Here is a 123,568-nt window from a genome sequence, read left to right as displayed (position 1 = left end):
CAATGCAACGCTGAAACGGTGCCTTAAATATCAGATATCAGATATATTTGCAAAATATTATTTTGAAACTTTTAGGTTCCTGTTTTGCATTTTTGCGTTTATGAGTCAGTCAGTGACCCAGTTAAGACTTTTATGTTTATGTTTAATAAACATAGATACCTATATACTCGTAGATAGAAGGACAATATAGATAAAAGGAAAATTTATAAGCACCTCTTATAATTTACCTTTTAATTAACTACCACTCCTAAAGTTTAGTTTCAAATATGTTACAGTTTGAATTACATGACGGAACACCGACAGCATGTAATTTAACTCCGAAAGCTCTCTCTACATTGGCTAGCTCGCCGCTCGGGGCGTCCCGATAACAGGGTGAGTTTACACAGCGCCAATTAGACGACGCCCGCGGCAGCGTCGGCGGGACAGCGCAGTGTTTTCACATGCTAATTGTATCAAAACCAACGCTGTAACACCGAGCTGATATTTGGAATGTAGGATTTGGTATACGTTCATTTTACTAGTTGTTTGCCCCAAATTAACAGGTCACAATGCAAGGAAAAAAACTTTTGTGTTTCAAACGTAAAGCCATCTAACGACTCATAATGGAAGTATTCACGATCGTGAGAACACTTCCGTCTTCTATGAGGGATAAATCGATATGTATTATTTATTAATTTTGAATATGAAATAAATATGCTTTAATATATTTACGGGGTGATTCCTTATGAAAAATACTTAATACTTATGCACCCTTCAACAGTATTTCGTAATTATGTTATACTTTGTATACCTTTACGTAATTACGGTGACCAAGAGGCTGATTGATGGACTTCTTTGGAGAACATTATGGAGAACTCTCAGGTATGCAGGTTTCCTCACGATGTTTACCTTCATCGTTGAAGCAAGTGATATTTTAATTACTTAAATCACTGATAACTTAGAAAAGACAGAGGTTTCTACTCGCTCCCCCGAAAGTGAAGTCGAAGTCCTACCCACTGGGCTATCACCGATTCGCAACTAAATCGTAAATACTCTCACATCCCATAAGCATAGTAGGTGGGTACCTATCCTCTTTGCAGTTAGCATTGTAGAGATTTCTTATCATTATGCTAAAGAATGATTAACGATAATCCGGTAGTGATGTTTACGAACTCGAAAACTTCGTCTCTAAGTCATTGGCATCGTAACATCATCATACACAAATCTTAGTTGCATGCACAGCGTTTCTGACTAGGGTAGGCATAAAATAGGAAGATGGCATAAATTGACAAATACCTCCTCAAAATTAGTAATGTTTTTTTTTGTAGGCAGTGCTTAAACGTATGCGTGTATTGCACCCAATTGGCAACTGCACTCTGCCTATGAATGCCTCGCTGGCTGGCCACAGGCCTCCTTTCAAATATAAGATGAGATCGTTCGAGATCGTTTCTACCCACAACGTTTCAAGTGGAAAAGACGTGTAAAACCATTTATGAGAAGTCGTGTAAAATATTAAGTATCTACCTATTATTATTAATGTGATCAGGGCCAAAAATGCTTTTTTTTTTAATTCCTATAATTATGAATATTTGTAGGTATGTGTGATCTATAAAATAATGAATTATAATCCTTACGTTTTATACATGAAAATGCTGTTTTGATTGAAATGTTATCTTTAGGTAGGAACATATACCTGTCTATGGAAGTAATTTGAGGCACAGGCATCAAACAGCAAATTAGCATACTGTACTCGATATCCATTTCCCCGCCATTCAATCCAATGGCTCCTTTGTTCTCTCGATGGGTTTCAGAACGCAACCCGACGCAAAATGGCGTCTTATAAACGTCATAGAAGCAACATGGCGGGCGACGGTTATTGTTCGAAACGACCCGCAGGGCAAATAGTTTGAATGGCTTTTCTATAGCAAAATATAATATGTATCTATAGCTGATATATTTTTGATGCGAATCAGAACGTTTATCTTATAACTATAATATATATAATAACGTTATAAGTTTATTTACAACCGTAATAACAAAAACAGCGTTACAAACAATTTACATCACATATTAATTTCTAAAATTCAAATAGATAACTAAGTATATTGTTCTTAGCATTTTTACAGCTACTGGTGATCGAAACCCCAAACAAACCAAGTCCTATGACGTGTATGAACTGTATTTCAGATAGAAAAAGGTAAAAAGTAAAAGTGCCTATTAAAAATAAAAAACTTACAGCTCTGACTTGACAGTAATATAGAGATAGGCGAAAAGTTTCACATTCCACATCCTGAAAGATAATTTCGAATAAGTGATTATACTTTAAAATTTTACATAAGGGTATTGCAGTCCACTGCAAGTGTCTAACTCGAAACCTATGTGTACATATTTGTCGCGTGAAAAAATTGGCGCAACTTGTTATTGGCCGTATCATTGGATGCCACCGCTCAGGCAAGCTGGACTAGTTGTTTTCGGTCAAAACAAAAACCTAGGTAGGTATTAGTCATTCAAACGATCTAGAAATAAGCTTGGGTTGAACTGAAGAATCTAGCTCGTATACGCCAGAATTTTTCCTCCACCGCGCTTTTATTACAGCCGTAAATTAGCCGGCTAATAGAGCCGAACAGATTAATATGCAGTTAAAACGTACAATTTAGACGGACAAGTTTACACTGGCTTTTATAAAGACGGATGGTTCTGGTTTTTTGCCGATGAGTGATTTGAAAATACCCTGATGATTGAGCGCTGATACAAGCCAGTATTTTAATAAATAAATAAAGGCCGAGAGGTGGGACTCCTTTTATGTCGATATCGATAATCGGTTGTTAGTGGAACAGATAAGTAGATGTAATTTATTATTAACGTCCAGAAATTACATTAAAATAAGTACAACATAAGTTATGATTAGCTTGAAATATTATCTAATGATAGCTAAAGTGGTTAATAGTCATCCTCAGCAATAGACAACTGCAATTGGTCCATATCAGAGAAAAAATTGTGGTCCCGAAGATGTAATTGGGGGCCAACAATGATGTATCCCATTTAAGCAGGTTATTGGGGTCCATGAGATATAAATGGGAGGTCAACGATAGTAAATCTCATTTCAGGTCATGACTCTAGTTTTGCATTCCAGTGTTTCCAGAAATGAAATGTATATAGTATTTTTAATCTGGGTAGCACAAATAGCACACTAGCACTATTTCTAGCTGTCAAACCACAATTGAAGTCGATAATTTTGGAAAAAATCAATAAGTATTAGGTGAGCAAGACATGTGAACTGACAAATGACAACTTATTTTCAGACTGCTTTCTTTTTTGCTTTCTCGGTCCAGGACAGTTTTCATTAGATTCGTGCTTAAATTCTATTAAATATTAGTGCAACACGACTTCTGCTTCAAGAATAAATTAAATTACGAAATCTTTATTGATTGCATTTATAGATAGATCATCTCTATTCAATCAAATCTAAATAGGTTAAAAAATAAAACAAGAAAGAAACCTACTTTTTCAAATGTTTTTTATGATTGAGATACATTATGATTGTGCATTACGCATTTAATTAAAACTCTTAAAAATAAACATCATCGTTGCAAGGCTTCGCCTCACTACAAATCAGAACGTGTAAACGATGCACGTTTACCCGAACGCAATGTTTTTATTCGGCCAGGCTCGACGGGCGATGACGTTCGCACCAGGCCACTGAACAATTTAAAAAGTATAAAACTCTTGATAGCGTCGTTTCCGCCGGCCGCGTTCCTTTTTCAAAAGTCTGACGTCTTTGACATTTATTGATAGTATATTAGCTGAGTATATTAGTTACGCTCTATATTTAAAATTTTACATGCCTTGGATCAGAGGTGTTGATAAGAGTAGCCCCTTGCATTCTACGTCAAACTATATTCAGTATTTCTCGTCGTAGCATCTGTATGATAGAAAGTTTTCAAATTAAATGTGCTCATGTAGTTCCAGCTGCCTGATTCAGTAACATATTCTACACATGATAATCCGTTGTTTTCATACAAAACTTATAATTTATTTATTCGCTTTGTATGGATATGACAGCAGCTTTCAGTCTTTAGCAGGTTTCAGTAATTTTACTGAATGTGGGGCAGTCTTGCTAGTTGCTCCAGTCTAAGATAGAACGATGCGATCTACCTACCTATTAAGCTAGCTACAACGGGTAAAGCTATCACTCGTTAATATCACGGATTGATCAAATAAAAGTGAACTCAATTATTATTAATGTTTAACTGTTATAATCTTTTCGTAGTATAGCTTATTTTTCCTTGTCAGTTAAAATAATCTTTTTGATGACACTAAATACTTTCTGACCGCGAAAAAAAAATCAAAAAACCAGTAAAAAAACAACTTAAAAAAGTAGACATGTATTTTGACGACGCTATGTGGCGCTTTGGTGAGTGCTGCGGTCTTACAAGTCAGATGTCCAGTTTCGATCCCCAGCAGGGACAGTTTGGGAACTTATAATTTCTGAATTTTCAATGGCCTTGTGGAGGCTTTTTGTCGTGACAACCGACAAAGACGTGCCGCCAAGAGATCCTATCTTACTGCATCCTCACTTACTATCAGCTTACAGTCAAGGGCTATCTTGTTGTGGAATAATTATAATATTGTTTTTAATTTTTTGTATTATTTGCAATTTTAATTTTAATTTGATCTAAGTTAGTATTAAATCAAAAAAAAAAATTGAACGGCATTATCAATTTGGATATTCAAACAACGGATATTAGATATCTACAGCTGATATTTCGTCTTTCATCATGTAAACGTCCAAGACGTTATGTATGAGCAACAATACAACAATAAATTTCGTATGAGCTAATTTATGTTCATGTAATGGGCTGATATTGCCCGCGAAAGTAATTCCCATACAAAATATTGTATCGATATTTATTGCCCACGTTTCAGTTGTTTATTGTACTATTGTTATTGTTTTATGCAAGAGAAATAATTAAAAATAATAAAATATGTATTATTCGACGTTGAAGCGCGAGCTTGAAAGTCGCTATAAAAGTTGTCAAAACTGATTTAATATGATTTTCATCCTCCATCTGTGAATTTCTTTTTTCATCATCATCATCATCATCATCATCATCATCATCATCATCATCATCATCATCAAATCAACCCTAAAAATTACTTAATTAAAATATAATAAAAACCTTAATCCATAGTGATACTTTAAATCAAAATAAATAAAACTTTCTGGTTGATTGGCCATGGTTTTGTCTGGTTGAAGGCTTCGGCCGGAGCCTAGTTACCGACCTACCGACAAATAATAATAATAATAAATAATAAATAAATATACTACGATAGTACACACATCGCCATCTAGCCTCAAAGTAAGCGTAGCTTGTATTATGGGTACTAAGATGACTGATTAATATTGTCATTAATAATATACATAAAATACTTAGAAACACCCAGACACTGAAAAACTATCATGCTCATCACACAAACATTTTCCAGTAGTGGGAATCGAGCCCACGGCCTTGGACTCAGAAAGCAGCGTAGCTGCCCACTGCGCCAGTCGGCCGTCAAAGACAATCCAGTGACAAAGACGACAAAGACGTGCCAGTAAGCGATTCAGTGATTTTGTACGATGTCGCGTATGAGTTTATATAGCTCCCTTAAAGATCAAGATTATCTTCGCAATCTACCTTTTTACTATGATGTTCTATGGCCTGAACTAATCAAGAGAATGATAGATTTTATATAATTTGGTACATTTCTAAACGGTTCAATCAGAGGCGACCTTTCGCCGGTGTTCCCAGTAAACAAAAGAATAAAGATGGCTATGAATAAAATAAAAATAGCATGAGATGATATCGACGAAATTAGCTGAGTATGGAATATGCCGACTTATTATACCTACTCTAATAACACGACCGTATTAGCTCCTGGCATAGAGCGAAGTAGGAACAGAGGTGGCTCTTTATTTAAAAAACAATGAATGTTGAATTCGTTTTTTGTACAACATACAAAAGTAAAGAATCGCTTATTATATTCAAATACAATGAAGGATGACACTGTTAATTTGGATAGAAAAAACACAACACAACATACCTTGGCGGCTTTATCGCTACATAGCGATTATTTCAAGCCAAAATAGGACAATTATCGGTTAGAGGTAATGTACATGTACATATACAAACTTAAATGTGCAACGAATTATATATAGCTTATTAAGAAGTAAGTTTATTTGATACCGTTTGAAACCCAGCGCAATCTTCTGTATGTGAAGCGCCAACGGATGGCTCTATCATTTGACATTCGCGCTTCAACACCTCATTAAAGAACGGCTGATTATGTAGGAGCAAGGAAGTGAGCAAACCACCGCCTCCTGACCCCTGTTCGTCTCCTGCGAAGCGGCAGAGAGTCTGCTGCCACATCCCGTTTCCGTTCTGCCGCTTCTTTCAGTTTCTTTACTATCCCGCAGTAAAGAAACTGAGGTATGAAGAAGATGACTACGGCCTAAAGCCTTCTCATTCTGAGAAGAGACCGTGCTCTGTAGTGGGTTGATGATGATGATACCCGTTCCTAGTCGGATATAGAGCGAAGTTTAGTGATTTATGATTATTCTGCTTGTTAAATTGCTCGGCTCTTAGTTGTCGGTTTATGCAACTTTTCTAACTCGTTTATATCCACGCCACAGTACCTATGAACGAATTCAGTGAATATTAATGTTATTAGTATAAGTGAATATAAAGTTTAAATTATTTTAATTAAACCAAGACATCGTAATGTTAATGCAATTAAGGCATAGCCTAGTAACAAACATTGCATAATTAAAATGTTCACATGCATAAAATTATTGAAATATAGAACATGTTATCGCACGATCTTTCCAAAGACGTAGATAAACAAGTAGATACTCGATCTTTATGATTAAATGATAAAATAGAATTACTAAATGTGGATTATAAAACGAGAATAACTGCATTTTTTGTTGCTGCAATGATGTCATTTATACAGTATGTTTTTAGTGTTCCTAAAATTGCGAACAACACAAAAACGGCACCTTTAAAAGTTAGGCTATCCTATATATCTTTCTGCCCTTAAACTCTCCGATCGAGTTGACACACGCTCATATGTAAGTTTAATGATAAAACAAAAATAAATAATAAATATTTTGTCTTTAAATATAGGGTCGCAGTTTTCCCAGTTTGCAATATTTTTGTACAATTACAAACCATTTTTAAAATATCTATGTATAAGAAATTTTAATCATCCAAACAGAAATAGTAGTTTATTAATATTATAGTAATTTAAAATTTCAGTTTCCAAAATTCATTCTCTTTCAACGATATTATTTCTATACTTCTGTACTAATATTATAAAATGTATGATTGTGTATGTAATATTTTTTGCTGTATAAAATTTGAAACTGTTAAACCGATTTTAATAATCCTTTCTTCATTATAAAAGCTACTTTATCCAGAACTAACCTAGGCTATCCGCTATGTATATATTGGTAAATGAAGTTCCACCTTAGTGGTTAGCCAGAAACCGGGCAGTTTATCGAGCTATATTAAATAATAGCCTGAAATCCCTATAACAAACCCAGTAAAAGATCACCCTTTTATTTGAAAAAAGAAGAGTTAAAATATAAAAAGGATGGTATAATCAACATCGTCATACATTTCCGGGGGCGACCAAAGGGAACGGGTTTCCTCTCAGAATGGGAAATGTTTAAGTCGTATTGCACCACCTACATAAATTTGATCATAAAGAACTCTCCGGGTTTCTCATGATGTTATCCTTCACCGTTAAAGCAAGTGAATAACGCAACGCACATGGCTTTAAAGTTGGTTTGAGCTCAGTCCATCAGAAAGGTGAGCCGAAATCCTAACAACAAAGCCTTTTTTATCTTTGTAGTGTACATTAAAAGTGTATTCATTTATTAACAGCTATCACCGCTTTTTTAGTTAGAGCTAAAAATTGCGTTCCATCAATAATATGCCGCCTCTTCTACATTCTTAGGCGTTACTATCAATGTCTTTAAGGCATTCATAGATTATTCATTTGTATCTCGCAGTATCGATTCTTTTATGTTATTGTTTGGCTGTCGTTGTGTCTGCTCCTTGGATATAAAACGTAATTGCAAGTCAAAATATTACAAAGTGTATTATTCACTTACATTCTCTCTTATTTGTTTGTACTTTTAGGTTGGTGTTTGTTTGTTTCTTCTCGAAAGCATGTTGTGTGCATAAAACGTTTCTATTCGACTCACAATTATTGTGTTACGGTTTTTTTTTATAGTTTTTTTTAAGAAAAATGCTACTTTTCTACATTGGGATAAATTTGTTGATAGAGAAGATATAAAAGACACTAGTTATAATTACTGTTCTTCATCCAAATCCAGTGCTAGGTGTTGCAACTTTGGTACTAAGTTGCGTGTCACTAGTAGGTATATGCAGTATTATTATAGCAAGTCAAATTCTTTCTAAGATACTCATATAGAGTACTGGCGAGCAAGTCGTCTCCTTTCTACCCAATTAGCTAATAGCTCTAGGGTATTTTTACAGGAAACTTTATTTACAAGAAATTATTAGTCAAAATAGCAACTTTTGTCATGAAAGGTCCATATATCATGAAGCTTTTATATATGTTATGCAAGGGTTTCATATGGGCAATACTGTTGTATATTTTGTATGTAAACTTGTTGCTAAGCAATTACGGTTTAATGAGCAGAATTGAATTGTAAATAATCGTTTAAATATAGCGAGTATAGCAATTAACTCTAATTTTCAACTTCGAAGTCTTGGGGCGTGCTGTCGTTGCTATGTGTTTTCATACGTCATCGTGATTACTCACCCTTTATCGGCCCAGTAGAGGGCCGTACATCAGAACATTTTCACACGTCATGCAAACTGCGCAATCCTCTTGCAGTGTTCTTACTAAGTTTCAAAATGGAATTATTCAAGGTGTTGATACACAAATCCTTGAAAAACCAGCAAAATATTTGCTATTTCTCAGCCCTAGAAATTCACGGAAGTAATTAGGTAGTCGGATTATGTACACGTCGAGATTTGGGAATACAAAGAAACAGTCGCCTCAGGCTCGCCTTTCAGACTAGAAGGTCTATATGCTTCACATGATATCAAAAAATTATTTATAATGTGAAAACAATAAAAAAATGTTCTATTGTATTCTATATTCTGTTGACACGTCTTGGGAACATTACGGTGAACTCTCACTGTTGGGCTAAAGCTAATATACTAAGATCATGTATGTGTGTTTGTGCTTGTATGTTTGTGTGTTTGTACGTGTAAGTATCCGTGATTGTGTTGTATTTATATACGTAATTATGAAACTCTATATATAACTAAAACAAAAACAAACTAGGTACCTAAAACTACCTACCTACTGAAATAGATTCATAAAATCATTTCGATACAAAGTGACGCAATATTTAATTCTTGTAACCTACGCAAATCCTTTAGTAGGGTAACCTTAATGAAATAATGTGTAAAACAATTTAAAATTGTCATCTCAACGAACTCTGGAATTGGAGACAATCGTGGCAATTGAGAAAACTATTTGCGGTTATACCTACCTTTATCCAACACTTCTACTATTAAGTATATTCTATTGCAACATAACCAGGTTATCTTGCAAGTGATAGTATTATTTTATATAAAAAAACTGGTAATAATATTATGTTATCACATTAACCAATATTCTATTTTATTAACATCATTCACATTGAGTATTATTTTCCAAAATAATATTTACACATTTTTCTATTTATAAAGTACAGACAAAGCACAAAACCTATCCTTAAGTTTTTGTATGACTCTTTTAGGAGATTGTTTTCATTTTATATCATCTGCATACCCTGTGCATACCCTCTATGCACGCCACTGCTCGTAGTGGAAGAAAAAAAAGTTGACTACATGAGATGTTACATTTCATGGACACTTTTTGAGGACTGTATATCTAGTATGTTATTGATCGAAGGTTAAAATATGTTCTCAACCCAAATTTTAAAGAATTAAAATACCAATCTAACATTGAAAAATAGCATGAAAGTAAAATTCACCGTAGTATCATTTCTTATGCCTACTTCGAAATAACCAAATAGCGGTAAACCGTTACTTTTGAAAATCAACTCTACTGAGCTTTATTTAGAATTCATATTTCTGTAGCGAGCTTAAAGGATGCGCAAAAAGTGCATTAGGCCGTTACAGTTAACAGTTTAGGTTGCGTGTCCACTAAGCTAGAATAATAAAATTAAAATGTCCCCTAATTGAATTAATCCAATAAATAAATAAAATCAGAAGCCATAAGCTAGTGGAGAGTGTAATATCATAGTATTGTTTAAACTGTACCTATTATTGTTTTTATTTTATTGTCTTCATTCAATTAGGCCTCACTGACATGATTTCTTACTTAGTTATTTTTACGTGAATTTGCATAGAATGTTATCGAACTAGTCTTGTCTCTAGTAGTACTTCTTACAAAAAGTTTCTTTTGAAAAAATAACAACGGATGCTGTAAACGAAATTAGTAATTCGTTATATATTAGTAGTTACTTTCGTTTATAAATATTATAATTGTATTAGTTTATTTTACTAGTGTCACTGCAAATAATACACACACGTTTTGCGTGTGGACACGTCTTCAGCTCTGCGTATAATACAGCCTCCTATAGCACAAATTTTTCTCCTGCGGGGAAGTAGTTATTAGAGCTTTTAGTAGTCGCGATAGAGCGTGTCCGGGGAAGTTTTACCGCCATGTTTATTTCTATCGCCAAGAAGCATTGCTGCGTTCCGGTTCAATGGCGTGGTGGCGGTACTTTGTAGCACGAGTTTCTTCCACGCCCTTTGAATGTGTTGCTCTGTTTATAGGCGATGCTTTATCAATTAAAATCAGGTGGGTAATACGCTGGGTCCGTCAATTATTAGTTTATCAAATAAATAAAAAATAATCTACAAATAATCACTTTATAGCTCTTAGTGTGTAGCCATCTTAATAATCGGTCGGTCCGTTTGATCTGTTGCAATTACAGTTTTACAGCGACCATAAACACAGAGAACACAATGCCAGGTAAGCCCTATTGTTGCCTTTTATCCCGTACCCTTTGCAGAATCCCTGACTCTTATTTACAAAAGCTAAATGTTGAATTTGCAACAAATCCACTTGCAGACTTGCTAAGCTCAACAGTTTTGTGCCGACTGTACACTGTACAGTGAAAACGCCAATATTATAACGTATCGATTATAGAATTCTATTATAGTTTTTATGTGCATACAATATGATATACAATTGTGCGTAGTGATTATACCTATGACGTATGTGTTAGGATACGATTTGAAATTGGTTTCTCTTACTTGTAAAGAAATTAAACCGTGAAGTGTACGGAATTTCGCAATGTTACCTGTAATCCTTCCGCGTTGTGCTTGGGGACTATAGCGTTCTCTTGTGAAAGCTAAAAACTTCTGCATCCAGATAACTCCATCCTTACTTGACTTTAACCTGGAGACCTTTGTAAAAGAACCGTTGCATTATGCGCAGGAATCGCTTGCACTGTCAAAATCATCTAATAATAATAATAAAATAATAATATAAATAAATATACTACGACAATAATCACATCGCTGTTGGTTTAAGTTACAAATAAATACAAAAACTAACCTTCATTTATAATTATACTAGCTGTTCCCGCGAATTTCATTTCGTCTTAATATATTTTTACATCACAATGTATTTGTAAGATATGATACGTAAAATATGTACTCATCTTACTCCGGATTAATGTTGCGCTCATAGGTCACATCAACCGTTCTACGTTTAAAGACAACATGACGTGCGCTGTCAGTTGTGTTTTGTTACTAATGAACGGCTAGACTATTGTTTTTATTTTAAATATATTTTTTTTATTGATAAATATTATATTTTAATACTCCTAATAGAAATCCAACCAACCAAAAATAATGAAAATAGGTCTATCCGTTCTCACGCTATAAAAGGTGTAACTAACACGACTTTGTTTCCAAAAATGCGTCTGAAATCTATATTATTAAACAAAATTTAAGCGTGTCTTTGTAACGTATGTTATGAAAGTATATAAAAAACCGATACCCAAAACTTGTCTGTTTTGTTCTGGCTTATATCTACCAATATAAACGGGGGTTAAACAACTGGGTTAAACGGGGGTTGTAAGATTGTATGAAAGTTCTTTTTTTTTCAAGTTAAAAGTTCTTTAGCCACGTTGAGTGATCATTGGTAGGGTAAAAATACATAACCGGGTAACCGAAGTAGCGCTAATTTTAATATTAGAAGATGAAAATAGTTTCACAAATATTGCCTGGTTTTACTTTGGAAAGGTCTTACATTCTTTACTCATGTAGATTCTCGCGTGAAGCTGACTTTATCTATACTTAATCTTTAATAACCAACGATGTAACCCCGCGACTCATTAAGCTATTATAAACGAAGCTACTAACTTAAAGTATTATTTTATTATTATGTATATTTAGGTTCTCGTTCACAACTTTTTTCTAGTCAATTTTATGACAAAAACCGAAATAACATTAAACTACTAGATATTATCCCTATCCCTATCCCTACTAATATTATAAATCTCAATGTAAGTTTGTTTGTTACGCTTTCACGCAAAAACTACTCAACCGATCCTCATGAAACTTTGTACACATATTCTTGGAAGTGTTAGAAGTAGTATAGGATACTTTTTATCCCGACATTAAGCTAGGTTCCTTAGGGAGAGAGGATAAAAGTGTTTGACGATTTTACACTAAACTCCCGACAAATTATAACCGATTTAAATAATTATTTCTGTATATATTATTTTTAATGTATTTCTGTATAATATATGTGTTTAATTTTTCCCTTACTTTGTGAAGATCTGATGAATGTGGTTGGAACTACAACTAAATTGAACGTCACATCAAGAACAAAATCAAATGCAGACGAAGGTGCGGGCAACAGCTAGTATATTAAAAGTTAATGCTCTTAGTTTAGAATAAATCTAATTTTAGAATTTAGCGTGTTGTATCTTAAGAATTAATTTTAGAGTTAGAGTATATGTTTTACAGCTTTTAAATGTAATACTTTTTTTTTGTATTATTCGATGAAATAAATACATAAAAAAACATAAAACCTACTTCACACACAAATCCACTCACATTCATGTGCTATTGTGATGTTAAATCAATTTGTTAAGGTTGCCAATTTTTTAAAACTCGTATTAAAACTGAAATATTATATACCAGATACTTTAATAGTACACTGTCATAGATATTACAATTATTTTTCTTTATTGCCTCAATCGAAAACAGAAATTTTTTATTGCAACAAAACAAAAAAAACATGCTTAGTTTACAAAGTCCAAAGGCAGCCTTATCACTAAAAGTGATCTTCAAAGGCAACCTGAGCGTGCGAAGCAGATAAAACGCTGAAAAAGTAGGTCGTGCAGTGATACTTTTTGTACGTAATGTCCTAGTACCTCCAGCTGTCTTATATGGGTCTAGCTCGTATCGATATTATAGTGTGTCATCTTAATTTAGCCCAAACAAAAGCTCAAATAACTGGTCAAGATCGTATCAAAATTCAAAATACTAATTAGGTAGGAACCTACTTAGATTGGCTTTTCGTACAATAATTATGTATAGAAAGAAATATAACTTTGCATATTTTTTTTCTCTTTCAATAATATAGTTTTGAATATATTTTTCATCTATAGATTTTTTTCACAACCAATTTTGTAAGTTCAAACACTATAGGTGCGCTTAAAATTATTGGTTTTATGCATGATCTAAGGTTGGCTGGAAGAGGATGCTAAGCTTTAAATTCCCGTTTCTTCGTTGTTCTTCTATCCAATAGAGTTAAGAAACCGATTAAAAATAAACCAAACAAAAATGTGTTAAACCATTTTTTCAATATGATACTCAAACTGAATGTAGGTAGGTGTCTGTAATGACACTAAGAAGAATGTTATCGCTGTATTCTTATTGCAATTCCCAATGGAAGTCTCAGATAGGTCCGGTTAAACAAGTAAATATATCAACGTTTACCTTATCTTCAACTTAATGCAAATCTGTAGTTACCACTTTAATAAAAGTCATACAGAAAACTATTGAAATATCGCCTCTGCTCCAAAGTATTAAGGTCTGTGGTATTCCAGAAATATGTTAACTAAGATTAAATTATTATTTATGAGATCACTTGACCACTTAAGTATCGGATTTTACTGATTTCCTCAATAAATAAAATTATTTAAACTCCACGCTCACTGTCCCCTTTAATCTTCCTTCGATCAAGTAATCGACTTCAATGTGATAATATTTTTGCATAAACCCTCTTTTTGTGGACTAAGCTTACAATTGATAGCTAGTCTGTGGATATAGCAGATATTTTTATATATATGGTCGTTTTTTTCTTTTTTACTCGTTGGTAGCCTTAGCTTAAAATATTTTACAGAAAGAAGAGTGATTTAAAAAAGGGTATATATACTTAAACCATACCCCTAATCGATTTCTTCGCGATATCGCACCGGAACGCTAAATCGCTTAGCTTCACGTCTTTGTCGGTAGGGTGGTAACTAGCCATGGCCGCAGCCTCCAGACCAGACCAGAGAATTCTTTTATTCAGAAAATATCCATTCCCAAATTGACCCTGCCGGCATCGAACCCGGAACCTCCAGCTTATAACTACGGCGTACACCGCTGCGCAAGGGAGGTCGTCAAAAATGTAATTGAGACAAGCGAGGATTGCATAGTCTACTCTTTTGATATTTTTACTTAATATATTTTCATGATGCCCTTGGATCTTCATAGCTTTTGCTTCTCCGCCGCAATCTTGGATAAATGGCGCCAAAAGAAGCTTTTAAACAATATAGGCTTACGCATTTCACGTCAAAAATAGTCATGTAATAAATAAAATAAAATAGGCAGTTTATGTACTAATTTTCTTTGGCATACTCACAGTAACCTTAAATCTATGACGCTGTGACGCAGACGCCTGTGCCAGCAAATCGAATAAAAAAAAAGTTGGATGGCAAAATAATTTTTTGATTAAGTTAAGTATATTGTTATTAATTTTCTATGATTTATGTGACCATATTTTTTTTTAATAAATAAGAAACAGGTTAACAGGCTTTGTATTTTACGAGTAGGTATCATATATGATCGATGCATTAGATGTGTCTAACTATCTTACATACTTATATCTATTTATAAAGCCCGTTAAAGTCATATTTTTTGCATTTGATAGCTTTTTGCTCAATAGGTAATTGTATTAGGTACAGATTAGTTACAATCACGCTACGTGCCTTGGGATAACGAATTAATAGCGCAGATAGGCGATGCGATGCGGTGGATCAAAGTATAATATAAGTTGTTCGCGGACGTCTTTGCGAGGAAACACTTAAAATATACTTTTCATAAATACAATCATTATTATGTTTTCATTGTTTCTTCAACCTTAGTTACCTATGACATCTTCTCAATATTCTATTATGATTGTAACCTCTTTAATTTTAGTAACGATAATTTGATAGTATAAAAAATATTCGTTTTAAACACACATTAACTTACACATTACAATGATAAAAGGCACGCAGGAGCAGCTTTTGTTTAGACTGTTTAATATAATAATATCGGACATGTCTTTTTTCAAAAAAGCTTAGCTCTTGGTAAGGGCTTTGAAGGATGAACTAGTGCAGTGTATTGCATTTACACGCCCTCCAGTTCGACCCTTCCCCTTACGGCGAATCCTATGGAATACTTACAAACGACTTAAAGCAAGCCAGTCTGGTTTTGTATTTCAAACCGCGCGGGCCGCAGGCGCGTTGGTAAAATACGTCAGGCTAAAAGTCTTTCGAATCTCATAAAAGAATACCATTCTTTTTTTAAAAATTATATCTTGCTATCCAATTTGACAAGCGCCTTTTATTTTTTTGCACGTAAACAAAACTTTTGGAAAAGTTTGTTTTAAAGTTTTTTTTTATTTTTCAATATTGTTCTGTGTTATGTTTTTGTTCAGTTCTGTGGTTTGAATTCTTTTTTCGAAATGATTTTCATATTTTGGTTATTGTTTTATTCGGTGTTGTGAAGTGGTATTTTGGAGATTTTTTATGCTTTTTTTGGAACTTTTAAAGCACAATGAAGCTTTTTTGGAAAGTTTTGTGCACTCTACTGCTCCTGGTAGAGGCCGTCATGGGTAACTGGTGGTAAGTAAACAATTTATACACGTTAGTACTTAAATATGTATTATGTATTTATTTACTTTATTTTCCAAGTGTACGTGTTTAAAATATGCCTCCGTTATAATTTACAGTTATATTTACAGTAGAAAAGGTTTTTTATTGCATTACTTGTCTGTTGGCAGCGTTATAGATTTCCTGTTTTTCCGCGGAACTTAAATAATTTCACTTTATTTAAAATATTATTCCGTCTGTCAATGCAGGTTGGTTTATCAGTGTGTTAAAATTTTATTCAAATATCTTTTGCTAGTTATTCGATATTGAGTAAAATCCAGAATTTATAGTATTTTTTTTTTCAAATTTGAATCTTTAGTACTGTTTAGGTAATGAAACTACCTACTGCTTAACTCTTGAACTGGGAGGTTTCCAAAAGTACTTATAACGTATCTATTGTAAAAATCCCGTAAAAAAACTTAGAAGGGTATTTTGTTGGTATCATCAACCATCAACATGGTTATCATCAGTTTTTTAACGTGCTTGCTTGCTTACTTGCTTGGCCAAAGCCAAGCCACTTATAGATGGTCTTAACCGCGCTTTTGGGATTTAACGATTTATTATGATATGATTTTTCCTTTTTTTGTCCCGATCTGGGAATCGAACCCGGGAGCTCGTGATATGTAATTGAACATGATCACCACTAGACTAACGATGCATTTCGACGAGGTAGTTCTAATAATGTAATATTATAATATAGCGACCTATTTTATTTTTTCTAGTTAAAGTTGCTCATGTGACATAAGCAAGTTGAGCGGCTCCTTAAAAATTCTATTAATATAAATAGTTTTAGGGCTCCTCAATAAAAAAAAAACTAACATAGTAATATATCACACAAGGCCAGACTAAGCAAATTACATCATTATCATCATCAACCGATATCTTCTACTAGACAGGAGTATTTTGTATGGATTTCTAAACTCGCGGTCTCGTGGCTATTTTTTCCATTCACTTCCTGAGACTCGTTTTATGTTTGTTGTTTTGCATTTTGCGCTACGGGATTCACAAGGTAGATATTTCTCTTTATTACCCGCTAAATAAATATGAGAGATACTTTGTATGATGATCATTTATGGTCGAAAGGTCTGGTAGGTCAGAAATCATCGCCTTTATACAGAGCAACATTTTGCAATGCCAGAAATACCCTAAAAATTACATTTGCCAGTAATAACACCGGCACAAGACAACAATGCTGCTTTGCGGCAGAAATAAGCATTGCGGTAGTAGTTCTACGGACGAGCTCTGTAACAAAAAGCTCTATCACTACATTTCGCCTGGTGTCCCGACTTCAGGCGTGTCTATTTACCGACAAAGACGCGCCGCCAAACAATTAAAAGTTCCGGTAGAATATCGCGTAGAAACCGATTAGGAGTTTGGGTTTTGATATAACTGCCACATACAGGTTACTCCTAGATGAGATTGCAGTCAAAAGCTAATTTGTAATGGAAAGAAGGCCCACTATGGTTGCACTGGCAACCATGCAAATACTGGCAATCAGCATTGCTCGCAGAGTTCGGTCTTCAAGCACTGTCAGTGCAAATGGCTAAATTATGATTCATCATATTCATCGTGCCAACTAATGGTCATCCACTGCAGGCACGGTCTTGTGTCGCGTGCGCTTACTGCGACTCGTTTAATGCCTACGAGTCCAGTAGTCTAAGCTATGTTTCGTTAAACATATTCATCATGCCAACTAATGGTTGCTTAATGCAGGACCTTTTGTTGGAAGTTCCTAATTCCACGGTCGTGTGTTGCGTGCGCTCAGCGGCTTCCTGCGACTCGTTTGATGCCTTCCAGTCTATTAGTCTAAGCCATGTTTCGTTAAACATATTCATCATGCCAACTAATGGTCGCCCAATGCAGGAACTTTTGTTGGAAGTTCCAAATTCCAAGGTCTTGTGTCGCTTGCGCTCAGCTGCTTCCTGCTACTCGTTTGATGCCTCCCATTCTAGTCGTCTAAGCTATGTTTCGTTAAACACACATAATATAGAAACAATAACAATATTTAGGTTTAACATAACCTCAAAATTTTATATTATTGTTACTTAATGATCAAGTGATCGGCATGTTTGGAAACGGCCAAAGAAATTTGGGATTTGGTACTCGGTTCGGGCAAAATTATTTGGTTTTCGGAAAATGAATTCTCAGTACGAGACTTGTCCTTCCCACAGAGAGCATAAAAGCCGTCAGACCCATATACTTAGTATTATCACTATCATGTGATAATAATCGTTTAAACGGGCCAATCAGCATTGGAGCTGAGTAGACGGTTTAAGCGTTCAATTCCTCTCTCTTATGAGGACTTATGAGGAGTTTCACACACACACAGCACAGCTAACATGGGCAGGGAACATATTTCTCCACGGGGAAAGGACAAAAGGTTAATCTTCTCCGATACTTTCAGAATGGGAAAGTAAATTTTATCCCTTGTCAGGGGTTATATAGGGGATTATTTATGTATTAAATTTTTATCCCCTATCTATGCTAGTCGTGTAGTGGAACATTCATAGGCTGAGGATGTTGATGATGATGGCTTATTATATAAACTAGCTACAAAATATGAAATATAACGTAGCATAGTAAAATAAGAACAACTACGTCACATTTCCGCTCTACAATTTATAAAATTTCAACGCAATGAAGTGAAGCTTCATGAAGTAGAACTACTAGAGATTTCAAGGCAAAAATAGCTAGCTACTTTTTGGGTTATCTATAAATATCTAGTGGCTTTAATGTAAATAACAAATTGTTTACGTAGACCGTGTTTGTTTGCTTTTGGTGTAAAAACAAAACACAATTTATCGCTTGCACAACCAATGCAACTTTCAGGGTAGAGTTGGGGTACAGAGAACATAAATAATATACATTAATGACAATTTAAAAAAGGCTTTGGCATCGTCCTTTCTTGTGCTATAGCTTTCAAATAAATTTAAAATAGTATCAGGTAATATAAAAGTGTATTTAAAAAAAACCGTATAAAAAAGGACCATGTAGGACTTTGGAAAAATAGTAACTTTTTTTAAATATATAGAATAGCGCGCGGCTCCTGTTAAATTTGGTAAGTGATAATTAAAGATCGTAAGAGATTTTTGACGACTTGCCTGGTGCAGTGGTGAGCGCTGTGGTTCAGGCGGTCTCGGGTTCTAAAACCGGCAGGATTAATTTGGGAATTTATTATTTCTGAATTTTCTCTAGTCTGGTCTTGTGGGAGGCTTTGGCCGTGGCTTGTTACCACCCTACCAAGAAAGAGCGGCACGCTGAGCGATTTAGCGTTCCAGTACGGTATCGCGCAAAAACCGTCTAGGGTTAAATATGACTACCATACCCCTAACCGGTTAACCCGTTAGAATCTAAGACTACATCATAACTTACCAGCAGGTGAAATTGTAATCAAGGGCTAACTTGTAGTGGATTAAAAAAATCATGCAGCCTAAAGTGGAGTGCGCTCGCCTAGAAAATGTTTGTTCACAATTGAAGGGAAGGGACTTGGGACGCGGTGAAGAAAACGGGATATTAGCGATGCGTTTTAGAAGCGAGGAAGCAAAGCGCTTTGTATGTGTCCATAGGGTATATGCGCCCTTAAGTATACGTAAGGCTGCATATCTTTACGCCTCGTTGTTCAATAGTGAAAACAATATAAAATAAAACAATTTAAACACTATGGTAGCACCTCATCCTAAAGTCAAAAGCCCTAACATACGAGTATCTAATAACCTACTGTTCTCATTTACTGTGATGAGCATCATCGGTGATAAGTACACAGCAAAACAGTACACAGCTGAAGGAGAGGTCTCTCACGCTGGGCTGACGGGACGTTTGGCAGTAGTGAGGTAGGAAATGAGTGAGATACCTCTCTCACTCATTTCCTACCTAACCTACCTAACCTAACCTAACTTTCGATAATAATTATAGGTATTTAATATACCCACCAACATTGGAGGGTTAAATTACTAACTCAGGATTAGTAATTGTAGAGTCGTATTAGAACTGATTAGTATGAGTCCAATAGTTTGGTCCAATTATATTACGGGACCGATATTACCAGCGTAAGTTAAAGAAATCCCAGGTTAAATAGGAATTCTGTTTTTATTTTCATTGGCGCAACACAATATAGAATTAAAATTTTAAACATTACGTAATTTTGACCCAGCTTTTGTCACATACAAAGAACAAAGTAATTACCAAACAGTAGTCGTGTCATGTAACATGTTGCCTATGATGACACTGATTGTTTAATATTATACTCACCTACTTAGCTTCAGCTAATCTAAGAAGCGATGCTTATGAAAGCGAAAGCAGATAAGACTTGAAGTAGGTAGGCAGTTTGCGTAAACTTAACACGGTGAGTAAATCAGTAAAATAATTAAAAAAACAACGCTTCCTGCGGTGTGCATGTATAAACATAGAATATAGAGAGATACCAGACCTCTAGACGTCGCTTCACACGCTTCTGAGAATATTATAGCGAATTCTGAGATATGAACAAACACTCCTTCTTTCACCGTAATTAGAGTCACACCTCCGTAATTTTATTTCCTCCGCAATTAGAGGAGCATGCGGGGAGCGAGTTCGGTCCCCTCACAAAGGCCGAAGTATCAGCGATTACTAAGCTTTTTTTGATTTTTTTATGTTTTAATGAAAAACTAATTGCCTGCTTACGAACACGTTAACTGTCATTAACATGAACATCTCCAGTCTGTTCTGAGTGATGAAGAACTCGCTGCTTATACTAGTGGAATCTGTGATACATTCTACGGTCAACATCGGGTCTTCCCAGCTAGTTCAGTTACATTCTCCGTAGCTAGTCCAAGGCGCACGCTCAAAGGGATGTCATTTCTGTTCGGTTTACACAAGCTTGCATTGTTTAAAACAATTCTTGTCTAAACACTAAGGTTAACTTTCAAACTCTCCAAATAGTCACGTCCTGTTGATTTATACTAACACATTTCATATTGCGCAGTTTCTCTTGATTTTCATAGCCTTTTAGGAGGAATGTTAATCATAGAACGAGTTTTCTTGAATGAAATTCATTGCTAGAAGTCTCCTTACAATATATTTGAGCATATCGTAGTATTGAAAAGTCTTCGCATTTGTTGGTCCTCCGAGCTGGCCATATCCAATGTATGAAAACATTATCTGTTAAAAAGCAATTAGATAGGAAAAAATAATTATCGTAAGTAATTTAAGATAAAAACAAAACCCCGTTAAAATTAAATAAATAATCTTTTATGTATGTCCAACTTAACAACTATTAAATTTTTCCCAATTTTTTCTCAATATTGTTTGTGTCTGCCACTAATACTAAGATTGCTTGGCAGAGATCGCTACTTAAAAGTAGTTTGAAGTATTTTCGTTTTTTTTTATTGTTTGAAGTAAAAATAAAAAGCATAAATATAATATAATATTTTTTTTCAAATTTAGTCCAAATTGGTTCAAACTTTGTATAGATTAAGGTGCACGAACGTATATACAAAAGTATGCATACGATTTTATTATGGAAAAGATTAAAATAGCGAAGTTGTGTAACAATATTTCTAGGTTCATGTTCCTCAAGAAAACAGGATATTGTGAAAAACACTGACCCATTTAATGGGATTTCCTACTTATAAATGAAGTTAAAAATTTCTAAAAAAATATTTCATGCATTAACGTCAATTAGTAGACAATCTTCCTTATTACGTTGATGTGCAATAAAATTTTGGCATCTATGCGTTGCATATTGTAGCCAAATCGTCAGCTTAATTATTAATGTACCACTGCTGTGTACGGATGACTGATCGGAATAAGGAATAAGATAGAGATAACTCTTATTTTTCATCATTCTCTCTAATTGTACTACTGCTCGGTTCCTGCCCCCCTCTCGCAGAGGAGAGGAATATAGGATTCTTTCTAATCCATGATAATATGATAATCTAATTGCTATACTACAATAATAATATAAGCCAATTACTATAATAACGAAGCAGTTTGGCTCTGATTATTAACAGGTCCTGGACAGATGCTTGACGAGGCACGGCGGAAGAGAAAAAGTTTGATTAACTGCAAACTTCTGGTGTATAACCAGCTCAATCGATAGATTTGTGGTGTGTGCAAGTAAGCCATACTACCTACCATTTATTTGTCAAACTTCCATGTGCATTCAAAAAATGGAATGGTGTGGGTGCAAGATCCCAATGTCACATATATATCAGAAACTTGGTCTCTGACCTGATAAGAAAGCGATTTATTCAGCGGCGTTTGACAAAGCTATGCTCGAAGAATATCTACGGATCAAATCGGAAAGAACTGCAGAAGCACCAGAATTATCGACAATGCTCAAAGAGTTTCGAGCTCTTGTGGCAATCTGGTCATTGAGGTACATCCGCATCAAAAATGCTGCTCACTGACAGCGTGTGGTGGAGACCACGTCAAACAAGTCCCAGGTAGCCTAAACAGAGGTGTCACAAGACCGTGTAATTTGGAACTCCCTAAAAAATACTTATGTCTAGCAGTGGAAGTCCATTGTTGATAATATGATGACGATGAGCTATCCGTTCATCCATTTGTCAACCACCTTTGATGTCCGACGATTTCCGCGCGCAGTAAAATTATTTATGCTCGCCTGTACTAGCACAAAATAGCTTTCCCCTTTTGTTACTATTTTGTAAACAACGCAACTTGAAAGTAAGTTTAAAAATAAGGTGCAACATGTGGGCGGTTTGACGATTAAAATCGCAGTTGGTTTTTTGTAATTGCTTTACGGTCAGGACTTAGCGACTATTTAAAAGACCGAAATATCGAACTTTAAAAGATTACTAAGTTTTCGATATTTTTGTTAGAAGTATTTTCTTTTTTAATTTGGTAGGAAGTTCTATTTCTTTCGTTTATTTTATTTACTTTGGTAAAGCAGGTATTTGAGAAAAGGTGCTAAATTATCCTTACTGGAAAAAAGGCGTAACAAGCAACTATTTCCAAATTGAAAAACAGATTTAAACGCCACCCGGGAAAGTTAAAAACAAATATTTCGGGAAATAATGTTATATTTTTGCAAGAGCAAACTTCCGAGGTTTTGTCAAGTTCACCAATTATAAAAAAAGTAAATTTAAAAAATCTCGTGTATAACAATTTCCGCAGTAGTATAACCTAATAATTCTGAAACCTTTGTCACAATTCCTTAGCGGATGAAGTGAGCTATGCTTAGAATGAACAGAACCCCAGAAGGATCAGAGTTACTGCTAAGAATCAGCGAGTTAGAAACCTAAAATGGCAATGGGCGGGGCACATAGCTCGGAGGACCGTTGGACTTCGTGGGCCAAATGTGCTATAGTGGTCACCCTAAAGCTTAAACAGCAGCACTAATAGACCCCCCACCAGGTGGGCGGACGCGGAACAAGTCCATGTGTGAAAATTTCTACGAAGTTCCTATTTTCATCGCTTTTTGTTAAGCGCAAGCTTTGCTCTAAAGCTATAGAGAGATGGATTATGACTTCGCATTGGTCATAGAAACCTTGTTGTCCACTAATCTGCCAACCTTCTGCAAACCGTAACGACTTTAGCTCCAACTGAATGTTGTACCCCGCTCGGCGTATATATCAATCAGGTGACTGACGTTTTGCGCATTTCCCTCTAGTTAGATTACGTAAATAATTGGAGCTAATTTCCGTAAATCGTACTTCTTATTGCATATCTAGCTTAAAGCCCGTTACAGAAATGATTTGTTTTTTTAAGTACAGCGGTCATACGGGCAAGTGGGTTTCCGAATGTGAATACCATTGCCTCTGCAAAACCAGAGAGGCTAGTTTTCAGAAGTTTAACTTCTGCCGTGTATGAATTAATTGCACAAGAATTGTTTTGCTTATTTTAGCAAATCAAACTGACAACTATTCTCACGATAATGAAATGATCCTCGGCAGGGCTAGCATGGGCGGGAGATAAAAAATATATCCCCCGATTATATCCCCTGACTAGGGATATACTTAACGTGCCCACCTGCTAAATCACTGGGACATAGAATAGGAGAAGTTTACCACCGTTTATAAATACACATATATTATTTGGATATTATTTCCAACTGTGCACCAGTGCTCTGTGAGTTGATAAAGCTGTGGGAGAACATAAATTTATATCCTTTCCCCGGGGACATAATTGTCTCCTGCCCATTCTAGCCGTGCAGTTGATCAGTAAAACATTTTATTTTACTGATCAACAGAGGCAAGGGCTAGCGAATGTTTATTATAAGTAAATTTGTCATAAAGGAGAACTAGAAAATAAGATTTAAAAGGGTTAAAAAAAACGTTTCTCAGTGTAAGACGATACCTACGAACGTTGTAGGTATTTGGTTTAAAATAAATGAACTGTTAAATAAAACGCGTCATGCTCTCGCGCAAGGCACTTTGATCTCGGTTGAGTTACTCTTTGAGTGGTGGTTTTAATTATTTATTATTATAAAAGCATTATGTCGTTGTGACCTAAAATATTGTCTAATTAGTGAGTTAGGAAAACGAGATACGAAAAGTTCGTTAATATGTAAAGTTCTTTGTATTCCATGAATTATATTCCATATTCCACCTATAAAGTGCGAAATGCGAAACAAATAATTGGTGCTGAACCATATTATAGAATAATGAATGATGTGTCAAATGAAGTGTGATATGCGCCCGCGCAGCGCCCTTTGATCTCGACCAAGCTACTTATTCTCCGAGCGGTGTTTTCCAATTACGGGAAATTGTGTCGTTGTTTCCTAAAATATTATCCTAATTAACGTGCAAGTTTTGCGATATGTCACTGTTAGAGGTTCGTATGAATTGTTCTATTAAATTTAGGAAATATGTTGGGTGTTTGGATTTGGACTTAAATTTTATACCTTATGTTAGAGGGTTGTTATATAATGAGCAGGAGCCAATTGTACCAACACGAAACTAGTTTCAAATAAATAACTAAATAAAAATAGTGTAACAATAATAACGACCCGAATACAAGGTAAATATACTTAATTACGTCTTAAGTAGATCCTCGCGTGAAGTTGAATTTGAACTGCAAACTTGTTTATACGAAATGTCGCCATTTCTGAAACACAACATTACTTATTATTTCGTTATTCATTTTATTATACAAACAAAATAATATTCTTCATATTAAACGAAGTAGGAAGGTACGGTATGCTACAAATGCTACTTCTTATAATGTTTGATTTTTAATACTGATAAAATTGATTTGACATGTCTACCAGTTTTGCGTGTCAATCATTTTTTATTTAAATTATCAATATTAAATAGGCTTAAGTTATGACAAACAGTAAAAACTAAATTAAAATACAACAATGAACAATGTTATGAGAGCTTTAATATTGCTGATCTGACAGAGATAGCAATACAAGACCTTGGTGTAATGGTTCTATAACGCCATAATAGGAGGTCCATACAAATATTTGTTCTGCGAGAAAAGGGCAGAACATCCCCTCCAAAAACTTATGACGATTATAATTTTTTTTGATTGGTTCGATATTATATGAAGAAGTTGCAACAATGTTGGAGAGTGATAGCCTAGTGGTGAGGACTTTGGCCTTCGTTTCGACCAAGTTCGATTCGTTGCATGCACTTCCGACTTTTTGCAGTTGTGTTAAAAAAAAATTAAATAACTTGCTTTAACTGTGAAGGAAAACATCTTAGGGTAACTTGCATGCCCGGGAGTTTACCATAATGTTTTTAAAGGCGTGTAAAGTGTACAATACGTGCTTTGCGAGCGTGGTTGACTATGGCCTAAACCCTTCAGTCTTAGAGAAAACCCAAGCCTCGTAGAGGGTCGGTAATTTATGATAATGATAAAACCAATGTTATAGAAAGTTTATGTAAAAGTAGTGCTTACTCTACGAGTCTTCAAAAAACTAGCCCACTGTCCATACGCGGATCAGGCCACTGTACCAACGAGATGGTGTATGTAATTCATGGTTTAAACATTATTTTTTTATGTGACAACTCGCGACCCGCCCCGGCTTCGCACGGGTTTAAATTAGAAAAAAAGTAAAAAAGAGTTAAGTTACGTTACTGCCTTTGACTATAGAATTTCTTAAACAATGTTTGCAGCTGAATTTTCGTAACACAATACGAACAAAATCAGCGACCAAGCTCGAGATTCGGCTCGGTGAATTAATTTCTTCGTTGGTTGTGTATGATTTCTTCTTGATTGGATATTTATTATTTACTATGAAGAGCAAATATAGTAAACATTTCAAGTCTAAGAATACTGTATAGATGTACTATTTATTTGGATAAGAATTCATACTCACTAAGAGAAAATAGCGTCTTAAATAACGCTATTTTTATCCAACTTAAAAATTTTGGTTTTTTAGTATCTAATAAAAATTGACGGACCAAGCAAATGGCCCACCTGACAAATGTATAGTATTTGATAACATTTGTTTATGAAAAATTAACTTAGATTGCGTGGAATCTTAAACGGCTACTATTATTGTGAGTAAATCCTTCCTTAATTAAAAGGAATAAAACATGCTTCTTTCTTTCTTCCAAATAGCAAAAAAAAAAAAACCACACAGCTTTCTATCAAATAACCCTTGATATGTTACATTTTGTTACGTTACGTTTGTAATGTTACGTTTTCTGCATTGTATAAAACTAGTTTTTTATTTGTGACAATGTGGTCGGTGTAGATATTGTGTAATAAAGATGGCTGGTCAAGAACAAAAACATGAAAGCCATACAAAAATTACCTACATTTTTATGCACAAGAGCTTCAAATGCAGTTTTAGTCCACTTATACCTAGCGTAAACCGGAACTTTAATGGCATGAGATATGAAAAAAATATTACGCACTATGTTTTTCGCGGTTATTAAGTAGACGCCCACCGAGCCGCCTCTCGTCCAAAATTCGATTTTAATTAACCGGTTGCAATGCCCTTTGCCAATAATGAACAAGAAGGTTTAACAGCGGGTTATAATTATAATGGAGGTTCCGCAATGATCTCATAAAATTCATAATGTATGAACGGTTTTATTACATCGTTTCGTATTTAACTGTAAACTAGGCTAACATTCATTTGTTATTATATAAAAAAGACGACGAAAAGGTTTGGTTTGTGTAGGTCACCAACATTCTTGGCTCATGAATTTTACATTGAGGGACCGAGAGCGGCTCACATCAGGGATCGGATTTGGGAATTTATAATTTCCGAATTTCCTCTAGTGTGGTCTGGCGCGGGGGCTTCGGCCGTGGCTAGTAACCACCCTACCGACAAAGACGTGCCACCAAGCGATTTCTGGTACGATGCCGCGTAGATTGGGGTGACATACCCCGAACCGGTCAGCCCGCTACCATTTAAGACTGCATTATCACTAACCGGTGTGATTGCAGTCAAGGGCTAAGTTGTAGTGAAATAAAAAAAAAAAAATCATGGAAACTGCTGTAACGTTTAGTTTATTTTGAATTTCAGTTTAAAGATTTTTGAATGAATGAATGAATGAATACACTTTTATTGTACACCAAAGAAAAAAAAGTAGCTACAGAGATATAAATACATATCAAGAGAGTACAATTTGGTGGCCTTATCGCTACATAGCGATTTCTTCCAGGCAACCAATGGTGTAAAAGGGAAAAACATAGAAAAGATATATATATATATATTTCAAGTTTATCTAAATAAGTATCTACCGAAAATATTATTTGAAATGTCTTTAAAATTGTAGGACTTAACAATATAACAAGCCAGTCTATAAAATGTTGAAAATATACGTTTTACTCATCGTCATACTCATTATTATTATTATTATTACTTGCGCGGTGATGTTACTAATAGATTTACAGTGCTAGAGGATCTGAAAATATGTTTTTAGATTTTGAGAGGACATGGTGTTATGGTTCAAAACAACATCAAAACTATCGTCTTGCATAGTGCCGTCCTGTGACCATCAACCTGAGGCGTAGGTTTTAAGCCTCATGTGCCCGTTATTACACCGTCAACCATGCTCAAACCGGAACACAGCAATACAACTTCGTGTAGAAATAAGCATGTCAGTAGAAGAGCCCCGTCGAGCTCTGTCACAAATAGCTCTATTAATAATATACCATAGGACTTATAGAAACAGACCTCTAAGGAAATAACACTGACACGGTGTTGACGTTCGTAGTAAAATAATTCGCTATTCGACACACTCCGTTTGAAGCGAACGTAGCGTGCACCCACATCTGCTGCTCTAGCTGAAATACAAAGAAATAAAAGAAATATGTTTTTAGTTGCAGATTTGCCTTCTTTTAAACTTAATATGTACCGACGTTATCGTCATTCTCATCAAATCAAACAATGGACCCTATCATCATAACAATCATCACTGTTATTTTAATTTTAAAGATTAGATTTTTGATTTTAATGTTAATTATTGTTATTTATTTCTAATAGCGGTGATAGCCCAGTGGGTAGAACTACGAATTCACTTCGAGGGGGCCGAGTTCGAATTCCAGCACGCAACTCTTCTTAGTTACATGCGTTTTAAGCAATTAAAATATCACTTGCTTCGACGGTGCTGCATGCCTGACAGTTGTCTATAATGTTCTCAAATGTGTGTGGAGTCCACCAATCCGCACACAGTCAGCGTGGTGGACTGCCCTTATCATTGCGAGAGGAGACCCGTGTCCTGTGTAGGCTTCTTGCGTCTACAACACAATCTGGGTCTTAATAATAAATAATCACATATCCTTACTAATATTATAAATGCGAAAGTGTGTTTATATGTTTGTCCTGCTTTTACGCATATATTAAGTAATCAGTCAACTTGATTTTTGCATAGTGTTAGTCGAAAGGACGGAGAGTGTCAACTTCTAATACCAGAAAAAGAAACGGTTTGGGAACCGTTTATTTTTGTAAAAAACCGTACTAAACGCGGATGAAGAACGCGGACAACAGCTAATATTATAAAAAAGATACTTAAATTTAGAGAATCAGAGTTCGAATCATTTTAACAATTAAGAGTTGTTCATTTTAAGAAAGAACTTTGTTGTATTTCAATGCTCAGGTCATAAACACTTCATTCAAAAGTTTAATCTCTTGAATAAGAAACATCTATATAGAATGGGTAATTTGAATAAATTGCATTGATAAACATTCAGATACGTAGATAGACCTTAAAAGATTGTCTATTTATATATCACCTAGGAGTAAATAGCTCTACGTAATAAAAATTTACATGTGGTTTACTAACTTTTTTAGAAATCATTCCGTAAGTAAAAAGTGCCTTCATTTATTTTTTTTTGGTTCGAATTCTCCATACTGAATTGGAAATTAGAATTCGCCGAAGTAATAGAGATGACGTCATTAGCTTCAAACATAAGTCGCAATTAACTGACTGATCATGGATATATTTTTTTGTTATGACAACGCATCACCGTGACATGGGAATTGAAATGGGAAGCTTGATTTGTATTCAAACAAACTCAACCAGAAAACTGATGAATATTCTCCTGTGTAATTCGTATTAAGTGATGACTTGTTAGAACTGGTTTATTGACTTCTTTCGACGGAGTAGGTAGTAGATACAGATTGAATAGTGGATACATTTTAGTAGGTAGAAAGTTTAGAAGAAAGGTATGATTATTATTTAGACCCTTAATATACCTACAAACTTTAAATTTACACTCTACAAAAACAATATTTTTGTACGTAACGTACGTACGTAGTTTTAGGAACATGCAAGTTTCATGAGCAACTTTTCTAGAAATTATAGATGATAGCCCAGTTTTGAGTACCTATTTCTGCATTTCTTTCGGGGAGACATTATTCGGAGTTATGTTCGTTTTAAGCCATTAAATATCAATTGCTTTAAGGGTGAAAAAAACCATCGTGCGGTAACCCACATGCCCGAAATTTCTGTCTGAAGTCGACTAATTCGCACTTGGCCAGCGAGGTAGTCTTATCATTCTGAAAGAGGCTCCTACTCGGCCGGAAACGAGTAGATAATGATCATCATGAATTATTTATTTATTGTAGAATGTAATAAAATTGGCTCAGACCTCTTCTCTTAAAGGAGAGAAGCTTAGACATCTCCACGCTGTTAGTTAGTATACCCGGAACAGAAGGCTTAAACCGGAGTGGTGCTGAGAATTTTTGATCTCCTAATAGTTTTTGATCCGACTCGGGAGTCTAAACCATAGCCTTGTGTTGCGAAATCGGTCAAACGACCCACCAGACCAATAAGTTAGTTTAAATTAAAGTGTGAAGGAAAGACGGTGAGTAGGTAAGTTACATAATGTTTTAAAAATAACATTTATAACACACCACTTATAGCGAACACTAAAATAAGCCACTCAAAATGAAACCATAACAATCGTAGAACAAAAATGCCTTGTACAGTGTAAATGGAGCTTGATATTAAACATACGTAGTATTACAAGTAGGCAACTTTGTAAAAAAACCACTGTGACTAATTAATGTGACTGTCAAACTCGATAAAAAGGTTCCCAACATTTCAATGTTTGGATGTTTAGCACCAGCCTAACGAAAGCTTTATTGTTCATTGTTTCTTTACCTCTAGTACATATCTACGTTTTTTTACAATCAAAATCAAAATTCGAAATTCATCAACATCAATTCTATCTCTTAGTGACTCTACCAACTTTTGTATTTTTGAGAGCGAAGTTCTATGTCGAGTTTTTCTGTCATTGTTTCCAGACTTTTTTATTTAGTATGGCAGTCGGCTTTTAGTGACATAAAAACATATTGTGGATACGGTACGATATTAAACTAGATCCTAGGTCCATATTTTTACTTCGACGTTTTACTAATCGAGGATTACCTATATAGGTTAACGCACTTTTCGCTTGCTTTTGATAAAAAGGTTAAGCAAAATCAGTCTTTGTGATACATATCTCTATTCAATAGGTAGTAAAGAAATACTGCAGGCACAGGTTAAAGATATTAAATAATAAATTAACAAAATTCTTGTTTGCATTATGTAAAGAATAATTAAAATGTTCTAAAGATTATATTCTTCAATAGGTAGGTAGTTAAATAAGTTATTGCGTTGCCTAAGCACAACCCTATTATTCATTATTCGAATAATAACACTATTAAAATATTGGGGAGTTTAAAATCACATGTGCTCTGAGGACACCTCGGCCAGATTGCGTCGAATTCTATTTTCCAAAGTAATATTTCACACAAAACACGACGGACAAAATCATTTATAAAGGCGTCACAAAACATTTACATATTCCTGTCAGGTTAAGGGCTGTCTCTATATAAGTTCATGTATCTAAAAAGCATAGTTTATTTTGTGCATAGGCCTGAGTTTGATGACAATCATGCCTGACGATAAGTTAGGATTAGGTTGAGATAACTATACTATTGAGGAGTTCTACCATTGTTTTTAAATGGGGGATAAGGGAAAATGTGTACAAAGCAAACCAAACATTGTCTTTCGAATAAAAAAAAATATAGTAAAAGACTACTTAAGATCAAAGATACTTAAGAAGGTAAAAAACTAAAAAAAAATCCTCTTTTAAAAACTTTATAAAATCTTTTAGCTAAGTAACATTTTACTATACTTAACTAAATGAGAGGATGAGAAGTTGAATAAAGAGATGCAATATTTTAAATGAAATATGTTGTCATGTACTTGCAAAAACGCTACAGAAATCTCAGTGATAGTGACAACCCTTAATACACCCGGGGCTAGTGCACACGGTTGGCTAATTTGGTGATGTTGTACAAGTCTCACTCTTTACCCTGTCTATTACGATATTGGACTACTGTAGTGATGGCTATAGCAAATAATGCTTATATATCGATTAACTATTATGTTGTTGTATCGATTAACTAATATGTTGTTGTAACTAATTGTAAAACTATTGTTTTTGATTATTTAAACACTGTTACTTAAACAGCTGCTTTAATGCAGCTTAATGGCCTTATTTTAAATAAGGCCTGCATCAATTCGTCCAAACCACTACAGCTAGAACTTTTAGTGGAAGTTTTATTAAATAAATATCAGACAGAATTTTAGTATACAACGAAGTAAAATGAATATTATTTTAATCTCATTTTATTTCGATGCTATGGAATGTCTATAGGTAAAAACTACTCCAAGATTGCGGGCGTGTAAATTTCATACTACGGGTGGAAGATCTACGTTAATTTACGGATTTCAGATAACATAGCAATGGAAGTTCTTACCTACGGGTATCATTAACATCTGATCATAAATTCGATGTTAAAATTAAGTGGTTAACATTAACGAACCCTGAAAGGAATCTGGTTAGCCTTTTACGAGTGCGGAGGTTAAATAGCAATTACTCGGCCTTAATAAATTGGCAAGTTGATGAACGTGTTAACGATTTTTAGAAATTATGGAAAGGAGACGAGTATTTAGTTTTTATTTATTTTATTTATTTAGTAAACTTCTTACTTAAAGCAATGTTAATTCTATTGAACGACCCATCATTATTTGTTATGTATGTATGTCTTATTAGGTCTTAGTTAACTATAGTGAGTATTTAACTTCATTAAAACAAATTTAAGTCACCGTAATATCTTATTTTTGTTAAAATTCCTACATAAATATTATATTACATCATGACAAATGTTATGTTTGATGGTATGCCAAATTCCAGTTAAATCGGATGCTAGCAATGAAAAAACGTTTACCAAATTAGAACTGCAAAGAGACATTCAAAACGACTAATTTGTGATGTCGCAAGTAGGTCACGAATTGTTAAGAAGGCTCAGAGTCACCCAGCGGGCGATGTAGAGAGCTATGTAAGGAATATCCCTACGTGATCAAATAAGAGGAGAACCGCAGAAGAGCTGGAGTTACCTACATACAGTCGCAAAGCTGATGTGGCAATGGGCGGGGTACATTGCTCGGAGAACCGATGGACATTGGGGTCCCAAGGTGCTGGAATGTCGACACCGCACTGGAAACGCAGCGTTGGTTGGCCCCCAACGACGTGGACGGACAGCATCAAAAGAATCGCTGGGAGCCGCTGGAAACAAGCGGACTGGTATCGTGGATTTTAGAGCTCTCTACAAGAGACCTATGTCCAGCAGTGAACGTCAATCGGTTGTAGTCATGATGATTATAATGAAGTAAATCACACCAATTTCTATATAGTAAAAAACAAAACATGGTACATGGTAACATGGTTCCTACACTGTGTTTATGGTATTGCATTGACACCGAAATTACATAAAGTATCAGTTCGATCAAATGTCATACAAATTTGACCCGGAAAGAGAGACATATGAGCGAAATAATGTAATTGACTTATTTGCACTATCGAAACTGAGTACTCCAATTGCTAACAGTAGGTCAATACACAACATGACACAACATTATTACAATCACAAACTTCAGTTAAAACAAATACCATTAAATGGTCTAAAATTGAATACTTTTAAACCGAAAACGATGAACACGACTTGCTTTACCAGAAGAAGATCAATATCATACAACAAATGTTTTGTTTGGTACTCTTCAGCAACAGTACAAAACAAAACATTAGTCGTTGTATTATAAACTTCACCCTTTTTTAAGGCGGTTTGTATAAAATGTATCGCTACCGCAAGCTACGCACATCACTAGCCATATGAATATTTAAGTCACCCCTTTCGGCGTGTTTATTTATTGGCCGTATATTTCATAACCCCGGGTGAAATGCAGACGATACAGCTGGGGTGAATATGCAACAGTAAGGGCGAACACACATTAGCCCAGTAATAAAATTACAAATGGTTGTTCTCTAGTTCACCGTCTTTGTTTTGGTTTAGACAAATTTTTTTGACGCGAACTCATTTGGCTTGACTTTACTAGTAGCTGAGATAAAATAAACGTTTTTTTTATAAAGACATTTTATTTTCATGAACATTCACAACCCTGCTGTGATGTTCTTAGTCGTCCAGGGAATATGTGCGTATTTGGCATGACAAATAACACAGCTATGTGTAACGGTATCCATGACCTGAAGGTCATGACCTGAAGGTCATGGATGCCGGTGTAATTTAAGTCAGACAGGAATCAATGCTACTTATTGGCAGAAATAAGCATGACAGTAGTACTTCCCTGGATAAGCTCTGTCACAACTACTTAAACAAACGTTGACGCTTGGCTTGAAGGTGCAAATTTGCTTTAGTGTATAAATCGAGGGCTTTCTTTAAGATAGAAGGAGTGCAACGAAGTACCACAGATTAAAGAATTAGTGTTTTATGCTGTGGTAGTATATATAAACTATTATCTCTCTGATCTTCAGCTCTTATATGTGCCTATACTTGCTGCATACCATACTTGTAATTCTGAGAAAATGCAAACGATAAATTCACCGGAATGCTAGCGAAAGTAAAGCGGTACACTGTACGGGTATCTAAGGCTTATGTGAATTTATTTTCCATATTTTAGTAATCGGACACAACATTTGCTAACGCTTCGTCAACATTCTCACGGGCTTTCCTAGTATTTAAAGAATTTTGCACTGACCGTGGGTTCTGACTCACCATTTTGTGTTTATGTTATTACTGTGACATAAAGTAAGATAAATTGTATTGACCCTTACAAGTATACTACCTCGTTGTGACTGTCTCGTTAAATTAGTCACTAACGACCCGGTGAGTTCCTGGGTTCGATTCTGGTTTGAGTAGTATTGTAAGTTTGTTAGGCATTACATTTCTCTGTCAGGAAATTCTCATAAGGTAGTAGGTACATGCATTAGGAAATTTGAGTGTGTCATATAAGGTAGACAACGTCTTCGTGCTTCGGAGATCATGTTACTTCGTCGGTCCCGGTACATGTGAAAATAATACCGTTTGAAACCACCAATCCGTATTAGGGCAGCACGTCGGGTTAACATCCATATCTCTATCTCTATGAGAGAGGAGAGATAGAGTCCCATTGGGTTAAGGCTTAAGAACGTATTGAATGATAAGTGATGACCGACAACGCGAATAGTTAAATACTAAAATACTTATACACGGATCGATCGTCAAAAACTAAGACGTAATTTAATATTGCGTCTATGATCTAGCACTATCTGAGTTACAATTATATCATATTACGATTAACTGTTATAAGAGTTTTTAGGGGTCCGATCCGCATAATATGAGTACTTTGACGGCCGACTGGCGCAGTGGGTAGCGAACCTGCTTTCTGAGGTCAAGGCCGTGGGTTCGATTCCCACTACTGGAAAATGTTTGTGTGATGAACGCAAATGTTTTCAGTGTCTGAGTGTTTATATGTATATTATAAATATTTATGTGTATTATTCATAAAAATATTCATCAGTCATCTTAGTGCCCATAACACAACTTACAACGCTTACTTTGGGGCTAGATGGCGATGTGTGTATTGTCGTAGTATATTTATTTATTTATTTATTTATTTTACATCTTGTCCTTCAAATCAAGAGCGAATAGGCATCTTCTAGGCAAGCGCGCTCCACCTTAGGCTGTATCATTACTTACCATCAGGTTTGATTGCGCTCATGTATATAGATTAAAAAAATAGGGAAACTGAAAAGGAAACGGGCCCTTATTTTGCCTTTTTCTCAGTATCATGTTAAAATATATACTGAACACTTAACACTATTTTTTCTAGCTGTAAACATTCAAGTTAGTGATTAAACTTAATTAAACTAAACAGCCTTTATAAAAGTGTGTTGTAGTACTAAAATCCACTCACTGATTACAAAATTTGCCTTGAAATTTCCTAAAATTCTGGGTAAATAATAATTTAACTATAATCCACATTGATTTTCATAAAATATAAATGCAACATGTCAATTAAATTGTTTATTTGTTATCCTTGTTACCTATCCTTGTTCGTACGACCAAGGTTTATACTATCCCGGGAAAACGGTTCCCACTGCATTTTTAAAAAACGGGAAAAATACGAAGTATGTCGTGGCTAATACCTCTTAACCTATAACTTCGTTATTTTTACTACTTTAAACACCTTCAATGCGCGAGCCTGAGTCTGAGTATTTTCTTTTGTTTTTTCGGCGGTCAATGATGTATCCAAATAAATAATTTGTTATTTTCTTCCAAAGTACCTAAAGGTAAGGAACCCTTGTTCCAAGTCGTCCAACTCGCACTGAGCCAATTTTTTGTAAGATATCATCGCAAATGTTTTACTATATGCTCTTGTAATTCTATTCCGTTAGTTTTTTACAAGTAAATGTTTTTCTATCAACACCTTATCTCCAGCTTTTATTTACTGTTGGAAATTTATCTTACAGTTATATATGTAAGCGATTTGCGAAAAGAAAACGATACCAGTAAATAAACAGTTGATATGCAGCTACGATTTTTTACTTATTAATGATAGTAGATGAACGAAAATTAAAATTTTATATAAACCATAGAGTCTGGACAATATTATGTGTACTAGCCGGTTTATCACCATAATCATTTTTAAATCTTATTCATTGCACCACCTACCTCTTTTCTATGTTTTTTCCTTTTACGCATTGGTTGCCTGGAAGAAATCGCTATGTAGCGATAAGGCCACCAAATTGTACTCTCTTGCTATGTATATATATCTCTGTAACTAGTCTCTGTTTTTCTTTAGTGTACAATAAAAGTGTATTCATTCATTCAGACATCATCATCATCATAAACAAGCCATGAGAATACAGAATGAGAAGGGTTAGGCCGTAGTCCACCACGCTGGCCCAGTGCGGATTAGTGGACTGCACACGCTTCTGAAAACATTACGGAGAACACTCGGGCATGCAGGTTTCCTCACGATGTTTCCCTTCACCGTTAAAGCCAGTGATAACGCACCTAACTTAGAAAAGGTCCGAGTCGGCCGTCGGGGTTAGAGTTCGGCCCTCCGAAGTGCATAGTGGATGAAATAAAATTTACCAGCTCCATCAGCTTAGACTGTATGACGATTGTTTTACGTAAAATATTTAAAATGGCATCTGGAATTAATAAAAATATTATTTATCTAAAAATACATTCGAACGCTACAGTTTTAATGACTCGAATAAAATATGACCTTTAAGCTAAAATTCCTATCCTAAATAGGACCCTTGTACAAAATGCATAATCATGAGAACACTATTAGTTTGACTTGCAAAAATTAGTATGACACTTACGGTACTGTTTAACATATGACATTTGTTAAGGAATTAATTAACTTTTCATGACTTCTATGATAGTAGAAGGTTTGTAATTTTTTATTAAAGGCTTAGGACACCTTAATGATATATTTCGGCGACTTCAAGCGTCCTTAAATGTTAATACCTATTACACGTTTTCCTTTCGGCATTTTATTCACATTACCATGAGAAAACCATTGTATATGCATTGCGCCGTGCTGTTCAAAGCTAATAATAATGCATAGCGCCTAAACTAACCGTTTATCATTTAACATTTTTAATAATAAACCTATTTGAATTTCATTAATTTTTAATATCGCCTTATTTCCTCTGTCGACGAAACTGCTGAATGCAAGGTGTCACAGTGTAGGTATGCTGCATCGGTTGACATTGAATTGCATTAACATATTCACCTATAAAAATGAGGCATACGTAATTAGGGCCTTTTTTATGCGGCAAACTAAGAAGGTGAGACTCCTGCTGAGCGATAATATAGGCGAGCTCCCCACTCTTGTTAATGTACCTACTACCTTATAAGACAATAATTATAAAATGGATGGTTTTATTCACTTTAGGGATGATAAAGAACGAGACGGCAATAAACTCTATCATTCAAGAAAACTTTTCACAAGTTTGTACAAAATTACTAAGAGTAATTTATAATGGCTTTTATATATTTTTAAAAAGGGGTTTTTTTAAAATTTTATTTAAGCAAGGAATATCAAATTACGAGTAACAGTTGTTTAAACTCAATAATATGTTAATGTCAGCAGTAAAACAAAACTATCGGTATAAGCTACCTGGTTAGCAAATAAATCAAAGATTGTCAGAAAATAAGCAGATATATTTTATTTAGTTTGATAATGTTTATGATTGAAAGTAAGTTCTAATAAAAAAGGGGAAATTTTTAATATTTTTTGGATAAGGGAGTAAAACTATAAAATACTTACGTATGAAGAAAATGGAAACACGAAATATTCAAATATTAGGGTAATTGTATTTTTACCGACTTTTAAATAAGGTGGACGTTGATATTCGAGTCAGTTTTTTTTTATTCGGATATTATGTAAATCGATTTAACCGTTCTTTCTTGACTAATTTGCATGAAATATCTTAAAGTCCCATTAAAATTTCGTAGTTTTTTAACTGATCACAATAATAGGTATAATTAAATTAAAAGACGAACAACAGTTGCAAAACGACTATCAAAGCCAATACAAAGAAAAAAATAAATTGACTGAACATGCATTTTTCAATAGGGCGGGCATGAGATGGAATAACGGCGGAATTTACGATCACCGGTTTATAAGAAAATATTTTTTGTGTTGTTTAAAGCTCTTCTATAATTGTTAAAACTGCTTTTTACTTTATATATTATATGTCCTAAATGTTAATTACTCCACCAATCCGCACTAGGCCAGCGTGGTGGACTACGGCCTTAACCTTTTCTCTCTCATTGTGGGAGGAGACCCGTGCCCTATAGTGGGCAGGTGATGGGTTGATGATGATGATGATGATGATGATGAAATATTAATTTATATAGTATTTATCCTAAATGTACCAACTACTGATATACGCTAGTAAATAAAATTTCGTGGTTTAACTTAAGTCTTTTCATACCATCGTTTAACGGTGTAGGTGGTATCACCTACTATGGTGTATCAATTTATTATTTTGGTATGCTAGTAACAGATGCTTTACCTACCGGATAGATAAATAAAATAAAATAAAATACACGACAATACACACAGCGCCATCTAGCCCCAAAATAAGCGTAGCTTGTTTTATGGGTACTAAGATAGCTGATGAATATTTTTATGAATAATATACTCATAAATACTTATTATATACAGATAAACCACACACTGATAAACATTCATGTTCATCACACAAACATTTTTCCAGTTGTGGGAATCGAACCCACGGCCTTGGACGCAGAAAGCAGGGTCGCTGCCCACTGCGCCAATCGGCCGTCAAGTAACGATAGAAGTGCTGCGGAGTTTTTATCGTTTACATATAAAACACTTAGTCGTGGAAGGTTACTTAAATTCTACAGCAGTTTGAGGGTCTGCCTAGACAGGGTTATGGTTAAATGTTCCGTCAGGGATGGAGACAAAAATAGCTTGCTAGGTTCAGGAGTATAATTTGTATTCTCAGAGGAGGATGATAGGAGGGAAGGATTTAGAGCTAAACTAGACTTGCAAATAAGTTTAGAGAAAGCAATTTTACTAAAGTTTTGATACTAATTATTATCAAGGGCCTCCGGAGCTTTGGTAGTTTTGAGGCTTCCTAATCCAAGTACGCGTAATGATAACGTTCCTGGATTTATGTTAAGGTTCCGGGTGCCGTTATCTAGATATCCCCGACTGTGAAATGTATGTGTGGTATTCACATACTTACTTATATTATATTTTACATACTTATATTTACAAAAACAAATAACTCGATATCATAAATGTGGGTACACTTTACCCAAAAAAATACCAACATGGAATACCCACGAAATTGTTAAAGGACTAAAGCGATCCCATTATAAAGGTATCAAATATAATGGGTCTCCCACCGTAGATAAATTCCCACTTTTAATTACTTACATATTTCACACGATAAAATATTCTAAGGACGTATCACGACCACATTAGTGTTTTTTGTTATTTTGTTACCCAAAACGCGTAAAGGTGGACCACCTCTGACTCTGGTAGCACAATAAGCCACGACCGCCATTAATTTTAAACCGTGGCAGGTGTTGTCAACAGCTCTCGTTGAATATCTCTTTCGTTATTATCTAATAATATTTATCGATAATATAAAATTAATGTGTTTCGATTACGTATTTTGGTATTTATAATAAGATGTCAGATGAAGTAGAAAAACTTGTTTTATTTGTGACAAATCTTTTTTGAGTTATTGATTTAAGTAACCTTTTTGAATTAAATTATTTAATAAAATGCATTTTTTACTTAGTACTTCATTAAAATTAAAATTATTAGGTAATCGATACATTATTTTACTAAACATGAAATTAAATATAAGATATTTACAAGCAATATAAATACGATGCTAAGATTGTAGCGGATTGTTATGGCATGGCAGTTATATTCATCAAACACCCTGAACAGCTTCCAAAAGAATCAACTTCTACGCGGCATTGTGCCTGAATGCGAAATCGCTCGGCAGCGGTTCTCCGCCAGTTGCCGCTTTTGAGCTATGTAACCTGCTCATTGCCACTTCTGCTTCACGAGCTATGTCGTTCTTTCACAGAGCTCAATATTTCTGATTAGGCCACAATTAGGCCAGCGCATGATAGCTTGAGGATAAAAAACGTTTCGTTCATCGACTATAGCTCTTCCTATCGCCCATTGAGTGCATCTGTGTCTTTTTATAGACCTAGAAATACCTCTTTCATTGGAACTCATTTTTTTTTACTGTGAAATAATACGTAGACTTTATTACTCTGTAGTTGCGTAAAAGTGCATTTATAAAAACTAACAAAAGAAAACAAAAAAATACATAAAATTGAAACCTTTTAGTTCAGTTAAAAAAGAGGTGATATTAGGGTTGCGCAAAGAGGTGATATCTAAAAAGATATTCCATAGATATTCCATAAAAACTCAGCATCTTTACGAAATGAAAAATAACCTAAAGCCCTTAACTATGCAAAAAAAAAAACATGTCAATGCGTTGTTCCGTTGCTGCGTGGAATAACAACAAACCAACAAACGTAATCGCATTTATAATATACGTACCGAAGGGTTAAGTAAGGATAACATCTCATTGGTTACTATCAAGAAATCTGCCTGTCTTCCAACTTTTTACTGCCATTAAGTTTTTATATAACTTTTCATTAAGAGGAGACTACCAAAGAAGTTATTAACTCGATACGATCAGTCCGCTCATCGTGCTTTTATAAAATACTACTTAATTTCGCCTTTATCGAGGAAAATGTTGATTACTGGCATTTATGAATACGAGATTTTTTAAATTAAATTTTATAATCTGCTGCACTCATCTGAGTCTTCATAGTTTGTCGGTTCGTACTTCTATCACGCAGCAACAGAGTATCCTATAGGCGTGTTTTATGAGTGATTCAATGCCTTGTTTGCCATAGGCTTGTTATTGCCTATGAACCTCCTGAGCATCAAATATCCTGAATATCGGTAATTTTTATCCGTAAAACTTACTAACGATACTCGTATTATGATGGGATTCATTTTTATTTATAGATTTATTAACCTGCTGCCTATAGACCGGGTCATTGAATAAACAAAATGGCACCGAATGGTGGTGCTAAAAGGTTTAAAGAGCACCAGCTTAGCTTAGCAGGCGATAACCTTGTACCTATTGCAGACTTAACAGTAAGAATAAACTAAATACTACAAGCCTCACCTGATTGTACATATTTTTGGTCAGCCGTTCTAACAATACTTGATGACAAAAATACGAAGTATTTAATTACTAAATACTAAATATACTACGACAATACACACATCGCCATCTAGCCCCGAAGTAAGCGTAGCTTGTGTTATGGGTACTAAGATGACTGATGAATATTTTTATGAATTATATATACATAAATACTTAGAAAATACATATAAACACCCAAACACTGAAAAACACTTATGCTCATCACACAAACAATTTCCAGTTGTGGGAATCGAACCCACGGCCTTGGACTCAGAAAGCAGGGTCGCTGCCCACTGCGCCAGTCGGCCGTCAAATTAATTCATTCGTCCGATTAGCTTGAATTAGTGAAAAATGTTTATTCGAAGGCTCTTTTGAGATATATATTACTTAGTTTTTTTGTATGTCGTTTACGCACCAACTTTGGCATAATTATAATAATAGTATCGAAGTAGGGATACGGATCAAATTCATATTCAATAATGTCAAAAACCACTATAGTTTGCATTGAAGACGACTTGTAATAGTATTTACTATTGTTAATGTATTTATGATATGTTATAGTATATATTACTTTTTTTTTTATTTTTTAATATTTATTATATTATGTATTATTTTATTTGTGTAATCTAGTTTAAGTATTAGTATGTAGTTATTAGTATGTATTTTTTTTTAATATGCACAACCTGCAGTTTTGTTTTCCTTATCCTAAGGTTGCCTGGAAGAGATCGCTACAAAGCGATAAGGCCGCCTTTTGTATACTTCTTCTGTCTGTGTTTTCTTTTATTCTTCTTCTGTATTTTTATTTGTGTGCAAATAAAGAATATAAATGAATAAATAAATATAAGGAAACTACGCGGGCAGAGGTACTCTTAGTTTTCTTTAAACATATAAATCCCTCGTATCTGGTATCAAAAAACGAATGATGACATCCGATATAATGATGACATAAATATACTTATGAAACTTCTTAATAAAATTTAACTGCAACGACTTTTGAGGGAGTTTTATCATCCTTTCACGTTGTGTTATTTAAAAATGATAGTTTTATAATCTAGTTATTTTAATATAACACTGCTAGTGGTAGTCAAACTTAATGAGCCAATAGCCGTGGAAAATGAGCTATATATAAAGAAATTAACAAAATACTTATTTTCATTCAAAAGTGGTCCTTGGCGCACTTAGAAGCTAAAAGCTCTTTTCAAGTAAAGCGATATTATTTGAAATACAAAGATAAAATGCCTACAGGATCCTAAATAAGGTACGACTTAATAAACTATACACATTAGCTTCATATATAAGTATTTTAATGCCAGCCCTACACCGAGACTTACGTATAAAGATAGTAATCAAGATTTTCAACGATCCGTGCGATGGAGTAAAAAAGCCATCCTCGTCTGGTGTGGTCTTAAGTCATTACTGGTCGATATAGCTTCCAAAGATTGCTGAAATATTATCGCAAATGTTTTAAAATAAAAGGTAACAAATGATTAAATATTTTTTCAACAAAATGGTACGTACCCTGTGAAGCTTTCACTCAAACATTTATAGTTAAAAATTTGGCGTCATTAATAACTTTAATAGCTTTTTAATTAAATTAAAAAAATGATTTGCAAGCTCCAATCTCTAAAACACAAATTAAATACAGAAGTGTATGCTGGAGGCAAGCGGCCCAGGATCGTGGATTGTGGAACTCCCTACAAAAGACCTATGTCCAGCAGTGGACATCGATTGGTTGACATGATGATGATGATGGTACAATAATAATTAGGTAAATGTTTTTTCAAGCGCTGTAGAAAAGGACGGCCAATTGCAAGCAGGAGACGCGAGATTTCGCTCCATTTTGCCATATTTTAACGAAACCCCACTACGCATTAAAATAACGGATATATGTATTAACATACGTCATTTCTAACACACGACACACGCAGAAATCAATTTTTGTACATAGGATTATGATGGAAGAATTTATTGTTCTCGTTAATTTATTATGTCTTGGTTATATTCGGTTACTAAAAATATTTAACTTTCATATTGAATTTGGTATGTCGGTTCGATACATAGAACTCACATCACTATCATCAATTCAATCAATTGCCGTCCACTGCTGGACATAAGTCTTTTGTAGGGAGTTCCTCAATAAATGGTCCTGGGCCTGGGACTCGCCTAAAGTCGTCTGTCCCCCCTCGTAGGGGGCCGACCGACGACGCAGTGTTTACCGGTGCGAAGTCGCCATTTTAAAAAGGAACTTTTTGAGAACTACACCTGATTAAAAAGAAAAATATTTTATTTTTGAGATACCTACCCTTAATTTTTCAATTTAGAGTTCTCTAAAAATAAACTGTTTTGTTTGGGTGTAGTCCTTACATTTTTTAAAATCGCGATAACTTCTTAATTAAAATAAGAACTAATACCTCGATACCTATGTAACCCAGTTTTGTTGGCACCGGCGTATTAATAAAATTTTAAAACACAAAAGCTGCTATGGAGGCTTTACTATGTTTGTTAGATATACTCCCTCGCGGACTTTTGTAGGTGATTTTTCTACTTGATTAAAGTACTCTTACTTTAATCATGTAGTACTCTTACTTAAATCATAAATAGTATATTGCATACTATTTACGTATCATTAATAGTTTTTTCAGTGTCGGCCAAATAATGAATTTTTAGGCAATTTGTTTTTACTTTGGGATACATAATTGCAATTTTCATAAGGTAATCAATTTTTTTTGAAAAATTGATAAAAAAATTAAAATAGCCTATGAAGCCTAAAGAATGGTTATAATCAGTCCAGTACTTTCAGTCCAGTTGTTGTGTACAATCAAACAAACAAACAATAAAAAGCTTTCCTCTTTATAATATGAGTATAAGTAGTAAAAAAAGCTCTTTTTATCCATTATGAGCTACGGGACCCTGAAAAAACTTAATATTTGTAGTAATCAGTATGCAGTATACAGTTATGGTACAGTTATAGCAGGCTTAAAAATGTAAGAACCAGTACCTATGGAGTCTGTGTGCCTTATACGAGCATACTAGTAGACCACTGTGAGACTCCATTGATATTCAACACTTATGATCTACAAATATGCATTTAACATTTACGATGACGGTTAACTCGCTAATGCACTTAATCATCTATTTTATGAGCTACTTGGTTACATTAAGATGGCTTTACATTTGCCGTTCAAGTTTTTGCTTACAGAAAAATAATATAAACAGGATTAGTTGACGGCCGATTGGCGCAGTTTGCAGTGACCCTGCTTTCTGAGTCCAAGGCCGTGGGTTCGATTCCCACAACTGGAAAATGTTTGTGTAATGAGCATAAGTGTTTTTCAGTGTTTGAGTGTTTATATGTATTTTCTAAGTATGTATGTATCTATAATTCATAAAAATATTCATCAGTCATCTTAGTACCCATAACACAAGCTACGCTTACTTTGGGGCTAGGTGGCGATGTGTGTATTGTCGTAGTAAATTTATTTATTTATTTAGTTTGACTCCTGTGGCACGCTGGTGTGCTTAGTGGGCTTTAAATTGGAGGTCCCGAGTTTGATTCCTGGCGGGGAGGATGCGGCTAGATCATCTTACCTGCCAAGATGTAACAACAGGCAGGCATACACACCATTTAGGGGTACTGGGTTCGATTCACCCCATCAACCCGCAATCAAGCAGCGTGGATTCCAAATTGATTCTTGTCTTTTACGAAAGAAGTTTGTAGCCAGCAATGGGTCGAGGAAGATGATGATGACTTATTTACTACCTGTTCCCTTATAATTTATTTTCCAACAGCTCGGTACACTTTACAACAGCATTTTAATGCGAGAATTTTGTCTTCGAAATCAGAGTTTAAGATCAAGGTTCCACAAAAAGGTTCTTAACGAAAGACTTAAATACACTTAATTGTAATTAAATGATAAAGGAAACATTGATTGGATTCTTCCTTCGGAATATCCGAAATTCCTCTTTTAAGAGTAGCTAATAAAATATTTTAACTTTATGCATTTAGATAGTCGGATAAGCGAGGGAGCAAATTTATTTTCAAAGGTGCAAATAAAATTTATTTGTCGGTTTAAAGGAGAAAGCCTCGTTTTTTCGCCCCCTCTCAATTTTTCGGATGCCGAAGCGGCGCGCGTGTCTGTTCGGAGCTTGCATTCTGCTCTTACTTTATCGCCGCGGTATGGCTTAATGGTAATAATTAACTTTAATTTTAAATTCTTCGTAAATATGCACGTTTTCACAAATTTTTTGCACTACTGGGTCAATAATCAGATAATACCAAACCTGTTTTTCTGCAAAATTGTAACTCGATGGTACTGCAAATCGATAGTAGCGAAATTAATATACATATTTATATTTTACTAAATGTGGCTTCGCCCGCGTAATTTTGGTTGGCAGCGTACTCCTACATAGTATAAACCTATAGTCATATATGTGAGATTTTTTCACAAACATTGTAATATGAATATGTATAAAAAGTTTTATGAAGATCGGTATAGTAGTTTTCGCGTGAAAGCGTAACAAACAAACTTACATTCACATTTATAATATTAGTAGGGATTATTATTTTATGGAAACTATTTGTTTCCGTATAATTATAAATGACACAGTTAAAATATAGAAGGCCGGAACAGCATATAGACCAACAAGTTGTTACCCGCGCTTATTTCGGTTCAAATTCAAAATTTCCTTAGGTATTCATGTAGGCCTATCACAGGCACTTATGAAGCAAAAACACTTCCTTACAAATACCATGGGAACCGTTTCTTTTCCTGGAATAAAAAGCCTATGTTACTCTTCGTCTTTCTAACTAACTCTATGCCAAAATCAAGTTGATTGGTTGCTAAGTTACGGCGTAAAGCAAGGACAATAAAACAACCACACTTTCGTATTTATAATATACGACTAAGTTAGGATTAGGATTAGAAATGTGGATTTTGGAACTCCCTTCTAAAGACCTATGTCTAGAAGCGGCCGTCAATCGGTTGTTGATCATCACATCATGATGATGAAAATCATCATGATGATTTGGAAATTAGCGTTCAAAAAAGTACCGTTGGATTATATTAAAAGTTAATGAATAAAGTATAATTAAATATGAAGGTACTAATAAACTAAATCGAACTGTCTGTTATTTAATTATAATTTCGGCAAAACACTGTGGCCGTTTTTGGTCTGTCTTAGCGCAAAAGAATAGCAATATTTTTAGTCCTGCGAAATTGTCTAAGTTTAGAGAGAGAATTGGCACCAATACTTAACTAAATTTATAATGGGGAAAGGTTAATGAAAGGCTTGTCAAAAAAAGGAATGAATGCAACTTTTAAACCGACTTCAAAAAAAAGAGGAGGTTCTGAATTCGGTTTTTTTATGTTTGTTAGCTCAGAACTCCGTCGGAAGTAACTGAGGGAAGCGTAATGAAATAAATCTTTTAAAAAAATTAATGAATGCAACTTTTTAACCGATTTAAAAAAAAAGAGGAGGTTCTGAATTCGGTTGTAATTTTTAATTTTTTTTATGTTTGTTAGCTCAGAACTCCGTCGGAAGTAACTGAGGGAAGCTGAATGAAGTAAAACTTTAAAAAAAGTAGTGAATGCAACTTTTTAACCGATTAAAAAAAAAGAGGAGGTTCTGAATTCGGTTGTTTTTTTTGATTTTTCTTTTGTCTGTTAGCTTAGAACTTCGCGAATTTTATAAACCCGATAAAGCTTATGATAGAGTACACGCTTCTTTACATTTCCATGTAAATGTTAAGATGTTATCTTTTACCCACATCACCATGGTTCTTCTAACTTTCTTCGCCTGTCTGATATAAATTTTGCATAATAATCAAGAACTTATCAATGTTGTGAATATGCTGTAAATGCTAATTTGCATGTTTTATGGAAGTATAAACAAGTTAATATGCGGTACATTATTATCTGTCTCCGGCGGTAGAATATTTGTCAATGTAAAGATTCTTCATGACACGATGTTTTTGCTTTGGACCTTATAATATCAGAGAGATGTTATCATCTTGTCTTGATTTCGCATTGTTCAATCAACCGAAAAACGGTTGTATCTCAACTAAACCGGCGATCAGTAGTCAAGTTGGATCGCTCAAATTCAACGAGGTATTGCACACATTATGTTACGTTATGTAAGCGTATTATGATCACAATAAAAGGTCTACAAGTGGTAGATGCGTTATCGTAACCCGGTGCACAAAACATGTACGTGCACAAAAACACACTTACATAAAGAATATCTGTTTTTATTTAGCTTGTTTTTTAATCATATTTTAAATACATATTTTTACACTAAAAATAAATGAAAATTTTTGCTTACATTATAAGACAAGTCATAAAAAAGGGAGTGTAGATATTTATGAATTTTCACTATTCTGGTCTTGATTGCAATATCACCTGGTAATATATAAGTAATGATAGTTGCGGGCTAACCTGTTAGGGGGTATGGCATTATAATACCCTTACCTCTAATCGGTTTTATCAGACTAGGAATAATTCAGAAATAAAAAATTCCCAAATTGCCTCGGCTGGGAATTGATTTCAGGACCTCCCATTTAAAACCACAGGGCCCACCGCTACGCCAGGAAGGTCGTCACAACTTAAGACGATGGAGAAGAATTCCGTGGGCCCTCTTAATGCCTCATACCTATTAGTAAACAATAGTAATTCGGAATGAAATTATTTCAACATTCCCCTAGGTATAAACCCACATTTCGGAAGCTCCTAATTGTAAACAGCGTTGATGTCTAAATTTAAATCATCGCTGTATATAAAATTAAGTAATGAAAGAGCAAAACGCACAAAAGCTACGAAATCGAATCCAGGCAGTCGGCAAAGTTAAATTGAGGTTAACAGTTTAAGCTGGTCGCGACTGATAATACCGCTCTTAATAAATTCATTACCAAAACAATATTGGCAGCTAAGATTGTAATATTTGTTTCGTCAGTAGTCGGTATAGTATGAATACCATCTGCCTAAAACCTTTTCATTCTGGGACGAGACTCGTGGCCTGTAGAGGGCAGGTAATGGGTTGATATGATGGTGATCATGATGTGGAAAAGCAGCCTCTTATTAATTGAAAATACTTCGGCTCAATATTCTGTAACTGATGAAGTGTAAAAAAATATTTTCGTCATCATCATCAAACCATCACAATGAGCTGGGTTTTGGCCGAATTCTACAACGCTTGCTAAGTTTTTTTTTTTTTTTTTTTTTTTCATATTTTTTTATGGAGGGTTTGTTTAATTCTGAACATGCCACCCTCATCGAACTACTTAAAGGATATTCATTAATGCCTACGCTTAATGGACACTTTAAATATGTCATAAAGATTTCTGGCCTCCTTAGATAATGGATGCGCCAAAACCTTCTCATTCTGGGTTGAGACTCGTGGCCTATGGTGGGCAGATAGTGGGTTGAGATGATAATGATCATGATGTTGAAAAGCAGCCTCTCTGACTGGACTATATTAATTAATAGTACTTTTGGCTTAATATTTTGCAACTGATTAAGTGTTAAAAAAATATTTTCGTCAACATCATTATTAAACCATCACAATGAGGTGAGTTTTGGATTAGTAGTCTGCCCACGCCTCTGAGAACATTGTGGAGAACTCTCAAGCGTGCCTCCAAAGGCGGCCACCTCATAATGTTTTCTTTCACCGCTAAATCATGTGTTATTTGATTGCATATATCGTGCATAACTCAGAACACATAGAAGTCCGACACAACACGGGATCGAACTCTGTCTCCCCGAAAGGGAAGCTACTCTATTAGCCACAAAGTGACTCGGTAGCCTTTCATGCCACAAGTTACATATCATTTCGTCTCTTGTTAAAATATTTACTATCTCTTTTCTATATATTTTATTTAACTTTACGTTTGAGGTTGACTGAACTCATCAGAAACTGTTATAACAGTCCAATATCAGACATGATAAAATATATATGTTAAAATTCTCACTACAAAAGCATTTTCTTCGAAGAAAGTTAGCGCGGGTATGTAGTAAAGTGCGCGTTTTATTTTTTCTTGGAACACTTTCAATTTGTGACAATAGAGTATAAATTCTATGCACAAAGCACCCGCTATGAAGACGCGTGCGCGTTCAGTTTCGTTCAAAATTAATGTAGGGTTGTCAATTTATCTTGTAAGACTTTAAATGAAAAATTATTACATAAATGGCATGGAAGCATAAAGACTATCACCGAAAAGCATCAAATATTTAAGAAAAAGTTACGTTAACATGTATTATTTACATTAATAAATAAATAAATATACCACAACATATACACATCACAATCTAGCCCCAAAGTAAGCGCAGCTTCTGTTATGGGTACTAAGATGACTGATAAGTATTTTTATGAATAATACACATACATTCTTATAATATACAGAATAGTTTTGTTACATATGATATCACAATGAATCTAAAACTATTGCTTACGAAAGTACGAATAAATCATAGTTTGATCTTGATCTCATAGCTTCATTCGTTTTATGTTTTAATGCGTTACAATTTAGGATTAGGTTCTTTTGTTTAAAAGATAAAGAGATAAACAAATTTTTTTTAGAACTTTTTAATTATTTACTAGCATAACAGTTCAAAGGCTGTGTTATTTAAAACTGCTAGAGCACTCTTTTATGGATTATAATTTGCTATATAACCGTTGTACAGCGCTATACACAATTTTGACTTTTATTGTAAGTTCTTCGTGTAGTTGGGAAGCTAGTTTTAAAGTAATAGTTTTCAAGCAGTCTGGGTAGTTTACCATACCACTACAGCCCCAGTCTAGACATACATATCAAACCGTATCGCTGCCGGCCACTCTCGCATCCTTGAAAAGCCGTTTAATATTATTATTATGTAAGGTAGTCAACCCTAATGAGCAGAATAGTGCACTACGGTGTTATCGCACGTCGTCAGCCGCGGCTGAAGGCAGCTTGAACTCTCAACTGCACCCTGTATTGCTAAACTCGTGCTAAATTAATTTGTATACGAAAGAGTAAAGTTTGTATACCTATTGGAAATTTAGCTTTTGTGAATCATTTTGTTATATTATATAAACCAAAGAAGATATATACCAATGCGCTGTAAACTTTTGAGCTCTATTTAGGTTTAGGGATATACTCTATTTATTTTAGTGTGTACCACAAGTACAGTTCAAGTAATCTATTTAGTGTGAAGATATTAGAATTTTTCTCAAATCATAACAGTGCTTCATAAATTGTCGGAAGAGTATGACGTATTGCTCCCACTAAAGGTGACGAACGGAGTTTTGTTGAGGACGCTTCTGTTTCAGGATTGTAATCCTTATTTTAGTAACGTCAAGGTTTGTCACATAAAACCGTTCGTCATTTTAATAGTTTCGACGACCTCCCTGGCGTAGCGGTGAGCGATGTTGTCGTATGTGGGGGTCCTGGGTTCGATTCCTAGCTGAGGCAATTTTGAACTTATGCGTTTTGAATTTCCTCTGGTCTTGCCTGTTGGAAGACTTTGGCAGTGGCTACGCTTGTTCCGGTACGATGTCGATGGAAACCGATTTGAGGTACTGATTTAATATAACTGCCGTATCCCTAACAGGTTACCCCTTTAAACTGCATCATCACTACCACCAGGTGAGATTGCAATCAATGGCTGACTAATGGAATTCAAAACAATATATAAAATATTTCATTAAGCGCAGTGGCAGCAAGGCCCCAGTAAGGATTCCTGACTCGTCGTCTAATCGCGTTCAATTTTTACAGTATTTAGGCACTTAATTAATAATGTATAACGTGCAACGGCGAGGGAAAACATCGTGACGATCCTGCATGTCTGAAATAAGGTTTCGCGACGCTATGGCATTCGGCTGCGGGGCGACCTACGCCAAAGCAAGCCTCTTGGTATCCAGTGAAAAAGTGCGCTACACTTTCATGCTTCAAAATATTGTATAGATACATCTAACATAAATTTATTTATTGCTTTATTGTACCGACGTTTTACAGGACGCAAACTGAGATATTTATTTAAAACTAGCTGCGCACCTTGGTTTACCCGCGGTGAATGAGTCTGAACAAGTAATTTTTATTACAGGTACGGATACAAATTTATTAATCGCAGCTAAGTAACAATGTTATGTTACGGCTACTCCGGAACATAAATAATAATCTTTTTCAAGGAAGTTCGCTATGGCAAACTATGGCAACATGAAAAACAGTTTTACACAAAACGAGCGGTAACAAAAATTATATTCCACTTTCTATAACTTTTTCTGTCGAATGAATTTTTCAAAAAATTATTTATCCAACATTGCGTCCAAGCAAAAACCTGTTAGTATAATAAACTTTAAGCTAGAAGATTGTAAAGTAGTTTTTTTTTCCAAAAAGTCGTTTTGTGAAGAAAATACATATTTGGAACCTTGGAACCACTTTTGAGACTTTGTCAGTCTCTCTATACCAGTTAAAATTTTATTCCAGTTTCTGAAACTTTTTCTGTGTAGTAAGCAATTAATTTTTGGACGGATTGTTTATCCAACATTGCGTCCAAGCAAAAGCCTGTAAGAGAAAACGTTGTCTGGGCATATTTCTGTTATGTTTTGAAATTATTCGGTACATCAATTTTATATTTCGACATAAAATGCTTCTGCTAGTTTTTTTATAAAACATAGGTAAATAGCTTCTAGATTTTTTAGATCTCATACTTTTGCAAAGTTTTAACGTTATGTCGGAAGGTTGAGTTAGTGAACGCGGATAGAGCAGCTTGGTACCGTTTTCCTTCGGGCATACATTTCAAATACTATTTTTTCCGACTGTAATCAAATATAGGCTATTTTACTCTCTAAAAATGTAACTTTCTTCAAGTGAAACAATATATAAAGTGGATTAAGTAGTTTTTGAGGTTAATCCATTTAATTTAAACACCCACAAAATCAAATTGTTTCTCTTCATAAAATTAAGTATAGAAGTACCTAGAGATGATTATCATAATAACAAAGATATAAGAAAAAAACAATGGCACCTGGTTTTTCAAATTCAATAAATAGTTCAACGTAGAGTTCGTATTTTTCTACATCAACTTGACTATAAACATACAGATTTCTAAACATATTATCCGATAAAATAGTTGGACTCACGCCGTGGAATTATGCACATATATTTATAAGTGCAAGATAAAATTTTGAAAATCCCAATTGTACAGGTGAAACCGGTCACTTGGCAACTCTTTATGAAAGTGTTGGAACTCGAAAACTTTGGGCCTGCTTGGTCTGTAATTTATAATCAGTATAATGAAGTGCAAAAAGCCACGCCCATGTGTGCGAGCGAGAGGTATGCGTTATTGGGATGCTTATTGCACCAATATTGTACCCAAAGCTGTCTTTTAGGCGACTTTTTTTTTTGTTTACAACATATAAGCACCTTGGAAGATGGAACCATTGTAAAGTTAGTTTTTTACTGAGTTTATTGTTGGGTAAAATGTCTGAAGCGCTATTCACCAATAGCATGTCGCTTATTTACCCTTACATGTAATTTAAATTACTTAAATTATAACAACTAAGTTTTTTGTTAAATGAGGATTTATGAATTTGTCATCATCATCTATGTAGTATAATGTACCCAGTGCTCACATTTTTTTAAAAACTATTTCTATTCAATACTACATATTTAAAGTTGTTTAAAAATGAATTGATTTGACAGCAAGCTATCAACACACAATTGTATGACAACTATTAATAAATGGCCAAGAAATCCATATTGATTTAACCAAATGCATCATGCATCAGTTAAAATAGTATTTGGAAACCTCCAGTATTATGTAAAAATCATATCTAAGGAACTTCGTTCTTCCCCTCCACTCGTAAATTGGTTGTTTGTTCATATTTATTCGCAGAGTACATTATTTAAGCGTTTCTTCTATATTAAAACCGATAAATTGTCCAGCAATAAACAAATAGACTTTAACATAAATTGGATATCAGGAAGCCTTCCATACTTAAATATTTTGTTATTTTTTTATTTGTACGTAGTCGTAGCAGAGCACGTTACTTACGCGTATATTACGTTAGAAACTAGCGATTGTTCCATATTTATATCCAGCAATGGAAAAAAAGACTAATATGAATACCGCATCACAAAGCTGACCGTGCTTAAAAACTAAAAAAAATGTTTTTCAATATTTTTTTGTCTTAAGCGCTCGCTGCACAGAAAATTTAACTTTAGATTGATACCAGTAATTTGTGAATATTTGTCAATATTTTTGTTCAGCGATGAAAAATAGACTTTAATATGAAAGCCGTCTCATAAAGCGAAATAAACAATAAAAAATACATATTTAAATATGTATGTGTGCGTTCATTGTTTGCTTGAACTACGTTTTGACTACCGTGCAACTTTTAAAGATACATTCAGTCTCGTAGTGAGCGAACCATTATTTTTACAAGCCAGTCAAATTAGACGCAGTAAAAGCTTATATTGTGCGGCATAAAGTTTTAGTAGAGCAAGTGAAATCGAGGGGAAACAGTACAAATTACCGGTCATAGACATGCAGTAGAAATTTTAAATTGCTGTTTATGAGTAAACTTGATAGATTAGCTTGCGTTGAATTATTATCTTTCCGATAGATGACCCTTAAAATAGATATTACTTAACTTATTTTTTGCCTTGTGATAGAAGATGCCTAGTATTTCCTGACTAAAGTATTCAATTTTATTTATAGAACCAGAAAAGTCGGATGAGAAGAAGAGCATTCTACCGCTTCCAGGTTGTTTTAGTAAAAATATATTTTGCGATTCAATCGACGTTAACTTGCGAAGTGTTGCCTTCTGCCACTTTCTAACTATTAAAAAAACTGCAATTTTTACTGTCTGTCTGTATCTTATATCTTAAAACGAGCAATTCTTGTAGACCTATATATATAAATGGAATCTCGGAATCGGCTCAAACAATATTCCTGAAATTTAGTATACAGGGGGTTTCGGGGACGATAAATTGATCAAGCTAGGATTCATTTATATCAGAATCTCGAAATCATATATATTGGACATACAACTATTTTTAAGTTGACTCAATCGCGGACGAAGTCGCGCATGTCCGCTATTAAAGATAAAACAATTACGTGCGGATGCTTTACTAATAATGTGTTTTCTATAGATATAAAATTTGAATCGAGGAAAACTAAAGACAGGGATAAATAATAAAATCGCGAAAGGAAGACAATATTGGCACATTCAACCAAAGTTTACACAAAAACGTTCGCATAATACCAAAACTTAAGGGTTATTCCCTCCTGCTTGCAATGCTATAAATAGGCAAGACGATCCGTTGCATTGTTGAATATGCTTCTATAGATGTTTTCTCCCAACAGGCTTTAAATTTTCTGCTAAGACTTTCGAAATACATTTTATTTGCTTTTAGTGATCAATTGTCTTTGTACGTTGTCTTAAGTGAATCATTTGATACTTGTTTTTATTTCAAATTCATTCATGAGATATTTAAAACGTTACGCACAGCTGCAGCTTTTTTTCCTTTTATGAAGTTGAGGAATGTAATCATACTTCTAGATTTGTTTCCAAAACAATAATTTTCGGACATGAGCGTTTTTGACCGAAGAGGTTCCGTTTAGTCAAGAGTGGGTAACTTTGAGGGGTCCAAGTACGTATTTCGAGTGGGTAAAATTGCGAGCGAATTTAAGAACAGATTGCCTCCATACAATTTTAAGATTTTTTATGGAGCCAGTCATAACTTAATATTGTGATCACTTAAGATGCTGGGTACAACAAAATGTGGTTCCAATAATATAGACTATTGTTAAATCTACACAGCGTGCTTGTTCTGCACAGCGATAATAAATTATGTTATTCTTACTTAACCCTAATTATTCTGAGTATATATATGTATCCGCTGAACATCGATGAAATAAAATTTTCTGTACGGATAAAATGTCAAACACAAATTTGCAGAAGGTTTCTTATTTCGGGATGAAATAAAACAAAAATATTCTATACAAAATCTCACATTTAAAATTTTAATTTGAGTGGAGTCGATGATTAGTGTTCAACGATTATGGTCGCACTAAAATCAGCCGTATTTCTTTGACGTACTGAATTATGAAGGTAGGCAATGTCAAACAACCTTTACATCTATTATCGTTAAGCCTATCCGTTTGTGGCTCTATCATCGGTTCGGAAGGCAGGTTCTACCGAGAAAAAGCCGGAGAGAAACTCAGTTGTAAGTTTCCAACATAACATTTTATAATATATTTTTTTATCTTGTGGGAGAACGGTGCTTACCGCTTCAAAGTAGGAAGACAAACGTTTCGATTCACTATATAATAAGTATATTCGTTAGACAGTTGTGTGACTTCTAACACGTATCTTACATGCATTTCCTCAATTAGAGGCTAAAACTTATAAAGCTATGAGATCGTTCATATTCACTAAAGAGGTTTATATAACCGCAATGTTATGGCCGGTCGGAAGATCAATTAAAACGGTACACACTTTCTTGCGTTGAGTGGAGAGAGATTTACGCTGAAGACGGGTCATCGGTTAAAGCTTGAATTATAGCTAGAGTGACCATGCATCTGTAGGTAGACATTCGGAGAAAGTGTCTTTATTAAGCCTTCTACGAGTTTAATCAATTCTGTAGTACACTACTCTAAAATGATAGATTTGAGTACTACGTAAACATAAGGAATACTATTTAGACAATAACCGGCAATACTGACGGTACAGGGGAAATTTTTAAGCACCTAAATATAAAATATCAGTGAACTATTTTCATAAATGATTCTGCTCATCATGTGTGCACCTTTAATAATAAAGGTTGAATTGTTATTATAAGTAGATCGCTAAAGATCGATGTATTTTTTTTTGTTTATTTTTGCGTGTGGTATTTTCTGTGAAATAAATATAAATGCTGTATATTATTTCAATCGGAACAAGAATGAATGATTATAAATTATGTTTTTCGTCTTGTTTTGATCTTTTCATATTGCAATCTTAAATATACAAAAAGTGTTTAATTAAGTAAACTCAGTCAGCCATCAAAACTTGGGATTGTGCTGAAAATGTTGGATGCATGGTCACCGCTATGAATGTTGACCACTCGCTAATCTTTGTCAGTAAAGACTGAAGGATTAACGTCTTTGTTTAAAGTGTGTTTTTGTGTTAATCTTATACACATAATATAAATGCACCGGATATATGCGTACCATGTATTTCCACTGCGAAGAAAATAATCTATAATTCAATATCTGATGTTGGACCCACTCGTATTTATTTATGTTTAGAATCCCATACTTGTTAAAAGTAGGAAGTTATGTAAACTATAAATTGATTTAAATTATTGGTAAATAGGGTGTTGAAAATTAAAAAAAACATACAATTCTTCTCTGCTTTGATTTACTTCTCAAATATTTTTTTGGCGATGGAGAAATTGTTTTAAATAGATAGAACTTCAAAATAATCTTATTTCAAAGGCATCAAATGACAGCCTACAGAAACCTTCAAAAATAGGTAGGTACCTGTAATATGTGGGTAATGTTATATTGGACACACAGTGCATAGTGGATACACTAGCAATAAAATATAGTTTTATTTTTACTTTTTGCCTCGCAGTGGTTTCTCTAATTTATTCTTTTTTGTACCGTTTAGTTTACAATGTCTCAAAATGCGTTACCATTGAATTGTTATTTGTACTAAAATTTAGTATTCCCAACTATTCAGTAGGTTTCCGAAGAAAAAAAATTTGCGATAATATGAGCACATTTCGTGTAGGTATTCCTATAGAAGTTGTCATGAATGAAAACCTTCAACATTCATTCCGAACAATTGAATTACCACCACAATTTTATAAACAAACAGATTTTATTTTTAAAGCCCGCCACAAACGATACATCAGCCGCCGCGATGAGTATGTCATTTAAGTTTATGTTTATCTGTGCCTCCATTGACAAGTGACGTTACAATGCGCGCCAATTGTTTTGGCGGGACGTGGTGGAATGCACTTTGCATATAAGTTTATATATGTATATAGTCATTGACGAAATATTTAAAACACTTCCTAAACTTCGTTCATACAGCGAACCTATCGCTGTTCGATCGAAGTATACGTATTCAGATCGCAAAAACCTAAACTTATTTTGCGACTTTTTGGCAAATTTGTAGAATCGTTCCGTTGCAGTCCTAATAAAATAGAACCTAAAAAGTATATTATTATCGACCTATTGTCAATAATTCAAAATTCATTTCAAAAACTATTTATTTCAAGTTATCCATTGTTACCAATGCACTGCTTCACAAAATGAACCGATCTGATTTTCGAAATAAAACACATTTTTGAAAGAAAACAAGACCTAAGTTTTTAAAACGTCAAAACAATCTGTTTGTAGTGACTACCAAACACACATTTATTACAGCGTGGTTACTATACGATAGTTAATTAATTTCATAATGACAAGGTGGCTTGGAAGCACACAGCTTTATCTCTTGCAATACAGATTATTGATTATAAAATCATAAAAAGCTGTTGTTGGAAAAAGGCTACGTCGAAAGCTGTTGTCTGAGTTTCTTGGCGGCTTCTTTTCGGTAGACCTTGCCTTCCGAGCTGGTGGTAGAATCACAACAAAAAAGAGAAAAGAAGAAAAACCTAAAAGCCTCTTTTCTGTTCTTTTCTGTTCAAGCTCTCTTTTTTGTGCTTACCTACATTAGGCTTATTTGAAATGAATGAATTTTGACTTTATTTTAGTAATAAAAGGTAATTTTTTACCAAGCTGAGATTACAGCAGCAGACATCTGTTGTTGGGTAGCATTTTTATTTTAGGTGTAATTTTGTCTTGGTGGTAAAATTGCACTATGCAATTTCGGAACAGCCTCTTACTGAAACTAGTAAGAAGTTGAAAAAGTAGATCAAAACAGCACCGTTTCGATGACGCTACAGTCGCTATAAGACTGTGTGAAAGGCATATGCTATCTTCGGCATTGACGGTAGGAGAGCCGTAGCTCAATTGGATAAAGCACTCAGGCCACGATTGCCAGAGAGTCGCAGGTTCAAATCCTATCGGAAATTTTTCCGAAAATTTTTATATGCATTTTAAATTTATAAAATTGATAATTCCTTCAAGTGTAGGTTAATAAAAATTATAAAATTTAAAGTAAGAAGCTATACGGAAATGGGCGCTGTTCCATTGAAATTTCTTTCAATGTTCTACGCGGTCCTTCCGCGAAAGTAGCTTCGCAATACATTTATAATAATATAGTCTTTGTGAGGCAAAATATTACTCTTTATAAATCAAAAGCTGAAATTAACAATCGACTTACCAGAAACGGTCATAAATTAGTGATATTTGCATATCGTCTGCGAAAGGTGCAGAACTCCTTTGTGGGGTTGAGTATACGCTTTCACAACATGATTCCTTAGGAAATTTTTGACCTACCAATGCATACATTTAAAAAATGTGTAAAAACGCATCTAGTACAGCGAGGTTACTATACATTTGATGAATTCCTCAATGACAAGGTAGAATGGAAGCAGCCATCCTTGCTCTCATCTCCCGCAAGATAGCAAAATGATTGTAAATATTGATGTTGGAAAAGAGCAACTACTGAGTTTCTTGCCGGCTCTTCTCGGTAGAATCTGCTTTCCGAACCGGTGGTAGAGTCACACAAACATGCATACTTGACGTTTCAAAAGTGCTTATAAAGTAGGCCTACTTGAAATAAATGAATTTGAATTTGAATTTGAATTTGAAAGCAATGAAACGAGAATTAGAAATAGCAAAGCATAGCCTGAGTAGCAAGTGTTCTAGAAAGTAGACCTATCCTTTTCGATTTCAGTAATGTAATACTATCCGTATTACATTACGTTCATTAATTTATGAAACAAATTGTTCGTTTAATTATCTTGCCGGTGTTACGGATAAGTACGTATTTCTTCAGTTTATAAAAAGTCTGAATGCACTTACCTCCTTTTTTTGTTATTTCATCTCTCAATGAGTTATACCAATTTTAGTTTCAATTTCACGATCACAAAAGACAAGATCACAAACAACGCCGGTGAAGTAAGTAGGATCCCCTTTTTATAAATCCTTTATTTACACCCTTATACAACCAATTTCCAACTCCCCTACAAGGATAACAAATGTACCACTCTAAAAGCAAAAGTATCCATTAGAATATCATTGTAAGGAAGTTTTTAAATCCCTTACGATTTACTTTCACTTAAAAATGACGCTTTATCTGTTTAAACTTTAGTCGTTCAAATGACAAAACACACAATGCAACTTACATCCAGAATAATAAAACATGACTTCCTATTTATTGTGTATGAAAATCAGGGCCTTTTAAAATTGGACGTTGGCGTTGTCGGGACGTCTACACCTTATCCAAACAAATCAAACGCCTGGAATTATTTGACATGTTGGACAAATATTGGGCCAATATTCCTGTTCAACTGCCTCATATAAATGAAACTCTATTAAATTAACATAAGATGGATTTTGGTTTGATATTTTTGCTGGTATGTAGTTTGGTCGGAGATAAGCGTTATATCAAAGGTGACAAAAGCACGGCCTACTTTACGCATTTTTTGTTTTTTATCTGGAAGTAATTTTTAATGGGAAGCTTTGAAACGAAGTAGGTAATTAATTACGCTTTTGTCGATTCTTTATTATATGCGTCATTTTATTATCTAGAGACGAAGTAAATAAGAAATATGTTTCCTATTGCACGTTACTTATTCACAAAAGTAATTATCAAGAATCCAAACTCAACGTGATAGATTTCTCGACGGACATTGATTACTACAATCATTTTAACTAAAACTAGCCCTGCAGCTCTGCGCATGCGCAAAGTGAAAATATGTAGATAGGTATCTAGTTAATAGCTATTGGAATTTACTGTAAAAACAATGTTTTCACCTATTATTAATGCCTGATATTACTTATACATATTATAAAAAATATTATACTTTTTAGGGCACATTCACCTTTTTTCTCTATGCAAAAAAAACCAAATACTCAAATTTGTTAATTATAAAAGTGCTTACAGTAAGGTAAGGTAAGGTAAGGTTGGAACAAAACAGTGTATTAGCAGGAAGATGGTTGAAAATTCCGTTTAGGCCCCGTGGTCCCTCCCGTGGTCAATGTTTCAAAAATTTCATTGTTCTTTTTGCAGTTAAAACGTTTGAAATGACAAAGCGCGTTGCTTACGCGATTTTGCGACAAAAAACCTGCCACTTATCAATCTTCTTATGTAGCTGAGGAGAAATAAATAAGTATCGATCAATCTACGCTTAGCCAAACCTATTGGTTAAATAACTTTTCTATTTCTTATTCATCAGTTATTGTAATATCAAGCTCACGGGTTTTATGTTTAGGGCATGTAAGCAAATTGTGATGTAATATATTTATTATTTTTTACTATAAAGTCAGTTTAATTAATATTGTACTGTAAAACAGTTGACCATAACTACTCATTATAACTTGCCCTATAAGGTCTAAACCTCTCTTTAACGTCGTCTAATGATACATGTAAGCAATAAATAACAAGTGCATACTCTGTCAAGTTTGAGTGATAGTTACAAACAATCGAGTATTACTTACGACCGTTCTTGGGCCTTAAGCCCATAACCTATTTTAGTTGTGAATAATTTTATGACTGAGAAAGCCGTGGGCAAACATTAATGTACGCACATATAACTGCCCGCAACTTCAACTGCCAATATGGTTTAGTTTGACGACCTGCCTGGCGCATCGGTGAACGCTGTGAATTTAAGCAGGAGGTCCCGGGTTCGAGGTCAGGCAGAGGCAATTTGGGAATTTATAATTTCGAAGTTCTCTCTGGTCTGGTCTAGTGGGAGGCTTTAGCCGGGGCCTTTAGCCACACTGCCGACAAAGACGTTCCGCTAAATTTGCTCGGAATCAGTGCAAGGCTTTTTTATTTAGTAATACGTATTTTTAGTTACTTAAAAACATGAAAGCCGGTTTTGTTTTTAAACCGACTTAAAAAGTAGGAGGAGGACTACGAATTTTTGTGTCTGAATTTAAAAATTGTTTTTTTGGAGAATTTTGTCTGGTTGGATGAGGAGATCCCATGGAAATCCACGAATTTGAAAGCCACGTGTAGTGTATATGTTGAATTCAACTGAATTATAGAAAAGAGTGTGAGAGTCATTGAAGCGGGTTGTTTTTTTTTTTAGTTTTATTTAAACTTCTATTTATGTTCCTTTTAACTTAGTGGAATTAAAAATCGCAATTTATCTAACGTTAATTAATATTATCAAACGTTAAAAAAACTATTTTAATTTACTATTTCATAAAAAGCAAGCACTACTATGCCACTTGCGCTGTATATTAGATTCAATGCAACATCTGTGTTGTTAGTAGGTATTTGTGTAAATAACATTTGTCTACAGTATCGTTACATGTTAACATATAGGCTATTTAAAATATACACTAGCTAGCTAGAGATAGTGGTCGGATCGTGACTGTGCATACCAATACGTAAGGTCCAAGTTAAAAGCGGCGTTAAACTCATTCCTTTCAAGTAGGCTTCATATAATAAAACTTTTTCAGCAATCTCTGTCTGCTTGGTTTGTAGTCACTCACTCTACCAATCCAATCTAAATATATCCTATTAATAAAAAAATACTATGTTGATTTATACTGTCATTTAAACAAATGAAAACATAAAACACAATTTTTTTTCGAAATAATAATATTAAATTGTATGCATTGTGGGAAACTTTTATTTAAATTTTCCTGTATTTACATGTGGTGTAAAATAAAGGTGTATTCATTTATTTAATCCTTTATTATCATCATTATCTCTAGCCAATAATTACCCCAATACTAAGAATTGGCCTCCTCGTTCATAAAAGAGTTGTATGAAAAACTTAGACAAAGCCATCCTGCTCCAATGTATGTCCGTCAGAATTTAGAGTATTATTGTGTCTTGTTTTATAAATTTGGGTTCAATAAATATATGGTCCTACAAGACTCAGGACCTATTTCCTTGCTAAAGTTTTTCAAAATCAGTCTGGTATAGGCGTGAACAGGTATTAGAAAACAGGTTTTTATGAATCTATCGAAAAAACCTGTTTTTCTAATCTATCCTAATATCATACACGTGAAAGTGTTTCACTTTGTTTTTTTTTTCTTCCCAATGCAGATGAGCCGAAACAAACGCGGATGAAATCACGGGCAAAAGCGACTAAATTTAGTATGGATTGCTATTTGCATAATTAATATATATAAGTGCATATCGTCTGCGAAAGGTGCAGAACTCCTTTGTGGGGTTGAGTATACGCTTTTACAACATGATTCCTAAGGAAATTCTTGACCTACCAATGCATACATTTAAAAAATGTGTAAAAACGCACCTAGTACAGCGAGGTTACTATACATTTGATGAATTCCTCAATGACAAGGTAGAATGGCAAGGCAAAATGATTGTAAATGTTGATGTTGGAAAAGAGCAACTACTGAGTTTCTTGCCGGCTCTTCTCGGTAGAATCTGCTTTCCGAACCGGTGGTAGAGTCACACAAACATACATACTTGACGTTTCAAAAGTGCTTATAAAGTAGGCCTACTTGAAATAAATGAATTTGAATTTAAATTTAATAATAATTATTATTCATTAATTCTTTAAAATTCTGATGCATATGATAGGAGAAAATAAAAACGAATTGCAGCTTGTGAAAATAGTGAGCAGTTCAATTCTTGTCACTTATGCCAAATGTTAGTGGCCCCTGAAATTGTGCATTACCATCATCGTGCTATGACCTCTCGCGTATTATGGGGGCTGTGACCCTCCCCAGGTGAATATTAGGGGTCTTTGTATGCGCAACATCAATTATTTCACGATTAGCAAGTTGCTATGCTCTTGTATTTTAACTGCAGCCAGAGAATGTAGGTACGAATTATAATTATGTATTGTTATAGTATTTACTTAGTATTGTGTTCAATTTATATACCTAAGTAATCTCTAAGCATTTATGTTAATATCTGAAATGAATCATTAATATTTTATGAAAACATTTATTTTTATAATAACATTTCGAAATTGTGATTGATATTTTATTAAGTTAATTATTGGAAGTCCAAAGCTTAACTACTATTACAATAGCTTGTTTTGATTTTGTTATGTACCTAGGTATAGTTTCACGTTTAGTGAAGATAGTCTAGAAAAGAAAATTTAGAATCGAATAGATCTTTATTTACACACTACGTACGTTCATCTATATAGGGTATTGCCATTAGCTCGCGTCAAAGTTTAAAAAATGTTTGATTGTAATTGTCACGTAAAAAAAACATGAAATAAGTTGGTATTTAGAGTTAACATCGTACTTAAATTGCCAGTTAAGGAAAAGAAAACAAAATTAAACAATCAATTCAAGGCCCAGCTTTATTCACGGTACTTCATTGAATTTCAATTTTAGTGTGTTTTAAAACCGATGGGCCAATGTCCAAAAGGTTTCGAAACTTGAATTCCTTCAGAATTTTAAATGTACACGTTAATCGTTGGGGAAATACAACAAAAAGCTTCATTGTGATATAGTTATTGTGCTACACGTGAATTGAAAATATATTTCGGTGTTAAGTGGGCCTCTGTTGGCGTCTTCCATTTGCACCTTTTTTAGGAGGTAATCTTTCGTTTTTGTAAATGTCGGCAACTTTGATGGTGGTGACGGGGTTCGGATTTATGTTAGGAAGTTGCAAATGGACTTCTTATGGTAGCTATTTATAAAACTATTGTTTGAACATATTTCTCTTCATCGTTTGGTAATTAATAAAGGAAAGGTTAGATCTTCGGCTTCCCATTCGGGGTGATCGAGTTCTCGCGCCTCTAACTTTTCAGAGTTGTGTGCGTTTGTAATTTAAGAAAATTAAAATGACACTTTATTTATCGATGAAGGAAAACATCGTGAGGAAACCTGCGTGCATGAGAGTTCTCCATAACGTTCTCAACGAGAGAAACGTTATGGTGAACTCACAGGTTTGTGAAGACTACCAATCCGAACTTGGCCAGCGAGGTGGACCATGGCCTAAACTTTCCTCATTGTGACAGGAGACACGTGCCCTGTAGTGAGCCAGCTGATTATGATGGTGAAAATGACTTAACCTTGGGACGTACTGTCACCACTCAAAGCAGAATGATTTAAAATGTCTGATTTATATAACACACTAAAAGGATTATAATTCTGAAAGAACAGAGTCAACAATATTAAAATAATACTGGTTTAAGCATTGGTAGTAAACCCCGAGTTCATCAATATTCTTCGAAATGAATAATTTACCTACTTATTGAAACTGTGAGGGAGAAATTAAAAGTTTTGGAAATCGCAGAAAAACAATCGTCTCGTACTCGTACATTCAATCTAATTTTATTTTTTATTTAAGACCATTTAAATTTAGAATCATTGATCTGTGTATATAAATAGCTTCACATTCGAGTTTTACGAAAAGCTTTTAGCTTCTATATGCTAGTTTTTGTAATACTCGATTGACTTGAATTTTTTTTACACAACGTTGCATCTCTGTATAAATACAAATAACATGAAATATCGCAAATATCTACTGCCCCTACAGCTTACTAAGCAAAGTTAAGCAAAAAAAGTATTTTAAGAGTAGAGTCACAATTTGAGTTATTGACTATTTAACATTTTTTTTACTATAAAAATAAGCTTGATCGTTGCTCCCATAAAGAGCAACTGCTTTCGATTATATTGTAATCGAGCACATTTATACACATTTATACATTGTATCAATAATAACAATAAACTTGTGTTAGCAACGAGCAAATTTATTTCGCAGCAAAAAGTATTTATTAGTGTCCCGCCCATCTTCTTAATTGTCTGAATATGTATTTGCCGTTGAATAAAAACTGTACAGCTTTCCAAAATCAGAATATATTTGAAAAATAAAGCAGAGCCAGCAAGAAGATAATTTATCCCACTGCGAATAAAGAAATGAGGCACAAAGGTATCATCGAATTTTAGGCCGCATACGAATAACTTTTTAAATCTTTTGTAGTTTTATCCATTCGAAATATTGAGGGCCCTTGATACTTGCAATTTATTATGGGATTTAACAGTCGTTCTAATCCTGCTGTGTATAAATGTTTAAACTAACCAATGTTGTAATCTCTTTATATCTGATGTGCTAATAAAAAAGGTGGCTTTTGACATTTTGCATAAATTTTTTTTTGAGATCCTGCATCTGCAAAGAGAACTCTATCTTTGTATCCTTAAAAAGCTCTAACTCGTTTTTTCTGTCTCGTGGGCAGGAATAGCGCTATCCTTTTCCACGGAGAACATTTGGATGTTATTAGATACCTTTAACAATTCGATCGTTAAGAGATTTGAGTACAACGTAATAATATACGCAGCAGTAGAGCCAATCATTACAGATATGTGTGCGACAGAAATATCACCAATATTTATTAATCGCAACCTATTTAATACTTAAACGTTTTTTTTATTTTATTATACTATTTTTTTTTTGTTAAATAGGTATATCGCAGGCTCTTGATAAGTGTATAAAATGCCTATAAAATTATTTAGCAAAACACGCTTCGGAAAGCATCCTCGTATCACTGCTTAGGAGAGCGAGCGCGTTTATTTAATGCATAAAGCCCGTCTACCTAATAGTAAAGTTCTAAGTAGATTTTATTTTATACATAATTGTTATGCGAAGTCAAAACAGCAAAAAGCTTTGACTAAGCATGCTGAGTCTATACTCAGTATACCTCGCTTTGCTATGAAAAAATACATGTACTTAAGGATATTTAATTTTTAAACTCATTTAATAATATTCGTCACTTTAATTAATATGAAATAAAATACGTCCTTAGTAGTAAATAGTGTAGAAACTATAAAGTACAGTTTTTAAGAAGATATATTATCGTTCTCAGCTAAACGACCAAACCTCATCGGTTGCGTTTCATAACGGCGGCAAAGGTAACAAATAAGCAAATAAAAAAAAATCAACAGAACGCACCGATGCCCGCCGGTACCTTAACTCCCAACAAACCTTTGTGAACCCCGAACACCCATTAACAGGTAATAATGCGGTTTTGTAAACGTAATAGACGGGAATTTATGTGACGGAATTATTAGCGTTTTTGTCCACGATTCCCGCTTTTACACCCCACTGTGCGATTAGCCCTGTCTCTTCTCATTAGCCGTACGCTTTCGTTACGTGAAGGTGGCAATGTTTTGCTTGGGCAATCGAATCATCAGTACAACCTCATTTGTAACAGTAGAGTTTCATTTGTAATTTATCATCTGATTACATCTTCTTTCGGTGATGGCTCCAGCAAAGGACCTACTTTTTACCCGCAACTTTGTCCGCATGTAGATTTATTATTCACATACTTAATTTATTTTAGAACGGTTTTTGGAAAGGGAGGTGTTGTGAGACATCCGACTGTTAAGGGAAGTACAAAGGTGCCGAAAGGTGTGCTTTTGTAACCCCAACTCCAAATCAAGTAAAGTCCAAAGGTATCAAGCATCTCGAAGCTTTACTTCTATTAAATCCGCTTTTGGTTGCCAAATTGTACTCTCTTGTTCTATGTTTATATCTCTGTAAATACTTTTTTCTGCGTTGTACAATAAAAGTGTATTCATTTATTCATGAATTCATTCATACATCTTCTGATCAGTAATGGCGTAGGTGGCTTTTACCCCCATCAGCGACCTTGCCATCTGTCAAGAAATTCTCTTAATCTACAACCCCAGGATAAGGAGATCATCATCATCATTAAGATGATCGTTATCAAACCATTACCGGCTCACTATAGTGCTCTTGTTTTCTCTCAGAATGAAAAGGGTCTATAGGCTGTAGTCCACTAAGCTGGCCAAATGTGGATTAGTACCAATATACTAAACACGCTTTTGAGAACATTATGAAGAACTCTGAAGCTTGCAGCTTTTCTTTTAGGAAAATTATGTTTTTATTGCTTAAATTAAAAACGCATATAACTCCTGAAGTCAGTCAGGTGTGTACCAGGAATCGAACTCGGTCCCGCCTATTTGCCACATTAGCCATTCTGTGAAAATTTCAAATCTCTGAGAGTATTACGGTTCGTGGGATTCACTAGGTGGAAAAGTTAATTAGTTATATCCCTTGGTAGTGGATATAATCGGGGGATATAATTTATATCTTCTGCCCGTGCTAGCCCTGCTGCAGGCTTCTAAAGGCTTCTATTTACTTACACCGTTAAAGCAACTATATATTTATTTCATTGATTTAATCTAGCAATCAAATAAATATATAATAACACATCTCCATCTAGCCCCAAAGTAAGCGTAGCTTGTGTTATGGGTACTGAGATAGCTGATGAATATTTTTTTATGAACACATAAATACTTATAATATACAGATAAACACCCAGACACTGAAAAATATTCATGTTCGTCACCCAAACATTTTCCAGTTGTGGGAATCGAACCCACTACCTTGGCCTCAGAAAGCAGGGTCGCTGCCCACTGCGCCACTCGGATGTCATATAATTGATTTAAATGTAGATAACTTCGAAAAGTTACAGTTGCGTGCTGGGGATCAAACTCGGATCACCGGAAAACTAGAAGTGTTGCCACAATGCAAAATGTCACCACGATGGGTTTAGCTGTAGGATAAAGGCACATCAGACATCTTTAAATCTTAATTAAAATAAGTTTAAACAACATAAATCCTCTTATAAATCTCCCATGTACCAACATCTTTAGGACGCAAGCCATTGAATATATATACAAAACAAAGAAACAAATAAACAAACACTCGCAATATGTACCTAAGTACATTCAGTTATGGTATAATAAATATGAAGTCATCTTTATAAAACCACTAGCTGTTGCCCGCGACTTCGTCTGCGTTTGATTTTGTTTTTAAAGTATTCAGTATCGCTAAGCCTTAAATGAGTATAGTTGTATATACATATAACATGTGACTGTCAATTAATTATAGACAAATAATTTGCAATAAAATAAAATTGTGACTTTACTTAGAGATCTAAGCTATCCTATCTCTTAAGTTGGACCAGACTGCTCACGGTGTGCCAATTTAATTTAAAATCGGTTCAGTAGTTTAGGAGTCCATCGCGGACAAACATCGTGACAGGAGATTTATATATATTAAGATATTTAGTCTGCGTTCGTAGATTAAAAGTTTTATAAACCATACGATTGCTGGCTATCATTATTCCGATCAGCGATTTTATTATGAGGACATTCAAGCTAAATAGGTTATTATATCCGTATCTAATGTATGCTGTTTCTGACAAGTTGTAATCGATTGTATAATTTATAATCGATGTATAATTATTAAGGCAATCCTCTAATTGGGTATGGAACTGGTTTGCTCTGTATTAACATTCTGTTAATATTGATTGATAATAATATTTTATACGTGTCAAGGTGCGTCCACACTGGTGCGTTTCTCTCATAACTTTACTATTTTTTTTATTTCACTAAAAACTGCAATCTCACCTGGTGGTATGTGATTATGCAGTTATAGATGGTAGCGGGCTAACCTGTTAGGGAATATGGAAGTCATACCCCTAATCGGTTTCTATGCGACATCGCACCGGAACACTAAATCGCTTAGCGGCACGTCTTTGTCGGTAGTGTGGTAACTAGCCACGGCCAAAGCCTCCCACAAGACCAGACCAGAGAAAATTCAGAAATTATAAATTTCCAAATTGTCCCTGCCAGGAATCGAATTCGGGATCTCCTACTTAAATTCACAGCACTCACCGTTGCACCAGGGAAGTCGTTGAAATATAGATAGATAAAAAGATAAAGTCTTGCACACAATTATAAATAAAAAATAATGCTTAATGTTCTGACATTTTTAAATAAAAATAGGGCGTGGTTGGCGATTCAATTACAGTCATTTTTATATTCGTTTCAAGTAGTGGTAGAGCTATTTGTGACAGAGCTCCTACGGGGAAGTTCAACCGCCACGCCGTGCTTATTTTCGCCACCAAATAGCATTGTGGTGTTCCAGTCTGAGGGCGTGGATGCTGGTTCAATAACAGGCTCATGAGGCTTTTTCTTATAACAATCATAACCTTTATAGTACAAAAATAATTATTTAGGAGTTATGGTTATAAAATCGTCAAAAACTTTCATCTCCTCTCCCAAAGGAACCGAGCTTAATGTCGGGATAAAAAGTATTCTATATTACTTCTAATACTTCCAAGAATATGTGTACTAAGTTTCATAAGGATCGGTTAAGTGGTTTTTGCGTGAAAGCGTAACAAACAAACTTACATTGACATTTATAATATTTACCAATATACATAAACTCTGAAAACACTAGAGGTACAACTTTATTGGACAGTCAAGTAATAAAAAAGTTTCTTCTGTATTTTTATAGAAGCTTATGCGCATTTTGCTAAAAGGTTCCAGCGTACGTCTGTCCGATTGTTTCCGGCCAGATGGAAGGGGTCTTAGCTGAGACTCTATGAATTTTGAAATATTTAAACATAAAAGCTTAGTAGTGTAGGAGACAGTTACATTTGTACAGCAATAATACGAATATAATTCACCAACTTATACTAATCCTCAAAAACATTAAATAATAAGTAAAACAAAGTTATTTATGACATCATAACCCAGCAGTCCTTCACATCGATAGTTGAATCTAATGAATGGCGGCAAAAAATTAGGAAGTAAGTACTTATTTAAAAAGTAACCATACTAAGAAAACTTAGATACCGTCAAATAAATTAATTTAGCCGCAACTCCATCGTAGCTAGGCATATAAGATTATTATTATTATTTAATAATATTATATATTTAATTGCATATTATTGTTTCGTATTTATTGTTTGTTTCGTTTGAAAGCTCCATAAGTAGACTGATCTGTAGACTGGGTGATCGAGACCAATCAATCGATCGTTTTCGGTTGCAGTAGAGCTTTTTGTGATAGAAAAGTATCACCGCCCTGATTATTTTTGCCGCTAACCAACATTGCTGTATTTTGGTCTAAAGGGCTTAGGTGCCGCTGCAATTATAGGCGCATGAGGCTTAACACTTACACTCCAGTTTGATGGACACAGGGTGAGGGAAGCACTTTGTAGGAAGTGTTATTTGATACCCTGCTCTGTGTTGCTCTGTGTTTAAAGGCGATAGTTGTTCACTAACCTTCTTGTGGGCCACCTGCTTGGACCATCAATAATTATTATTAAATATAAAATAAATACATAATGTGAATAAGTTAATAAATAAAGGATACATGAAGCGGCCGAACTTCCCAAGACCGTGGATTTTATGACTCTCATATCGGTAGATACCAACATTAACCACATCCTGGCTAAATCATCAGATCTAATAATAGAATAGGCATGATGTCTGATTTTGTAAAACTGCCCTATGATGTTCGGGAGTATCTACTACCTCCAAAACTTGTGTAATTTTTGCAAGAATAGAAGGTTTTGTTGATATATAATAAATTGCAAATTATTTTTAAAAATATATTTTATTAGAACAAATGCGTTTCACTTCTCATGGCCGACTGGTAAATTTTGCAGATTTATTTAATGGAAATAGATACCAATCTCACTAAGAATACAAATAAAAATACGTTTTTCATTATACCTACTGTTCTTTGTAACAAAGCCTTTGTCATCATGCCCATAGTTAATAGTTTTGTGTGCGTGTACCGAATTCTCGCTTTCAGATAATTCCATAAACGGAAACTGATTCAGAAGTCAGTTCCAAGATTAGATCCAAACTACAACAAGTGAAGCTAGTTAAAATATAGTATGAGTAGTTAACTATTTTTTCTTACGCATATAATTGCTGATTAATAAGTCATATCACGTTTACGAAGGTAAAGATTGTTGAAAGGACAAATACTTCATTCCAAATAAGTTAAACTTTGGTATACTTTTCATACCACTTACTAGCAAGTCGAGAACAGTTGTAATTATTTAATGAAGCTTATTATCTTTATTAGGCTTTTTTAGTATGACATAGCTTTCAATATAAAATAACGATGCACTTATAGTAATAATTATGTTGTACGCAACATACGGTCACGTGTGCGATCTGAATGTCTGTGTGTATGTATCCTTTTTTGTTGTTCCTTTTGTAAATAGGTATTGTACGTTAAATTATGGACCACCTCATCATTATTGTATTAACGAATTCTATCACGAATTTACGACACACTTTATGTTAATAAAACCGAAGGCTATATTTGGGTTATTCAAATATTATTAGAGCGAATGCAAGCATCTCATTTATTGTTTTTAATGCAATAATTAAATCTATCTCTTAGAGTATTCTGAGTTGCTTGACTGCGTGATTTTAAAATAAGGTATATAAAATGACTTCCACGTAAAAAAAAAAATTAGGGTTTAACCACTCCATCTATTATATTCTATACATAGTTGAATATTCTTTTTGATAAGAAAATACAAAACGGAATTAAAAATGTAAGCTATATTAACCTTTGGTTGGTTAACCTCTGTGACAACCAACCGACCACCCAATAAGTGCCAAAGTAGCCTCCCCACTAAACAGAACTACTAATAACACCGAGATCCAAAGTGAATAACTTAGAGTAACCGGTATAGCTAATTAGTTATTTATTGCTCCAAAACATGGTCACTAGTGTCTACGTATGGGTCTCATAATGAAATTTTATTCATCACACTCTTAGAAAAACTAGAGTTACCGACGTAGCTCAACGAAAACCAAGAATCAAGCTGATGTGTTCATGGGTGAGCCACATAACATGAGGTTGTGAGGTTGTATGGACACACACACCGAAAAGTGCAGTTCTTATAGATACCCATCCGTTACTCAATTTTTCTTCTAATCAAAGATTTTATTATCATTCGAAATTCGGTTTCACAAGAATTAACATGAGTTTAGAAAGTGAGACTTATCTATTCCTTGTGTATTCGAGTGATTGTATTACACTAAATAGTAGTAGTACAGCTTTTTGTTATGGAGCTTATCCGGAGGACCACCATGTATTCCTCCATGCTTTTGCTTATTTTTGCCGCCATGCCTGATTGTTACGTTCCGGTCTTAAGGGTGTAGTTGCCGGCGTAATTACAGACATATGAGACTTAACACCTAAGCCTCAGGTTGATGGACACTGGGTGGCTATTTTTAATTTTTTTTTATAAATAAATAAATATACTACGACAATACACACCATCATCATCATCATACATCGCCATCTAGCCCTAAAGTAAGCGTAGCTTGTGTTATGGGTACTAAGATGACTCATGAATATTTTTATGAATAATATACATAAATACTTAGAATATACATACAAACACGCAGACACTGAAAAACATTCATGCTCATCACACAAACATTTTCTAGTAGTGGGAATCGTACCCACGGCCTGCTTTCTGAGTCTACTCAGAAAGCAGGGTCGCTGCCCACTGCGCCAGTCGGCCGTCAATTTGTAGGATGTGCTCTGCATCCCTGCATGCCCTGCGAAGTGTTATTGTGTGGTTTAAAGGCGATGGTTCTCGACTTACAATCAGGCCTTGGTTCTCCAATATTTCATCAAACGACCTACCAGGCAGCGGTGAGCGCTGTGGCTCTTGGTAGGAGTTCCCGGTTTCGATCTCCGGCTTGGGTCATAATTTTTGAATTTCTCTGGTCTGGTCTGGTGCGAGGCTTTGGCACTCTATAGCATTATTCGTGTTCCGGTACTATGTTGTTGTTCTATGTTGCGTGGAAACCGATAAGGGGCATGGGTTTAATATATATGCCCTACCCCCTAACAGGTTAATCCGTAACCATCTTAGATTGCATCACTTACGAGCAGGTGTCCTACCATCCTAAGTAAAGTCAAGACTTCAATCGATTAAACGAATACCTTAATTGAATCTTATAAAATATTAGAAGACAAAAGCTTCTCAATTTGCGACTTAACTTTGATATATTTAAGATATATTCCTTTGCCGACTTTTTTGTACATAACAATAATTACTTTATATTTTAAGAATTACTTTGTGTTTTTAAATATTAGTTTTGCTCTGTATTCATATCTCTCTAACTAATTTTTTTCTTTGGTGTACAATAAAAGTTTATTCACTCACTCATTCAATCAATGGTGTGGTACATAATATTTATGTATCGTGAATAGTTATCGTTTCTCAGCGCAAGTCAAGTTATGAATTTTATGGGCAAAATTCTGCTGCTTCGGATTACATTATTGTTCTGCTCCTAGACATATACTATTTTTTCAAAATATAATATAGCTTTTTTACATGATAGTTAAGCTTTCTTTTGGCGAAAAATGTTTTAAATCGGTCCAGTACTTTCGGCGCCTCGGAGTTTTCTCAGCACAGGTCAAGTTATGAATTTTATGGGCAAAATTATGCTACTTTGGATTACATTATTGTTATGCTCCTAGACATATACATTTTTTTCAAATTATAATATAACTTATTTTACATGATAATTTAGCTTTCTTTTGGCGAACAAAATTGTATAAAATCGGTCCAGTACTTTCGGAGTCTATTCGTACAAACAAACATAAAAATCTTTCCTCTTTATAATATACCTAAGTATGGAAGTGTAGACAAGCGTATAGCGCGGCACCCACCTTATAATTTACACAGCTTATAGGACCTCAAATGAAAGTTACAGGTTACAATTATCCTTAAAGGTACGCTTACACTTTAATATGGGGAATTAGTGATCATTAAACGTAATTAAGGCAAAAAAAGTGCCCAAATTGTTTTTGTCTGAGAGCGGACCGCGAGGGGCATAAGCTGTTGTATCGGTTGAGAACAAGATTTAATTCTGGTTTAATTATCCCGTACTTGTAAAATGATATCTGGCTGAAAGTATGCTACATTTTTACACGCAAAGTAACAAACAGCCGAGTTGATATAACCTTCTCGTTTAAACAATATTTCAACCACATTTTTTTATTTATTCTTATTGGAAACCTATTATTAACTTTACGGGTAACACATTATCTATATAAGCTTTTTAAACTGGATCAAAAAAACTTTAACTATCGTGGGACAGCCATGGAAATAAAGATTTTTATGTATTATTTATATGATATCAAATTTTGAAGCGGTGATATCCCAGTGTTAGGACTTCGAATTCATTTTCGGTGATCTGAGTTCGAATTTCAGCAACCTCTAACTTTTCTTCAACGATGAAGGAAAACATCGTCAGGAAACCTGCATGCCTGAGAGTTCTCCATAAAGCTCTCAAAGGTGCGTGGAGTCTAGCGATCCGCAGTGGGCCAGCGTGGTGCAAAAACCTTAACCCCTTCTCATTATGTAAGGAGACACGTGTTCTGTAGTGGGCCGGAAATGGGTTGATTTAATGATGATGATTTTAAAGATCGTATTTTATATTGATTTAATTTTCATCTAATATCAATGATCTTACATTTGCCTATAGATATCGTTGCCATCGCAAAAAAGCTTCTTCGCAAATAAGGTACTTCAGCCGGTTTAACTTGCTCGCTTGTTTCAGTTTTTCTGATTAATGTTCTTTCTCCAGCTTGAGAGCAAACAAGATATTTCCTACGACCATGAGACCATATCGCTAGGGAAGTTGACATAAAATAAGAGAGTAATATGATTGTATGTTTAAAATAGACTCCCGTAAAGTAACAACTTAAAATAAACATTTCAAATGATAATAATTATCTAGGCTATCGTTCCCAGCCACAATTTTGTATGGAATAAATAAATAAATAAATAAATATACTACGACAATACACACATCGCCACCTAGCCCCAAAGTAAGCGTAGCTTGTGTTATGGGTACTAAGATGACTGATGAATATTTTTATGAATTATATATACATAAATACTTAGAAAATACATATAAACACCCAGACACTGAAAAACACTTAATGCTCATCACACAAACATTTTCCAGTTGTGGGAATCGAAGCCACGGCCTTGGACTCAGAAAGCAGGTTCGCTGCCCACTGCGCCAGTCGGCCGTCAATAAGACAAAAAAACACTGAGGGACTTACTAAAAGTAGAGAAAAATATCGATGTCTAAATATAGCCTCCTATGGACTGTTTGCAGAGTTTATTTTTCGAGACTGAGAGTAGCATATCTTGTAACCACAGACTCCCCACTAATAAAGCATTGATGGCCACACCATGGCATGGGGCAAAGTTATGTGCTGGGGTTGTTTTACGAGTTTGTTTTACCACTCGAGGGGTGAACGTGGTTAAGAGACGTCTTACAAATCGAATGTATTTCATAAACATGGTAGATGACAGATTGAATGACGCTTTATTAGATATTTCGGTAAAACTTTACTATCGGTTCCTTTTCGCGGTGTAATGAAAATGCGAAATGTTTATGAAGTGGTCTTGAATTACACAGCACGGTATGAAACTGTACCATTGTTAAATAAAGTTCTCGAGAAAGCGCAGGGCAAGGCGTAGAATCACATCTAATGAAAAAAAAAACTAAGTTTTTTAATTAAGAATATTGCTTTTTCCCTGGGCTGTTCCCAATTAATATCAGCACATATTGTCATCTAAACATTAACAGTATCAACTGGATCGGAAACATCTAAAATCTATTAAAAAATTGGAATGGGAAGCCTCATTCGAAGGTTAACTAGCATTAGGCAGAGATTGCTACTTACGACCTATGCCTTTTGTATTCTAGTCGAAGTCGTAACGATTTTGTTAACATAATAAATCTATGGAGTTATAGGAAAAATTTGACGTTTGTGATTATTTAGTACAGAAAATGACTCTTAGAAAAAGCTTCTTAATTATTCATAGCTTACGCTCTACATAGGCATCTCAAATCGTACCCTGCGTTTTTTATTCCATTGTCTCTAAGCCCCGTACCATGCCATCATTATTTCTAAATCATTACGCTCTATTCCTCACGGTTCTAAACACACTAACTCATCAACTCCATATCTTTTATACGGGCGAAGGTATAATTTGTGCGGAACCCCTCATTCAAATAGAAATGCAACAAAAAACACCACTACCACCGTATCCGATTGGAGCTGGTGAAAAATGAACCTCTATTATCCTTACTAAATTATTGTAGGACCGCCCCTACTAACTGCACTTTTGATTTTTAATGAGAACAAGTTATTAAGATGTCACAAAAGTGCCAAATTAACAAAAACTGCAGCGTTTCTTATACTTACGAGTGTAAGAAACGCTGCAGTTTTTGTTAATTTGGCTTACCGAAAAATTATTTTCTAGGCAAGCGTGCTCCAACCTAGACTCATCACTGCTTTATAACATGCATGACTGTCGTCAAGCGCTGGCGTATAGTTAATATAATATAAAAAAGAGCTGACCAATTACAGATTAGTTATATATTATAACAATGTATAAATCTACAAATTATAAGCAGTTATGTATCGTTGCAATCATGTTAATCCTTTGATTTTTAACACAATAAAATACTAAATAAGTTTTGCTGCGATACTTCATAAATCCATAGTAATATTATAAATGCTTTTTTAGTTTGTTTGTTTGTTCCTGTGTACCGTTTAACCCTTTCCAAATTTTGTATAAAGAAAGCTTGCACACTGTATATAAGTTAAGGAAAGTTTTTGCCAGGGGTAATAAACTGTTTCTGTGTGTTTTTAAAAACCGTAAAAAACATGGGTAAGAGTTAGTTTAATATAAAATGTATAATGTGGTGTCGCTGCAATACCTGAAATATTACAGGTAAAAGATATATACAGTGTATGACCTAAATACCGCAAACTTTGGTTTCGAAATACTACTATAGATTGAATGGGTATTTTCCATTTATATTTTTCATCATCACACCCAATTCTGCTAAGGTAAGGTAAGGTATGCTCAGGCCTACTCTTCCCCGAGAGAGGGTAACTGAAAGAGATATATAGATAAATTTTGTCAAGATAACAACCGTTAAAGCTGTGGAGGGTCTTAGCTCTACAATAGTAGAAAGCACGAAATAACATGATTAACATACGTACTTTTTTAACAGAAAAACACAAGATCTTACAATAATTTACTTAATTTACTCCAACCTAGAAATCGATCTCCGGACCTCGTAATCCGTAGTAATACATATGATAGAAAATACTACTGTACGAGAGAAACGCGAGGAATTATAGTAAAGTGGTGTCCGAACTCTAAATTTAGCAACATTAAGTCTAGGCGCGATATTTAATCGAGCACGGTTGGTATTCACAATATCTCAACAACAATCTAATCAAAATCTTCATATAGCAGATCGAATTTAGTAGTGATATCTCTTTCCTACGCTTAACTATACTTAAGGATAGCATTACTTAATCCAATATGCTATTTAAATATTTTTTATTAGGTTTATTATTATTTGCATTATTATTATTAATAATCTCAGTGGTTATAATCTTAAACACGTCAAAAAGCTTAATGCTTTCAGTCAATGATCTAGAATTACTACGATCTTTGTAAAAATATTCGGTAACAAAATATTTCGTTGCCTTTCGGTCCCATAGTAGGGGACTGGGCCAGACGCTGTAACTTTACGATTTCAACTTTACTGCAACGCCCTGCAACGATGGGGAAAAAATAAATTGGAATCCGCGCCCTCCAATGCCGCATTTTACGATGCGTGCGTATCTTGTGCACTATCCTTAATTATATAGGTATTACCTCTTGCTTTCACCTGCGGCTTTGCTTGTGCGGTTATATTTATTACTGTGGTTTTTGTAACAATACCGCATTTAAGATACCTCACGTGTGACCCTTTGGGACTACATGGTACATAAAATATCTTCATTTTATTTATTTTTAAATATGAAACTATTGAAATTTTGTCAGTTTTTTACCTCTTACGTGGTTTTACTTGTGCCGTTACATTTATAAAGGTGGTGATGGTGAGAATATAATTTATGATACGTGTACTAGTCCTGATTTAGGAAAATTAACTTCTTGACACAAAAAAAAAGGGAAAAGGATAAAACGTTAAGAACATTAAATAATTTTCTGTGTTTCAATTTCCCAGGGTTAACGTAAGTTTTTTGACAATTAATTATTTAAGAAAAAAAAGCGCAGATTGCCAAGAAGCTTGTCAAACTTTTACTATTCGTCGCACATGATATTTAAGTATTTATAAACGTGTTTTATTTCAATTTTATTAGTGCTGTGATGTGATTAATCGATCCCTAGACAACCGGGTGAAACCGCGGGTAGATCTAGTATATTATAATCACGTAAATAATGATCCACCCTTCCTCTACCTAGCCATACTTGTTTCCCATCGACTTTGTATACATTAATAAGCCGCCATAGCATTTATGGTGGCTTTAAACGGCGTGCTTTAATTTGGCTGTAAAACGAAGCCACATATAAAGGTGAGTGGCTTAGCTTCGTAATCGCTTACGACAATCTAAGATATGGCTAGTTTATTCTTGTGGTTTTACCCGCATTCTGTGTCATTTCTTTGTTCTCCTAGATGTATAGTATTTTATCTATCTATGGCCGTTCCTTCGTTACTGAATATCGTGGTTTTGGTGCGATCTCAGCTTTGATTAGGTAAATTGTCTCCATCGGCTTCTGTTTGAGGCCATTTTGGCGATTTTATAGCATCGGCACGAATTGGACTCTTTCTGCTCATCTCGTTCAGTCAGTATATTCTGTTGTCATAAGTGTTGTTTGCAAGAGATTGATTATTAGCAATAACACCGATTAGCACACATCTTTTCAACTTTTCTTTGTCTTTTGTCTTTGCTTGTATTGTTCCCATGTATCTACAATGTCAATATTTGACTACAAAGTTAGAACAGCTATGATGGCAATTAAATATATCTGCTTTTGCAAACTTGCTATCTAACGCAAAAATATTTAACAAATCTGACTTGATTCTTGATGTTAACGCGTTAAAATATACAAACGCTTCAGCTTTATAACGTTATGTATAAAATGTCAATACGAACTTACCCTGTCAGCGTGTCTTAACTTAACACGTCTTATACGTTTTAACGTAAGATAAATATTTGTTTACAAAAAACTAATAAAAAGAAGTTGAACTATTTAATCGAGGAATACAATCGAAATACAGAATGAAGGCTAAAATTTTTGAAATCCGATCCTTATAAAGGGCGATCCATCAAATTTATGACAGATGGGAAAAGTTCTATACCTTTTGTACAAGCTTCGAGAATAAGATGCAATGGATGCTATAATTAAAAAATTCCTTTGTAAATTACGCCTTATTTAATTATAATATTTTTGCTACGAGATTGGTATTTTTGTAGTTCTTTTACGTATCTGCGTCGTTGGCCTAGTAGTTGCTGCAGAAACTCTTTTAACAAAGTAGCATGCTTGACTTTGTTAAAAGAGTTCCTGGGTTCAAATCCTGGCCTATATTTGAGTTTTTTTTTCTAGAAATTTTCGGTATCACCTTGGAGTTGGATAATTGGCGATGTCCATCCCTGTGCCTCAAAAATCACGTTCAGCCGTCAGTCTCTGTTATAATCACGTTTATGTGATAGTAATAAGTGCCATTTGAGTTACAATGCTCTATCCCCCTCTCTCCTATGAGAATCTCCCTTTCTTCTACGGCCTGAGCCTAGCAGTGGAACATTAATAGACTTATGCCCGGTTTCACTGACGACGAACAAGGCAATGCCAAAATAAGTAACGCTTATCTAAGAAGTTTCTTAGGCATACATCAACCGTTCATCAATAGTTATCACCTAAGTGTTGATGAAGCGTTTTTATAAGACATCGCCTCAATCATTAAGCATTCGATTAAAGCGATGCCTAGATTTAGTGAACCGTTTTCACTAAATCCATAAGTATGAAAATTTAAAGTTAACTAATAATTAGACTCCACATCTGGTAAAATCGGAGGCTCTTTGAATATGTCATAATCAATCGATTACCGGCTCACTACAGGGCACGGATCTCCTTTCTGAATGTTTTAGAATGGCTAAGGCAATACGCCACCACGCTATATTTATTGAAAGAATACCACAATAATTTCATCGCATAGGCTTCATAAATTTCACCAAATGATAGGTTTAAGTCTAATAAGGGCGTGTATACATGATCCTCCAATTCTACTTTGAGATATGTCTATAAATTTAAATAAGAAAACAATGTAACTATACGAGAAAGAGCAGTATAGTAGGTCATCATCATCATCATATCAAGCCATTACCGGTCCACTGCAGAGCACGGGTGCTCTCCTACAATGAGAGGGGGTAAGGCCGTCCACCACGCTGACTCAGTGCGGATTGGTGGACTTAACTCACCTTTGAGAACATTATGGAGACTCTCAGGTATGCAGGTTTCCTCACGATGTTTACCTTCTTCGTTGAAGCAAGTGATATTTTAATTGCTTAAAACGAACATAACTTAGAAAAGTTAGAGGTCCGTGCCGGGATTCAAACTCGCCCCCCCAGTAATTGAAGTCGAAGTCCTACCCACTGGGCGATCACCGCTTTACGCTTTTCTCGAGTAGTACGATAAGACCTTGAAAAGTTTTGTTGAGCATAAAAACATCTTTTATATGTTTTGTATTCAATGTGGATAACGTATCATAGTAGATAATCTACAATTATCTATATATATATATATATATATATATATATATGTAAAGAATTGTTGTCCGTTAGTCTCACAAAAACTAGAGAACGGCTGGACCGATTTGGCCAATTTAGATTTTGAAATATTTGTGGAAGTCTAGGGAAGGTTTAAACGGTGAGAATATATATTATAATCCTATGGTACGTGTGTTTGTCACCTGTAATTTTGTGTTTAAATTTCAATGTAGTACTGGATGGTTTGAAAATAGAACTGGACCCGTTAGGTGGCGCTGCTTTTCCGGGCCGGACGCCGTCTGCTGAATCTACTAGTTTTTTTTAAAATTTATTTATCAAATAAAACAATCACATCAAAATGCTTACTACGAAAGCGCCGAAAAAACCGCAGAGGTTTGTCCTTGGTAGAGTAGTTATATATTGTTTACGTTCGATATAACGCCGCTGTCCTTCGCTTTTCGTACGGCTAACAGTCAAGAAAGTAATTAACACACGATCTGTATGTTGACATCCCTAAGTAAAGTCATTCTTGTGGGAGCCCTTATATCATTTGGTACTTTCAGGAACGCGATAGATCGTTAAGCCTATGCTATATACCATTTTATTTAGCTATGCTATTATGATGTATTGACGCTTGAGGCGTAATAAACCCCGTGTGAAATACAACACCGTCATAAAATTAATTGCCATTTTCCATGTTTTTGGTGATAAATTATGCAAAAAGTTCGTCTTTTAGGTCAATAAATATAGGCTATTAACGTCTATAGTTATTTATATCATATCGATGTTATAAAATTTGAATAATTGCATGGTTTGATTATTATTGATTTGAGTGTCTTTAGTCCTAGGCAACATGCAGGGTAAAATACCAGTAGGACAGAAATTAGGGTCATGAAATTATAATTATGTTCACTGTTACTATATCAGTTTCATGACATTTATTTATCAAAAGAAGATACTGTTTACTTACTATTTCAGAGATGAGAATAGAAAATGGGTATGCAAAATTATCGCGGGGTCCTACAAGCGGTTGGCCGTCCACTAGTCTGAAGAGACAAAGTTGCTAACAGACCTCCATATTTCAGCCTTTGGTAACGGCTTAGGACAAAAAAAAAAGTTAGGCACTCACATGGCCAGTAATGAAGTATTATTTTATAACAAATTACCGGATGAAACCTTTGAGATGTCTCTCATTAAGTTCAAAATTTATTCAAAACGTCAGCTTATAGAAAAATCCTGTTACACTATTAAAGATAACATGAATAATAAAAAAGGTTGGGTATGAATAACTAACTTTATTGCTAAGTATTAATTTGACTGTGAGATGGTTATAACAAAAAAAAAATCGGCTTCTGTGGTCTCTTCTTAGACCAGGGTGCGTTCGGAACCCTCCTCGCTTTAGTTTTAGGTTAACGAATGATGTTATCACTATCCCCACGCAATAATGGTAGCACAGTATGTATAAATGCTTTATAAGTGCCTTCGATAGGTCTACATGAATAAAACATGACTGAGATTTTATGAATTATACGAAAAAGAAAAAAAAGACCTGTATTAAAATGGTATACTATTATTGTCACATTAATGCATTATGATATAAAGTCAAAACAGTGCAATCATTGAAATTATACCTTTAACAAATAAATTTTAATCCGACGTTCTGATATTCATAATTCAATTATACTGTAATCTCTACCCTGTGACATGTTCCGTACAAAGGTCAAACTTGAGCTTGAGAAACCGAGGGCCAACCATAAATTGATAGATTGTGACATTCGCTAGTGCTTGAGCCTTTTATATTGTACGAGAAACGTAAACTCGGTATTGAATACAAAATGAAACAATACAATTAACTATAAAATGGGTTTTATACGTACGATACGATTTTGGTCAGTTGGTTTTTGATTGGTTTAGACATTTTTGTAACGCTGCCTTATCAACAGAATCTTATTAAGTTTTTGCTTTATTATTCATACCTCATAATGATAACAAAGTTGTGCTCTACTCTGCAAGAATGCACTCAATGACTGCAAACAAGAACTGTCCTTTCTTTAATAAAATATATATATATTTTTGTATATTTCCCTTATGATATTTATCGTGAAGTAATAGCATACATATCCAGATTTTTTTTCTACATTTTGGAGGAAGAAATTTCAATTTGTAATTATTTTGTATATTTAATAATAAAATCTCATGTAAGTTTTTTTTATTTAGTTTTAAATATTACTGTATTTAATTTTATTTACTCTGTTATTGTCTTGTTACAAAAGTGTACATGGGTCCAAATAAATTATTATTACTATTACTATTATTTTATACTTTTTTATAATCACTCAGCACTCCGCAGGGCACAATATGTCTCCTCTATCTTTGGATAGAGGATTTTTAAAACAAAAACCGGCCATGCTCCTCACATGTGGTTAGCCAGCTTATATAAATAAAAACCGGACTTCCTTAAATTATTTTTTATTGATCGTAGCATTGACTTATTCCATCATGCCCAGCCTATTAACGTCCCATTGAGAGAGACAGTTTTAAAGCATAGACCCACCATGCTGCTCCATTGTGTTTTGGTGGGCTATTGTCACAAGGTAGTGAAAATAACCGGGACGGCTTAACGTGCTCTCCGAGGCACGTGGTTTGACATAGGATTCTATAAAAGAATAAACACAACACCATACAATTTTTGGCCCGACCCGTGATTCGAACCCAGAACATCGTAATTCGTAGTAGAGCATGCCAGCCACTAGACCAATGAAGCAGTCATACAACTACATTTTCCTTTAGTTATTTTTATGTTTTTAGAGTTATTAGGCAAAAATTTCTAATTATAATAATTTATATAATTTTTTATTATAATTATTTATATAAACTATCTGATCTACGGGGTTGATGAAATTCTCAGTACGAATTGTACTTTATATTCATTTAGGAGTTTAGAAATTAGTGTTGACCACACCTGTCATGCGTTTTATATCACTTAAGCTTGATATTGATTCCTATAGCCAGCCAAACTTGTATTGAAGCTGCGAGTATGCACTACATTCCACTCTTCTATAAAAGAGGAGACCTGGGCCCATCTGTGGGCTATAAATATTAAAAGGTTGAGATTAAGGATGACTGCTATCTTAAGACACTAAGTAGAATCCCAAGCATCTGCTGAACTACGAAGTAGTCATAATATCGGAGTCGCTTCGGTGACTTGAGTTGTAAAGCACTTAACTTCTTTAAATTACATAGCGTAAACATAAGCACTGTAAATGGCAGTAAATCACGATCTGCACAACTTTTGTTCATATAATACCATAAAATCTATTTGCAATCGCTCTGTTTGACATTAAGAAACAGTTTCTTAATATTATACTTACAATATGATTTTCCGTAATGTTTACGGTACTATTTCAAAATATCATATATATTTTATCATGTTTAAGATTATTCTAAATTAGCCCATAGTTTTTCACAACCAAACTCGACTTTTTGTGCCACATTGTCTGCCTGATTGCCTGGACTAATGTTCAGAAAGGAAAAATCAATCATTACGATGCTTTCATTAAGTAGTAGAAGAGTATAAGAGGAGTAGCTCAGCCTTATGAAATCTTCCTAAAATACTGTTATAAGTAAACTTTACCTTACTTCAAAATGGGTTAATTACAGGTTAAGTATGCTAAAGTTCCTTCCTCATACACACATACTTTTTAGGAAAATGTGTCAATTAAGTTATTAAATAGAGTTATAATCTGACCGTTTTAATGTTTCTCTCATGGCTAAACCGATAATAATGGCTCAGTAAAATTTATTACGATAATCTAGCGCCATCTATCTCGTTACAACAGCACTAAATCGGTTTACTCTATATGGCCGCTTTTTATTAATCGTAAAGTTCATTTTCATGAGTTTTTTATTTTTTTCAATAAAGTGTTTATTGGCTTTTCACTTTATTGCGGAGATAGCGCATTTTATTATACAATAAACTGTTAATTAAGCTTAGTTTTGTACGTCCCATTTATATCAAGTTATTTTTAGTTTTTGTTAGTAACTAATATAGGAACCTACAATATTAAACTCACTGTAGGGATACCTACTCATATTTATAATATACTCATATATAGGAGAAATTCACCCGCGAACTCGCATTGCATCGATTTAAGTACACCCTAATAAAAACCACCATTGATTCTTTCGTATTTTTACGCACTATTTTTTACAGCGCAATGGGCGAAACATGGATACAGCTTGTTTGGATCTAACTAAACATTTTGATTGAAGTTGACCTGTTGGAAACTTGACCGAAAAGGTGCTGAATATGTGTCTCAACTCAACTAGTGAAGTGTCCATAAAAAACCTACTTTTTATAGAATTAGGTTCCAGAACATTTTTTTTGCCAATTAAAATTTAAAAAAATGGGACGCGACCACTACGACCTGGATTAGATTTTCACTCTAAATCTAAAAAATGTACCATTTTCAAGATTTTCTCGCTATTCACTATTTCTAAAATCAGAGCATGACCACAGTAACCTGCTTAAAATAATTTCGCTCTTACAAATTTCTAGGCTCTTTATTCATACACTCGTCTGAAATATTTCTAACACAATTTCGCTTAGAAAGCTCCTGACACCAGTATACTCAATTCTATGCTGTGGCTTAGTAATGAAGAGGGTAGACTAGAGTGTAATTATGCTTCACTTGCTCGTTATTAAACAGGAACGATCGCTTTTGTTTTTTTTTGTCTATGGCCTAAAATTATTGAACATATTTTGCCATTCGCATCCTAAACCAGGAGCCATTTTTGGGAAATTACTAGTAATTGCTAGAAAAAATACCCTCAAATCGCAGTTTTGTCTGAGGCTTTCTGATTTGAGTTATAAAGCGATCTTAAACTTTGCTTAGACATTGCTTAGGAACGAAAAACTTGTTATGATTATGAATCCGAATCAGATCAAAACCAAATCAAAGATGATGATTAGTAAATATCTTTTCTTTTGAATTCTCTTAATCATAGGAGTTTCACTTAAATCGGGTGCATTTATTTTCTCAATTCTAAAAATAGCTGTTATTCTTATACCATTTAAGGTGGGCTTTGCTAACATCATGACATCATATATATAAATATACATAATGTTCTCAAAGGTGTGTGGAGTCCACCAATTCGAACTGGGCCAGCGTGGAGGACTACGGCCTTAACCCCTTCTCATTGTGGAAGGAGACCAGTGCCCTGTAGGGGGCAGGTTATCGGTTATCGGTTGATGTGATGATAATGATGAGGCTTTGCTAACCTTTAGGTTAGCCCTGATTTAAAAATAGTTGTATGTGGACTTTGGCTTAACTCGAAGCTATTAAGCTATTTAATAGTGGCAATATCGTGTTTTAGAACAATCAGCTACTAGTCTACCGGTTTAAATAATAATGATTGCAACAAATGAAGGCACTCATAAAATTCCCTAACTGATAACGTATTAAACAGCGAGTCAATATTCATTGCGTATAAACAGGGCAATCGAAGGGTGAACCTAAAACACCTGTGACTCAGCTGTGTGTAGGGTAGCCATGTTTTAATATGTTGTCTGTTTTATGTGTGAAAAAAGTGTTTACTGTAAGTTTACAACATTATAAGCACAATCACAGCTCTTTTATTAAATAGAGATAAAGCTTGGACTCTATAACGCAGCAAAACCGCATTCAAAAACGTCTATATCCTACCGCGGGGCTGGAAGAGTCCATTTTTGTAAGATATGTTACCTACGTTTAGCTTACCCACTGAACTTGCCTTACTTAATTTAGTTCAACCTTTGAGAATTCTTCTCAAGAAGAAGAAATAACACTTTATTGCACGTATAACATACAGGAAAAGAAACAGTAAGTATACAGTACACAATGTAGACATGCAAAGGCGGCCTTATTGCTGCAAGCAATCTCTTACAGGCAACCTTTGTAGATAGGACTTACAGCAAGAGAACTCGAGACGTGCGGACAAAAAATACATATGAATCCGAGAAATTTCAAAAGAAATATTTAATCAACGGTGCGATTACATAGTACGATATACGTGGGCGCAGCCGTAGGCACTGCCAGTACCTGATAAATATTAGTTAAACGTTGGACTCGAACCCCGAACCTCATTAAATACCAAGTCCAAGTAAATTGAATTATAAATATATACTATCGTGATTTTTGTAAGTATTAAATTGATAGTGTTCTGTATAACTTTCAACTGCCTCCTTAAAATGGCAGAGGAGAATTTTCCATACATGACGTAGCGGAACATTCTTACAATATTTAAACACATGGAAAGCCTAGCTATGACGAATACTAAAAAACCGTGTGTGTTTTATGCGAGTGTTATTAAATTGACTAACGTGTAGAGAATGCTAAGAATTTACTCAGAAAAAGTAATTTGCTATAAAACTAATTTGGAAGTTTTATAATAGATCTGAAAAAATATACCTCTTTTGTAAGAAATATTTATTACTGTATCATTATCATACGAATCGATGGACGTTCACTGCTGGACAAAGGTTGTTTGTAGGGATTTTCAAATTCGACGGCCTGTGGCGGGCGTCTCGTATGATGTCGTTTGTCCACGTTGTTGAGGGTCTTCCTGCGCTGCGTTTACCAGTGTGATTTCGCCATTTCAGCACCTTAAGATCCAAGCGTCCCTCGTTACTGTCGCTATGTTTTCTACCCATTACTAGTACATTCTTCGTGACTTGTTAGGTTTTTTTTACGTCGGTATATAATAAATTAACTGATAAAATTTATCTATAACATTTCTGTGTAACAATTAAATTCATCAAAAGATAAGATTATCTTAAATCGAATTTAATTAAAATACCATGTCATGAAACATTCGATCGGGACATAAGTTAAATAATTGTTCTGAAAGTATAGTTTTATAGAAAAACTTACTAAAAACTCGCGAATGGATCCTGACACGTATTTTTATTCGTGTTGTTAAATATTCGGTTAGGTTTCTTTGTAGTTACACTGTGGTATGAAAACTGTTATATTTATATATTTATCTATTATTTACAGTCAAATTAAGAATCAACTAGATTGTGGTTTTTCTACGTTGTTCACGCCAACTGAAAAAACGATAACATTGATATCACCCCTCTTTTTGCAGCGAGTGTTAAATTCCTCCACATGACCCTATAATTCTCTATTACATTTCGATGTGTAGACTTGGTGCCATTACGTCACAAGATGCAATTCGCGCGCATTTAAACTCACAACGCCTTAGATAATCAGGCCCCAGTAGTGAATGGGGCACTTACCAAACTACTTTTTGAGATATCGAAATATCAAGGAAAACGAGCCTCATACTGAAAGTGGGGCAATCCCACTAAAACCGAGATGTATGGTGAACACACATAAGCATCACATTTCGTCAGCAATATGCAACGTTGTTTCCTGAAGCGATAACAATAATTAGGCTAATCATTTATAGAGATATAGTTAGATTATAGGTTTTTTGCATAGCAACCGTATATCTACTATTACCTACTAGGCACTGATTGCTGATGATTTCCGTTGAGTTTCAAGCACGCGCCGTCTCAACACATCTATAAGATATTTATAAAAGAAAATAGCATTCATTTGATTTTATAGCAAAAATAAAAAATATAATAGCTCTCATTTCGGTATTCAAATTATGGTGGCATTTTGGAATTGTTTTTTTTGAGTTAATACAATATTAAGTTATTTAAACATAAAAAAGTTATATCCGTTAGAACTAAATGTTTTAAATTATGCAAGTTTTGTCGACCTCGTTGGTAGTGAGCGCTGTGGTATTATAAGTGGGAGGTCTCGGGTTTAAATTCCTGGTAGAGGCCATTTTGAAATTTATGTTTCTTTTGTTTATTTATTTACTTGCATCTATGTCTTAAGATAGGGCGTAGCAATAAGAAAAAGTTTCCCTCCAATTGTGGCTGGAACAGCTGGATGAGAACGGCGGAAGACCGTGTGTGGTTGTGCACTTTTAGAAAAGCCTATATCCAGAAGTGGACACTTGCGTGCTGAAAATGTTGATGATAATGATAAATTTCCCTAGCCTAGTCTGGTGAGACGCTTCGGTTGTGGCTACGCGGATTCGTATACCTACGCGAACGACATATCTATTGGACATAACTACAAATGTATATGGGAGTAGTGACCCCACCACGCCACTGCAAAACGAATTTGTGAGCTAAACTCTCAGCTTCAGTAGATCCCTCTCATCCCTCTAATTGAATTATGATCCTAATAATAGGTATCAATTCTGGGAAACGCAGAAGAAGCATTAACAACATTTACAATAGATTTAAATATTGTGATAAATTGTTTAGCAACATTTAACGTATAATAAGGAAGTCCAGCAAGGCACTGAACCTAGGCCAACAATCGACGCCGGTAAAGTTTTAAACGCTATTTCACGCGTTGCGGCATTCATAAAGGGACGTGTGGGACCATAGACCATTTAGTCACGGCGGCGCGGCAACCGGCGGTTAGAAGTTTCAGGTTATCAACATCTTTCTTCATTCATTTCTCGATTCTATCTAAACTATTTATACGATTACTTTTTATATGGCATTAAGAGAGCGCCATCTAGTGACATGGTTGGTATGGTTTCCCAGCATTGTCACTAGATTGCGCCTCTAAGATACCATATCAATCTTAGTTAACTTTAACGCGATCGGATAAGTAAACAAAGGTGGACAATCTCACACTTGGCACCCTAGATGATTGACACGGTTCGCATTCTAGAGACGGACATAGAACTTTTATACGTTAAAAGCACCTGGGTTTCCCCTATTCTAGGATGTACCAAAAAATGATTATTGCCTTTGCACAGGATAGCAGTTAAACCGACTTGTTGCATAAATATACCTTGAATCCTGGTGATTTTTTTTAGCACGGGATACAAACAGTTCCCGGTGAATTTTTCAAAACCCAAACGATAACAAGTAAAGACGCGGGCAACATCTAGTATTATATAAAATAACGTATTAATTGTAAAAGCTGCATAATCTTTTTTCAAAGCGGGAGGTCCTTATGCTGCAGGTAAACAGGATATTACCTACCTACCAACCCAAAAAATACAATTTAGTTACGCTTCTCGATTTTCAATGGTAGTAAGTCTTTAAGTTAAATGTAAGGACACAGTCTGTACAGTGAAGGAACTGCTACTAACAAAAAAATTATTGAATAGAAAGAAATAGATAGAGTAAAATCTTAATTAAAAAAAAAGTAAATTCTGTGTGCATTTCATATTAAGGCATTATAGATTATTAGGAGTATTAGGATAAGTGTAAGGATTACTATTTTTTACCAAGCTTAATACTATTGTAACGTTAAATATTATATAAGTATATAACATATTGTTCAGTTTCCATGGTTACTAAAATTGTTTTATCTTTCTTTATCGTGACGCATTTTTGTTTCATCAAGTTTCAAATCACAACGATTATAGAATTTAAAAAAGTTCGCCCGCTAACTTTTGCCCGCGGCTTCGCTCACGTTAAATTAAATTGATGTGGTAAAATTTAACTTCAAAGGTTTAAAAAATGACTTGGTACTAATAGAAAAATATGAACGTAAATTACTTAAAAAATCCGAAACCTTCATATACATTTTCATTCCCTATTTAATGCCTTTGGACTTGGAATTTTTACAATTTGTGAAACATGTTTTCTTTATTTTTAATCGAAAATCTAAAATCAAAGTCTCATTAATGTAACTTGAAAAATAAATTGAATAATGAAAAATTTTATACAAACTTTCATTCCCCATTTAACCCTCTTAGGGTTGTAATTTTAAAAATTCTTTCTTAGCAGATACCTACGTTGTAATAACTACCTGTGTGCAAAATTTCAGCCCGATCCGTCAAGTGGTTAGAGCTGAGCGTTTATAGATCAGTCAGTCCTTAGTCTTATATATATATATAAGATTCAAATTCAAATTCAATTAAAAAAAAACGATTTCCAGGTGTTAGGTGGACGTGGATTCCAGTTTCTGACCTATAAGGGTTGAAACTATAGGTAAAACCACAGAATTAAGAACATACAGAATCCTCATTCAGCCAATATTGTATGCAATGCATTGTGTCCAAAAACAGTGAAAAAGCCTCGCGCACGTCTGTAAAGTGAGACATGAAACAAACCAGCGGAATGTTGCTAGCTTTTTCTCATTCTCGTATGATTATGGTAAACGTTAAGAACATTAGATGAAAAATTATTACTTTCAACTGAAGTATAAAGTGACTTTGTTCGAGAAACAACTATAAAGGGGAGTTTTTTTTATGCTTCAATATTAGTCGTGTACACGGTTTCTGTACGTTGTTAATTCTGTGGGGGAAATTATAGGTAAAACTTTTGGTAGTTACTTCACTCAAAAATCCTTATCTTCAAATCTGTGAGATTTAAGTTCAGGATTTAGATGTTATAGTCATCTTTTATATTATAAGAATACTTACGTATGTTAAATGTGTGAATCATGCTACAGTCTGTATAATTATTATTTCCAACAGTTGTATACTGATGACGTTGATAATGAAGAAATAAACAAAAAACTTCGTACAATCTAAGTACAGTTTGATAGGTCTTCTTATCTTTACATCTACACAATATTGATAGACAATTTACATATGATGTTCAGTTCAATAACTGTTTTTCCGATTATAGGTCACTTTTTGTAATAAATAACTAACTTACCGCTTTACATAGGTTACTAACAAAATAGTATAACTCACAAACAATTTAGGACTCTATTAAAATCAGACAGAGTTTAATTTGGTTTTACTTGCGTTGTATTTTTCTCACCATGATGCCAATTGAGCTATAAACGATAGAATGCTAACAGAACTTCTTACGACAACGGAAAGGTACTTCGTACTGTAGTGTAAATTCAAATAAATGGTTGTTGAAATGTTGAACCTAAATTAAAATATTTCACTGTTTGTACATATAACATTCTAAATTGCTGCTTCAAATTTATTAATTTTATTAGAAAAAGAATAAATGAATAGTTAAATTCAAAATTCAAATTTTCTTTATTCATGTAGGCACTTATGAAACGTTCCCACATATATGTTTACATAATTGTATAACTTCGTTCGCCAACTTAAATTAAAATAATTGAATATTTTAATTATAATAATTGAAAATCAATGCCTATCTAACACCTGTTTCATATTTCACTAATTGATATTTTGTCTCCGATAATTTTAGAATACAAAAGTGGGCACTACAGCCCAACCCTTCTCTTTGTGAGAGGAGAGCCTTGCCCTGTAGTGGGCCGGTACTGGGTAGATATAATGATGATGGTGAATATAACTGGTAACTGGTGAAAATAAATATTAAGAAATATGCAAGCACCGATTATCAGATATGTAGAGTACAATAAACAGATCCCATATGGGACCAAATCAAGTTTAAACAGCGATTTATCCTTCCTCCTTCCTTCCTTAATATTGGAAATGTGAATGTAAGTTTGTTTGTTACGCTCTCGCGCGAAAACTACTTAACCCATCACCATGAGACTTTGTACACGTATTTTTAGAGGTATCAGAAGTAATATAGGATATTTGTTATTAAAAAAAAATACATTTTTAACGAAAGATAACAAAATGTTTGACGAAAATCTCATTTATGACTATAGGTGTAGTCTATGTACGTTGCGTCCCGAAAATTACGCGGGCGAAGCCGTAGGGAATATCTAGTAAGCTATAAATAATCCCAATCTACAGATATTATACTACCAGTACCTACCTAAAGCAACTTGTGACAGAGCTAGAATAGGAAAATCAGAAAACAGCTAAAGTTACCGAAGCTTACTATCTTAGCCGTTTTTACTGCATCGTATAACGTATACCAAGCAAAATTGCAGTCAAGCACTAACTTGTCATAAACTTTGCTGGAAATAAAAAATTGTATTTTCTTCTTTAAACTGGCTAAAGAGTCCTTAGAACAACATTTTTCAAATTGAAGTACTTCCAAGTAGCGTTCTCTAGGTTTTGTGGCATAGCGTGCTTCTTTTGTTGCTGAAAATACTGAATGGGGAAGTTGAAACTAGCGGGGACTTTTTTTTCTTCTCTCTTGATGTTTTAAATGAATTTTGGTCTAATGTTTTATTAAAAATGGTGACAAATTAAGTTTTGCGGAACGATTTATTTCTCAATAATAACTTCGTTAACCGTGTACAGATATTTCATTTATCTTTAATATTTAAAAAAAAAATATTTAAAAAACAATTAACAAGTAAAAATAAAACTTAAAAAATAATGAATTAACTATAATATTAATTCAATAGGTGAAAGAAAGAGCACAATGTGCATCAGTGTATTTCCTGGGCTATTTCTCATTTTAGGTGAGAAGGGTTTATTAACCTTAGAGTTTTCTAGTTCTTATTTAGTTTTGTGGGCTTTTAAGGTAATTCGTATGCTAGATAATATTAAATCTATTGGTAAATGTACGCAATTAATATAACTGGGATCGACAAATTAACGTGCTTTCTGAGACGCGGAAATTTACCTAATGACATAATAATACTCGTATGAGTGCTAAATTTTAGAAATGGACTAAAGCGGGACATTTGGTATAAGTCTGCGGAAAACTTAAAATCAAAGAATATATGTCATATTTTCTCGACTTTCTTATACTTACTTAGTCCAAATAAAATAAAAACATTTTCACGCAATTTCACGTAGCAAGCGTAAAGTGGGTAAAACTATTTGTCAGTGTAGCCAGTTTTATTGCTTCACAGCACGCGACTGTTTATTTTGCATTTCGACCTACACTGATTGATTATAGAAATTAGTGAATTACATACTCGATGTGGACCGTTCCATTGGATTTATTTTTACATTTATTCCAATTTAATCTACCTACATATTAAGCGGAGGCGGAGGTCTTATTGTCTTTCGCTCATTCTCTTCCACCGTATTAAAATAAGTTGAGCCTGCTTAATAGAAGGTAACAACCTGTAGACCACTTAAGTACTGTTACTACAAGTGCACTCAATTTTAATTGACCCATATAATGAATCTAGGTAGACAAGACAACTAGGTAGTCGTACAGAAATATTACGTTGTAACTCCCATCTGACAACATGGATGACATAAACAAGATCCTTTCCCCCCATAAACAAGTTGAATGCGCTTCCCCGATGCCGCAGTCTCTGCACGTGCGGCACTCAAGGTCTTACAACCCTTTACACATCCTCTCATGTTTGCAATTAAAACGAAAAACCGAGCGGAATACACATACACGTCCTGCCAAAGACAAAAAGAGACAGCGCGCCTCATTTACCCGAGCACTTTTTATTTCCACTTGCACTCAAGGGAGGTCGTCGGCCAATCAACGTACTGTGGCGCGCCCGTTCCCATTGGCCGGTTTGAATAGAGAATTTTTTTAAAGAACAAAAGCGGAGGGTAGGTAATAGCGAGTTTTGTTTTCTTCGAGTGGCATTTCGCACTCGAGTGCCAGAGTTCGTACGGAGCGGACGTCTCGAGACTAATTACCTTAGCTTACATGCATTGTTTACGAGGGTGCTCTCACTAAGCTCACTTCATTTGAATTGTCAGACGATGATGTTTAACATTGTTATTTATAGTATGAAACTCGTTCTCGGTTCTTGTGTTGAGTTGGGTGGAATTTCAGAGCAAGCAAATTAGCTATGTTTATTTCACTAACAATTATCCTGTCTCCAATGTTTGCCAAGAGCCGGGATGGGTGTTTGCTTTCATTTAAGTATGACAAGATACATTCCACTTACGAAGGTATCTCATCATTTACTATGCAAATTGTGTTTATTTTAATTTCTCTTCATTGCAATTTCCTCCTTTACTAATACTCCTCCTCCTCCTTACTCTTGTAAAACCTGTTCTTTAATTAAATTTAGTAAACAATTCTTTATGAATTTTGTTATAACATCATTTGAAAGGATCTATTTTTATTTTGTTTCAGGAACTTAGCAGCACCGAATAGGCCTATCCAATCATCCAACACTTCATTGGAAATTTTTACGACATTGCACAAGGAAAGCTGTCACAGGTTGGAGTACCTTGTCGAGCGACAAAAGCAATTGTGTATGCTTTCTGATAAAATGGTGCAGGTAGGAAAATAATATCCTCGTAAATCTATATAGCATTAGTTACAAAATCTGATTACCTTTAATCTAATTACCCGAATTTTGAAGATAATAAATGACTAATTTCTTTTTACGTCAGTGGGTATAATCTATGTGTTTTCCATTTACAATATTTTATGTTAATATGGAAAATTACAAGTATGATAATAAAGTCGACTTAAACAGTAAAAATCGAAGCGGCTCATCAAATAGCAATTAGCTGGAATGACGCTCATGAAATAAAATCTTTATGTACAAGATTTTAATTCAAGATGGCAAACGAGATAAAATTCCAATGTACATTATGTTCCTAATGGAATATTTGTTTCGATTTTACATTAATTGAGTAATCGAATACAGATTAACCACAATTTGTATTCTAGTCTACTTTTAGTTTGCATTTTTACATTGTATCGAACATAAAAACAAAGAATTTATTTACTCTTTCTTTTCATGGTCTAAAAGTTTATGAATATTGCTGTGATCTCGCTATATTTTGAGATAGATTATTGGTATCTGTAATGATTATCCCACAGAGTATTTAAGGGCATTGACGTATCAGAAAATTCAATTTTTATTCAGCACAGACCCATTTAGAAATTTATTTCTAAAATTGGCTCGGTCGTGAATCTATCCCAGGACCTACATCTTGTAGGCCCGCAACAACAACGCAAGCTTATTGAAAAGAGCTTTATACCATAAAATTTATATATATATATTTCTTGTGTGCGTGTGTATGTCACTGAACTCCTCCTAAACGGCCGGACCGATTTGAATGAATTTTTCGGTATGCGTTTGGGTGGCACCCTGGATGGTTTAGATTCACAAATCAGCCCGATAGATGGCGCTGGGGTCCGCTAGTTCTATATAAATTTGGATATCTAATTAGTTGCAATGCTTTGTTCTGGTCTGAAGGTATTTTAGTAAATTACATGGTTGCCAATGTAATTTCAGGCACATGAGGCTTAACACCTTCAGCTCAGGTAGACGGTCACAGCATGGGATGTTGCTGGACGATTTCCTCTCATGCCCTGCTTACGTCAACTATCACTATCTATCTACTATAATAACTCGTTGCGAGATGATAATGTTGATAGCAAAAATAATCGTAGCCTTAGATTTAAGATCGCGAATGTAGTTATTCCCATCATCAGGAATAATTTTAACAATTTCAATGCCCTAGTATAAAATGTCGTTTTATTATTGTAGTTCAAGATTTGACGTACTAAGATTAAGGATTCAAGAGTGTATAAGCAATTTATATCAGTATCAGTATTTATAGCAGTTAATAGCAATGATAGTCCACGCCCTAAATTCATTTTATTCTTTCCATTAAATGTTAAATTGATAATCGGAAATTGAGTTAAGGACCTCTTAATCGCATTGCGGGAACCCGCATCTCTTGGCCAAATATTATTATCGTCGGGTCGTTGATCTCCGTTATTATCATGATTATATTAAAGAAAATTTGAAAGAAATCTCCAAATTACCTATCTGTCCTATTTACGAGTACAAATGCTGATAGATGTATTTTACCTGTACATTTTGTATTTTTTTCCCCGTAGGTAAAAGGCCAAGGTATATAACCGTGCAGCCATTTGTATATGTAATTTATTATTATTATTATTTATAATATTATATTTCCTTTTATTCAGGTGATTCAAATGGGAGCGCAGCAGGCGATTGAAGAGTGTCAGCATCAGTTTCGAAATAGCCGCTGGAACTGCAGTACTGTTGACAACTCTACTGATATATTTGGCGGTGTGCTAAAATTTAGTAAGTAGCACAATATTTATTTATATTTTACACCATTATATAATTTTAATCTTAACTTTTCATTTTAAACTTATGGGTAAGTTATAAACTGTTGTTGTCGGTCTAACAGCAATATAATGTTTGTAATATCAAGTCATAAAATTTAAAATTTCCGTTCTCATCGTACTGATTCAAAGCGAGCTGTAAACACTTAAACAATTATCGTTTGCGAACCTCACCTCAACGGTGATCCCAGTTCAAAGGATGGTGTTAAGTGAACGCCACATGCCCTTTGATGTTACCGGACTCACTTTGAACAGTCTCGTTCGTCAAAGCTGTTTATATTACAATCTGAATGTAAGTAAACCTAATTCTGGACTTGAGTAGCAAGTTAACGCGTGTATTTATGCAATTATAGGGACTAATATAACTTAAGCTATTTCCAATGGAGGCTAATATTTTGCATGGACTTGATCTTTAAATTTAATCGTGTTCTGGATACAAATGAAGAGTTTGAAAACACATAGTTGCGAATATAATAACTTCTCAACTGGTCATATTTCCCGTTCCAAATGTTCATATTAATGAAGATTCATAAAAATAAAACAATTTCATATTACAATAAATAAGCAGATCCATGATTTAATCAATTCTGCGTTCGTAAAATTATTAAAATGTAAACTAAACCAACCACCTGTCCAAGCTAGGTTTCAAATAATATAAACAATGTGCAATCCATTTCTATCATGCCAAATTTTGATGTGATCTTTAAACATCCGTTGCTTTTTAATATATTTTAGCTTGCGCTTTTATCATTCAATATAGATAGTATATCGGTTTTATTACAGGAACATGAGACTTAACACCTCAAATTGATGGACACAGGGCGGCATGTAGGAGGGCGTGCTCCTTGCGTGCCCGTTTTCTACTTACCATTAGGGAAAACTGCTTGCTCCGTCAATTATTGGTATAAAAAAATTTAGGAAAACGGTTGACCTAAAGGCCAGCCCTGCAACTTTCCGCTAATTCCATACTTATTTTGTTCTTCGAGCTCGAAAGTCTGATAGAAGTTTCATTTTATGAAGAATTCTAGATCCAAAATCAATCAGAAATTGACAAAATTATTCTAAAAAAGCACTTTTCGAAATTTTTCGTTTTCTGTCGAACGGATCAACCGATTTTGACCAGATTGGCGGCGATCGTCGGGGTTTATCAAGCTTAAGAGCTGATTAGTTTTTGGGATCGATCAGAGCCGTTTTAAAGTTATTCTAAAAAAACAGTTTTTCAAAATTTTTATTTTTGAGATTATCTGAATCTATCGGTCCGAATCGATCTTGAAATTGTAGAAAATCTAAATTTAGTGAAGCTATTTTGAATGCCGTAAATCGCGATCCAATCGATCAAGCCGTTCAAAAGTTATGAGAGGTTTACATGAATACCCTTACAATTATATAAATTAGGCCAGAATTCAGATTCAGGCAAGATCTTTTGTACGGAGTTCCTAAATCCACAGGCACGGGCCGCTTGTTTCTAGCGGCTCCCAGTGACTAGCTTGATATCGTCTGCTTACCTGGTTGTAGGTCGACCAACGTTTCATTGGTTATTCGAGCTTTGCGACTCTTTTACCTATGTCGGTAGCTCTAGTACTTCTAGGATCTCCTCATATCAACAGCTATGTAATTAAAACTAAAGTAAATTGTTTATTTTAAAGGCGCCTTATGAACTATGTTTCATGTCAGACAAATGGGATAGTCCACTTCAAGACTGTGTTCAAGGAATTCCTTTTCTTCATGTATCTTGTTTATTTTCAAATGTCGATTACTGGGATCACGTGTGTACTTGTTGACGGAGTTGCTCAGTTTGTTTAACGTATCCCACTGGTAACATGTCCAGTCTTATTTGATCCATAGGGCTTTATACATAATCTGGGAAGTTAGCTTATTTACTACCTTATTTCAACATTGTAGGGATCTTTGTTTTTGGATAAACCAAATTCAGTCGGTCAGTGAACTATTTTATAACATTTTGTGAAGATGTTTTCTCAAATATTAATTTACTTTATATTATCTAATTTTCATTCTTAAAAAATATAGGTATAAGTAAGTAAGTTGTTGACAGCCTAGTCGTTAAAACTAACCTAGGTTACTGAGTTGGATCTCCGGCATTTAAAACTTTTTGGATTTACGTGAGTTTTTAATTTTGGGAAAAAAAATCATGTGTTTTACCACTGTAGAAAAACATCGCGAGGACAATTACATGCCTGAGAGTTTTCAATAATGTTCTCAAAGGCGTGTTAAGTCTACTAATAGGTACTGAATTGGACAGTGGAGTGAGGCCTAAACCCTTCTCATTCTGAGATAAGACTCGTGTGCCTGTAGAGGGCTGGTAATGGGTTGATAATAGTTACATCTTTGCATTACAGAATCACGCGAATCTGCTTTTGTTCACGCACTATCTGCAGCAGCATTAGCACATACTGTAGCACGGTCCTGCAGTCGGGGCGAACTAAATGAGTGTTCTTGCGATGCTCGTGTGAGAAAGCGTACACCACGGCACTGGCAGTGGGGTGGCTGTTCAGAGGTAAATAATTCAGATTATCCATACTATGCGATACTATGCAAAATAATATAATTAATGCGAAAGTTTTTTCTGTTTGTTTGTTGCCTATTTATTACAAGACTACTTACTATAATTCGGGAAAAACTGCAGGTAAATATAACATATATATTATGATTAATAACTCAAATATTGCATGAATTGTGTTTTAAAAAAATAGCACTTGTCCTTGACCGCTTAACTGATATTTTGTTAAGTCATCTTTTGCATTCTAAAGATAGCTAAAGGTAAATTTAGCGCGGTAAAATTAATAAATAAATAATTATACTACGACAAATAAACAAGAAACAAAAAAAATTATAAAGTACTCTATTGTGTTTATAAAGTACTCTATTGTGTTTCTTTGGTCGCCTCGTACGGAACCCGCGTTAATATAACAGAGAAGGGGGATTAACGTTCTCTGTGGTACTACTACTATATCACCAACTCGTCTGTCCAGCATGGTGATCATGGACAAACCGTCCCGTTCTGAGAGATCTTTAGTTCAGCACTTGACTGTTATAGAACGAACGATTTGTTGACGAAAGATCCTATTACATTTTTATTATTATATTAGTGGTGCCATATTGTATTATCGCAGCGGCGATAGTCTAGTGGTTAAGGCTTCATCTACACTTTCGGGGGGCCAAGTTCGAATTCCAGCAAGCACCTCTTACTTTTTTAAGTAAGTAAGTAAAAATATCATTTGCAATCTGCACTTAGGACTTGCAATCGTTGAACCATGAAGGAAAACATCGTGAGGAAACCTGCATGCCTGAAAGTTCTCAATAATGTTCTCAAAGGCATGCGAAGTCCAATCCGCAATGGACCAGCGTGGTGGACTACGGACTGAACCCTTCTCATTGCGGTAGTTGACCCGTGCACTATTATAGAGGGCCAGCAATGGGTTGAGATGATGACGATGATAATATCTTATTTCTGTGACAAAATGGTTACAAATGTAATCAATTTGGAAACTTTTATTTCAGGATATAAGATACGGCGAAAAGTACAGTCGAGACTTTGTAGACGCTAAAGAAGATAAGGAAACTGATGAAGGTCTAATGAACTTACATAACAATGAAGCAGGTCGTAGAGTAAGTATAAGAATATACTTTAATTACATGTAGCGTCATTCTGAGAAACAATATCATTACTTGAGCAGAGGACTCTAACTTTGTATGACCCTGAAATCGTAACTACATGCAAAATTTATTTTGTAGCATGAAATACTTTCTCAATACAAAAACTGGTTCGTTATAAACAGCAGTGCTTAAGATTTAAATGTAATAAAAAATGGACGCACGGGACCATAGATTACTTCATATAGACAGGGTCTGTGAACATTGAAATGACATTGATTTATTGGTGCTAAAAAGTTAAAAAGGCACCAGGTGAGCGCATAGGATAACTTTGTATTATTTCATACGACTGGGGGATTTAAGTTAATTTATATAAAACTATATTTTTAATGTAACACTGTTGATTACAAATAAATAAAAAAAATTACGTTACACGTCGGAAAATATCTATCAGGTGGGAATAAAATATTTAAATTAAGGAACGATTTTTTTTTATTCCACTGCAAATAAGTCCTTGACTGCAATCTCACCTGGTGGTAAGTTGATAGCAAGCTAAGTTGAGAGTATGCCAGTTATAATTCATCCATAATCGGTTTCAACGCGACATCGTACTGGAACCCGTATGGCACGTATTTGTCGGTTGGGTACTAGCTAGCCACGGCCAAAGCCTCCCACCAGACAAATGATTGTTCGTTGAACTATTCCAGGCTGTTCGTGGGAGAATGCAGCGTGTGTGCAAGTGTCACGGAATGTCCGGGTCTTGCTCCGTGCGTGTGTGCTGGCGTCGTTTACCTCAGCTGAGGTTGGTTGGTGATGTCCTGAGCACTAGATACGAGGGCGCTTCTCACGTTAAGGTAATCCATTGATATGAAATTTATTATTCAACAGTACCACTTGAACTAAAGTAAAAAAACATAATTCGTTACCGATTAAATATGATCAAGTCTACCTGAAGGACTCCACATACTACTGTGAACAGAATGATGAGTAAGTTAAAACACATTCATTAGGATATTTTTTTTACCGACTTTTATGTACCTACGTATGTTCGAGCATAACTCCGTCAGTTATAGGCGGATTTGCAAAATTCTTTTATTTTCGAAAGGCGTTATTAATATGGTGCTTTTTGAAATAAATTGCACAGGATACTTTAAAAAGTAATCAAATCGCTGTAAATGTGCCTGTAATATTTAAAGAGTTCCTTACATTTCTCCAAAATAGATCTTAAACTTATGACGATGGATAAATTTGGTTTAAAAAGGAAAAAAAAACTTGTGATAAGCGTCTCGGGACGCCCGACAGAAGTGATAACTTAAACTAATCTGATTTGAACAATTTCATCATCATCATCACACCAACCCATTACCTGCTCAATACAGAGCACGGGTCTCCTCTCACAATAAGAAGAGGTTGAGGTCGTAGTCCACCACGCTGGCTCAGTGTGGATTGGCGGACTCCACACACATTTGAGAACATTTTATAGAACTCTCAGGCATGCAAGGTTCCTCACGATGTTTTCCTTCACAGTTAAAGCAATTAATATTTTAATTATGTGCGTTTTAATTAAACTTAGAAAATTTAGAGGTGCGTGCTGGGATTCGAATTCGGCCCCACGAAAGTGAAGTCGAGCTCCTATCCAATGCGCTACCATCGCTTCTAAATATAGTTGAACTATTTAATATTGTTTAACTTGAGAAAAGCTTAGGTTATTACTTAATTTTTTTTATATAACTACTATTTATACTACTTTTCTATTTGTACAACTCTCTTCTCTAAGTTATGTGCGTTTTAACCAGTTAAAATATCACTTGCATCCATTTATCCTTTACATTGATGCAAGTGATATTTTAACTGGTGAGGAAACCTGCACGCCTGAGAGTTCTCCATAATATTTCCAAAGCCATGTGGAGCCCACCAATCCGCACTGGGTCAGCGTGGTGGTCTTAGGGCCTATACCCTTTTCATTGTTGGAGGAGACCCGCGGCCGGTGGGTCGGTAATGTGTTGATATAATGATGGTGACAACTCTGTACTTCTAAATAGGTTAACCATTGTAAAAATATGTTTATAATATACCTTATACACTTAGTATTAAAATTATTAACTTACAGGTAGTAGAGAGAAAAAAAGGCAAAAATATAAGAAAACTGAGACCGCTACACCCAGATATAAAGAAACCGAATAAAACTGATCTGGTCTACCTCGAGGACTCCCCAGACTACTGTGAACCGAATGATGAGTAAGTTAAAACACACTCATTAGGTTAATTATTTTAACAGACTTCCATCAAAAATGAGGAGCTTATCAATTTTTTACGAACGTATGTTCGAGCATAAGCTTTGTCAATTACAGACGGATTTGCTTTTTTTTCGGTAGGGCTTTATTATAGTAATAATGTCAAGCTAAGCAGATTTCCCATGAGATGGTAAGTAGGAAACATTATAAGTACATGCGTTACGCTAAAGTTTGTCTTGTGACTTTACAGCAAAAAATATATATAATAAAGTGAAGATTATTATCAAATCACTTAACAATTATTCATTGTAAAGACAACATCTCCTGAGGATGCTCCGGTTTCGGAGCAAAACGTGCTCCACACCAAACAGATCTTCGGCAATATACCCTATTGCCGAAGATCTGTTTGGTGTGGAGTATAAGGATTGAAGAAATTATAAATTACACCACACAGATTCTCCTGCTTTTCGCGGAGTATAGCAAATTAAGCTTAAATTTGATAATATATCATGGATTTCCGCAAAGTAACGCCTGCTTCTATCCAATATCCAATATAAAGTGAAGAAAAAACAAAGTTATTGTTAAATAAACAAATAATAAAAATTGTAGTGTATTTTACTTGATATATAAATCAAATGTTGCAATAGATATATAATCTTTTCGATATTGCAATTTCAACTTAAATTTGTTTGAAGGCTGACTGAACATGGCCGTGGGTTCGATTCCCACAACTGGAAAATGTTTGTGTGATGAACATGAACCTTTTTCAGTGTCTGGGTGTTTATCTGCATATTATAAGTATTTATGTATACTATTCATAAAAATATTCATCAGTCATCTTAGTACCCATAACACAAGCTACGCCTAATTTGGGGCTAAATGGCTATGTGTGTATGGTCGTAGTATATTTATTTATTTATAATGATATTTTATTTCAAATTATTGTAATTATTTATAGGCTAGGAATATTGGGCACGAAAGGCAGGACATGCAATAGGACATCGGCGGGCTTGGACGGGTGTCGATTGCTTTGCTGCGGTCGAGGATACCAAACCAGAGTGAGGGACCACGAAGAAAAATGCAGATGCCGTTTCGTTTGGTGTTGCCGGGTGCATTGCGAAATATGTCGGTCAAAACGTGATCACCACGTTTGTAATTGAATAAAGACTTTGTTTGCCAATTTTATTTAATAGCCATGCAGGAAAGGTTAAGAAAAGCAAAAAAGATCGAGTCTGTGAAGATTATTTGCAAGTGATTTATGGAAATATACTCTCAAAGTAATAGCACAACGTTTAATCAAAGCACACTTAAATTTCCAAGGAATTTCCCTCGATGATAAATAAATAATAGACAATATTTTGTTTGCTAAATTAGCTCAATAATTTTTTCGTACGAAACTTTTTTATCTTTAACGATATCGTATCCGTAGATCTAGATCGATTTATATCCTATTAAATAATTAACGAATTAATAAATTTTGATAGTACAGTTTACAAATTTAAGAACTATGTACTTAATAACTTTACCAAAAAATAATTTCAAATTATTCATCTAACTCAAGATATGAAACATTTTATTCAATAAAAATTAATTGATTTTAAAAATAGAATCATCAATGTTATTTCAATATTTAATGATGAAAATGTTAATGTTATACTCATTAATAGTAATATAAATTAATTTATGAAGTACTTACAAGATTTTTTTTAAATATGAAATGATTCAAATGCGACTAACCAATTGAAAAATACGGACTGATTTGTTTAGTTAATTATTTTTAAATATATGTGTTTTCTGATTATAAGCTTTAAATTTTTTCCAGTATTACCAACTAATTTATTTTATTTTACGTATTTAATGTAAATATTACGTGCAAAGTTGTAAATAGGATTTTGTTACTAGGTTATTTTTATTATCAGTACAAAATGAATAAAGAAAGTTTAATGTTTTGCCAATTATTTTTGTTAACTAAAAATATTTAATGTAATAAATAATACGATCATCTAAATATTCTACGAACTCCCAACAGTTGTACCAAGTTGTTGTATCAAAACTAAAACGAAAATGGCAGATCTAAAATTATAGTGTATGTATAATTTTCACTATGAATCTCATGGAAAGTTGTATAACTATTGTGAGATCAAATAAGATATTAAATTAAAGCGTATGATTTATTTTTGTTCTGTTGTAACTACTGGTAACTAATAGTATATAACTATAGAGAGAATTTTCAAATGTCAATTTAGATCCAAAAGTATAGTGTTCGATTATTTTCACTCTATAGCTCCTGGAAATTGTATCATTATTGTTGGACAGGTCAGTTTAGATCTAAAAGTATAGTGTACGATTCTTATTCACTCTATAACCTCAGTTAGAAGTTTTATAATACTTTAATTAAAATAATGCATGAATTATGTTTTAAAAAAATAGCACTTGTCCTTGACAGCTAACTGATATTTTGCTCTCTATAGCTCCAGGAAAAAGTATAATAATATTGTGACACATGTTAATTTAGATCTGAAAATATAGTGTTTGATTATTTTCAGTCTATTGCCTCTGGAAAAGTATATCACTATCGTTAGACTTGTCAATTTAGTTTTATTTGAAATATTTGTGTGCAACCGAATTGGCAGCATTCATTAATTTTCTTAATTAAAAATTTGACGATATATTATTTTAATTATCTTTATTAAGAATTTCACTATAAATTATTGAAACTTTTTGTAGTTTATTATAATATTTAAAATGATTATAAAATATAAACTTTTTGTTTTGCTTATGCCTGTATTTGTGACTTGCAAAATATGTGGATGGGCATACAAAATATTTTCTTGGCAATATGTTTACTTTATTCTGCGGTGCACTGTAAATGTGATTGTGTGATTGTAAATAGTCACTTGAGTACTTAATGTTAAACTTATTAGTGTTAAATTATTTTTACGTTCTACCTCAGAAACGAAATCTTTTTAACCAGCTTCAACGATTGGACTTAAAAGCTCGAATAGTCTTAAAATCATTTGTTGATTGTAAATAAATATTATCGGACTAAGTTAGTAATTTATTGAATTAGATTGTGATAGCTTTATATATTCTAAGAACTTATCAAGTGGAAACATTTGTATTTTGTAATTTCTAAATATTTCCATTTCTATAGTTTCGTAGTTTTAACCATTGTAAATAACTCCATAGTGAATAGTTGTTGTATATCGTACATTACCTTTGATATAATGATAACTTGTATTTGTTCTACTCTGGACACAAATGTCTTTGTTGTAAGTGACAGCTTTGTCTAAGAACCCTCTACTATTGAGCCTAAACGACAGTTTTTTTTTTGTATTCGAACCAATGTCATGTCATGAGTTTACCGGCTGTAGATTTTGATGTCTTCTTAAATAAAATAAAGCATTAAATTAACTTTAGGGTAACGCATCATTAAATCCTTTTTGAAACTACAACTGAGGAAAAGTGAATCAATCACAAACACATCAAATTAATTCGTATTAAAATGGAATAAAATCTCATAATGTCCATTTTTAAATTATTAATATTGTAATATTATAAATTAAATGACTCCCAATGTCTCAAGAGAGGTTCATACCAAACGACAGTTTTTTTTGTATTCGAACCAATGTGATTTTTAGCCTATCCTGACGCCATCAGTCGATCAGTCAGTTATGAGTTTACCGGCTGTAGATTTTAATATCTTCTTAAATAATATAAAGCCTTAAATTAACTTAACGTAACGCATCATTCAATCCTTTTTGAAACTACAACTGAGAAAAAGCGAATCAATCAAAAACACATCAAACTAATTCGTGAATTTTCTCATAATGTCCATTTTTAAATTATTAATATTGTAATATTAGAAATTAAATGACTCCCAATATCTCAAGAGAGGTTCGTACCAAATGTTAATGTTATTTAGATAATAATATTATATGTGCAATCGGTAATATTGGTTAAGCCGAACTAATTAATTTTAATGTATTCTTCAGATGGACATCGTTTAGACTGATGTTGCAGATTGTGAACATATAAAATGCGATATTGTCAAGACCTCTAGCTTAATCGTTTTTGGATATGGAATAGTTACTATTTGATGTAAACTGCATACAATAAATGTATCATAAAGGACTGATATTCGTTTTCTTTCGTTTAATTTATCACTTTTAAATACATATCGCTTTAAAAATCAAGCAGAGGATTTTTGATCACTTGTTTGATTAGAAACAACATCTGCGTGATTTAAAATGCGATATTACAAAAATTTATGTTTTTAAAAACTGAAATTTATTTTCTAATAAGAGATAATGATGACGATGATAAACTTGATGAATAATGGACTTCTATTGAAATTATCATCCCCTATGTAATCCGGGATAGAAATTCAAAAAATATTTTTTAGCGAGTGCCTACGTCATAAAAGAAACGTACGGTAGCAAGACTAGTTAGTTTTAAATCTGAAATTAAAACTAGTTTTCATACGGTTTAAGCTGTGTGTTGATAAATGATTAAGTCGGTACTTTAAAGTATTTTTGTTTAAATTGATAAATTCACAAAACAATGAATTTAACCAGCGCAATGATAATATTAAGTTGTTATTACAGATTAGAGCTCTTTTAGAGGTGTCACAGTGTCATATTGTAACCGGAAATATCTACATGAATTATAATGATATGTTTTGGACGGATAAGATATTAAACCTTTATAAAATACATCACCGTATTTTACCAATGAGCTGATAAAAATTTTATAATTATTATCTCGTTAAAGTTTCGCATTTTGAAGTAAAGGGCTGTAGCTTTATAACAATTCTATTATTCTTTATTTATCTTCTAGATTACTGTGTGAACTTTGTACCACCTAAAGAAAGCCATCTATTTAAATTAATCCTGAATGGTGCTTTAACGAACCGCTTTAGTATAGAGGCTCACAGAACAAATAAATAATAGAATCGTTCCAGCAATTATCAAGACCATGGGATTAAATTTCTATATTATTATAGGAAATATAAAATGAGATAGATAGTATGGCTGATACGTATACAATACTGAATGAAATTCTTTAGGTTCTTTATACGTTTATTACAGGCACATGATACCTAATAAATACGTCTCAGGTTGATGGACTTAGGGCAGAACTTTATTGGACGTTTCTGGTACGCCTCTGACGGAGTTTGGAGACTTTGATAAGGTCCCCTTGTGGAGGTTCTGCCCCGGCAGATGCCGCTGGCTGGGTTTGCTGACGATTGCGCTAGTATCCCCGTGACCCAGTCACCAGGCGGTGAGTGGGAACATTACTGGGTTTTAGTGGTTATTCTGGCTGCCTTATACCGGTGAGTCACACATACCCCTTCGGAAACGGCGCAGCTTCGGATGCGCTATTTCCGGAGGGGTTGCATAAACGCATTTCCCAGCATTAAAAAAAAAGGAATTTAAAAGACGTTTGCTATAAAAAATACTTAAGGTACTATTAAACATAAATTAGAACCAAAATTGATGTACGAAAATCGCACCCAGCGCATAGTGTTAATTGAAACAAACGTTTATAAAAAAGGATAATTTTATTACAGTTCTTTTGCTTCATAGTCGATCGAATAGATTTAATTTCCGAGCGGATTATTTACCCACGGATAATTTCTAGGACACCTACTGCAGACTCGTAGGTAGTAAGTTTTCTGAAAAAAGTAATTCTGCTGATGAAATAGGAACAAAACATGGTATCATTTACTCGTACATAATTCCGACGCCATTCTACCAAAAAAAAGTCTATTGAATATGGGCCTCATAAAAAGACTCAGTCAGCCGGGGATGGAGAGAGCTATGCTCGGAGAATCTCTACGTGATCAAATCAGAAATGAGGAGTACCCATCCAGACTTACCGACATAGATCAACGAGTCGCGAAGCTGAAGTAGCTATGTTTGGGACACACAGCTCGGAGAACCGATGAACGTTGGGGTCCTACGGTGCTAGAATGGCAGCGCCGCATTGGTAAGTGAAGCATTAGTCTAGACCTTACGAGGTGGACAGACGATATCAGGCGCGTCGCAGGGAGCCGCTGGATGCAAGCGGCATAATACCGTGGAATTTGGAACTCCCTCCAAAATACCTATGTCTGTCTGTATGTATAATATATTTTGTTACGAAGTGATTGTGACTATTCTTTGTGGAAATATAACAAGAACGTGTTAACTACCCTTGGCAATTGGATGTTGTTCCAGGAGCAAAAGCAGCTTTTGTTATAGTCCATCTTTTCAGCTAACTACATACCAAAAATCAAGCCGATTGGTTGCTTTGTTAGAACAAGCAAACAAACACATTTTTGCATTTATATTATTGAAGTAGTTAAGCGTGTAATACGGAACTTTGCAGCAAAAACAAATCCTACTATCCTACAATATCTATATAATATTATAAATGTGAAAGTGTGGATATTTGTTACTCAAGCACGCAACTAAACAGATTTGGATAAAATTTGGCATGCATGTAGCCGTTGACATGGAAAAGAACATAGGCTACCTTTTATCCCGATTTCTTAAGTGGTTCCCGAGGGACAATTGAAAATTGTCTATACGCTAAGCGTCGGGCAGACAGCTATGAAATTTGGTATGCATGTCAGCTATGTTATGGAAAAGGACATGTACTTTTTACACCGATCTGTCAAATAGTTCCCGTGGTGGGATAAAAATTGTAGTATTGTATTAACTCCACGGAGACGAAGTCGCGGGCAGAAGCTAGTAATGTATAAAACAATGACTTAATGGAAAACATACCTCAGTATCTTGGCTGAAGAGACCCGGACAAAAAACGGGACGACAAGCTGCAGGTACTGTGCGTCTGCAACTCTTCTTAACATATTCATTAATTGGAATTGGATTCTGCGTCCAATCTATCACTTCTTTCGCGTTCACCTAAAAAAATATTATAGTTTTTATTTACCAGGATATATATAGTTCTTATTATTAGTCAAAGTCAGTCAATATTCTTTATTTGAATAGGCGAATTTATTAGTCAAATATTTCTTTATTCAAATAGGCACAAACTTTTGATGCGTTGATTGTATACAAAATGTGTACATAGCAGTAAGTAGTTATGGCGATAACTACAATCGTAAACTTAAAACTAAAGCTACGAGGGTTCCAAACGCGCCCTGGTCTAAGAAGAAGCCCACAACAAACTTAGCCGGGTGTAAATTATGCCATTGTGACCGGTCTTGCTTTAAAATAATTTTGTATACAGTTTTTTTCCCTTAACGATTTTGGCCACGATGGTCCAGACTCCAGAGTGGTTTTCTGACTACGCGGGAGATATTATAGTGGACAAGTGTGTTGCAATGATTTTTTTAATAGTAAAAATTGACGGACCAATCAGATGGCCCACCTGTGTGGAAACCATCGCGTATAAACAGTGCAATACTTCACAGCGCATGCAAGGAGCCCGTCCTGCAACATGCGGCCCTATGTTCATAAATTTGAGGGGTTAAGACTCATTTGCGTGTAAGTACACCGGCAACCACTTCAGACCGGAACACAGCATTGCAACAATGCTGCTTAGCGGCACAAACAAAACATGACGTTAGTACTTCCCCGGACGTGCTCTGCCATTAAAAGCTACTAAAAATATAAATTTAGGTGCACTGGCTATGCCCTCACTCTTATGGTTCGATGGGTCAACTTCGCGATGATCACAAAGAGATCGAGCGCGGGACCGTCAATTTAACGTGCTTACCGAGGCACGGGAGGAAGAGGAGGTTAATCACCGCCAATTTCCTAACTCCGGACTGGTACTAAGAATTTCTCGAACCCAACAGTTGCCCTACCTTGGTATCGAACCCAGTACTCAGTGATCTGCAGTAAAACATGCCACTACCACTTACCATTTTTTATTTACACAGATTAAACAATGTCTTTATGAATGTTGTACTTAATTTCATATTAACACTCCTTAGTTCTTTGTTTCTTTTTTTTCTGTGCAAAGGATTTCACACATACAGCCGCGTCACAGCCATGTGTATGAATTAAAAAGATGTTGCTATTCACACGCGAGTCTAACTGAAGGCTTTTCGCCGTATTAAAAAAAGTAGTTTACTTAATTCCCCGCCACTTTTCTTCTACATTATTATTGTTTTGTTTACCAAAAAAAAAAGCGAACCAAGTTTGGACAGCACACCTTATTATATTCTAAAATAATAACGTGTCAGCCGATACTAACCATAAAAACATCATTTATGTTGTTGATCGTATCAAAAAATCGCGTCAAAGCTCTCTGTACATGTGGTCTAGGTCGAATGTATGCTTCATGAATGTAAATTCCGAATGGCGCGCGATTGCCGAGGTAGTGTCTTTCGAAGTTCTGAAGAATAAATTGGAACCATCCTTCTTCAGTGTCTGGACTAAAAAAATTAAAAAGTATCGGTTTTAAAGCTTAGGAATAAAAAAGTTTTTTACTTCATCACTATTAACCTATTTACAACTCATTACAGAACAGGGCTTCCTGGCCACCACGCTGGCCAAGTATTATGACCAAGATTGGTAGACTACACACTCCTTTAAGAACGTTATTAACTCTCAGGCATTCAGTTTTCTTTACGATTATTTCTTTCACGGTTAAAGCAAGATATATATTTATTTTTATTACACTACAAGTTAGCCTGGTCTTAGGTGTTAAGTGATTATGCAGTCTAAGATGGTAGCGGGCTAACCTGCTAGAGAGTATGGCAGTTATATTCAACCCATAGGGTAGGGTGGTAACTAGCTAAACTAGCCACTGCCAAAGCCTCCCACCAGACCAGACAACGCCAAGATATTTAGGCCAAGAATAATCTTCAGTTTGTATTCTATATTCAGTGTTCATTTATTTACTTGCTTATATATAATCTTTTTATTATGCTATATTATCGTCGCCTAGCAAACAAATCCCGGCAAGGGTGTGACCATTTTTGGTATTATTTCACTCTAGCATGAATTTCACAGCTAGCGACCAAATCTCGGAACCGGTAGTACCATTCTTGGTATTATTTTACTGTAGCATGAATTTTACAGTTAGCAACCAAATCTCGGAACCGGTAGTACAATTCTTGATATTACTTCACTCTAGCATGAATTTTACAGCTAGCAACCAAATCTCGGAATCGGTGGTACCATTCTTGGTATTATTTCAATTTAGCATGAATTTTACACAAATTAGTTTAGTTTAAAATTCAAGATAATAATTAATTCAAGATTAGTAGTTATGAGTTTTACTTACCTATGGAAACAGGCATCGGCCATAGCGCATGGAAATCCTGATAAGTCTGTCCAAGAGATCATGGGGATGACCCAGGCACCAGGGAAGCTTGCGTTGGGGCAAGGACCGATGACACAATCTTGCGTGGATTGGTAGTCCAGTGTATAAGGCCACATGCCGGGATCAGTGTATCTAGTGGTAGGCCGAGACAAGTCGTATGTGATGCCAGCGCTCTTCATCATTTTAAAATTGTTATTGCCACTTAATTGTAGGAATGGACTGCGCACACCTAGAATCAAGATCAAAGTTATAACTTGAGCTAAATAGTACGAGCACCGTTTGACATTTATGCGCACTAAAATTTTCATTTCCATAGGGATGTTTTAGAAACACTATTCAATGGAAATTGGCGGAATTCAAATTTTTATTTTACCTATTTCCATAAGTTTAATGGAAAAGTTATACCTACCTTATTTAATTAAAAAAAGCTCCGGCCTCCATTTCGTGGGGACCGGGGGACAATGTGTTTTTTTATGATTATAATTGACGGCCCAAATAGGTGGGCCACGTGGTGGTAAGTGGAATAATAACGCCTATAAACAGAGCAAAACTTCGCAGAGCATGTTAAGCCTCATTTGCATGTAAACTGGTACATAGCATTGCAAGAATGCTGCTAAGCAGCAGAAATAAGAACCGGTGGTAGAGTCACTACAAACAGACGACATAACGTTTTAAAAGTGCTTATATTAATCCTCTAATCCGTAAAAGTCATAAGTCGTCTTAAAGACTACTATCTGTCTTTGAGTGAAGTAAATTACTTATATAACAAATATCTTAATTAATGTGTATTATTTGTATTTTTATTTTTTCAATATTTAATTATATAAGTATTTATATTATATTTATTTATATATATATATATGTATATACATATATATATGTATATATATATTTATTTTATATGTATGTCTATTTATTTTCGAATATATAATTGCACTATCCCGCTCTATTGCAGCTTTTCCTTCTGCCAGTTGCCTGTAAGAGATTGCTTGCAGCAATAAGGCCGCCTTTGCATGCCTAAAATTTTTGTTCTGTTGCTTATTCTATATTTTATGTATATTTCGATGTTTGTGTGCAATAAAATATTGCTTCTTCTTCCTCTTTGAAATAAATGAATTTTGAATGGAGGTGCATTAAGTGCAATATAAACAATTGGGAGCTTTTGACGACCTCGCTGGCGCAACAGTGCTGTGAATTAAATAGGAGGTCGCGGGTTCGATTCCCAGCAGCGCCAATTTGGGTATTTATAATTTCTAAATTTTCTCTGTTCTGGTCTGGTGGGAGGCTTTGGACGTAGCTAGTTACCACCCTATCAACAAACGTGCCGCTAAGCGATTTAGTGTTCCGATGCGATGTTGCGTTGAAACCGATAAGGGGTATGACTACCATAGTCCCTAACAGGTTAGCCCGTTAACATCTAAGACTGCATCAGGCGAGATTACAGTCAAGCTAACCTATAGTGAAATAATAAAAAAAACTGACCTGTAATTGTGCTAGCGGGAACATTTGCAAATGCAAAAATCTGTTGTTTCTGATCTCCGATCTCGCGCATCAGCTGTTCGTAGCTAGCATCCCTCCAGAAATCTTGTGGCGTTCTATGAGAAATGGAATGCAAACCAATCTCGAAGCCCTGGTTGTATAGCTCGTTAACCATAACGTAATCGGTATATTCATGTTGCATGAAGAAAGTCACTCCAATGGGGCACTGATTTTTATTAGTGCGCCTATAAATTAGGGAGCGGTAGGTCTGTGTGTTTAAATCAGTAATAGCATCATCAAATGTAAGTAGAACAAACTGTAAGGAAAAAATATCTATAAAGTATTTGAAACTCATTTAGAATTATAGAGAACTAATAATATTTTTTGATTAGCGTTGCCCACCAATCCGCACTGGGCCAGCGTGGTGGACTACGGCTTTAACCCTTCCTCAATGTGGGAGGAGACCCGTGCTCTGTAGTGGGCCGGTAATGGGTTGATGTGATGATGATGATGAAGCAGGATTATTAAAATAAGGGATTCAGAATTATTACAATATAGTGGTCCCTCGCGACTTCGCCCGCGAATAAGACGACCTTACAATATAGACATATGTCACATACTTTGTTTTAGATCTTTAAAAGGGGAACAAATTTGTCATACATGATTTTATCGAAACTTTAACCGTTTACGTAGGGCACGCATCGGAAACTCTCAAAGGAAAAACAACCCGATTATGAAACCGGCTTCTTTGATGCTATTCTTTTATTGGCCTTAACTGATGATATATAGCCTGCCTTTCTCGGTAAATAGGCTATCCAACACTGAAATAACTTCTAAAATCGCACCACACGTTCCTGAGATCATCGCGTTCAAATAAACAAACTCTTCAGCTTTATATATTAGTACTAGCAGTCACTCCCGACTTTGGCCGCATTTAAGTCAGTCAACTTTAAAAGATGGACATATACTGTCGTGGATTTTTTCTAGAACTTTTGAAGGGGAAAGATTTTGTCATACATTATTATATCGAAACTTTAACCGTTTACGTAGGGCACGCATCGGAAGCTCTCAAAAGGAAAAAGACTCTGATTTTGAAACATTCTTCATTGGTGTTATTGCTTCTATTGGTCTTCAAAGATAAATGGGCTATCCAACACTGTAAGAATATTTAAAATCTGGCCAGTAGTTCATCGAGTTCAAGTAAACAAACAAACTCTTCAGTTTTATATATGTATTAGTATAATACGAGTATATAAGACAAGATTATTAAGGGATACGTTACCTTTATTAATAAAATAATTTCTAGCGATATTATGAAATAAAGTGCGATCAATTTTATTAATTTTACCTGAGGTGTATCTCTGGGTTCTAAATTTCCTGGGATATCCTGACTTGAGCACAGGCAGTTGGGCAATTTGCACGCTGATTCATCACAAGGCTCTGCCAATGGAAGCTCATCCGGTTCAGCATAAGCGACGACAAGAATCGCCGTTAAAAACGCCACAGACACCGACCTCATATTGTTCTATTTCTTCGGCTGGCAAATGATAAAACATAAAAATAATATTTTGTATTTATTAAGTAGTTTCATCCTTATCGACGTCTGTTGATTAAATCGTTAATTGGTTTGTTTTGGTTTTCTATCTAATCAGGCCTTAATTTTGTTTGACATTGAAATCGTAACTACGCGCAAAATGCATTTTATGGCGTCTAATTAAATTCAAACTCATATAATCATCAATACTCTATAACAGCCCAAAGTTGGATTATGAGCCTATCCCAAAGGGAGGGTTTGCCCACAATCGCCACATTGGCCAGACGGGTTACAGTGTATAAATATATATATACTCTTGGTCGCCTCGTATGATACCCGCGGAATGAGGAGGGGGAGACAACTGTATTCTGATATGACACCACACAACCTAACACCCGTCTAGTTATTTTAGAAACCTACGTCACAATGTCAAATGGCAGCCTGGGGAAGGCAAACGAAGACGTGGAAGGCCAAAGGCAACATGGAAGGGGAAATGAAGGCTTCAAACTTATCTTGGAATACGATAAAGTCTGCAGCTCGGGATAGGTCTATATGGAAAAAAGTAGTCTCGGCCCCATCTCCACCAGGTGTTGAAGGTCTCAAAGAAGAAGACGTCATAATGTAAGTAGGTACGTTCCCTGGCCAGCAGCAGCACAACTTCTAATCTCATATACGACTGCCACAACGCCCTGGAAACACTCGCTGCCTCTAATGACATCACCCTAAGGTGGGTCAAAGGGCATGACGGGAACCCAGGAAACGAAGCGGCGGACTCACTAGCTCGCCAAGCCACAACACTGAAGGTAGTAGGACCAGAACCGATCGTACCGATTCCGTTCAGTGAGTACAAAACATGGCTACATGAACAAACACAAAGGGAGCATTCCCAACTTTGGGCCAATGCAAAAGATTGTAAACAAACCAAAATAGCTTTCCCTAACCTAAACCAACATCTAACTAACAAACTACTCCGCCTGGATAGAAGCAAACTTAGGAAGGTGGTGGGACTCATAACAGGACATAGCTCCTTAAACAGACATCTTTCCATTATAGGTGTCACCGACAGCCCTCTTTGCAGAGCATGCATGGAGAAGAATGAAACACCTACGCACGTGATGCTGGAGTGCACGGGCGTGACAGAGCAACGCGAGATCTACCTGGGATTACCAGCCACTATCCCAGAAATCCTCAGCAACCTGGGCGGCATGCTGGGATTCTGGAACGAGCTTGGATGACTGGAGTAGCGAGCAACATTGGGAAATTTCACGTACAACAAGCGAAGCGCTTACGTGCGGAAACTGCCCAGAAGAAGAAGTAGGTACGTTAAGATGAAAATATTGTGTCGTGTGGGGCAGGCGCAGGCCGCCCCTGCTGGCCGCGCGACACACCAACTTGCTCAACAAGGCGCCGCTGACGCGCGCGATTCGCATCCTTAATGACATACTCGTAGCTGAGAGAACGGATCTGTTTTGTTGTACTCTGACTGAACTCACAAAGGTTGCTCTATGGTGCATTTGTTACACTGATTAAGTTTAGTATGTAGGTAGGCATCAGTATCTACGCTAGTGCACTAGGAAAATTCCTGTAAAACTAGTCGTAAGTTGAAAAAAAAAAAACATGGAGAATTCTAGCAGTAGTAGAACTTTTTGTGACAGAAATTGTCCGTGGAAGTACTACCCTTTTTTATTTCTGTCGCCAAACAGCATTGCTGTGTTCCGGTCTAAAGAGCGTGAATGCCAGTGTAATTACAGCCATGTAAGGCTTAACATCAACCTCTGGTTGGTGGACCCAGGTCGGCACTTTTTAGGACATGTTCCTTGCATGACCTTTGACATTCAATTCAAAATTCAAAATTTCTTCATTCATGCAGGCCTATCACGGGCACTTATGAAGCGTTCATGCATAAATGTCTACATAATTGTAAGGGGATGGTGATAACTTCGTTCGCTAACTTAAACCTAAAGCTACGGGGGTTCCAAACGCGCCCTGGTCTAAGAAGAGCCCACGAAAAACTTAGCCGGTTTTTTATTGTTATTACCATCTCAAATTATATTAATATTAAGCTATGAAGTTTAAGGTAAATAAGAATTACCGACTTATAACTTTTTGGCCTAACAGACTAGAATATATATAAAACGCAAAGGACTGACTGACTGATCTATCAACGCACAGCTCTTGCCACTTGACGGATCGGGCTGAACTTTTGCACACAGATAGTTATTACAACGTCCGCATCCGAAAGAATTTCTGAAAATTCGAATTCTAAGGGGGTATGAAATGAATAAAAAATTTTGGAAAAAAAAAAAGCTATGAAGTTAGAGCAATTCGCACCAAAGCTATTTTATCGTTTAAGTAATAATCTTTTTCTAGGCCATGGTAATCCAAAGACCCACCCGATACTTGGTGGGGAAAACGTTGTTTAAATTCTTAGGGCAGAATTATGAAAAGCCGAAAATATTACACTTACCTAATTCACTTTTGCTGATCACAGTCTCTCCCAATAATTGCTGCAAAAGGGATAGTAATTTACAAACTGAAAAATATGTTTTCGGTGTATGTATTTTATGTAAACTCTTATCAGAAATAATTTTTATCTGATTATAATAACGTAAAAATACGAGTAGATTAACAAATGAACTTGAGGGTTTTTACTGTTATTGTAAAAACCCTTAAGATCTATAAATCAGCAATGCACTTTAATTTAAAGCGTAACTGCCAATTGGCGCTGTGGGCAGCGACCCTGCTTTCTGAGTCCAAGGGTTCGGTTCCCACAACTGGAATAATGTTTGTCTGATGAACATGAACATTTTTCAGTGTCTGGGTGTTTTTTGTATATTATAAGAATTGATGTATATTATTCATTAAAATATTCAGTCATCTTAGTACCCATAACAAAAGCTACGCCTACGGGGCTAGATGGCGTGAATGTATTGTCGTAGTATATTTATTACTAGCTTTTGCCCGCGGCTTCGCTCACGCTAAGTTCAATTTTTGATTTCGTAAATTAAACTACAAAGGTTTAATAAAATGTCAAGCTGCTAAAAGAAAAATATGAACGTAAATTACTTAAAAAATCAGAAAGTTCCATATAAATTTTCATCCCCTATTTGATGCCTTTGGAGTTAAAATTTTTCTTTATTTTTAATCGAAAACCTAAAATCAAAGTTTAACTGATGTAACTTGAAAAGTTAATTGATAAATAAAGGATTTTATACAAACTTTCATACCCCTTTTACGCTCTTAGGGTTCGAATTTCCAGAAATTCTTTCTTAGCGGATGCGGACGTTGTAATAACTATCTGTGTGCAAAACTTCAGTCCGATCCGTAAAGTGGCAAGAGATGTGCGTTGATAGATCAGTCAGTCAGTCAGTCACCTTTGCCTTTTATATATATAGATTTATAAGAAAAATCTTTCCTAGGGCTAGGGTGAGCAGTACCTTGGCGCTCCTGAGCCTCCACAAACGACATTCGAACAAGGTAAATAAGAATTACCGACTTATAACTTTTTGGCCTAACAGACTAGAACGGTTTGAGAGGAACTTACAAACAATTTTAGTCTTGCACCATAAAGTATTTCATTAACATCATCATGTCTATCAGCCATAAGTCCCACTGTTGGGTCTACTTCTTTACCTGCTCTCTGACGCACGAGGATCTACACCGCTCATTTCTCTTGACATACCTGTCTGATGACGGTGCCGTGTGGGCCAATTTAGGTAAGCACATCGCCATCTAGCCCGAAAGTAAGCGTAGCTTGTGTTATGGATACTAAGTAGAGTGTTGAATATTTTTTAATAAATAAAAATAATAAATACTTATAATATACATATAAACACCGGGACACTGAAAAACACAAACATTTTCCAGTTCCGGGAACCGAACCCACGGCCTTGGCTCAGAAAGCAGGGTCGCTGCCCACTGCGCCAATCGGCCGTCTAAATTAAAAATCACAAATGACAAGCCTGGAAAGGCAGTGTGCAACGACGCCAATTATACTATATCGTTGGTGGCGTGCCGCGAACTCGCGTCCTCTTTGAGGATTCGGTAGCCAACAGGCTGCGATGACGATGACGATGAAGACGACGATGGCGCCTGCCATACATTGGGGGGAGCAAACTTTTGCGAAAATCCTGTACTCTCGCTTATAGGTCGAGGGACACACAGAGTTTTTAGTCGGTGCAAGTCTCACATAACTACTTCGTTTCCCCCAACGAAGTGGTATGCGTTAGGCATTTTCTCTATATAAAAAAATAAGGTGTGTGAGGTATTTGGTCAGCGTGGTGGACTTCGACCTTAACCCTTCTCATTCTGAGAGGAGACCCTTACCCTGTAGTGGGCCGTTAATTGTGATGATGATGAATTATTTTATTCCACTATAAGTTAGCTCTTGACTGCAATCTTATACAGCGATAAGACGTGATGGTGCAGTTTTAGAGGGTAGCGGGCAAATAGTTTTTGAAGCACATGATTTCTCAATCAATGGAATTGTTTAGAAATCATGAACAAGAACATGTGGGTTTATTTACTCAAGTAATTTCTATTTTTTCTTATCTTGTTATATAAAAAAAGGCTAATAATATATTATGTATAACATATATACAACAATATAACATTTATAAAAATGATAGATAATAATTTACACTATAAATCACATGTTACGTGAAGTTAAGACGAATAAGAAAAAAAACAGTACTTGGAGATCAAAATAGACGCGAAGACAATTTTCGGTTTCTAGAATAGTTCTATTATATTTTATTTCCGGATAAAGAACTCTACCAGATTAATTAATAATTTTTTAGCAAACTTTCTTCTAAGAATACTAAGATTGTATATCACAGTGTATGTAAATTGATATTGATCGACCGCGTATATTACTTTCCTAAGAAAGCATTCTCGTAGATTAATTAAGTATTAGGTCCCTAGTTATGAAATTGGCGTTTGGTCGTACAGGCCACTTTGATCTCAAATATCTCCTCTTTGTTTTGGTATAGGTAAGATAGTTACTCAGTTTACAATTTACGAGTATGAGTTCCATCGTGGCAACAGTACTGCAGAAACGGCTCGAAGGATTAATGATGTGTATTGCGGCGGTGTCGCAAAAGAAAACACAGTCCTTTTTTGTTCCAACGTTTTCGATCTGGATATATATTATACTTATAGTAGCTCTAGTAGATATTTTCGTGGAATCGCCTGGAATAGGGTTTCAGCTAAAAATATGCCTCGCAGGGCATGTCACACAATGCTGAACTGAAGCCTTTTACTAGGAAGTGGCACACAATACAAGCTGAATCATGGCGCATCTGTTATCTATGTGTAATAGACGCGTCTGGAAAGAACTAAAATTACTACTTAAAGCACGTGTTGTAAATTGTAATTTGTGGCATAATGTATTAATAAAGATATTTTCTTTCTTTTTTACTTCTGACCGTTTGATCGACTCATGCCGGTGTCATTCTCTACGACCTTCTTAAATCTGGCTGGATTCAAACGGATGTCTATTGTCAGCAAACGGTTTTAGAAAAGCTAACTGCTAAAAAACCGAGGCTGGTCAATTGCTCTAGGCCACCGCTGCTCGCTCTAGGACGCTAGACCACACACTGCACAACAGACGGCTACCGAAATAGAGCTTCAATTGGAATGTCTAAGACATCCACCGTACTCTCTCCTGGACCTTGCTCCAACAGATGACCATTTTTTCGAAATTTGAATAACTTGGCAAGGGAAAAATCTAGTCCGATTGGGCAGTCCAAAGGACTTTCAAAGTTTTTATTGATTTTCCGATTTTTTTAGTAAAAAGATCAATGAACGACCTATGAGATAGCAAAGGTGCATAGATAGCAATGGTACATACTTTGATTAAATAAATATATTTTTTTATAAAACAAAATTGTCTATAAGTTCCTCACTTATAAAATGCCAATTTCATATGTAAAGATCTAATATTATTTAGGAAACTGTTTTATATAAATAATTAAGTTGATTATCACAGTGTAGGTAAACTGATGTTTATCTATATTTATATTAGGTAGTTTCCTAAGAAAGGATTCTGGTATATTAATTAAGTATTATTTAGCAAACCGTCTTCTAGGAATACTAAAATTGTTTATCACTTTAGTTGATATTGCTATTGATCGATTGCCCTTACAATTACAGACATCCAGATAATATCAATCGTTTGCTTTTGATATCATCCTATCGGAACATTTACGTGTAAATTCGTTACAAACGATTTTTAACGTAACTAGCGGTCCCCCGTGGTTCCGTCGGCGTATGAATAAACATTAAAAAATAGATATGCCTTCGAGGACTTTATTTTAAAACTATTGTACAACGAAATAATGAGGAATTGGATATGTTGGACAATGTTTCTATATAGAATATAGATATAACGTTAGATGCTACACTTCAATGGGGCCCACATATAAATAATTCATCGACAGCCGATTGGCGCAGTGGGCAGCGACCCTGCTTTCAAAGTCCAAGGCCGTGGGTTCGATTCCCACAACTGGAAAATGTTTGTGTGATGAACATGAATGTTTTTCAGTGTCTGGGTGTTTATATGTATATTATAAGTATTTATGTATGTTATTCATAAAAATATTCATCAGTCATCTTAGTACCCTTAACACAAGCTACGCTTACTTTGGGGCTAGATGGCAATGTCGTAGTATATTTATTTATTCATCGAACAGACAGCTCTGCAGCATACGCGGTTAAAAAGTTACACAGAATGACATATATAAAAACAGCCAGGTTTGTATATTTTAGTTACTTTCACAGCATTATGCTCTACGGCATACTATTATGGGGTAATGCTGCTGATATTGATTTTACTTTTGGACTGCAGAAGTGGACTGTTTGAGGAATATATAAAATGGGTTCAAGAGTCTTAAAGAGATAAATTTAAAGAAGCTAATAATATACGGTACATATTTAATAATTTAAATTTAATTCAAATTTAAAAAGAAAGTGGATTGTAACAATATTAATATTAGAATTAAAAATAAACTGGTACTGCAGTTTACTAGGCTGCTTAAAATTAGTAATTCTTTTAAAAGTAATTGTTTATCATTTTATATAACAAATTACCAATGGAAGAGGAGAGGGATGTCACACAGACACGTCAAGTTAAAAGTTTATATAAAATGTAAGCTTAGAGCGTAGAAAAGTCCTATTATATTATTAAGGATTACATGTATGATAAAAAGCTTGGGTATGAATCGCTCCAACTTCATAGCTTAACATTAGCTCGACTGTGAGATGGTGATAACAAAAAAAACTTGGCTAAATTGGTCGGGCGCTCTTCTTAGACCAGGGCGCGTTTGGAACCCTCCTAGATTTTGTTTGAAGTTAACGAACGCATTATCACCGTCACCTAACATTAGTGTTAACATGTTAAATGTATGAACGCTTCATAAGTGCCTGTGATAAGGTCGACATGAATAAAACATTATTGAATTTTAATAATTTTTAAAGGAAAATAATTCCATCATACGTCATGAAACTCTTAAAAGGGCTAATTTTTTTGGTTTTAGCAACATTTTACGTTGATTATCTGCTCTCACTAGTCGTAGCGTGAAGTTATAAAGACTTTCTCAAAAATTGACTAATAAAGCTAAGGTTTATCCTAATCGCACGATATATTCCTAATAAAAATAATGTAGCAAAAAGAATACAAAAAAAAACTTGAACTGTTTAGCTTTATAATATTGGTATAGATATCGGATTTCCAACGATAATTATGGTATTTTTTAATTTAAAACTGAAATTGTTATAAATAATTTTGTGCTTTTTTTTAATCTACACTATACATTTAAAAAACCACCAATTTGATCAAAACTTAGGTAAATCCTTCAATGCGCTTTGTGCACAGGCGATAGGATTGTCAATACATATTTAGATTATCATACTAATAGAAGCGGTTATAGCCCAGTGGTAAGGCCTTCGGCTTCACTTTCGGGGCGCCGAGTTCGAATCCCAGCACGCACCTCGTACTTTTCTAAGTTATGTGGGTTTTATGTAAATAAAATATCACTTGCTTTAACGGAGAAGGAAAATATCAATGAAACCTGCAAACCTGAGAGTTCTCCATAATGTTCTTAAAGGCGTTTGAATTCGCACTCGCGAATAGTAGTGGGCCGGTAATGGGTTGATAAAATTAAAAAAACAAATCAAAATTCATTTATTTCAAGTAGGTCTAGTTTATAAGCACTTTTCAAACGTCAAGTCAATCTGTTTGAAGTGACTCTACAACCGGTTCGGAAGGCAGATCCAATTGAGCTGGCAAGAAACTCAGCAAATTGCTCTTTTCCAAC

At 34.8% G+C, this 123,568-nt stretch overlaps 2 protein-coding genes across 2 annotated transcripts; one reads left to right on the top strand and one right to left on the bottom strand.

Moving 5' to 3' along the window:
• The first annotated feature begins 16,138 nt into the window (after window positions 1-16,138).
• Window positions 16,139-104,288, top strand: LOC120634990 (protein Wnt-1-like). The gene is made up of 8 exons (XM_039905926.1): window positions 16,139-16,192; window positions 95,127-95,274; window positions 96,945-97,065; window positions 99,467-99,624; window positions 100,629-100,736; window positions 101,429-101,575; window positions 102,832-102,959; window positions 103,914-104,288. The coding sequence occupies exons 1-8, from the start codon at window positions 16,179-16,181 to the stop codon at window positions 104,113-104,115; spliced, it is 1,026 nt and encodes a 341-aa protein (XP_039761860.1). The 5' UTR covers window positions 16,139-16,178; the 3' UTR covers window positions 104,116-104,288.
• Window positions 104,289-108,557: 4,269 nt separating this feature from the next.
• LOC120634071 (chitin deacetylase 8-like) lies at window positions 108,558-115,238 on the bottom strand. Its single transcript, XM_039904493.1, has 6 exons — window positions 115,068-115,238; window positions 113,723-114,035; window positions 112,202-112,469; window positions 111,167-111,347; window positions 109,729-109,866; window positions 108,558-108,632 (listed from the first exon to the last, which is right to left on the bottom strand). The coding sequence occupies exons 1-6, from the start codon at window positions 115,236-115,238 to the stop codon at window positions 108,558-108,560; spliced, it is 1,146 nt and encodes a 381-aa protein (XP_039760427.1).
• Between the last annotated feature and the right edge of the window lie 8,330 nt (window positions 115,239-123,568).

This window comes from Pararge aegeria, chromosome 1 (genome assembly GCF_905163445.1).
Source record: "Pararge aegeria chromosome 1, ilParAegt1.1, whole genome shotgun sequence".
NCBI lineage: Eukaryota > Metazoa > Arthropoda > Insecta > Lepidoptera > Nymphalidae > Pararge > Pararge aegeria.
Note: the sequence above shows the minus strand (reverse complement) of the source record. Positions and strands in the feature narration are given on the sequence as shown.

What these genes read in the sequence shown, in the direction of transcription:
- LOC120634990 (XM_039905926.1), top strand. An exon ending in AGTGGGGTGGCTGTTCAGAG is followed by an intron (nt 99,625 to 100,628) that starts GTAAATAATTCA and finishes CTTTTATTTCAG; the next exon opens with GATATAAGATACGGCGAAAA. An exon ending in AGGGCGCTTCTCACGTTAAG is followed by an intron (nt 101,576 to 102,831) that starts GTAATCCATTGA and finishes ATTAACTTACAG; the next exon opens with GTAGTAGAGAGAAAAAAAGG.
- LOC120634071 (XM_039904493.1), bottom strand. Translation starts at nt 115,238, where the DNA reads ATGAGGTCGGTGTCTGTGGCGTTTTTAACGGCGATTCTTGTCGTCGCT. An exon ending in TCCCGCTAGCACAATTACAG is followed by an intron (nt 112,470 to 113,722) that starts GTCAGTTTTTTT and finishes TCTTGATTCTAG; the next exon opens with GTGTGCGCAGTCCATTCCTA. An exon ending in TCTTCAGCCAAGATACTGAG is followed by an intron (nt 108,633 to 109,728) that starts GTATGTTTTCCA and finishes TACTTTTTTCAG; the next exon opens with AAAACTTACTACCTACGAGT.